The 143,262-nt window shown below is 39.4% G+C and overlaps 8 protein-coding genes, 2 long non-coding RNA genes and 1 other non-coding gene across 21 annotated transcripts; 5 read left to right on the forward strand and 6 right to left on the reverse strand.

The window, feature by feature from the left end:
- Positions 1–41,062: 41,062 nt before the first annotated feature.
- On the forward strand, positions 41,063–41,169 carry LOC112168533. The gene has a single exon (XR_002924294.1). It is a non-coding gene; the product is annotated as a small nucleolar RNA R71 (small nucleolar RNA).
- Positions 41,170–51,195: 10,026 nt separating this feature from the next.
- LOC112166540 (cytochrome P450 71D11) lies at positions 51,196–54,295 on the forward strand. Its single transcript, XM_024303412.2, has 2 exons — positions 51,196–52,170; positions 53,518–54,295. Exons 1-2 carry the CDS (start codon positions 51,262–51,264, stop codon positions 54,145–54,147), a joined length of 1,539 nt encoding a protein of 512 aa, XP_024159180.1. The 5' UTR covers positions 51,196–51,261; the 3' UTR covers positions 54,148–54,295.
- Positions 54,296–57,444: 3,149 nt separating this feature from the next.
- Positions 57,445–60,542, forward strand: LOC112166890. 8 transcript variants are annotated; one of them, XR_005799225.1, is made up of 6 exons: positions 57,455–58,851; positions 58,947–59,274; positions 59,517–59,573; positions 59,714–59,788; positions 59,932–59,980; positions 60,500–60,542. It is a non-coding gene; the product is annotated as an uncharacterized LOC112166890 (long non-coding RNA). The 8 variants fall into 8 exon arrangements; XR_005799227.1 differs by having other exon boundaries at positions 57,457–58,851; positions 58,947–59,240; positions 59,932–60,536; XR_005799224.1 differs by having other exon boundaries at positions 57,458–58,851; positions 59,932–60,536.
- Positions 60,543–65,137: 4,595 nt separating this feature from the next.
- LOC112167441 (MLP-like protein 43) lies at positions 65,138–66,407 on the reverse strand. The gene is made up of 2 exons (XM_024304466.2): positions 66,163–66,407; positions 65,138–65,715 (listed from the first exon to the last, which is right to left on the reverse strand). Exons 1-2 carry the CDS (start codon positions 66,347–66,349, stop codon positions 65,444–65,446), a joined length of 459 nt encoding a protein of 152 aa, XP_024160234.1. The 5' UTR covers positions 66,350–66,407; the 3' UTR covers positions 65,138–65,443.
- An 11,542-nt stretch (positions 66,408–77,949) lies between these two features.
- LOC112165856 (heme-binding protein 2) lies at positions 77,950–79,362 on the reverse strand. Its single transcript, XM_024302555.2, has 2 exons — positions 79,115–79,362; positions 77,950–78,580 (listed from the first exon to the last, which is right to left on the reverse strand). The coding sequence occupies exons 1-2, from the start codon at positions 79,315–79,317 to the stop codon at positions 78,127–78,129; spliced, it is 657 nt and encodes a 218-aa protein (XP_024158323.1). The 5' UTR covers positions 79,318–79,362; the 3' UTR covers positions 77,950–78,126.
- Positions 79,363–79,500: 138 nt separating this feature from the next.
- On the forward strand, positions 79,501–102,314 carry LOC112168225 (DNA polymerase epsilon catalytic subunit A). The gene is made up of 49 exons (XM_024305352.2): positions 79,501–79,804; positions 80,194–80,259; positions 80,350–80,409; positions 80,492–80,587; positions 81,614–81,774; positions 81,969–82,057; positions 82,150–82,367; positions 82,967–83,053; positions 83,177–83,311; positions 83,982–84,104; positions 84,897–84,980; positions 86,147–86,311; positions 86,451–86,627; positions 87,581–87,694; positions 87,957–88,061; positions 88,428–88,546; positions 88,659–88,800; positions 88,875–88,969; positions 89,208–89,313; positions 89,512–89,591; positions 89,687–89,863; positions 90,098–90,185; positions 90,319–90,399; positions 90,478–90,621; positions 90,941–91,036; positions 91,215–91,415; positions 92,534–92,588; positions 92,685–92,824; positions 92,940–93,388; positions 94,079–94,220; positions 94,310–94,519; positions 94,616–94,690; positions 94,998–95,185; positions 96,402–96,582; positions 96,692–96,756; positions 97,270–97,399; positions 97,492–97,593; positions 97,682–97,765; positions 98,378–98,452; positions 98,621–98,683; positions 98,767–99,029; positions 99,184–99,232; positions 99,346–99,506; positions 99,595–99,661; positions 100,065–100,175; positions 100,336–100,506; positions 100,611–100,823; positions 100,921–101,027; positions 101,695–102,314. The coding sequence occupies exons 1-49, from the start codon at positions 79,640–79,642 to the stop codon at positions 102,059–102,061; spliced, it is 6,642 nt and encodes a 2,213-aa protein (XP_024161120.1). The 5' UTR covers positions 79,501–79,639; the 3' UTR covers positions 102,062–102,314.
- Positions 102,315–103,496: 1,182 nt separating this feature from the next.
- LOC112163722 (pentatricopeptide repeat-containing protein At5g66520) lies at positions 103,497–104,709 on the reverse strand. The gene is made up of 4 exons (XM_024299998.1): positions 104,665–104,709; positions 104,248–104,446; positions 103,824–103,928; positions 103,497–103,735 (listed from the first exon to the last, which is right to left on the reverse strand). The coding sequence occupies exons 1-4, from the start codon at positions 104,707–104,709 to the stop codon at positions 103,497–103,499; spliced, it is 588 nt and encodes a 195-aa protein (XP_024155766.1).
- A 442-nt stretch (positions 104,710–105,151) lies between these two features.
- Positions 105,152–109,208, reverse strand: LOC112167109. 2 transcript variants are annotated; one of them, XM_024304074.2, is made up of 7 exons: positions 108,988–109,208; positions 108,448–108,530; positions 107,664–107,813; positions 107,151–107,224; positions 106,920–107,038; positions 105,595–105,678; positions 105,152–105,403 (listed from the first exon to the last, which is right to left on the reverse strand). In XM_024304074.2, exons 2-7 carry the CDS (start codon positions 108,452–108,454, stop codon positions 105,352–105,354), a joined length of 486 nt encoding a protein of 161 aa, XP_024159842.1. In that variant the 5' UTR covers positions 108,455–108,530; positions 108,988–109,208; the 3' UTR covers positions 105,152–105,351. The 2 variants fall into 2 exon arrangements, with proteins under 2 accessions (XP_024159842.1, XP_024159844.1); XM_024304076.2 differs by having other exon boundaries at positions 105,396–105,502; positions 105,555–105,678.
- Positions 109,209–117,617: 8,409 nt separating this feature from the next.
- On the reverse strand, positions 117,618–121,512 carry LOC112201687 (flagellar radial spoke protein 5). The gene is made up of 9 exons (XM_024342599.2): positions 121,142–121,512; positions 120,156–120,240; positions 119,845–119,961; positions 119,117–119,181; positions 118,940–119,028; positions 118,770–118,849; positions 118,424–118,535; positions 118,060–118,179; positions 117,618–117,938 (listed from the first exon to the last, which is right to left on the reverse strand). The coding sequence occupies exons 1-9, from the start codon at positions 121,449–121,451 to the stop codon at positions 117,756–117,758; spliced, it is 1,161 nt and encodes a 386-aa protein (XP_024198367.1). The 5' UTR covers positions 121,452–121,512; the 3' UTR covers positions 117,618–117,755.
- Positions 121,513–125,593: 4,081 nt separating this feature from the next.
- On the forward strand, positions 125,594–128,086 carry LOC112167182. 3 transcript variants are annotated; one of them, XR_005800801.1, is made up of 7 exons: positions 125,594–125,932; positions 126,058–126,139; positions 126,422–126,516; positions 126,629–126,683; positions 127,109–127,176; positions 127,780–127,837; positions 127,966–128,086. It is a non-coding gene; the product is annotated as an uncharacterized LOC112167182 (long non-coding RNA). The 3 variants fall into 3 exon arrangements; XR_002923630.2 differs by lacking the exon at positions 127,966–128,086 and having other exon boundaries at positions 127,780–127,951; XR_005800800.1 differs by lacking the exon at positions 127,966–128,086 and having other exon boundaries at positions 127,112–127,176; positions 127,780–127,951.
- Positions 128,087–140,996: 12,910 nt separating this feature from the next.
- Positions 140,997–143,050, reverse strand: LOC112166005. Its single transcript, XM_024302751.2, has 5 exons — positions 142,871–143,050; positions 142,698–142,778; positions 142,272–142,308; positions 141,771–141,818; positions 140,997–141,662 (listed from the first exon to the last, which is right to left on the reverse strand). Exons 1-5 carry the CDS (start codon positions 142,998–143,000, stop codon positions 141,650–141,652), a joined length of 309 nt encoding a protein of 102 aa, XP_024158519.1. The 5' UTR covers positions 143,001–143,050; the 3' UTR covers positions 140,997–141,649.
- Between the last annotated feature and the right edge of the window lie 212 nt (positions 143,051–143,262).

Below are 143,262 nucleotides of genomic sequence, written 5' to 3' on the forward strand. Positions count from 1 at the left end.
CTCCGCCCATAAACCCTGGCGTTGTCAAGTTTCTTTTTTAGCAACTTCTTAATTTTCTTGTTGGCTGCTTCAACTTGGCCATTCATTCAGGGGTGCGCGATAGATGCAAAACTCATCTTGGTGCCCAGGCTAGCGGTGAAAGATATGAGTTTCTTGTTGTTGAACTGTGTGCCGTTGTCTGTGATGATTGTGTGGGGGACACCGTAAAGGCAGTAGATGTTCTTCCGGAGGAAGTGAGTGACCTTGGAGGTAGTTATCACTGTTAGCGGTTCCATCACAATCCACTTACTGTTGTAGTTGATGGCAACAATGATGTATTTGAACTGGCCCTTGGCGGTTGGGAATTTACCAAGCAAGTCCAGGCCTCATCTGGAGTGGATCCATGGGCCAATGATGATTGACAGGGGTTCCGCCGGGGCATGGGGAAGGTCAGCGTATTGTTGACACTTTTGGCAAGACCTGGAGACTTTCCTGGCATCGTCTCCGAGCGTGGGCCAAAAGTAGCCATGTCACCTTGTGCAATTGGCTAGAGATCTGGCGCCAGAGTGGTTTCCATATTCCCCGGCTTGTATCATTACAAGAACGGCCTTTCCCTCATCTGGGGTCAGACATTGGAGGTTTGGATGGGTGAACCCTTAGAGGTAAAGCTTGCCATTCTGGATGTTACAGCTGGTTGCCCTCCGCTTAAGTTGCCTTGCTTCGATCTTGTCGGTTGGCAGTGTTCCATTGCACTTGTATTCTATGATTTCATCCATCCAGTTGGGATTGACCTCAATGTTGAAGATTTCTGCTAGGGTTTTGGTGATGCTTGGTTTGTCAAGGCACTCCACCCTTGTGTCTGCTGGATTTTGGTTTGGTTGGGCAGTTGCTAATCTTTCCAGTAAGTCAGCCTTGGTGTTCTTTTCCCTGGGGATCTGTGTGATGGTGTGAAATTTGAATTTTTTGAGTAGTGTCTTGGCATACCCCAAGTATGCCGCTAACTGTTGGTACTTGGCTTGGAAGGTGTCGTTAACCTGGTTAACGACTAGCTGGAAGTCGCTGAATATGTTGACACTGTCAACCCCTGAGTATATGGCGAGGAGTAAGCCGGCAATGAGCGCTTCGTACTCCGCCATGTTGTTTGAGGCTTTGAAGTTGCATTTAACGCGTATTCCTCGTTTAGTCCCCCTGGTCCTGTCAAGATGACCCGGCGCCGCTGGCCTTGGCACAAGCGGAGCCGTCCACGTAGAGGTTCCAGTCTGAATGCTGCTGGGGGGCTGATTTTGTAGCGGTTACCATTTCTGTGTTGGCCTCTTCTGCCACTAGGTTGGGTTTATCCTGACGCTCGGTGAGCTCAGCAATGAAATCTGTCACCGCCTGGCCCTTCATGGCGGTCCTTGGCTTGTATTCAATGTGGAACTTGCTAAACTCTATGGCCCACTTGCTGAGGCACCTAGAGTGCTTAGGGTTTTGCATTACCTGCTTCAGCGGTTGGTTTGTTAAGACATGGATTGTGTGGGCTTGGAAGTATTGGCGGAGGCGTCTAGCAAAGATAATGAGTGCGAGAGCGGCCTGCTCCAGGGGGGTATATCTTGTCTCCACCCCGTTCATGCCCCTGCCGGCATAGAATACTAGGAGCTCTTCTTGGCCCTCTCGTCATACAATAGCGCAGCTAACCGCTGATGGTGATACCGCCAGGTAGATGTACAATACCTCCCCTTGTATAGGGATGGAAAGAAGTGGGATTGCTGCTAAGTATTCCCTCAAACTTTGGAATGCCGCCTCACAGTCTGGGGTCCAGTCGATTTCTTTCTTGTGGGTCCTCTTCAGAACTTTGAAAAATGGGAGGCACCTGTCAGTGAATCTGGAGATGAAGCGCGAGAGAGAGGTTAGTTTGCCTTGGAGGCTTTGAACGTGCACCTTCCATTTCGGAGCCTTCATGTTAAGGATGGCTTGCACTTTTTCAGGATTGGCCTCTATGCCCTGTTCACTGACGATGTAGCCCATAAATTTGCTAGCGGTGACTGCCAAAGAAATATTTTTCTGGGTTGAGACGCATACCATAAGCCAATAGAATAGCGAATATGATTTTGAGGTTTGCCACGTGTCCTTTGGCTTTGATGCTTTTGACTAACATGTCGTCCACGTATACCTCTATTATCTTGCCCAGATGCTCAGCGAACATGTCATTCATCAATCGCTGATAAGTTGCACCGGCGTTCTTCAAACAGAAAGGCATGACATTGTAACAGTATAGGCCTTTGTCAGTGGTGAAGGTGGTGCATTCCTGGTCACCGGGGTGCATCTTAATTTGATTATAGATGGAGAAAGCGTCCATCATGTTGAGCAGCTCATGTCCAGCAGTTGAATCGACCAGTTGATCAATGCGGGGTAGCGGGAAGCTATCCTTGGGACATGCCTTATTAAGACCTTTGAAGTCGACACACATCGGCCACTTTCCACTAGGTTTCTTGACCATGACCAGGTTGGAAATCCACTGGGGTTAATTGACCTGGCAGATGAACCCAATGCCCTGCAGCTTGGCGACCTCTCCCCCTATTGCACGATATATCTCTTCATCAAAGGCCCTTCGCCGCTGCTTCACAGGATAGAAGGATGGTTTGATACTCAACTTGTGTGTGATGATATCAGGGGAGATGCTCGGCATATAAGCGTAGGACCATGCAAAGACGGCGGCGTTGTCATGTAGAAACTGTTTGAGTTCAGCAGATACCTCTTGGGCTAGTTGAGTGCCGATGCGGACCGTCCGCTTAGGGTGTTCGTCGGAAATGCTGATAACCCTCAAAGATGTCCCTGGGTTGACAGGCGCTTTTTTACATATTTCTCCTCATCATCCTGAGGGTCCTAAAAAATGTTGGGTGCTGGTGCATGGTTTCCTACTGTTAGGATTTCATGGCGGTGCGTCGACCATGCCATCATCATTGAATAACATTCCCGTGCCAGTTGTTGACTTCCTTTCACACATCTTGTCCCTTTAGGTGTGGGGAACTTTATCAGAAGCATGTATCCGGCTATGATGCATTTGAACTTGTTGAGTGTCGGTCGACCAATGATGGCATTATATGAGCTGAAAAATCGACAACGATGAACTCTATATGTATTTCCTCTATATATGGACTAGCGCCGATAACTAGTCGCATGTAGCTAGAACCGAGTGGCTGTGTGACGTCACCGGAGAAGCTGAGAAATGGTTCATGATCCTGGAGTAATTTTCTATTCTGCTGGAGTTGGTTATAGCAACCATTGAATATGACATTGACAGCGGATCCGCTGTCAACAAGAACTCTTCCCATTGACCATTTATCGAGCATGGTGTCGATCAAGAATGGATAGTCGTGGGGGAGATGAACTGAGCGCTCCTCCTCCTCCGAGAAGGTGATGGGTTCCCAATCAGACTTTGGGAGTTTTGCAAATCTCTCATAGCAGATGTTGCAAACTTCTTTGGGGTTGTTAGCGCGTGCATAGCGCTTTCTTGCCCTATGAGACATGTTGAAGATTGGAGCACCGCCGTCGATGGTGTTGATGCGGCGCATGGGTTTGATGATGGCGACCACAGGTGGCGATTGGCGCACCTTGAATTGTTCCATTTTGCCATCACGATATAAAGTCTCAATAGCCGTTTTGATAGCATTGCAGTTGTTGGTATTGTGACCGCTGTCCTCGTGGTATTTGCACCACTTGCCGGTTTTCCTGGGCTTCCCCACCCTTAGGTATTTTCTTGGGGGTGGTGGCGGAATCTGGTCCTTGCACTGGTCGTATATCTCCTCATACGAGGCCGTACACTGCGTACTACTGGGAGGACTCCGTCTGTTTTTTACGGTTATCCCCAAAGGATGAGCGGTTGCCCTTGTTGTAATGCTGGTCCTTCTGCCGCTTGCTCTGGTAGTTGCCTTGTTGCTACTCTCTCTTCTTATCAATTGGCGGCGTAGCAGAGGTTTTGTTAGCGGTCTCCTGATGGCTCGAGGAGGGCTGAATGGACTTTACTGGTGTTGGCGGTGACGTGGGGTTTCTCCATATATGATGAATTTTGCCTATGCATGGATGACTACCTCACCCATGACGTTGTCATACGCGGTATTTGAATGATTGTATTTGAGGTGATAGAGAAATGGCCCTTTGAGGAGTCCTTGCTTGAAGGCTGCCAATGCCATTGTTTTGTCAAGATCGCGGTACTGAGATGCTGCAGCCTGCCACCTGGTGACAAATGCCTTCAATGTTTCCTCAGCGCCCTGTTTAACGTTGTTCAACTGACTTATAGTGTGGTGTCCGGTGGCTAGCAGGAAGAACCGAGAGAGGAAAGCATTTGATAGTGCATTTGAGTCGATGGATCCAGGTGGGCATTCAAAGAACCAGCTCATTGCCTCACAGTCTAGCGTTTCGCTGAACAAGTGGCAGAGGGTGGCATCATCAAATCCCTTGTTGTTAGTGACTTTTTTGAAAGTGTCCATGTGGACGAATGGGTCAGTCATGCCGCTATAATGTGACATCTTTGGTGTCTTGGCAGATGTTGGTCTGCCGTCCTGCAGGATCCTGGCGGTGAATGGCCCCTGCTTGGACGCAAAGAGCGGATTTGGTGTTGGCGCTGGGGCGCCTACCTCCGTCCGGATTAGCCTTTGTTCTAATTGTTGCATCCTTTCTAGGATTAAGGCGGTTGCGTCGCCAGCGGGGGCAGGCGGATTACCTTCAGTTCTGGCCCTAACTGCAGAGAGATTCGTGTGAGGTTGTGACTCCGTTTCCTGCTCCAACATTAGGTGGGGCAAGGGAGGTGGGCCCATTCCCAATAGTTCTGGTGGGTTCAGCAGTACTTGCATCTGTATGATTAGTATGGGTACCAATCCGCCGGTGTTTGGTCGTCTACGTCTGGTGCTCCTCGATTGCTCGCTCTGCCCTGGGTTAGCATTTGCCTCCAGCGCCTTCTTCAATTAGTCGAATTTTGACATCAGCGTGGCCACTTGCTTTTGGGCCTCGGCCTTCTCTCTGCGCTCTTGTTCGCGCTCCCTGTTTGTCTTATGGAGGTTCGCTAATGCCAGTTCATACATAGCGGCGAGATCTTGGCCTGGTAGGCGACTGCTGCCCGGTCGGGCCTCAGCTACTGTTTGGGTCAATGGGACCTGGGATGAGCCCTAGGGTTCCGAGCTGGGGTTGACCGAAGTGTTGAATAGTGCTCGGTTAACGTTAACCGCTGGATTGGTGGGATAGGGGCTGGCAGATTGATCCGCCTGCTCTTCAACGTTTCCCCCGCTACCATTAGTCATGGTGATTTTTGTGGTGGGATGGCCTTTTGTTCATGGATTCCCACAGACGGTGCCAATGTTAATGTTTAAGATTGAGTGGTGGCCCGAGTCTTTGGTTAATGCTGATCCGATGGGTGGATCGCTACTTATGTTATGATCGTTACTCCCGCTACGTGTCAAGTAAAATACAAAGGGGCGTCAGAGGGAGATCGCGTGGGGCGATCTTCTCTTCTCTGATGCCTAAGTTAGTCAATGTATTTGTGTTGTCAGAATAACAGTAGGTAAGTAATAAATGCATAATTAATGAGGAGAGAGGAGAGAACCTTTTATAGGTGGGGAAGAGGCTGATCTCTTCCATGTTTTCGATGTGGGACTGACATGCTTCAGTTCCCAACTTCTAGAGTTTCTGATGCCATCTTGACGCGACGTGTGGCAGCGCGTCGGCCTTGTTCTGGGGGTGAGCTGGGGCTCGGGCAGTAGCCTGCTTGGCTGTGTTTCCGTAGGTCACTCCGCTAACGGGAGTTGGTACAGCTGGCGGTAGCATGAGTGTGGCTCATTAGAGCTAATTATGCTTAGCAAATGCTCATGTAAGTACATAATGAGTAAATTTGGATTCATAAACACGAACTAACAAAAATTGATTTGAATTCATCTCAAAGATCATATGCAACTAGGAAACCGATCTTTTTTTTTTTTTTTTTTTACATTAGGTCTACACAATTCACTGATGTTGAAGTTGTGTTTAGACATCGAAATAACATATATGCAACATTGGTTTCTCTCAAAATTTCAGTGTCTAAGTATGCTAGTGACATTGGTTCCATTAACGAGACATCGGTTGCTAATTGAAATAGACATCAGTATTTAACTGATGTCTATCAACTGTTATGGACTAGTGCAAAGTAAAAAATAAATAAATAAATAACTGAAGAACCCATCTCGTGTTAGACTTGTAGTCAACTGCACTTATTTGCTACAGCTTTTGCTATGTTAAGTAATCTAGGGTAGTAATTAGTTTGGAGCTGAATAATGCCGCGTTAATTAATGATTATTTACGACGGCCGCATATATCTGTAGCAAGTATATGTCGCAAAATATATAGTAATTAGATGAAGATCATCTGATCTTGATTTGATGTTGATCTAATGTTGATTTGATGTTGATTTGATGATGATTTAACGTTGACTTGATGATGATCTGATGTTGATTTGATGGGGATTAGAGGGGGGGGAAGAAAAAAGAAAAAAAGATGACAAGAAGAAGAGATAAAGTAGATCTAATGTTGATTTGATGGGGATTAGGGGGGAGGGGAGAAAAAAGAAAAAAAAATCACAAGAAGAAGAGATGAAGTATATCTTATGTTAATTTGATGGGGATTGGGGAGGAAGAAAAAAGAAAAAAGGTTGAGAAGAAGAAGATATGAAGTAGACTTGAGCAAAACTACTAGACTGCAAAGAAACCGGCCACGCAGAAGAAGGAGAAGTGTCAAAGAAGAAGACTAGAAAAGAGAGAGAGAGAGAGAGAAGTTAAAGAGGGTTCTGTTTTGTTTTGATCTATCACTTAAGAAGTAATAAATATAAACTTTGTATACAATATACGGAGATCAGCTCGTGCTCTAGTAGTTGGGAGCTGGGCTTTTGTTTTAGCCGTGAGGCATTCGAACCCTGCCTCTTACCTAATTTTATATATTATTCAGTATGTATATGTGTATATGATCGGTACTATATACCAATAGTTTGCAGTACCTCATACCGTAGCCAAGCCGAAGATTTCAACTGGCACGGCTTAGCCGAGTCGATTGTCAGCAAGTCAAGATTTCTGCCCAACCCAGTTTGGGCTTATTCGAAAATCAGCTGTTTCGGCCCAAAATGCCAGCCCTAGTGTTGTAGGGGATGAATGTTCATCCTCATTGCTCAACAAGGTCTTCACCCTAGCTAGGTTTGAAAATCGATAGATGAAGTAATACTTTTAGTTGCCTAGTATGACAATGTACTTTAAATATTTTTCTGACTCATAAAGATTAATTGTGTTGTGGGGAGGGGGTTGGAAATAATAAATATAGATTAACCAATTACATATTCTCAGGTCAACATTATTGAATTTGTAAAATATTTTGGACAAGAGAGAATATTTTGGAAACGAGGGGGCTGACATATAATATTTTGGGAAAGAGAGATTAATTGGGGGAGGGGGATATTTAATATTTATGTGATTAACAAAGATAGATTAACCAATTACATATACTCAAGTCAACATTATTGAATTTGCAAAATATTTTGGAAGGGGGGGGGGGGGGGGGGGGGGGGCAGACATTTAATATTTTGGACAAGAGAGATTAATTGTGTTGGGGGGGAGTTGGGGAGGGGGCTCTGAAGTCAACATTACTAAATTTTTAAAATAATTTGGAAGGGGGGGCAGACATTTAATATTTATGTGATTAACAAAGATAGATTAACCAATTACATATTTTCAAGTCAACATTATTGAATTTGTAAAACATTTTGGAGGGAGGCCAACATTTAATATTTTGGACAAGAGAGATTAATTGTTGAAGGGGGGAGCTCTCAACTCAGCATTATTGAATTTTAAAATATTTTAGAGGGGGGCCGACATGTAATATTCTTTGGAAAAGAGAGATTAATTGGGGGAGGGGGGAACGCCAACATTTAATATTTTGGGAATTATATATATATAAACCAACAAGTTGCATCTATTAAGCTTTTTTTTTTTAATAAAGTGTTAGTGCAACTGTCCTTAAGCCTTGATTAATGAAACTACTTAATACAAGGGGGAGGAGCGTCAACATTTAATATTTTGGGAATTATAATATATATATATATATATATATATATATAAACCAACAAATTGCATCTATTAATAATTTTTTTTTTTTGAAAAAAAAGGGTTGGTGCGGCTGCCCTTACCCTTCAGTAATGAAACTGCCGAGTACAGGGGGGGGCATTGAGCCTAAACTTCTTATTACAATAAACATTGAGAAAACGTCCTGAAATAATATCAGGAGCATCTACAAAATTCATGTGTTCTAACAGGCACCAATTAGCAAAGAGTGCTCTAATGGCTACTCCATTTGCTTTGACATAGCGATGACATAACTAAAAGAAAACTCTATTACGAAGAAACATCATTACCAATAGCACAGCTTTACCATTATGTTGCCGCATAGAAAAAATCCCGCAAACTTCCTTTTCATCCTGCCACTAGGAGGTAGCTTCCAGCTTCCATCTAATAACGACACGCAGCCTCACTAGGCCAGACAAGGTACATTGAGTGCGTAGACAGGGCGAAATCCCATTTAGTCCTACTAAACAGAGGTAGGGATTTATTAACGGCACATAGCCATTAATTACCAACTAGTAAAAGAAAAATAAATGCAGAAAATAAAATATAACCAAGCTAGGCCCAATGACCAAGCCCAGACCCAGAGTCCAGTCAAAGCAGCAAAGTAGGAATTACAGCCCACCAACCCGGCCCATGAGGACCTCACCACTAACCCCAACCTCCTTCCTCCCCCATGCCATCTCCAACTTAGATTTTGAGTGCAGCTTAAGGCCAGAAACAAAGAACTCATTGCTGGTCCCCAAAACCACGCCAAAATAGTATGGGTTCATTCCATTGATCGAAACCAATGCCCCATGGCCACAAAGATTCGACCCCAAATTGAACCCCCACCGATAAGCCGCCATCCCTCCACCACGTTCCATTTCGATCCAAGACTGATCCTGCCCTGACCCTGCTCTGACCCCGACAGCAATCCAACTAAACCAAAATCCAGTCGCCCCGATCCAATCCCACCACCAAGTTCTCTTGCCACTGCACCCTTCCCCACCATCCTTGCTAGGAACCCTGAGCTTAAAATCTCATCATAGACCCAACAAGACACGCTGATTAACGGCATACTTTGATTGCCCGTCCGACGACCATGTCTGAGGACATGCCGTTGGACGAAATGGGTGCCCAAAGAAGAAGGGGCGACTGGATTTTGGACAAGAGAGATTAATTGTGTTGGGGGGAGTTGGGGAGGGGGCTCTGAAGTCAACATTACTAAATTTTTAAAATAATTTGGAAGGGGGGGCCGACATTTAATATTTATGTGATTAACAAAGATAGATTAACCAATTACATATTTTCAAGTCAACATTATTGAATTTGTAAAACATTTTGGAGGGAGGCCAACATTTAATATTTTGGACAAGAGAGATTAATTGTTGAAGGGGGGAGCTCTCAACTCAGCATTATTGAATTTTAAAATATTTTAGAGGGGGGCCGACATGTAATATTCTTTGGAAAAGAGAGATTAATTGGGGGAGGGGGGAACGCCAACATTTAATATTTTGGGAATTATATATATATAAACCAACAAGTTGCATCTATTAAGCTTTTTTTTTTTAATAAAGTGTTAGTGCAACTGTCCTTAAGCCTTGATTAATGAAACTACTTAATACAAGGGGGAGGAGCGTCAACATTTAATATTTTGGGAATTATAATATATATATATATATATATATATATATATATATATAAACCAACAAATTGCATCTATTAATAATTTTTTTTTTTGAAAAAAAAGGGTTGGTGCGGCTGTCCTTACCCTTCAGTAATGAAACTGCCGAGTACAGGGGGGGGCATTGAGCCTAAACTTCTTATTACAATAAACATTGAGAAAACGTCCTGAAATAATATCAGGAGCATCTACAAAATTCATGTGTTCTAACAGGCACCAATTAGCAAAGAGTGCTCTAATGGCTACTCCATTTGCTTTGACATAGCGATGACATAACTAAAAGAAAACTCTATTACGAAGAAACATCATTACCAATAGCACAGCTTTACCATTATGTTGCCGCATAGAAAAAAATCCCGCAAACTTCCTTTTCATCCTGCCACTAGGAGGTAGCTTCCAGCTTCCATCTAATAACGACACGCAGCCTCACTAGGCCAGACAAGGTACATTGAGTGCGTAGACAGGGCGAAATCCCATTTAGTCCTACTAAACAGAGGTAGGGATTTATTAACGGCACATAGCCATTAATTACCAACTAGTAAAAGAAAAATAAATGCAGAAAATAAAATATAACCAAGCTAGGCCCAATGACCAAGCCCAGACCCAGAGTCCAGTCAAAGCAGCAAAGTAGGAATTACAGCCCACCAACCCGGCCCATGAGGACCTCACCACTAACCCCAACCTCCTTCCTCCCCCATGCCATCTCCAACTTAGATTTTGAGTGCAGCTTAAGGCCAGAAACAAAGAACTCATTGCTGGTCCCCAAAACCACGCCAAAATAGTATGGGTTCATTCCATTGATCGAAACCAATGCCCCATGGCCACAAAGATTCGACCCCAAATTGAACCCCCACCGATAAGCCGCCATCCCTCCACCACGTTCCATTTCGATCCAAGACTGATCCTGCCCTGACCCTGCTCTGACCCCGACAGCAATCCAACTAAACCAAAATCCAGTCGCCCCGATCCAATCCCACCACCAAGTTCTCTTGCCACTGCACCCTTCCCCACCATCCTTGCTAGGAACCCTGAGCTTAAAATCTCATCATAGACCCAACAAGACACGCTGATTAACGGCATACTTTGATTGCCCGTCCGACGACCATGTCTGAGGACATGCCGTTGGACGAAATGGGTGCCCAAAGAAGAAGGCTCAGGCGCGTGAGCAGCATGTTCTTTTTTCTTAGAGAGAAAATAAGGATTTAGTAGTTTAACTATAGTTAAAAAATTTCTTTTTAATATGTGTGGATCACTAATCATAGATATAGTATTTTATGGGTATGGCTAGTTTTTTTTTGGGCTAAATACAAATTACTACCTTGTAGTTTGGGTCTAAAATCAATTCAGTCCCTAAGCTTCTAATTTCATCAAAAACACCCTTGAACTTTCAATTTTGATATAATAGGTCCAATTTGTTAGTTTTTCGACAATTGAGTTATTTAACTTGTTAACGTGGCTCATATATGGCCTATGTTTTATGATGTGGTGTTGAGGTTGCCTGCATAGTCAATTTAGGACTGAGTCCTACTATTAAAAATAAATAGTTTTTTCAACAAATAATTCAACTATAACTTGAATCCATAATAAAATATTGACGAATTGGACCTATTAGATCAAAATTGAAGGTGCAAGGGTGTTTTTGATGAAATTAGAAGTCCAGGGACTGAATTGATTTTGGACCTAAACCACAGGGTATTAACCAGTATTTAGCCCTTTTTTTTTTTTCCCAATGAGATGGGTACGACTAGTGTTAGTGTTGGTGATCTAGAGATAGCCTGATCCCGATAATGATGGTCCTAACTCGGACCACTACAGAACGAGTTGTAGCGCTAGCGTCACCTGTTAAGTAAAATACAAAGGATGTTTGAGGGGAGACCGCGGTTGGCGGTCTTCTCTACTCTGATGCCTAAGTCAGTCAATGTATTTATGTTGACAGAGTAACGTTAGGTAAGTAATGAATGCGTAATCAATGAGCAGAGAGGAATGGACCTTTTATAAGTGAGGGAGAAACTAATCTTTCCCTTGCTTTCGATGTGGGATTGATGTACCTGAGCTCACAGCTTCTGATACTTCAGTGAGGTGATCTTGGCGCGGCGCGTGGTGCCGCATTAGCGGTGGTCTTGGTCTAATCCGGAGTTCAGGCACTAGCCCGTTTGGCGGCGTTTCCATAGGTAAGACCCTTGACGATGTTGGTGCCACTGGCGGCAGTATGAGCATAGCTCATTATAGCTAATTATGCTTGTGCAAATGCTTATGTAAGTAAAGCTAGTTATTGTTGTTCTATCAAATTATTTATTCAACCTGCTTATAAAATTTTCAATTACAATTTATTTAAATTATTTATTTATACTTTTCAAATTTTCTTGCAACTTATGGAAAAAAAAAACACCAAAAAAATCCAAAATTTCATGTTCGATAAACATATCTCAATAAGTACAAGTTATATGTGTACATACCAGCACATACTTGACTATCACAAAGTTTTGTACTATCACATACCTTGTAGGGCCACCCAAGTGTCATATCATGGGTCGAGTTCGACACCCACCACGATGGTGCTCACAATGAGCAGCACCTTAGTTGATAAATATCTCACACCTGCCCGGTAGAACTCACCAAAGTACACACCAGAACCTGCTATTACTACAAATGGGTGAACTGCATCCCACATCGAACAAATGGAAAACACCTTTCACATGCCCAGGTATATAAGCCAAGCTCAACCACCTTCATAAGGGTAATAACTTCTTCTCCTTTACTGTTACTTTGTGAAATTACATACATAGCCTTACATCAGCATCGGAAAGGCATAAACTATCCGGTACAGTTGATACCTCTGACGTTGTGTATTTCCTTTAACAGGGTCCCGAAGTTATCTTGGTACCCACTAGTGGGTATAGCATTCTGCCTGACCAACTCGGAGAAGTCACTAGAAACATTGGTACCATCTGTGGGAATTAGAAGAATAGCACTACGGCTCCATACCATGGCTGACCAAGAGGAGGCAGCAAATGCAGGCAAGACCGTTGCTAGGGAGCTCGTTTTCAGTCCCGTGCCTCCTCTTATGATACATCGAACAATGGAATTGAAACTCACAGACTGGGAGCCCTGGACTCGGTGGCAAGCAACAATTCTTCACCGGTGCGGGATCCTTGGGCACTGGTTTCAAAAATGGAAGCCATGCATGCAGAGATTGCAGCCTTCCGGGAACAAAGTCAGATCGACTGGGAACAGCAAAGGATTGATCGGGAGACTAACCTCATCTCACAAAAAAGGTTGCAAGAATTAAATGATGAGAACACGGCTCTCGCCTGAGCTCTAGACAAGCGACACCAGCAAAATGAGGCCCTTACTTAGGCCCTCACCAAGGCCTCGCAACTGATATTACCGGAGATGACCGCAGTACCAATGGCTACGATCATAGGTCCTCACAAAGTCAGATCAACCGCAGCACTAGAGTAAATACTACTGTCCAGCGGATGATACACATGCCAATCCAGCTGCACCCGGAGAGTCTAAGAGACCTACCACCCCCGCCCATACCCAGATTGGAGCAGGCGGAACCCCACCGGTGACCAACCCTAACATGGAGCTCCTCATGCAAATGAGCCATTCCCTGGTGACCCAACAAGCAAAGGTGGAGGCAAGCGAGAACTCAGAATCATGGCGCCCTCTAACCACCTTCGAGGATCGACCGGGACCATTAACACCAGTGGTTAGAAACACGGTTCCCGCAAATGCTATGAAGCCGCTGAAAATTGTCTATACCGGGGAGGGAGACCCGTACCAACATGTGCAAACTTTTCGCTCACAAACGAGCGCTAAGGGATATTCAAATGAGGTCTGTTGTAACATGTTCCAAGAAACACTCTCTGAGGAAGCTTTGAGTTGGTTCTACGAGTTGCCAACCGGCTTTGTAGGATCTTTCAAGGAGTTGGCAGATAGATTCGTGGCTCATTTCATTTTGCATAATCAACACGCCCACAGGATTACTCAAGGTACAACAAGGGGAGAATGAAACATTGAATTTCTTTGTCAAAAAATGGCAGGCAGCCATAGCCAAATGTCGAGAACTAAACAAAGAGTTGGCCGAAATGGCTTTCAGACGAGGTTGCAGACCTGGGGACTTCCTCTACAAGATTAATCACCCCCCCCCCCCCCCCCCCGGCGAACTATGATGAGCTAATGGCCACCACGATTAGACATGCACAGACAGAGTTCAAAACATACGGGGATAGTGTGAAACAAGAAAGGAAGAAAACCACACCCGCTTCCGTCCCGGTGGCAAGAGAGGAACCCAAGAAAAGAGAATGGAGCCAGGACAGTCGCAGATTACCATATCAGGCAAAAAGCGAAGCAAGGAGTCCTCATCAAGGGCCAACGAGTACTCGAACAGATCTTATCATCAGGAAGAAAGGTTGCAACAAGTATCCCAAAAAAACTACACCCTTACCCAGATATGAAATTTTCACTGTTCTGAATGCCTCGTACGAGACAATCTGGAACGAGAACAAAATACCCGGCCCACTAGCCCGGAAATTCCCATAGAGTAAACTTACCCAACAGGATACCGGAAGATAATGTACTTATCTTGAGGATGCTGGACACAATACCAACCTCTGCATTGCTCTAAAAAACACCATCGAGTCTCTAATCTAGAATGGCAAGCTTCAACAGTACTTGCCCGCCAAGGAGGTAGGAGCTATCGATGTATACGGACGGATCCTCACAATCCAGAGTGGGGGACTGAAGGATTTTAAACCCCACATAAAGAAACGAAGCACATGATCCGAGCACGCCGAGGTTTTTAATTTTCACAAACCCGGGAAAAAGGGCAATGTATCCTGGTGGAAGTCAATCACTTTCCTAGGAGAGGAGGAAGGGAACCTCAAGATGTCTCACGACAACCCTTTTCTCATCACACTACAAATGGATCATTACATTACTTCTAGGGTACTAGTAGGTACTGGTGTACTACAAGAAACAAGGTCATTTACGAAGTGCAAAACATGCCATAAATGACTTTTTACAGCGTGTAAAAACAGGCCCTTAAAGACCGCGTCGTAAATGGTACTTTTAATTTACGACGTGCAGAAATTGAATTTATGACGTACATTGCACGCTGTAAATGATAAATTTACATCCCACAGTGCATGCCGTAAATGTCATTTTGATTTCAAAAATAAAAAATAAAAATAAAAAATATCAATTAATTTCTGACCAGGAAAGGAACAAAGAAATAAACACTTTATTGAATGTTAATAATCCACTTCAATTACAAAATCATTTGAAGTGTAAGAAGATATATATATATATATATATATATATATATATATAATAACAATACCTATTGATCCTAAATTTACAGACAACTGCATTCCAGCTTGAACCTATTCACTAATACAAACATATGTACTCAATCTATTACCAGAATTGATGGAGCCAAACCTATTGCTGTCAACATTGGTGCCACTCTTCTCAATGGGGCTTCAAGTTGCATAACAACCTTTGAACCTCCTGCAAACACTTATCACTGCATATTGACCAAATCAACAATAAAAGGAATGATTCAGCAATGTTCTTTTAGTCAAAAAATTTAGCAACCTTTGAACAAGTCAACTAAGAAAGAGGAAAAAGCCATGACAAACACAATTTAAAACCATGACAAGCACATGTAGCAAATTAAACTTTAATCTGCATGTGTACTATAAAAAGCTTTAACTCATCTAAGGTTACTGCTCAAAGCTAATCTAAGGTTTCCTGTAGTGTTCCTTATGACATCTCTTCCTAGCTATCTTGATTATTTTCCTCTTTAAGCTGGTGAAGATAAGAGCCATCACAATATATATTATTATAGTATAATATATAACCATGAATCCATGATGAGTAAGACTAAATATAGTTGATAAAGTTCAAAGATTTGGTACACATATTGGTCCTGCAACTAATGTTAACATAAAAATCTACCCATAATGCAGAGATAAAGATACTCAGAGTTTCATGTTATATAAGAAACATAGAGGATTTCACATTTGTAGATGGTTGCGATAGTAGGATCTACCAAACAGTCGAATATTTCAATAAAATAACAAAATAAAACCAAGAACCTCATCTCATTACCCTTTGCTAAGACCCAAGTACATTACCATAGTAGAGACTAAGATACAGTACTTAGATTGTAGTAGTATAAAGTAATCAAACACTATCTAGTATAAATCAATCAATAACTATGCTACCAGAAATCATAAATGGTCCACTAGAATTCTCAACTCCAACTAAATATAAATGAAACAATATATTAATTGTCAAAACTGTGGAAGAATATTGCTCTATGATCTCTCTAAATGATCCTCTTCATGATCACCTGGCATCAGCCAGATTAGAAGTAATAAGATCCTCTTTTCTGCATGGAATATAAGATCACCTGAACAAAATTCACCAAATTCAAGTAGGCAATTAAAATTCAAACTTGAAATTGCAATTCAGTAAATTTAAAAGAAAAGAATCAAATCAAACTGGTATACAAATCCAAATTAATCAAATAACATATACATAAGGATTAAATTGAATGAATGATGGCATCAATTTTTTTTTTTTAAAAATCAAAACGAAAAAGTCAAATTGAAAACCCTCGATTAGTGACCGAACTGAGCTGCAAGGAGCGAAGGCAAGGCAGAGGCGAAGGCGAGGCAAAAGCGAAGGCGAGGCAGAAGCGAAGGCGAATGCTAATTTGACAATCGAGAGGTCGAAGAGCTGAGAGGGTATGATCTCGTAGACAGAGAGTAACTTGATTTTGGCGGAGGCAGAAAGCTAACTGGTTTGAGACTTTGGCCGACCAAGCAATTGCCGGATGGCGACCGCCTTAGAGGTGCTTTTACCAAATGCACGTTGGCCTGATCGTGTATCTCTGACGGCCACAATAAACTATAATCCCCAAACAGAAACACATTCAATTTTGAACCAAAACACTAGAAATTACCAAGGACGTGGAGAATCTCGACAGTGGTTCCTCTGTCGCCTGAAACGGGAAGCACGTGGGTGACGCGAGTGGTGAAGTTCTTGAGCTCCTCAACGACGCCATTGAAGGCAGTCCTGCCGAAGAAGAAGGAAGGCTGGACGGCAGGGATAGAATTGCAAATAGAGGAGAAGGAGCAGCAGCAATGTTTAAGGTTTTTAGAGCTGATGGGATTTAGAGAGAGAGAGAGGAGAGTGAGTAAGCAGAATTTGACCGGCCTTCTATCTCCTTCTTTTTCATTCGAGAGGGAAGTTTAATATTTGGCCAAAAATTTTGGCACTTTTAGCAGAATCACGGCATACAAGGAGAGCACGCCTTTAATTGAAAACAATAATCCAAGTTTAATGGCGTGCATACGGCGCAAGTCGTAAAAAATATAATTGAAAAGTATCATTCACAGCTTACTTTTATTATTTGTCGTAAATAATGCTAATTCACTGCGCACATTAAATGCACGCCATAAATCTTGCGTCGTGAATGATCACTTTTCTTGTAGTGGTGCATCTGTAAGCGTACTATTTCACGACGCATATAAGGTGTTGAATTGGGGACGAGCAAAGTTATCGCAGGATAACGAACCTCTAATCAGTTTCTCCAGGGATATAGTTTAGCCACTAGGATCTGACTACCTGTCAATCACAGTGGGGGAAATCCAAACTCGTCAACTATCAAAACTGAATTCATCGTGGTCAATTTCATTTCATCATACAACGCAATCCTAGGGCGCCCAGCACTATGGCGCCTCAAGACTTTTGTAGCCGGGCACATGCTTATGATGAAGGTTCCAACCTTGGTGGGAGTAGCAATGATCAGGGGAGATTAGGTCATAGCCAGACATTGCTACACATTAACTATTTCTCGGGGCAAAGGGAAAACAGAGATGCTATCGGTAACTGTGGAGCCCTCGCCTTCCAACAAATAAGAAGACCCCAGGGATGACATCGATTCTGATGAAGAGCACCCCAGTGCCGTCGAAGATATAGAGGAAGTCATTCTGTCAGATGAGCACCCGGACAGAAAAGTTCGAATTAGTACCAAGTTGACTCCAACTGTTCAGGATAGTCTAATCTAATTCCTGCAAGCCAACTCGTTTGTCTTCTCCTAGTCATATGAGGATATTCCCGGTATCCCTACGGATGTGGCCATGCACAACCTCAGCATCATCCCTTTCTCGGACTCGGTAAGACAAAAGCGCAGAGCTTTCAACTAGGACAAGTACAAGGCCATACAGGCAGAAGTGAAAAAGCTGAAGGCCATCAAATTCATCAGGGAAGTGACTTACCTGCGCTAGCTGGCCAACATAGTCATGGTATCCAAGAAAACAAATGGAGCTTGGTGTATGTGTGTCGACTACACGAACCTTAATCGGGCTTTCCCTAAAGATAGTTTCCCTCCCAAGAATCGACCAGCTCATAGACTCCACAGCCGGGTACCAGCTACTCATCTTCATAGATGTCTTCAGCAAGTACAACCAAATAAGGATGAACCCCTCAGACGAAGAACATACTGCTTTCACCACTGATAAGGGACTTTACTGCTATCAGGTCATGTCTTTTGGTTTGAAGAATGTTGGAGCCACTTATCAAAGACTAGTCAATTCCATGTTTGTCGATGTTATCGGTACCATCATAGAGGTATACGTGGATGACAAGTTAGTCAAGAGTCTCACAACTGACGACCATGTCATGAACCTAGATATCGTATTTACCATTATCCTAAAAAAGTTATGCGCCTGAACCCGTAGACGTGTATCTTTGAAGTCGAGGTAGGGAAGTTCTTTGGCTACATCATCAGCAACAGAGGCATTAAGGCAAACCCGAAGAAGGTATAGGCAATCCTGGACATGACATCACCCATCCTTTGCAACGAGGTCCAGTCCCTTACCTATAGGATGGCTACCCTTTCACGATTTGTATCAAGACTTACAGACAAATGTGCACCTTTCTTCAAGTTGTTGAAGGCGCAGCACATTGAATACATCAATTGGACCGCTGAGCATGAAACAGCATTTCTAGGTATAAAGGCTTATTTGGTAGCTGTACCGCTGCTATCAAAACCTATTCCTGGCGAAATGTTGTACATATACTTAACCGCATCTGCAACAGCAGTCAGCTCAGTACTCATTAAACGAGACCCTGACTGCGAGTACCCGGTGTACAACGTAGGCAAAGGTTACATCAATGCAGAATCGTGATACCGGGACATTGAGAAAATCTCTTCGGCCCTCCTAGTTTCAGGCAAGAAACTTCGACACTACCTTCAAGCATACTTAATCACTATCTTCACCAATCACCCATTGAGACAGGTACTTCACAAGCCAGAAATGTCAGGAAGGCTTGTTAAATGGCTCATTGAGTTGGGAGAGTTCGATATTCACTACAGACCCCGGATAGCCATGAAGGGCTAGGCAACAGCAGATTTCATCTCAGAGCTTATTCCTCAGCAAGGCATACCTTCCCAAAACACAGAGCCACCAGCCCTAAGCGTACAACCAATTAGCACTTGCCAACTTTTTGTAGACGGAGCATCCAACAAAAAGATCAGTAGGGTAGGCATTCTCCTTGTCAATCCTGATGACCAAATTTATGAGTATGCCCTCAAATTAGCATTCAAGGCATCTAACAACGCCGTTGAGTACGAGGCCCTCATCGCAGGGCTACAGGTGGCTCGAGAAATAGGTGTCCTACACCTTCACATCTTCAACGACTGTTAGCTGGTCGTAAACCAAGTCAAAGGGGACTTTGAGGCCAAGAAACCCCAAATGTCATCTTACCAGGCTCTCGCCAAGGCATTAGTGCAACAGTTCACCACTTTTACAATTACTCAGATACTGAGGGTAAAGAACAACAAGGCTGATACCTTAGCCAAGCTCACAGCAGCCCTGCCAAGTAGTGCCTATGGTGCCACGAAGGTGAAAATTAACATTGGACAAGCCAATCACCTCGAAAGTGGTATGCGAGATATTTGCCATCGACACCACACCTTTATGGATGGACACAATATTGAAGTACATGGTCGATGGCCTTACCCCGGAGGACAAGGTCGAGGCTACGAGGTTACAACTCAGATCAGCCCGGTACACGATAATGAATGGCAAGTTATACAAGAGGGGTCATAGCTTCCCCAATTTGAAGTGTGTCACGGAGGACGAGGGTCATAAAATTCTCAAGGTCCATGGAGGTGCCTGCGGTAACCACGCCGGGGCACGATCCTTGACACACTAGGCTCTCCGTGCTGGGTATTTCTAGCCAACAATGTCAGCACTGGCTGAAACAGTCTCTAGTTCCTGCCATAAGTGCTAGATGTACGCCAATATCCCCAGGGCACCGCCGATTTCCCTTTCCATTCTACTTGCACCATGGCCCTTTTTCCAGTAGGGACCGGACCTCATCAGTAAACTCTCTATGGCAATGAAACAATTCAAATATGCCATCGTAGCAATTGACTACTAAACTAAATGGGTGGAGGCGGAACCCCTGGTAGCCATCACGACTGAAAAGGTAAAAAAAATTTGTGGAGGAATATCTATTGTCAATCTGGGGTCTCAGACACAATCGTCATGGATAATGGGGCACAAAGATCTTGTATGCCTCACCGGCACACCGACAAACAAATGGCCAGGTCGAGGGTGTCAACAAAATAATCAAGAAGATTCTAAAAAAGAAACTGAAAGACGCCAAGGGGCTTTGGGCCTCCAAGCTCCCTGAGACATTGTGGGATATCAGGATTACAGCAACAGAGGCCACCGGTGAGACACCCTTCTTCATGGCTTTCGGCACGGAGGCTGTGATGTGCTCATATTATCCTATATTTCTATGCCTCTTAATCTTGATATTTTTGTTTAGTTCTCTTTATTTATGATTCATTTACATGTTTTAGTGTTTTTGTAGGTTTGTTTCATAGAAAAAAGAAAAGAAGCTAGAATGAGCTAAGTACGATTGAAAGGCAATTGCAATACCACATTCCAGAATCTATCTGTACAGAACACCCAACTTCGCCGAATTACTGGGAAATGCTCGGATCGAATCAGACAATGAGCCTTATATTCATGGAAAGCTACGGATGTCTACTTTCTGTATCATTTTACGGATCTCGATTTTGATACTTTTGGAGAAAGTTATGATTATTTTAGTGAAGATAGGTCAGACAGGAAACCTGCTCAGAAATTTACAAACATTCGTGGAGAACTCAAGTTCGTGGCACAAGATCGTCAATCCTAATGTTTCAAGAAGTTAATTCAGATGAAGATTCAATGAGGAACTTTTCCTACTTCTACAAGAGATATTTCAAGGTTTTCCCATTCCAAATGAAGAAAGTAATCTAAACCCTAGTTTTACAAGGAAACATGAAGCCAAAGATGAGCAGAAATCTTCCCTATATAAGGGAGCACGAATTTTATATGAGAGGAGAGTCTCGGGAGCACAATGTAGATGCCTAAGGAGCAAAGACTACTCATCCATCTTCCCCATCTTTTCCCTTCCATTCTTTTTATGTTCTTTCTATGTTTAATTTAGTTATATTTTGCTAAAGGACTAAATATTTGTTACTCCTCAAACTTTTCCCTGAAAAACAGTTTAGTTCCCCACCTTTTAAATTAAACTAGATAGTCCTTATTCTTTGCAAATCTCACACAATAGGTCTAAAATGACATTTATACCCCCCACTTCCTTTTTCTATATTATTTTTCTCTCTCTATTTTTTTTACTCTCTCTCTCTCTCTCTCCCTCTCCAACCTCGGCATCGGACCCCACTCCACCCAAAACGACGCCTTCCTCACCGCAAGCCCCCACCCAATTAAGTCGCCGGGCTCATATTCTGATCTGTCCAGGGCTCCGATTGAAGTCAATTAGGTTGATTGAGGTCCAAGGCTCCGAGAGCAGCGAGTATGGGATCGAAGCTAGGAATGGAGCTCGGTAGAGGTACGCTTGTTGGAAATGGGATCGGAGCTGGGTGGAGATGGTGGAATTGGTCTCTGAGGTTTGGATGAGTTGGGCAGAGTGGTGTGACGAGGCTGTGCTGCGTGCACGCGTGCCTGGTGTGCGCGGGGTTGCTATGCTTGCCTGGTTGCTATGTTGGGCTAGCATGGCTGCCGCGCTCCTACGCTGGGCAAACGACGTCGTTCAAGACGCCGGTGTGGAGATACTCAACCAGACGGCCGAAGTGGGCGGCGGAGATGTTGAGGTTGAGGGAGAGATCTCCTCTGGTCCAACGGCGCCAGGAAATTGGTCTTGGCCTTGTTGTCGCGGAGAGACCTAGCAGCGTCAACGTAGACGAGAGTTGCCTCCTCTTGAGAGAGAGAGAGAGAGAGAGAGAGAGAGAGAGAGAGAGTTAAGCAGAAAACGTAAAATAAAATAAAAAAGAGAGAAAAATAAAAATATATAGGATTAAATACTTGTTACTCCTCATACTTTTGCATGAAAAACAGTTTAGTCCAAAATTTTAAAATTAAACAGTTTAGTCCCTATTATTTCTAATTCTCACACAAAAGGTCCTAAAATGACTATTATACCCCTCACTTTTTTTTTCTTTCTCTCTCTCTCTCTCTCTCTCTCTCTCTCTCTCTCTCCATATATATATATATATATATATATATCTGTGTGTGTGTGTGTCTATATATATATATATATAGAGAGAGAGAGAGAGAGAGAGAGAGAGGCAGAAAAAATAAAAAATAAAAAGAGAGAAAAATAAAAAAAAATAAAAAGTGAGGGGTATAATAGTCATTTTAGGACCTGTTGTGTGAGAATTAGAAAGAAGAAGGACTAAACTATTTAATTTTAAAATTTTGGACTAAACTGTTTTTCATGCAAAAGTATGAGGAGTAACGAGTATTTAGTCCAAAAATTTATATAAAAAAAGGAAGTGACCCATTTTGGACCTGTTGTGTGAGATTTGCAAAGAATAAGGAGTATCCAATTTAATTTAAATGTCAAGGGACTAAACTATTTTTCAGGGAAAAGTTTGAGGAGTAACAAGTATTTAGTCCTTTGCTAAACCTTTTTCTAGAGTTAGAAGGATGCCCTATCATGATTGTTTATGTACTTTGATGTTTTATTGATGAATTTATAGTTTCTTTATGATGAATCTTTAGTCACTATTTGAATTGATGCTTTATGTTTAAGTTCTTTGATTCATCACCTTAGGGCTTTGCATCTAGTAATTAGAAGATAAATTTGATGCGTACCTGCAATATAATTCAAATTAGCTTCTTGTGATTAAAAGTTGTGAATTACATTATTGTCGTACCTGAAGTAATGGTTTGCATAATTCTCTTGTTTTCTAGAACATAATGAGTCCTATGTGTTAAATTTATGCCGTATCGGGATAAACTGCATGTTAGGATATACGACCTCTGCCGTACCTGGAGAGAATCATGTACTTAAGGGAAACTATGGTCTAAGTGCTGTACCTGGACTTAGATACGGGAATTGTCATCAAAAGAAACAAAAGAATATGTTAATTGCATCGAAACATAAATAGGATTGTTAGTGGTTCATTCTGAAACCCTAGGTTCTATCATCTTTGCTTTTTAACTTATAAACTTTGCTTGTTTCTTTCGTTAATTTTCACATTATTTGTTTATTCAAAAATCTAAAAGCAATATCTTCTTTCTCTTCTTCATTGTGTTTTTGTGTTCATAGTTTGGATTAATTAGGTTAGAATTTAAATTGATTATCAATCCTCAGTTGGAACGATCTCGCACTTGCACACCATACTAACGACCATTCGTGCGCTTGCGAGTTTTAATTAAAATTTCACAATAGGCTGCCCTCCCCATTGAGACAAAGATACCTAGTGGATGGGTAGAGTACTTCGATGCAGTCACCAATGCTGAGGGCCTCTAATTGGATGCGAACTTGCTGGAAGTGCGCCACAATGTAGAGCACATGTGCAACCTAGCAAACAAGCGAAGAATAGCCAGCTACTACGATGCTAATGTTCAGTCCCGTATGCTATAGCTGGGGGACTGGATCATAAAACAGGTGTACCTGGAGCCACAAGGACTGGACCCTTCGTAGGAACGCCCCTATGAGATCATTGAGGAAGTTGGTCTAGCCACTTTCTACATCCGGGACATGGATGGGATAAGGTCCCGCCACCCATAGAACACTCAGCGCCTAAGGTACTATTACAAATAGCTCCCGGAGCATCTTACCTTAGCTTTTTGATCATCCAGCTATGGCAAGCTACCCATCGGGTACTTATTTTGTATGAGCCACCATGTGGTACTTAAATGGAAAAAGGAATTATTCAAACCATTGCTTACATTTAACTTAACCACTGGGCATCCCAGATACTATTGGCTACAATGCTAACTACTTTATTCCAGTAATAAGTACTCAAACATAAAAGATGCAACAAGGCACAAATGGAAGCAATTTCAATCCCTTTCTACATTTCCACTTAAGTAACAAAAAATATGGAAACCATCACCAAAAGCCCGGACTCCCAAGCAAAGGAAACAATAGAAAAGGAAACCCCAATACCGGCTCAAAGCCAATTGTTCAAAATATGGGCAAATATTACAATATATATATATATACACACACACACACTACTACTACTACTAAGCCTCGGTGTGACTCCCGGATGCACCACCCTTGGCGACACCCATCTCAGCTTCCTGCTACCTTTTCTTCTTCTCTATAAGTCCCTGCTTGAAGTTCTCTTCATCGATGTACCCCACAGCTTGCCACTCCCAATACTTATCGATCATCGCCTTGTCCTCAGCAGTGATAAGCATATCGATAAACTCTTGGGAGCTTTTGTACTCCGTAACTGCCTCTTGGCGCACCTCGGGAATACAATTCTCCAAGTTCTCCACCTTAGTTCTCGAGGAGTTGGCTTTCTCCTCAGCATCCTGCAAAGGCTAAGCTCTTTCTTTAGCTCGCCCACCATGCCTTCTAGCTTCGGGATCCTCTTCTTAGCCTCTTCAAGCTCACTTATCTATGAGGTCAAGGAGGCTACCTATTTGTTTAGGGAGTCCTGCTCCTTCTCAAACGTACCCTTCTCCTCATGCAAGTACTTCACTTGCCCAGACAGGCTGCTCACCTCCTCCTTCAGCTTCGTGTCCTCCTCACTCGCGTCGATCGCGTAGACATTAAACAAGGCCTAAAACACAAGTCATAAGTATAAGAACAAAATATATGAAGTAAAATACAAAGGGGTACAGAGGCTTCTTACCCGCATCATGGACTCCAGCGCGAGTTGACGATTCTCTTAAGGTGTATTATCCTTGGCCCGTACCTGGCCAAGTTGATATCTTTTAGATTCGCCAGCATGGACCTCATAAACTTCTCATCCGTGACCCTGTACTCAGACATCAGCTGTTTGGTAGACTTTTTGGGGACGAAAGGAACCGCAGGAGATAGCATGGCGAGAGACTGGGAAGTCTCTGGGGCCACCTTGTGACTTACCCGAGGCTTCTTTCCTCCGGCACCTATCACATCCCTACCAGTGTAAGTCACCTCTTCTTTGTCACTGCTCCGGTGACGATGTCGGTAATGTCTTTTCCTCTTCTCCTCAGAAAGCAGAACATCGTCATTCCTCATAGACCTGCTCGAGCGGGAAGCCTGCCAACTCGTTGCCTAGGCCTTATCTTTCTCCAGGTCCACCATGGTAACCACTGCACCGACTAGGGCATCTTCCTTCTTGACAATCGGAGCATTTGAGTCCGGGTCCCTATACCTATTGTCTAGTATCTCCAGTAGTATCTCTTCAATTGATCGCCTGGTCTTCTTGGTGACCAGGTTAACATCACTATGAAGGGAATCCTCTCCTTGGTTGATCAGCATATCCATCAGCTTGGTGTCGTCCATCCTATCAATGGGTTTTCCCTTGCGAGCTTTTCTCTTTGGTACTTTAACTGCAAGGAAATCAATGTCAAAAAAACCCATAAAAGTAGGGGGGAAAATTGCATCTATGTGCCCATCTCACCGGGTACTCTTCCTATCCCCAATCTATCGAGTGTTGAGTACTGGATGAACCTACAGGAACTCCTATCCTTGGGAGCGCTCCACGTAGCATACACTCTAGCTATCCGCTTCCTCTCCACTTCGGATAACGTGTAAGATTGATCCCCGATAGCTTGGCATGTTCCTGTTAGGTACCGCTTCTTTTTCTTTATCTGCCACCGGCCCCGAGCAAGAAATAAATTGTTCCTCCACTTCTTACTTTGGGAAGTGGGCAAATCAGTGACCAAGGGCTCGTAGTCCGAGGTAGTAAAACTAACAATACCATGGCTTAAAGCCTTATGCGAGTACACCACTCGGTACATGGCTCTAAACGCGTTGATCAATGGCCACCCCATGTCGCACAGTTCCCACATGGCAATCATGGTTAGGATTTGATGCCACATGTTTGGCGTCAACTGCCTCGGCGCCAAGTTTAACATTCGTAACAGGTACTGCAAGCACCATGGCAAAGATAATGAAAGCAATTGGTCATGGAGCGCCACCCACCCAAGGGGTGGGTTCAATGCCAGCTCACTGCGACCTAGCAGCCTTAACTCCAACCCGTTGGGTAATCCCCACCTAAGGCTCATAAAAGTGATCTCCTTCATTGTCATACTCCTCACGGGTTCATCGAAAATGGTCCCATCCATAAGCATGTACAGCGATTTTAGTATCGCCTACGGTATAGCTACAGTCACCTTCTGCCCACCCCCACCCCCAGACCCTGAACTCTCTCCACTCTCCGAACCACCGGTGCTCTCAATACTCATCGACATCACCCCAGCAGAAGACGTGGTATCTTCAGCCTTAGAACTATCCCGAGCACCGGTCCGCTCCAGATACCAGTCTATCTCTACCTCCACCTGCTTCGCAAAGATTTGGTAAGAAGATCCTGCATCCCCAGCCACGACGTTTGTTCCTGATTCCATCCTAGCCTACGAATACACTATCCTGTTGAACTTCACACCAGTATCTGGAATCAGAAACACAGGGCACAGGAATCAGCCTAGTATTTAGATCTAGGGCTTTATTAAAGTTCGGATCACTCCCCAATTCAACTTTAAAACCAGAAAATCCAGAAATCAAGCAAAACCCATGTCGCTATCTATAGATTGCTATCCAAAAAACATACTACATCTTATTCGAACTTGTTTACCAAACTAAATTACCATTGCAAACGCAAAAAAACAACAAAGCAAAACCAATGTCTAAACCCAGAAACATAGAGCATATGTCAGAACTCAACAAAGAAGAGAGGCGAAAAAACACATATATACCTAACAAACGTGCTTCGACGACTGCGCCTCTTATCGAGCACCAACTCCCACAACTCAGTCGACTCCTCTACAACACACTCGACATAGAGAAACCACGGTTTGCACAAGGATGGGGAATAGCGACAGAAACAAAAGCAAGAGCAAAACACGAAGCACACGGTTCTCTTTCCCTCTTAAATTCAAGAATAGGCAAATCTTAACTGTCCTAAACGCCCCCAACCTTCAGATAGGGGCATGTGTCCTACGCACCCTTTCCACTTCCATTGCATGCAACCATCAGAACTAAAGGGACGTGCATTTATTACCATCTCGGAAACCCACGAGACACGTGGCTTACATGTACACCACAAACACAAGTGTTTACCCATCAGGTACAAGTTGCTCAAGCCCTCATTCTACCCTATCGGATACAAGAAGCTCAAGCCCTCATCCTACCCCATCAGGTACAAGAGGCTCAAGCCCTCATCCTACCACATTGGCTACAAGAGGCTCAAGCCCTCGTCCTACCCCATCGGCTACAAGAGGCTCAAGCCCTCGTCCTACCCCATTGGCTACAAGAGGCCTAAGCCCTCGTCCTACCACATCGAGTACTAGAGGCTCAAGCCCTCATTCTACCCTATCAGGTACAAGAGGCCGAAACCCTGGTCCTACCCCATCGGGTACAAGAGGCCCAAGCCCTCGTTCAACCCATCGAGTATAAGAGACTCACGTCCTCGTTCTACCCCATCGGGTACATAACACAGTAGCCTAGCTACCTACAATGACTAAAAAAAAACCCCCCATCAAGACATTCATCATCTTTTCTTTTCTTTTTTTTATGATGAAATGGGTACGGCTAGCTATTGTTGTTCTATCAAAATATTTATTCAACCTACACATAAAATTTTCAATTACAATTTATTTAAATTACCTATTTATATTTTTCAAATTTTCTTGCAACATCCCAAAAAAAATTCAAAATTCATGTTCGATAAACATATTTCAATAAGTACAAGTTATATGGGCCAATAATATCAATCCATTCCACCACGTGTATCATAGTCCAGGCAGAGGCAGACTTAGGATTTTAATTTGGGGAAATGATCATTTACCCAATTTTAGCTTAAAAATTGCCCACTTACCCAAACACTCTAAGAGATTGCCCATTTACCCAAACAATCTAAGAGACTATTTCCCTAATACCCAATTAAGTATTTTTTTATTCTTTTTTATTTATTTTTGGGACAATTTTGCCCTCTCCTTCTTTGTCACTTAATGAGAGAAATCATCGGAGACCTTGCCGGACTCCGGTGACCAGTGGCCAGCTGGGGACTCCGGTGATGGACTCCGGTGATCTGATTCAGGCATCTGAATTTATTGCTCCCAAATAATACCCAGTAACCATATTATTGCCCCCCAATAATCATATTATTGCCTCCTAATAAAGATATTATTGCCCCCAATAATCATATTATTACCCTCCAATAATCATATTATTGCCTTCAAGTGAATTGCATAAACTCCCAAAACCAAAATGAATACACTACAGACACAGTTGATCAATTTACATGTTCAATTGTACACGTTCACTTTTTTTCCCTCCCCATTCTCGGAGCTTACAGTATACCAAAAAAAAGAAAGAAAAAAAAAAGTGCTCTAGGCACCCAGAAATTGCTCTGGGCACCAGATCGGATCGATCGGAGCCGCTTCACCAATACTCTTCCAGAGCCGAGAATTTTCCAGCACGGCGTTCATTCCTTTGGCTCCGAAGGTGCACGATCCATATGAGAGTTTTCTTCAAACCTTGCAATTCTTTGTGGACGCCAGCATGCCTGCGTCAGTCAACTCGCGGCACGAGCAGTGCTTCAGGTGGGTGAGGTTCAGGCACCACAGCGGGATGAGAGCTTCATATCGGTGATTTGTGATTAACTGTGGTTGGCACCAGATCGGTGATCGGCACCAAATCAGTGATCGGCACTAGATCGATGATTGACGATGGGCTCGAGGTCGACGAAGATGGCGCGTGGGACGTGCTTGTCAGCCCCGGTCTCAGAGAAGAAGGTGTTGAAGGCATCGTCGCCACTGCCGACTGTCTTGTCGATCGGATCTAGTCGTCCGGTTGGGGAGAGAGAGAGAGAGAGAGAGTATGAGGACAATACTGTCAAACACTGTTGGATTGGGTAAATGGGGTTAAAAAACTCTTAGTGGAGTAAGTGGGCAATTTTTAGGCTAAAATTGGGTAGTGGTCACGGCCCCTTTTAATTTTGTGGGGAGCGAAATTTTGGGTTAATATGTGTTGCATTCGACAAGTACAATGAAATCCAAAAAGAATATATATATATATATATATAAAGTGGCGGAGCTAGAATTTCTTATTAAGTGGGGCACAAAATTAGAATTTAAATATATACTAAAATTTTAATAAAAATAATAAAGTAAAATAAAATTAAGGTAATATTAATATTTTTCTCTAAATTACATATTTTATTAATAAACTTTATAGCTTTAGATATTAGATAATTTTTCATTAAGGAGACATAATTTATTTTTAACTTTTAAAACTATAAGGAAAAATTGTATTATTGTTCTCAAAAGGAAAAAAAAAATTGAAAAAAGTAACATTTCCAGCATCCATGACTCGAACCTGGGACCAATTACAAAACCAAGGCACACCTTACCATTACACCGAGTTGGCTAGTGCTAATATTAACATACTCTAGATTATTTAAGCAAGTTTTCATGTACAGAAATTGAAAAAAAAATATATAAAAGTCAGTGGGGCACGGGACCCACTGGGTCCCCATGTGGCTCCGCCCCTATGTATGTGTGTGTGTGTGTATGTATGCAGATCCTATCCAGAGTGAGGTTAGGGTTTAGGGTTACTTTTCGGTCGCATTTCCACATCTCGACTGTTCAGTTTTTAGCTACTAATGTATAGATCGTCTCTGCAAAATTTCAACCAAATTGATGGTCGTTAAGGTATTGATATACAGTCCGGCTCGTTTTCCCTCACTTTCCGATCACATTTTCACATTTTAACAGTTCAGTTTTTAGATCCTAATGTATAGATCACCTTTACAAAATTTCAGCCAATTTGGTGATCGTTAAAACATCCAAAACTGCAAATTACAACAATATACACGAACAGTTTTGGTTCGACATATTCGGTTCGTTCTTGTAAATTATAGTTTTGGATGACTTAACGATCACCAAATTAGCTGAAATTTTGTAGAGATGATTTATACATTAGGACCTAAAAACTAAACGGTTAAGATTAAAATATATGATCGGAAAGTGGGTGAAAACCGGAAATCCGTACCGAAATTTAGGTACGGACATCCGCACCTAAGAAAAATCCAATATATATATATATATATATATATAATTAATTTATAAAAGCTATAACTATGTGTTTCTGGTGGCTTTCTCCGGGTACATCACACAGAATGTTGTACCAGCTGGGGTACCGATCCAACTCCTAAATCCTGTACCAGGAACACAATGTTAGAGGGATAAACCGTACTGGACGGTTTATGCCTCTCCGATGCCTGAGTAAGATACTAATATATAAACAAATCAAGTAATGGTAAATGAAGGAGTTATTACCCCAGAAAGGGTGGTTGGGCTGATTCCTTATATGAGAGCATGGGAAAGGAGTATCCATTCTCCTCGATGTGGGACGTAGGTTCTCTTTGTAGTTCTACCTTCTGATGTCTTCTTGGATGGAATGTGTTGGCCGGGTCCGAGGCCCTGGGTGTCCTTGGTGTCGTCCCCGATGAGTACCATCATGGTGGGTTGTGAACCTGGCTCATGGCATGGTACCTGGGTATCCCTACGAGCCTCAATTGATAGTGCCAAACCTAGTGAAGTGTTCCCTGGTGTGTACAAGTCCCCCAAGTTCCCGTTCAAAATATTTCTTGGGTGGGGACTTGATAGATTTTGGAACAAGGTTTGGTACTAGTGTGCCTGTGAGGAGTCCCCCAAGTTCGCATGTAAGAGATGTCTTGAGCGGGTTGTTCTGCAGGTGGGGAAGAGAGCTTGAGTGTCGTACCCGATAGAGTTTATGTGGTCTTAGGCCTCTGGTACCCAGTAGGGTTTGTAAGGGTTGCGCCTCTGGTACCCCATGGGGTGGGGCTGAATCTCGTATACCTACTGGGGTAGATAGGCCCGGGGCCTCTTGTACCTGATGAGGTGAGTGAGCCTTTGATCCTAGTGGGATTGAGCGCTTGAGCCTCGTACCCTATAGGGTTTTGTGGCTTTGGGCCTCTGCTACACGGTAGGGTTTGTGAGGGCTGCGCCTCTGGTACCCTGTGGGGTGGGGATGAATTTCATATACCTAGTGGGGTAGATAGGCCCGGGGCCTCTTGTACCCGATGAGGTGAGTGAGCCATTGATCCCGGTGGGATTGAGAGCTTGAGTCTCATACCCGATAGGGTTTTTGTGGCCTTGGGCCTCTGGCACCCGGCAGGGTTGTTTGTGCATGTCAGCCACGTGGGGCATAAAGAGTGGTTTGTGCAATAAATTCTAGTCCCATCGACTAATGGTTTTGAGGCGTGGAGAGATGGCGTGGGACACGTGTAGTGATCCTACGGCTGAAGGCTTTTCACCTTCAACAGATGTGATTGCTCGCAGGTTGAATTTAAGAGGGAAATCGACTGTCTCTCTTCACTTTTTGGCGAAAACCCAAACTCTCTGAAAACTCCCCAACGGTTTGCAATGAGAGGGAAATAAAATGATCAGGGGGAGAGGTTGTGTTGGTACTTCTGGAGGGAGCGAACGATCGACTGCTGAAGATAAGGTCAGAACCTATCTGTAGGAAACGTAGTCTAGTTTTTGTTTGCTTGTGTGATTTTGTTGTCTGTTTTGTTTTTGTTCTTTTTTTCTTTTTTTGTGCCATGGATGTGTTCTGATTTTTGTTATCCCCCCCCTGGGTTTTTTGTGTGTAATGAAAAAGGAATAAGAATAGCGCAGGTGTGAGTTGTCTGTAGGTAGTGCGTTGGGAAAGACTTGGGAAAGAAAGGAAAAAAAATTAGGTTTCTCTGGGTTTTTCTTTTTTTTAGCTTTCTGGGTTTTTTTGGTTTTCTGGGTTTGAAGTGGGGAACGATCCGTGCTTCAACAAGGTCGTAGATCTAAATTCCTAGGTTGACCCTTGTGTTTCTGATTCCAGATAGCGAATTTGAGGCTTGGAATTAGAAACCAAGGTTGGGGACGCGGGATCGTCCTATCAATCTTCAGCGAGACAAGCGGAAGCAGATATTGACCGGTACCTAGCTGACAGTAGTGCTCGTATGGGGTTGGCAGAGAACACTAGATCTTTGACTGGGGTGTTCTCAGAGAGTAGTAAGAATACCGATGTAGATGACAGCAAGGATGATTCTGGGGAGGAGGTGCAAGGAGTCACGGTAGCCATTCCCGAGGGCATACCTAAACCGAGGTACACCCTAGTGGACGAGACTGTGTACAGCAAGCCCGGGAGAAGTATGACAATGAAGGAGATCAATACGATGAAGATGAAATGGGGAATATCTGACGTGGTAGAACTCAGGCCTCTAAAGGCTGGAGAGATGGCAGCGAACCCGCCTCCGGGATGGGTGGCACTGCACGAGAACCAATTCCACCAAGGGTTATCGTTACTACTGCCCCGGTGCCTACAGTATCTGTTAAGGATGCTGAACCTATCACCGGGGCAGTTGACTCCGAATGCCTGGCGGCAAATTTTGAGTATGATGGCCATGTGGGACTTGTGCCAGCAAGGGTGGCCCACCATCAACGAATTCCGAGCCGCGTACAAGGTTTTATTCTCGAGGAAACAATCATGTCAAGGTACCGTGACGTTCGCCGCTCGGGACTATGAGCCTCTAGTTATCGACATGCCAACCTCTCAAAGCAAGAAGTGGAGGAACAAAGTATTTCTTGCTGGAGGGCAATGGCAGATTAGAAATAAGAAATGGCACTTAACGGGTATGTTTCAGGCCTTCGGGGATCAGTCGTACTCATTGTCGGAGGTATAGAGAAAACGGATAGCCCGGGTATACGCTATATGGAGTGAAGAAGAAAGAAGCTCCTATAGGTTCATTCGGTACTCCATACTAGATAGGCTAGGCATAGGAAGACTACCCGGTGAGGCTGGTTTTTTTCTGTTAAAAAAAAAAAAAAAAAACTCACTTGTGTTTGAGGATTGACCTTTCAAATTGTTTGCAGTGAAAGTGCCGAAGAGGAAACCCCGTAAAGGTAAGGAGGACGACAAGATCAATGACAACAAGTTGATGGACATGCTCATAAGCCAAGGAGAGGATTTCCTTCACATCGACGTTGACCTGGCGTCGAAGGCTACGGGTCACTCAATTGAAGAATATCTTCTCGAGATTCCTGATTTGAGTGCTTAAATGCAACTTACGCGCAATAAGGGCACGGTCATCAAAGAAGTGGGAAATATTTAGACCCGAAATTATCGTACCACGGGGATTGAAAAGCTAACTTCAATCCTTGGTTATGCCGATTACTAAGTCACTAATAATTAACAAAGAACCTAGAAAAATAGCACCAAACTATTTACATGCCCGGCTCGGAACAACCAAGCCTAAAATTGGTCAAGAGAACCACAAATAAATGCGGAAACTCACAACCAAATGGTATGGACAATGAAAGTGGTTTGTGAAATTTGATTTTTGATTTTGAAAAATAAATTGACAATTGAAAATTAAAGTAGCTAATAAAAATTGAGATAATAGAAACTAATCAAGAAATGGAAATTAGGTCACTAGGGTATCCTCCTAGCCAAATTTAATGCACAAATATATTCCGACAATGGTCACTCAATTCATAGTGGCATCAAGAACCGTACCCAAGGCTTTTCAAGGCTCATGGGTCATTGGATTCCTTAAAGGGTATTCCTACTCCGGATTAAGGGTCATAGAAACTCAATTGGGACAATCTAGAGCCTTGTTAGGGCCTCTAGTTGCACCAAAAGGCGAAGAGTCCTAGAATCAAGGTTCCCAAGCTAGCCAATACGGCAATCGAAATTGGTATTGTAGCTAACCATGTTCTAAACAAGTATCCTAGCCATAAATTAGAGAAGTGATTAGGTCCCCTAATTTGTTCTAGACATGCTCATCTACACATTCAAGAGTTAATCAAGCTCCTAAGCATGCATCTAAGGCAAATATTATAGAATAGAATATATGCCAAACACGAAATTAAAAACCATTAAATCAAAACATATTTATTACATTAAATCCATGCTAGGGCTCAAACCCCAGCTTCCTAAATAGACTACTCACAACCCATCCACAAATCAACAGCAATATTCATCAATTAATTAAAGTGGTAAAGGTGAAGAAGAGTGAAAAGTAACAAGAACAAGTCACAAATTGCTATGGAGCAATTATGACAAGCCTTGATTTATGGCTTCCCAGTATACCCAATCTCAAGTCTTGATGTAGATGAGATCCCTTGAAGCTCCTTGAAATCTCTTTGAGAAATTGATGAGGATTTGATGGAATTTTGGTGAGGTGAATCTTGGTGAGGAGGAATCTAGGTGAGGAGAAGAAAATGGTGTGGAAAGGTGGTGTGTTGGAGAAGAAGAGAGAGAGCGAGAGAGGGTAATGGGGTATGGGTTCTGCTGTGCGGCTACTCTCTCGGGTGAAAAGGGAGAGAATCATGATTTAAATGGGTGGCTGCTGTTTTCGTGAGTAAGAGGAAAGGATGGAATAGGTCTGCCACGTGCTAGTATGGGAGTGGCCAATGAGAAAGGAAAGCATGGTATGGCACATGCTGGCCTTTAATTGCCTCATGCTAATTAAGCAATTATGGTTTAATTGCTACACGTGAACTGAGTTTGATTAATCAATCCCTTGATTAATTGATACAAGGATTAATTAATCAAATGATTAATTAATACAACCTTTTCTTTGCTTCAATTTTCTTCTGTTTTTTTTCTTTTGCTTTCCCCCATTTCAAGCCAATGATTTTCACATATTTGCTAGTATTGACATGTTGACCATTGTTGATTTTTCGTCTTTTTGTCAATAACTCCAATTAGCGCCAATTTTACATCATTTCTTCACATTTCCGCAACTCCGCTTATTTCCTACACAATAAATAAAAATGAGTTAATTACATAATAATTGACTCGAGGATTAACTTAATTCTAGTATTTTAGATATAATTACACGTATAAAAATACGTGTAATCACACCCCCACACTTGAACTTTGCTTGTTCTCAAGCAAGCTAAATGAAATCTAATCCGAGAATCTACTAACTCACAAACATAAAAGAAGTGTAGTATTAGCCTTTCCAACCATAACCCTCAGAGAACTAATTATGTATATGACCATGAAGTTGACAAAGCACAACATAGGATTTTTTAATTTGTACGGCAATTGAGATGCACATGTGAGAAATGCTCAAGTATATGCATGTGTTGACCATGTGTCAAATCAATCCACTACAATCAAATAGGCACATAGAAGATCCGATATAACCCGCTAAACTCACATAGGTTCACTAAATATTACTGCTCAAGTGTTTAGGGGCATGTGTTTCACTCAAAAGCAATTTCACAACACGCGCCACCATATGCTTGCTCTTCGATCTCATCTCCGCTAGGTAACCCACAACATTCAAGATCAAGAGGTCTTTTATTTGGTTGTAATGGGGCTAAGGGCAAGTGGCTAATAGAAATGAAGGATAAGGAAACACAAATTCCATAGAAATCGGTGAAGCAACTCTCTCTTGTAGAGATTTAAGACTTTTGCTTTCGAATGCTAAGTCACTCACTCTAAAATCCAATGTACAACCCACTAACTAAACTACGTAATACTTTTTTTTTTCACACAACCTTTTTTTTTTTTTTCTACTTTTCTTTTCCTTGAACTTTCTTTCTATTTTCACTTTTTTTTTTTTTTTAGAACTTTCTTTTCTATACAAATCACTCACCCCCACACTTATTCTTTTGTAACCTCACACTTTTGACTTTTTCTTTTCTTTGGAAGCACTCAAACATAAAGTCATTCTCTCGAATCGCTTCACCAACTACCATAGAAGGGTAGGATAAAAGTGTTTAGGCTAGGTAGGAATTTGTGGTGGTGAAAAACAAAAAGGCTAAATATATATATACATAGGCTCAAAGTGGCAATCTAGTGGTAAATATCTTTGGACACATGCTTCTTTGGCCATGGTGGTATATAGTCCTAATGCCTCCATCCTTTCTATCATGTCACAAGCTAAAAGTAGCCTCAAGAGGTCTCAAGCAAGTTCTAGATACGCAATGTCATGAAATTGTACACACATGAAGAAAAAGTGAATGAACAATACATACACTATAGATATTAGGCTCAAAAGCTCACAAATAAGGCATGCAAGTCAATCAAATCATCTATATGCTTCTCTAATTATGATGAACCAACCTAACCATAGGCTATGTGCACACATATAGTCAAGCATAGATCACATATGCACTCAATTACAAAACAAATTCATAGTCCTAGATCATGATTAATCTATCCACAATCATAACAAGTTAAGTCCATGGCTCGTCATTGGGGTTGGAAAAGGCATTAACCACTAAAATATAATTACATAAAGCTAATCTAATTTTTTTTTTTTTAGTCGCCCGAGCCCTCACCCCCACACTTAAAACCAACATTGTCCTCAATGTTGTAAAGTGAGCTCGAAAGCTAAAATCCGTGTCGGATTTAGGCATGAGAGTGAAGTCCGGGCGAAGGCACAAAAATTAACTACGAAAATAAAAATCTAAATACGGAGTAAAGTTACGGAAACCCCCTTTGTCGACACCTCCATTGCTCACGACCTTCGGAGAAGCCCAATATGAGACACCAACCTCAAGGCACAAAGCCTTGACTTCCTTAACGTATGCTCCAAGCTAGCTCTAGGTGCTCATGAAAGATCAACTCCTTTGAGAAATATAGTGTCCAAAGAGCAATGCGTCACAAATAGGCCACCAAAGAATAAGGACAAGGTCCTTCATTAAGCACATGGCCTTGATCACCTCCAACACACCTCACAACAGCCCTACAATGGCCTCCATTGAAGAGTTGAAGTGCAAGAAGTCCAACCACCCCAAGTGAACACAAACTAGTGAGTGCAGAAAGCTTCCAGCAATGACCTTTACATCTTCAAATACCCATATCTCAAACTCAGAAAGAGATAAATAAGTGAGACCACTTGGAATGGAAAGTAGACTCAGATAGCTTTCTATCCATTAACTTAAGCCATCTATCTCCAACTGAGATGAAAACGAAAGCTGGTCAAAATTGCCAATCTGTCATGAAGACTTCTTCTGACCCTCAGTCACCAAAACTGTAATATCTGAAGCTATAGAGGTGCAAAGAGGGTGAGACCAACTGGATGCGAAAGTAGACTCATGAATATATCTGAAGGTAAAATTTCACTGAAGTATCATAGCTGAGTCAAACATCGTTGGCCTCCAAACTCACTGATCTGTTCTGCAGTTTCTGCTGTGCCCTGTTTCTGACCTCTGTTACTTGGAACAATATATATGAAGCTAAGAAGGTTCAAATCAAAAACTGTTTCTTTTGCATATAGAGGACATGAGAAAATACATCTCTGAAAATTTTTAGCTCCAAATTGCTTAGGATGTAGAAGGTGTAGCTTCCCAAAGTCACTCTACAGTAGCTGCCTCTGTTCTGAACTTCATGCATTGACCATTAAATAAATAGAGCTCCAGTGACTGAAAGTGGTTCAAATTTTGGCATATGACAGTAGACATATAGAATAATAGATCCAAAAAATTTAAGCTCAAAATAGCATGTAGAATGGAATCTATAGTCACCCAAATTCAACTGAATTTCAGGACAGAAACTGCTCACTACCAAATTAATTCTCCTTCACATTTCCAACTCCGGACACCTCCCATCCTCCAAAAAAAAAATGGCGAAAAAGCCTTATTGATGCAAAATGAACAAGTAAATTTCAAAACCACCTACGGTTGCCTCCCTAGAAGTGCTTGTTTTTAAAGACCCTAAGCCTGTCTTCTTCACTTTTCTTCCTCAAGGTGGCTCAAAGGATGTCTTCTTACCACCCACAACAATTGTGCTAGCCTCACCATCATTTCCAAAACATCTAGCAATTGAAGAAGCGAGCTTGTAGCTTGGAGGTGGAGGCCAATCATACCTCTTTGGAATTTCCTTCTTCTTCACAACTCCGCAAGTCTCCCTTAATTTCTTGATGGACTCCTCTTGTGCTTCACTCAATGGTGAACTTTTCTTCTTGTGTTGCTCATAAGTCTCAAGAGTAGGGGTTGTTTGCTTTTCAAGCTCAGAAGTAGGCTCCAAGGTAAAAGTAGGAACTACATCCTCATGCTTCAATGGTGGCTCATGGTCATAGCCCTAAATAGGTGAGAAATGATCTTGTGCACGGATTATAGGCTTGGAAGGATTCAAGGGTCCAAAGATCCGCTCACTCTTGGCTTCATTACCCTTCACCAAATCAATAGAGAATACCTCCTTCATAATGTCCGGCGGATAAAATGGATTGCATACTTTGATCTTCACTTTGTCACCCAACACCTTGAGTCTAATGGTACCCTTCAACACATTGATCTTCACACCCGCCGTTGCCATAAATGGTCGGCCTAGAATGATAGGTAACTCATTGTCAAGGTAGGGATCTTCACCCATATCCAACACTACAAAGTCAGCTGGTAGAATAGATTTATTTACTCTCACTAGCACATCCTCTACAACTCCCACCGGACGCCTTGTGCTACGATCCGCTAATTGCAATCTAATTGATGTGGGCTTCAACTCCCCAATTTGTAGCTTCCGATATATAGCCAAGGGCATCAAATTGACACTCGCCCCTAAGTCCATGAGTGCTCCTTCAAACACTTTCTCTCCTATGGTACACCCTATGGTAAAGCTCCCCGGATCTTGCATCTTTGGTGGTAGTCTTCGTTGGATAATTGCACTTACTTCCTCCTTCAACTCAAATGTCTCATCGGCTTTAAATTTCTTTTTATTCATGCACAAGCTCTTGAGAAATTGAGCATACACCGGCACTTGATGAATGAGGTCCATCAATGGGATATTGACATCCACTTTCTTAAATATTTCTTGTATCTCCCTCATCAAGCCACTCTTCTTCTTACCCCTCTTTGAGTTATCTCTTCTTGCGGCATTAGGATAAGGAAGTGGTGGCTCCGGTGCATTCAAATCAAGAGATGGATCAAATGTGAGACTTCCGGTAGTACCCCTAAGGGTAGTCACGGTCCCACTAGGGTTCTTAGCCCTCAAGGCCTCGCCTAGTGATGAGTAGACCGGACAACTCCTATCCCTAGAACTACCATGCATATGTAAATCTTCCTCCTTATTCCTCCCCTCATTTTCTCTAGAAGTAGATGGCTCAAACTCATGACTGGTGGGTCTAATGTCATCAAGAACCTTCCTAGAGGTGTTATCGGCCGTAGATGGGTCCCTAGCCTTCATGGTCTCACCATCTAATTCAGGGTCCGAGACATCCTCATCCCTAGAAGTTTTCTTTCTCAACAAAGCTCTTTCCTTGCCACTATCAATCAACCCATATTTGCTTGCATTGTTCTCAAAGGACAAGAAACCATAACCTTACCAAGAATAGATTCTCCGGAGGGTACATTTTCTTCCCCTCCGGCTACCTTATCCACCCCCTTATTTCTTCCTTTGGCATTCAAAGTCACATCACCCACTCCATATTTACCGGAAGGTACATTTTCTTCCCTTCCGGTCCCATCCTCCTTGAGATAAATAGAATCATGATGTATATGAAATTGGTCATCAACAACATGACCAAGAGGTACATTTTCTTCCCTCTTGGTCCCATATGAATGCAAACCGACATCATCATCAAATAAAGAATTTGTATGGAGACTAGAAGATGTAGGCATGTAAACATGATTATCATATACCTTTCCTGAACGTAGGGTGGTGATGACATTGCATTCATGGAGTTTTCCTCTTGGGTTTGGCTCCGGTTGTGAAGGCAAGGCTCCTTTTGGTCTCTCACTCATGTTGGTGGCCATTTGGCCCACTTGTACCTCTAGTCTAGCCATGCCTTGTTGTAGAGTTTGATACCCTTGAACTAGTGAAGAGATGCTTTGCTTGGTATCCGCATTAGTAGAAGTTTGAACCTTGAGAAACTCTCCCATCAAATCTTCAAAATTAGGCTTCTTTGGTTCACTTGGAGCTTGAATATGAATGCCTTGAAGAATAGGAGGAGAATTGTAGTTCTCGCCTTGGTGGGAGCCTTGAAATGAGTTAGGATTTCCTTGAAACTTGCTACCACTATAGCCAACACCTTGTGTAAACCCGGGAGGGGCATTGTGACCATGAAATCCTTGACTTGAGATAGATTGGCCTTTGAGAATTAGACCCATATGCTTGCTGTCCATGTTGACCATATTGTGAAAATTGGGTATTTCCTTGGTGTGCATTTCCATAATTAGCAACATTTGATGAGTCTTGACCTTGGCCACCTCTAAAGCTTTGCTTTCCACTTTGAAACGCACTAGATGAACCTCCTTAGTCTCTCCAAGAAAAATTGGGATGATTCCTCCAACCGGGGTTATAAGTATTAGAGTAAGGATCATTTCTTTGGTTCCTTGGCACAAAATTACCCACTTGATTCACTTGTTCTTCAATAAAGTCCGGAAACTTGGATGATAAGTGACACTCTTGAGTGGAATGTGCTAAACTCTCACAAAGAAAACATGATGTAGAAGTCGCCATCTTGACTTGGGCTTGAGGAGGATTCCGGTTCACCTGGTTTAGAAATTGGTCAATCTTGCTTTCTAGCCTCTTGAACTCATGCATAGAAGGCCCGGATGATGTTCCTTGAACCTCATAGATTCCACCACGGCTCAATGTGTTCTCCTTGCTAGGTGCTTGTTGTCTCCTTGCATCATGATTATCCCAATGAAGGGAATTAAGTGAAAGCTCTTCATATGTGTCCCAAGCGGCATCGGGAAGCTTGCTTGCAATAGTTCCACCACTAAAAGTGTCAACTCTTTGTCTTTGGTCCGCCATCAATCCTCTATAGAACTTGTCCACAAGAAACCACTTCTCTAACCCATGGTGAGGACATGACATCTCAAGATCCTTAAAGCGCTCCCAACACTCATGGAAACTTTCTTGTGGGAGTTGTCAGAATGCAATTAGCTCATCTCTAACATTGGAAGTTCTTGAAGGAGGATAGTACTTTCCTAAGAAAGTTTCTTGCATCTCAACCCATGTACGTATTGATCTAGGAGGCAACTTGCTCAACCACTTTCTTGCATGGTTCTTGAGTGTGAAAGGGAATAATCTAAGCTTCAAACCATTAGAAGTGAGACCATTAGGTTGAATGGTAGTACACACTTGCTCAAACTCCGCAATGTGGTCATAAGGATTTTCCAAAGCCATGCCATTAAATGTGGGTAGAATGCTCAACGTAGTTGGCTTGATCTCAAAGTGATGGTCACATGGAGGGAGTACAATGCAAGAAGGGTGATCAACAATAGTGGGGCTAGTATACTCCCTCATAGTCTTGCCTTGGGGAGGATTTTGTGCGTCTCCCATGTTGACTTCTCCTTGTGAATGTCTTAGAGGTACTCTCTCTTGATCAAGAACTCGAGGTGGAGCACTCTCGGTCACTAATGGCCTTCAAATCCTCCTTCTTGGTCTCCCTCTAGTGTCCTCACTCAATACCCTTCCGCTTCTAAGAGTGATCGGTTGGTATGAAGAAGATGCTTCGTTCATACACCTTGAAACAAAAATGAGACCACGTAATGAGTACTCAAGAATTCACAAAAATAGGCAATGAGACTCCAATTTCATTTTTTACAATGAATGAGAGGGGTTAAGAAGAGAAAGTAAGACAACAATTAAACAACAAAATAAAATAACAAAAGCAAAGAAATGATGAAAACCAACAACTCAAGAAATTAACGACTAAGTAGGAAACCTAATAAAAAGCTAGCAAACAAGTCAAGGCAAGTGACGATCGCTATCGATGCTCATGTCTTACATGTACTACAAAGTAATACAAGGCCCGTCACTTCGATAGAAATAATCACAACGTCTCAACAAACAAACACACAAGTATGAAATACTCAAAATAAGGAAAGTAAAATAAAGAAACACACCTTTTTTTTTTTAATCTAAACAAACTAAGAAAAATTAACTAAAACTAAGAAAATAATGCAAGTGACCTAACAACCAAAAACCAAGGGATTAAAGCTATTACACTTTAATCCCCGGCAACGGCGCCATTTGATTTGAGTGCTTAAATGCAACTTACACGCAATAAGGGCACGGTCATCAAAGAAGTGGGAAATATTTAGACCCGAAATTATCGTACCACGGGGATTGAAAAGCTAACTTCAATCCTTGGTTATGCCGATTACTAAGTCACTAATAATTAACAAAGAACCTAGAAAAATAGCACCAAACTATTTACATGCCCGGCTCGGAACAACCAAGCCTAAAATTGGTCAAGAGAACCACAAATAAATGCGGAAACTCACAACCAAATGGTATGGACAATGAAAGTGGTTTGTGAAATTTGATTTTTGATTTTGAAAAATAAATTGACAATTGAAAATTAAAGTAGCTAATAAAAATTGAGATAATAGAAACTAATCAAGAAATGGAAATTAGGTCACTAGGGTATCCTCCTAGCCAAATTTAATGCACAAATATATTCCGACAATGGTCACTCAATTCATAGTGGCATCAAGAACCGTACCCAAGGCTTTTCAAGGCTCATGGGTCATTGGATTCCTTAAAGGGTATTCCTACTCCGGATCAAGGGTCGTAGAAACTCAATTGGGACAATCTAGAGCCTTGTTAGGGCCTCTAGTTGCACCTAAAGGCGAAGAGTCCTATAATCAAGGTTCTCAAGCTAGCCAATATGGCAATGTCCTTAACTCCAAAGGTAACAGAGCTGGAGGAGGCGAAGAAAAGGATCTCGGAGCTTGAAAGCGAACTTGCTGGGGCAAAGACTGAGATAGGAAGTGTCCGGGACTCCGTGAAAGAGGTTGAAGAATCTGCCAAGTCATGGAAGGCAAAAACAGAGCATCTGGAGGAGTGCCTTCCCATTAAAAGGCAGGAGGCCATTGCCAGGTACAAGGGCTCCCAAGAGCTTGTCGATATGCTACTCGCTGCTCAGGACAAAGCTATGATCATGAAGTACAAAGAGTGGGTGGCAGCCGGGTACCTGGATGAAGCCAAATTTAGTCAGGGACTGCTTGAGAAAAAGAAGAAGGAACAGGAGGCCAAGGAAGGAGAACAGGGAAGCCAGAGTGCCAGACCCGAGGGGCAGAGGGAGGGGCAACTGGTGGTCATCCTGATGTTCATCATTAGGAAGTTTGCCTTCCGGGCCTTTATTTTGTTACACCCATTTTTTGAACAATGGCTTCGAGCCAGTATTTGGAGTGGCCCCTTATTAAATTCCTTTGCCTCGAAGTGCAAGGTTGCCTTTTTTTTTTTTTTTTGAATAGAAAATGTTTAAAGGGATTAAAAGTGCTTGTATTTTATGCCTTGCTGAAGCGTGTATGTTTAAATTACTCATTACCGAAATCAAGTAACTAACAATATAGCTTGGTTGTCCGGTATGTTCGGTAACTAAGGCGAAAATGCAAGTAATGGTCTGAATAATCCATTTTTCCATTCAAAGCAGCACTAGTGGCTTACACAAAAAGAGTACCCGATGGGTAGCTTGCCATAGCTAGATGATCAAAAGGTAGGGTAAGATGCTCCGGGAGCTATTTGTAATAGTACCGGACGCACTGCGTATTCCATGGATGTCGGGAAATGACTCTGTCCATGTCTCGGATGTAAAAGGTCGCAGGGCCTACCTCCTCGACGATCTTGTAAGGGCCTGTCCACGAGGGATCTAGTCCCCGGGGTTCTGGGTAAACCTGTTTCATGACCCAGTCCCCCAACTTCAGTGTCTGGGACTGTACCTTGGCATCATAATAGCCAGCTATTCTCCTCTTGTTTGCGAGATTATGCATGAGTACGACGTCCCTGCGCTCTTCGAGCAAATCAGTATCTAGCCATAGGCCCTCTGCGTTGGTACCCGCGTCGAAGTATTCGATCCTGGCACTTGGGATTTGTGTTTCAATGGGAAGAACCGCCTCAAACCCAAAAGCCATGTAGAAAGGGGTTTCTCCAGTAGCTTCTGTCGTAGTGGTCCTGATAGCCCACAATACTTCCGGGAGTTTAGAAGTCCAAAGACCCTTGGCCTCGTCGAGCTTCTTTTTTAGTATCTTTTTTATTATCTTGTTGACAGCTTCAACTTGACCATTGGTCTGGGGGTGAGCTGGGGATGCGTAGAGGATTCTGGTGCTTATCTTCTTGGTGTAAGCCATAAGTTCATCGTTGTCAAACTGGGCGCCGTTGTCCGGGACTCCGAATCTGCAGTAAATGTTTTTCCATAGGAAGTTCTTCACTTTCTCTGTGGTGATAGCAACGAGGGGTTCTGCTTCTACCCACTTTGTTTGGTAGTCAACATCTACAATGGCATACTTGAATTGTCCCACTACTGTAGGAAGCTTACCGATCAGGTCCAGGCCCCATTGGCAGAAAGGCCAGGGTGCGAGGAGTATGGAGAGACCGATAGGCGTGCCCTTGGAATGTTCACATACATTTGGCACTTGTGGCAAGAGCTTGATATTGTTTGAGCTATGGCCGACATGGTTGGCCAGAAGTATCTAGCCCTCAGGGTCTTGTGTGCAAGAGACCGGGCCCCTGCATGGTTACTGCATACACCAGCGTGTATGTCTTTCATTATCTTGTGGCCATCCTCTGGTGTCACACACTTGAGGTTAGGGAAGCAGTATAATTTTCCATCCATGATTGTGTTGCAAGTTGACCTCAATTGGAGTCTCTTGGCCTCAACCTTATCATTCAGGGCCAAACCGTCAACCATGTACTTCAAGATTGGATCCATCCAGGAGGCAATATGGTCCACCGTAATTATTTCTGACACCGTTTTAGAAATGCTCAGCTTTTCCAGTATTTCGACCTTGGTAGCCCCGTATATATGCAGGACTTGGAGAAGTTGCCACAAGCTTAGCAAGGGCGTCTGCTTTGTCATTCTTTGCTCTGGGTATTTGAGTGATGATGTAGGAGGTAAATCTCTAAACTAATGCCCAGGCTAGGGCCTGGTAAGAGGACATGTGGGGCTCTTTTGCCTCGAAGTTACCGCTGACCTAATTCACAACCAACTGGGAATCGCTGAAGATATGAAGGTGTTGGACGCCTAGTTCTCGGGCGATCTGTAGACTTGTTATGAGTGTCTCGTACTCTGCGGCATTGTTGGATGCCTTGAAGGCAAACTTGAGGGCGTACTCGTAGACTTGATCCTCCAGGCTGATTAGCAAAATACCGGCGCCACTTGTCTTCCTATTAGATGCGCCGTCAACGTACAATCGCCAAGTACTTGGTGGTTGTGGGTTTGGGGCTGGTGGTTCAGGTGTTCCCGTAGGTGGATCATGAGGGGGAATAAGTTCAGAAATGAAATCTGCCGCTGCCTGGCCCTTAATAACTGTCCGGGGCTTGTACTTGATGTCGAACTCTCCCAATTCGATGGCCCATTTAATTAATCTTCCCGATGTCTCTGGTTTCTGCAAAACCTATCTCAATGGGTGATTAGTGAAAACGGTGATCGAGTGTGCCTGGAAGTAGTGTCTGAGCTTCCAGGCCGACACCAGGAGGGCCAATGCTACCTTCTCAATGTCCGGGTACCTTGATTTTGCGCTAGTATAACCTTTTCAAGTGTAGTACACTGGGTACTCGCAATCGAAATCCTGGCTGATCAGAGCGGAGTTTACGGCGGTCGACGATGCTGCGAGATATATGTAAAGCATTTCTCTGGGAACAGGTTTGGACAGCAGAGGTACCGCTGCCAAGTATGCCTTTAAGCCAAGAAAAGCAGCTTCGTGCTCAGCAGTCCAGGCTATTACCTTGACATGCTGGTTTTTTAGTAACTTGAAGAAAGGAATACATTTGTCTGTGAGTCTTGAAATGAATCTTGACAGAGTGGCCACCTTACCCGTAAGGGATTGGACCTCTTTCCGGTAGGTGGGGGACATCATGTCTAATATAGCCTGCACCTTCTCTGGGTTCGCCTTTATTCCCCTGTGGCTAATGATGTACCCGAGGAACTTCCCTACTTCAACCTTGAAAATGCACTTCTATGGGTTAAGCCGCATACCGTTGTGTAATATGATGGCAAAGACAATTGATAAGTTAGTTACGTAGTCCTCTGCAATTAGGCTTCTGACCAGGATCTCGTCCACATATACCTCCATGATAGTACCGATGACATCTACAAACATGGAGTTGACAAGTCGCTGATAAGTGGCACCTACATTTTTTAGTCCGAAACGCATGACGTGCTAACAATAGAGACCTTTGTCTGTGGTGAAAGTGGTGTGCTCCTTGTCTACGGGGTTCATCCGAATTTGTTTGTACCCGCTGAATGCATCTATAAAACTGAGTAACCGTTACCCAGCGGTGGAGTCAATTAATTAGTCAACTCATGGGAGCGGGAAGCTGTCCTTAGGGCATGCCTGATTGAGGTTTGTATAGTCTACACACATACGCCATGATCCCGGCGCTTTCTTTGGTACCATGACCACGTTGGCTAACCACTGGGGATACGTCACTTCCCTAACAAAATTGATGGCCATTAATTTCTTCACTTCAACCTGGATAGCCCGGTACTTATCATCTGTGAAGGCTCGGCGCTTCTGTCTTACTGGTGCAGAAAAAGGAACAATGCTGAGGTTGTGCATGGCTATGTCAGTTGGTATATCGGTCATGTGCTCATATGACCAAGCGAAAGCGGATGCATTGGAGCGGAGGAACAAGATTAGGTTTTCCTTGATAGCACCTATCTTGACAATTCTGTACGGGAATTCTTCGGATAACATGACCTCCTCGATGTCTAGCTTCCACGGCACCGGGTCGTTCTTCGTCAGAGTCCGTATCATCTCTAGGGTCCTCATACCTGTCCATGAGAAGGTCGGTGGCTACAGGCAATAATTCTGACTTTCCTTTACCCCGAGATACCTTTAAAGAATAGACTGCCTTGCCGCAGCCTGATCACCCCGTATGGTCGCTATTCCTACTAGGGTTGGCACTTTCATCATGAGTATGTGGCCTGCGATGAATGTCTTTAAACACCAGAGTACCGGCCGGCCCAAGATAGCATTATAAGACGAAGCACAGTTGACCACAATGAACTCTATTTTGATGGTTGAACAGTTTGGACTTTCTCCCACCGTGATCGATAAGTAATCTGATCCGAGTTGCTGGACGATATCTCCTGAAAAGCTAATACGGGGCTCATTATCCTGTGATAGCTTGGCCCATCCCCTATTCAAGGATTTGTATGCATCATGAAATAATACTCTAACAGAGGCCCTAGTATCCACAAGCACCAGAGAAGTTATGTAGTGGTCTATTTGGAGCGTGATAAGGAAGGGGTCATCATGAGGCATCTTGAGGTCAGCTTCTTCCGCTTCTAAAAAGGTGACAGACTTCTACCTAGCATCGCTTCCCTACTGTGGGGTCTTGTGGAAACTGAAAACCTCTGGGTGTCCCAAACTGGAGCGTCGCTTCTTGCTCCGGGGAGGTAAGTCCTTCAGGCCGCCACCATGGATAGTGAGAATCTGGCCGTATACGTCAATGGCTCCTATCTCTTTAGCGGTAGATACTGCTGAAGTTTTCCCTTCTGGACGAGGGACTCAATTGTGCTCTTCAGGGTCATACAAAGATTGGTATTATGTCTGGCGTCCTCATGATAAGTGCAGAACCTGCAGGTATCCTGCTGTGTGAGTTTACTTTTTGGGAACTTACGGGGCGGTGGCCCTGGTATTTCGTCTATGTTTTCGTTCCAGATGGTCTCGTACATGGCGGTGAGGAGAGTGAATACCTCGTACCGGGGTGGAGGTGGTGTCTTGGGGTATTGTGTTCGGTCATCCCGGTGGGAATGTGTTCCCTTATAATCTGTGGACTTGTACGACTTCTTGCTTCTCTTGCCTGCAGAGTACGGTGACTGGGGTGCGTCCTATGTCCATTCTCGCTTTCTTGTTTCGTCTTTCTGCACCAGGGCCGGGGCCTGGTTAGCAGTTCTTTTCTTCTCTGGTTTGACGTTATCCCCCTATGTTTCGAACTTAGCCTGGGCGTGCCTGATGGCCGTGGCCATCAACTCATCTTAGCTAGCCGGGAGATGATGATTGATTCCATAGAGGAAATCACCGAGCCTTAAGCCCCTCCTGAAAGCTTGCTCCACCAACTCCTTGTTGAGATCCTGGCACTTGGCAGTAGCTGCCTGCCACCTGTTGACAAAAGATTTCAACGTCTCGTTCTCCCCCTGTTGCACTTTTAGCAATCCAGTTGGGGTGTTTATTCCATCAGTACGTAGAATGAACTGAGCCATAAATTTGTCTGCGAGCTCCTTGAAGTTTCCTACGGAACCAGCCGATAGTTCGTAGAACTAACTCAAAGCCTCCCCAGACAACATTTCCTGGAACATGTTGCAGCAAACTTCATCCGTGTACCCCTTGGCGCTCGTTTGCGAACAGAAGGCTTGTAAATGTTGATATGAGTCCCCGATTCCCGTATAATCAATTTTAAGCAGCTTCGTTGTATTCGATCGTACCGCACCTCGAACTTTCTGGGTGAAAGGGCCCGGACGATCCTCGAAAGTCGTCAACAGCCGCCAGGCTTCCCGGTGCTCCACTGCCTCTACCCTCGCTTGGAAGGCACTCAAGGTCCTACTCATTTGTAAAAGAGGTGCCGTATTCGGGTCAGTTATTGGTGGTTCAATCTGAGGCGGCCTGGGTAAAGGTGGTGGTGGCATGTGCCTTAGGCTTTCCAGGTACAAATCTATGGGTATGTGGATGATTCCTTGCCCTGTACCGGAGGATGTGGTTGGCCTGGCACCGGTCGCATCGGTAACCGGGGCAGCATTTAATTCTGTCGTCGTTACTTGGGAAGCTGGGGCAAGGGCCTGAGTGAGTGCTTCGTTATGTTGGTGTTGTCAGTCCAGCGCCCGGGCGAGTGCAGTATTCTCATCCTCCAACTCTTGTAACCTCTGTTGTGAGAGAAGGTTGGTATCTCTATCGAGCCTCTGTTGTTCCCGATCGATCCGAGCTTGCTCTTGGAAAGCTGCAATCTCTGCCCGCATGGCTTCCAGCTCCGAGACCGGGGCTGCTGGATCGGGTATTTATGGGTTGCTGGAGTTTTGGGGGTCCAAGAATTCCAGACCATGTGTCTCTCTTTCGACACTTGGAGTCCCTGTTGATGAAGTGCCCAGAGTGAATGTTAATGCTCGGGCAACATTTTTGTCCTCACCTGCCGTTTCTTCTGGCTCAGTCATGATTTTGTACCCCTACCTAGCGCGCCAATGTTTCTGGTGGCTTTCTCCGGGTAGCTCATACAGAATGTTGTACCAGCTGGGGTACCGATCCAACTCCTAAATCATGTACCAGGAACACAGCGTTAGAGGGATAAACCGTATCGGACGGTTTATGCCTCTCCGATGCCTGAGTAAGATACTAATATATAAACAAATCGAGTAATAGTAAATGAAGGAGTTATTACCCCAGAAAGGGTGGTTGGGCTGATTCCTTATATGAGAGCATGGGAAAGGAGTATCCATTCTCCATGATGTGGGACGTAGGTTCTCTTTGTAGTTCTGCCTTCTGATGTCTTCTTGGATGGAATGTGCTGGCCGGGTCTGAGGCCCTGGGTGTCCGTGGTGTCGTCCTCGATAAGCACCATCATGGTGGATTGTGAACCCGACCCATGGCATGGTACCTGGGTATCCCTACAGGCCTCAGTTGATAGTGCCAAACCTAGTGAAGTGTTCCCTGGTGTGTACACTATGTGTTGAATTTCATTTTAAATGGGAGCTACCCTTGATTTTTATTAAAATTTTTCATAGCATATAGGCTAAATATCAAAATGGTCACTGAACTATGACATATTCGACACTTTGGTCACTTAACTTCTAAATATATCACTTTAATCACTCAACTTATATACCGTTTATCACTTTAGTCATCACCATTAAATCTAGATGTTAAATTGAGAGTACTTTCGTCTAATTACTATTTTTTATTTAATAAAATAAAACACAATAAAATTTTGCACAAATCCTTACCATCCTCTTAATTTCCAGCTTTTTCGGAATATTTTTCTTTGGCTTTTACCTCATTACCATTCTTCTTTTCTCCACTTAAACAGAATCTTGATTTGCTTCTCAATGAATTAAGAGGGGTAGTTCATTTCTTGTTCATTGCCTTAATCTGGGCATGAATTTTGATCAACTTCCATCATCTTCGTCTATATTTCTTAATTTCTTCTTCTTTTCATTTTTTCCCCTTCTTTCTGCACTCACCATCTCTCTCATCTCATAGCTATCATAGGTGATATGATTGATTTTCACCCCCTCTCTCCACAAGCCCATATCTCTCCAGACCTCTTCTTATCTGTCCCAACAAAAAGATAAAATAGATGAGTAATTATAACTAACCACAATTCAAACATAACCCAAATCACCATCTCGGCCATAGTTACTGAGACCAAGACCTCTTCACCTGGCCTTCCATACTCTTTCTGAATTTTCGGCGCAGATAGCGAAGCCACCAAATCAGCAACTTGATTTTGGTTGAGTTTTTGGATTATTTGGATCTGGAATTTGATTCATTGATCATTGCATGGGTTTATGAAAATTGGATCCACGTTTCCATGGCAGATCAAAGAGACGGGGAGAGAGAAACAATTAAAGAAAAGAAGAAGGGCAAAAGAAAAGGCAGAAGTTTAACTTTTTACTAATTTGATCGAAATATCCTTGACAGAATATCTTATTTACAAGATTTTAACAGATAAAATAAATAGAAATAAATTAAGTGACTAAAGTGATAGAATTAGTACTATCCGGGGGCTCTTGTTCCTATTGAATGTGACCATAGTATAAATTTCTCTCTCCACAGTTTTCTGTCCCCGATTGGCACAGATAAATTAATAATTAGTACTGTCCGGTGGGTCTTGATCCTATTGAATATGACCGGTATCAACTTTTATATCCTATTTATTACTAGAAATAAATTTGTACCACCTTCGATAATCTCCACACACTTGGACAAACTGACAAACGAAGCATCACCGCTTTATATATAAATATTGTAAAAAGCATGCATGCAATTTCACAATTGAAGCTAATTGATCCAGACTAAACTACCAGCTGCTTCATTATTTCGTTCTTTCATGGAGCTGCTTCAATCTCCTTCCTTACAAGCTCTGCTTATATTTTCTCTCTTTCTCATTGGAATACTGAAAATAGCCAAGCGAGGCAAAACCAAAAACTCCACTTCAAACTTACCCCCCGGACCATGGAAGCTACCCATCATAGGAAACTTGCACCAGTTCGTTGGCTCTCTACCCCATCGCGGCCTCAGAGACTTGGCTGAGATATATGGACCTCTTATGTATTTGATGCTTGGAGAAGTTCCAACCCTAGTTGTTTCGTCAGCAGAGTGCGCCAAGGAGGTGATGAAAACTCACGACGCCATCTTTGCGTTGAGACCCCAGACTGTTGCTACCAGGATCTTGAGTTACCGTGGTAAAACAATTTGTTTTTCACCAGATGGTGAATACTGGAGACAACTACGAAACATTTGCACACTAGAGCTTTTAAGCACAAAGCGTGTCCGATCTTTTCAACGAATTAGGGAAGAAGAGGTCATGAAACTCATTAAAAGGATTGCATCAAGGCCAGGATCACCCATCAATCTCACTGAGGAAATCTACTTATGCACATACCGCATAACTTCGAGAGCAGCCTTTGGTAGAAAAAGTATAGACCATGAAAAAGTCATGCGTATTGGGAAGGAAGCTCTAAAAGTGGCAGGAGGCTTTACACTTGCAGATGTTTTCCCTTCTATCAAGTTGCTGCATGTGATTAGTGGAATGAGAGCTAAACTCGAGAAGCTGCAGAAGGAAGCTGACATGATATTGGAAAATATCATCAGAGAACATAAAGAAGACAAGACAACAACAAAATCTCAGGGTGAGGGTGAAGTAGAGGAAGACTTGGTAGATGTACTCTTAAAGTATCACGATCATAGTTGCCTGAAGTTTTCCCTTACTGTTGAAAACATCAAAGCTGTAATCCAGGTAATTCAATACGTATACATATACGTACATGTCTATATTGGTTAATAAAATACATATACATATACGTACATGTCTATATTGGTAAATTCCCGTAGTTTGCTACATATTTCTTTTATAATTAGGTTGACGAGCGATCAACTTGTAAGTACGACTAGTATAGCAAGTCCGGCCTAAGAGACTTGATCCTGGCTTCGATCTTAATTAGTTAATTATATCTATGACTCTAGCCATTGACAATGGATTCACAATGCAACCAATTTCTAATAAGTAAAAATATACAATAGAAAACACAAGGAAAGCGTGAATACAAAATTTTATGAGAGAAACAAAGTTCCCAGCCGATAGTCTTTCCAAGCTTGAGTATTCTTTTACTTCTCAATAAGCTTGGATTTGAAATCTCCCTAGTTTCTGAAAGACCTAAATACACTTTTTCCAAATTTAGAAATTGGCTTTTTTTTTTTTTTTTTTTTTAATGAGGAAGCAAGAATCACTTGACAAGTGCTTCTATACCTCAACCGAGACACATTCTATTTTTCCTTATAATTATTTTGTTTCATAACTAATTTTCTTTATTAGTTCAAAATTGTTTCTGGCTCAAACTCTCGAAAGCACTCCCAAACTATGCCTTTCAATTTGACTCCTTAAACTCTGCAGTAGTTTGTAGTAATCTTTCATCACCAAAAAAAAAAGCAATTTAAGAAAAGAAAAAACAAACATTATGTGATTGAAAGAGGAGGAGAGAGCAAGGATATGTTCACCGTAATAAAGATGCAAAACTATCAAAAGTGTAATAGTTTTAGAATAATAAAGTACGAGTCTAAGAGCATCTTTAGCAGACTCTCTATTTCGGCTCCTTAGCTATTTTAGAGAGTATGTTTAGCTTTTTATCTATTTTAGCAGCTGCACCAGACTCCTAAGTGACTCTCTATTATAACTTTTAGCTATCTCGCTCCTAAATATAGAGAGCGAGATGAGGCTCTCTATAATTTAAAACATTCATTTTGAGTTACTTTATATAATTTATAAATATATTTAAATTATTTAATAGTTCTTTAAAAAATAATATAAATTCAAAATTAGCTAAAATAGATAGCACTGATATAGACGTATTTCTAAAGTGACTAGCAAAAATAATTTTTTAGCTATTTTAGCTAAAATTTGACTAAAAAATGGCTACCATTGCTAAAGAAGCTCTAAGATATTTGGATATATCATTAGGTTGAGTTTTTTTAAAGTGATACCTAGAAGCATTTTACTTGTTTGATTGGACGAAACAAAATATATTAAAGAGATTGTTGTAGTTGGTATCATATAATTAGTTAAACTTATGTAGTTTAACTATTTCAGGACATCTTTGGTGCTGGAAGTGAGACATCATCCACAACTGTGGATTGGTTAATGGCAGAGATGATAAAGAATCCAAGAATAATGAAAATTGCACAAGATGAGGTGAGAGAAGTTTTTAACAGAAAAGGGCATGTTGATGAAACTAGCATCAAGGATATGAAATATTTGAACTTAGTTATCAAAGAGACAATGAGATTACACCCTGCTGCTCCCTTCCTACTTCCAAGAGAATGCAAAGAGACTTGTGAGATAGCTGGATATAAAATACCCGTCAAAACAAGGGTAGTTATTAATGCATGGGCAATTAGTAGAGATGCAAAGTACTGGACGGAGCCTGAAATCTTTTATCCTGAGCGGTTCCTTGATAGCTCTGTTGACTACAAAGGAAACCATTTTGAATATATCCCTTTTGGTGCTGGAAGGAGAATGTGTCCTGGCATAGCCTATGGTCTGGCAAATATGGAGCTCCAAGTTGCTTTGTTGTTGTATAATTTTGATTGGAAACTCCCCTATGAAATGAAGAATGAAGACCTGGACATGACTGAGGATTTCGGTATTACCGTTCGCAGAAAAGAAGATTTACACTTGGTTCCCACTCCCTATTATCCTGCACCAATTACAAGACCCTAATTAAGAGTGTTAACTGCTTCATGTTCTTGTGAAACAGTCGTTTGTTATATTTATAATTTGTCCCTTATCATAAGAATTACAACATATATCGTAATGAATAAATAAGATTGAAAGAAAAGAACAAATTTAAAGATAAAAAATTCTTAAATCTATATCTGAGCTCATGGATATAGTTGTTCATTTAGAATATATATTTCATCAACATTCAATTTTTCTTTACAAAACTGGGTCACTGCCCAAAATATATGGTATTCAACACAAAATTGCATATTAAGAGAAACATATGAACAATCCTCACCTCCATGAAAAAAAAAAAAAAAAAAAACAAACACTCAACACCTTGCTAGGGGCCGAGATATTTTTGGTGTCATACCTGTTGGGTTTCCAACCCATGAGTCTTTCCTAAGATAATTGTCTTAGAGTATGAGAATTGTTTACCCAGTAGGTTTTGGATTCCTACTGATGAATGGAGTTCCAATGAGGAATGAAAATCCTTATTGATGTAGGATTACCTGTAATCCTTGTTGATTACAGAGAAGGAGAAGGCATAATTGCCTACCACCAATAGGAATAGGTTTCGTAATTGGTGAAGAAAGTTGATATCCTCATGGCTATATAAGGAGGGGTTCTGCTCTAGGTTTTTTCATCACAAAGACAGAGAGTAAAGTGTATTCCATTCTCGGAATTAGAGAGTGAGAGAGGGCAAAGAAGGGAGAGATAGGAAGAGAAGAGAGAGTCCTTGTTTTCTTATTCTTTCTAGTTGTACCCATTATAAATATAGTGGAAGATTGTTTTTCTGCCCAGTGGACGTAGGCAAAAGTTTTGCTGAACCACCTTAAATCTATGTTCTTGTGCTCGTATCTTTGTGGTTGTTTCTCTTGGTGTGCTGTGTTTATTTGTGTTTTCGACTTCACATATTGACCGATTCTCAACAAGTGGTATCAGAGCTCAGGCTCGTCTGGGAAATTCAAGGTTTGAATCGGTAGGTTCGGTGTTGTCAGAATGGAAGGAACAAATAGCACAATGATCAAACTCACCCACTCAAATTGGGTGACATGGAAGCCAAGAATAGAGGATATCCTTTATTGTAAGGATTTGCATGAACCTATTGAAGGTGTGGCTGCCAAGCCAAGCAATATGAATGATATCAATTGGCAAAAGTTGAACCAGAAAGCCATTGGCACGATAAGACAATGGGTGGATGATACCGTCTTTCACCATGTGTCGAAAGAAACTGATGCGGAAGAACTCTGGAAAAAATTGGAATCCCCTTTGAAAAGAAGACCGCTGCGAAGAAAGCATTCATTATCAAAGAGATGGTCAACATGAAATTCAATGAAGATGTTAGTGTTGCTGTGCACTTAAATAATTTCCAGAATGTGACTAATCAGTTGGCGACAATGGGTATGAAGATTGACGATGAGTTGCTAGCACTGCTATTGTTAGGAACTCTGCCAGAAGGTTGGGAAACTTTCGTGGTGACCGTAAGTAATTCTGCGTCTGATGGTGTACTGTCTATGGATACCATTAAGGATAACATGCTTAACAAAGAAACAAGAAGGAAAGTTGTGGGCATAGACAATGGACAAGGAAAGCTCCTTGTCACAATGGGTAAAGACAAGAATTCAGATCGAGGGTTTAGTGGCAAGTGTCACTATTGTGGCGATACGGGCCACATGAAGCGGATGTGTCGAAAGTGGAAACAGGACAAAAAGAAAGGCAACTACCAAAATAATGGAGATGCTGACATTATCTCAAGAGAGGTTCTTACAGTTCAAGAATGTCTATATGTTGGTGACAAGGGTCACGATTGGTTCGTGGATACCGGTGCAAGTTGTCATGTTACTTCCAACTTGGAGCTTTTTTCTACATATGAAGCACGCGACTTTGGGATGTTACAGATGGGCAATACAAGCTACTCCAAGATTTTAGGAATGGGAGATATCTGCATCAAGACTAATCTTGGTTACCAAATGACATTGAAGGATGTGAGGCACATTTCTGATTTGCGTGTCAACATATTGTCTTCAAGTGCTCTTGATAGACAAGGTTTCTACCAATATATTGGTGATGGAAAGTGGACGCTTACAAATGGGACGTTGGATGTTGCTAAAGGTGAGCTTTGTCATTCCCTGTACAAGACACATAGCTTGGTATGCAGAGATGACTTGAGTGCAATGGGTGATACTTCTTCACACATATGGCATCACAGCGAAGGCCATATAAGGAAGAAAGGTGATCTGGAAAAGAAGTCCCTAATTTCCTTTTCCAATGATGAGTTTTCTGACCAGGGAGAAGATGGTCAAGAGTTGTTCCACCAGGAGGGACATGGTGATGGGTTATTCGATCAAGGGGAGCTACATGCTCCAAACATGAAGTTCTGCATCAAGTCAGCTCGGGCGGACTCCCAGTAATGGAGTCACTCCGGTATTCCTCCCTCATGGTCTGGAGGGGGAGATTGTTGGGTTTCCAGCCCATGAGTCTTTCCTAAGACAATTGTCTTAGAGTATGAGAGTTGTTTACCCAGTAGGTTTTGGATTCCTACTGAAGAATGGAGTTCCAATGAGGAATGAAAATCCTTATTGATGTAGGATTACCTATAATCCTTGTTGATTACAGAGAAGGAGAAGGCATAATTGCCTACCACCAATAGGAATAGGTTTCGTAATTGGTGAAGAAAGTTGATATCCTTATGGCTATATAAGGAGGGGTTCTGCTCTAGGTTTTTTCATCACAAAGACAGAGAGCAAAGTGTATTCCATTCTCGGAGTTAGAGAGTGAGAGAGGGCAAAGAAGGGAGAGATAGGAAGAGAAGAGAGAGTCCTTGTTTTCTTATTCTTTCTGGTTGTACCCATTATAAATATAGTGGAAGATTTTTTTTCAGCCCGGTGGACGTAGGCAAAAGTTTTTCTGTGTTCTTGTGCTCGTATCTTTGTGGTTGTTTCTCTTGGTGTGCTGTGTTTATTTGTGTTTTCAACTTCACATATTGACCGATTCTCAACAATACCCGAGGACACAGTGGTATACTTTTTGTTCACTACGTACGTAGCTAATGAAATTCACTTCCATCAAGCGCCCCCGATATAGGGGAGAGCATCCTCTGGAAGAGGCTAACTTTATTAAGACAAGCAGGTAGGGGGAGGCAAAGCCCTGCCTCCACTCTCGTTTGTGAATTGTGATCAGCGATGAGTGGGAGTTTGGAGATAGCTTTAGGCAATTTCAACTAAATAAACCCCAAAATTGCAGAGCTGTATAGAGGAATTGGCAAGCACCTGGATACAACAAGATTCAAATGGTGTGACAACTTTCTTTCACGTACTCTGCATAAAGGAAACTTCAAGTTGTAACAGGAAAAGTCCCCTGGTACAATCTTTTGCCAGGACATTATAGGGAGAACAGACGTCGAGATTTTCAGTGGGGCTGGAGTTAAGGAATCTCAAGACTTCAAGAGAGGGGTTTTGGAAAAAGGGATACTGGCGAAAAGGGAGATCGATTACATTCAAGACTAAATTATTTGGGACAAAGACGTTTTTATATATATATGAAAGCTGTTTTCAGCAAGGCAGGGGAGACAATTGGTATAAACTATATGACGATGGACGTGTCTGATCAGGTAATGGAGATTTTATCTTAGTATTCAATTGATTCAGATACTTCTCTGCATGATCGCTATATCAACCAAATTCAATAGATTCTTAGAAAATTAACACCAATCAATGTAATCAACAATCACAAAGTAAATTCTTGAACTAATCCATCCAAAATCACAAAGCAAATCCATCGAATCAAATGAACCACCTTCTAACCAAAACTTCAAAATTAGTGAAGATCAAAACCATACCTTGCAACCTTTCTGATCAATAACTGGAATTCCAAAGCCAAAGATAAACCAAACCCCTAGAACCCATATCAATTACACACCAAAGGACACAAAAACTAACAAAAACAATACCAGAAGAAAACTTCCAGACCTACAATCCTCACTCTCGCCACAAATTCAGTGTTGTGGAAACCAAATCCCCTTGTTTCTTTCTATTCGAGTACCAGAGTCTCCAAACCAAACCCAGTCCCTTCTAGAGCGTCAAAATACAAACAGGAAAACGACGACCGACCACTCTCGAGTCTTAACGCAGATTCATAGTGGCAACCCGTAATTTCTTGAAAATAAAGGGCAAAAAGGTCATTACGCACGCTAATGAACAGTAGTTGTGAATGAACAGTGGATTGACGTTTAGTATATTTATTTTAAATGTCTGTGTTCAAGGTGTGCGAAGCAGCGGAGAATATAGAATTTTTCAGTCTAAATCTTCTCCAACACAGCACAAAGGATAGTTTCTGAGAAAGATTGAAAATGGTCGATAAAGCCAACAGAGCTGTAAGCCCCTTTTAATCTTTTCTCGCCAAAAGGTAATCCCTATCTTAAAGTTTTGATCTTTTTAAGTTTTTGGCTTCTGGGTTTTGTGGGGTTTTGAGGTACGTTTTGTCGTTTTGAAGTGAAATGGCGGGTAGGAAAGTTTGGAACTTTGTGGTATTAATTACCTTTTGCTTTATGGGTTTTTTAGGTTTTGAATGCAAACGTATGGGTGGTCTAGGCTCTGTATACAGTCTCAGCGCTGCCTAACCTTCTGCATAACCATCTGCTGTATTGCTTTTGACCTTGGCGATAGAAGAGAAAGCACTTGGTTTTTGAACGTGGCTTCTCAGGTATAGATATAGTTGAGAACTCCATGAAATTTGCGCATCGGAAAATAGGAGATAGTTATATATGCTGACTGATGTATTGTAATGTCAATTTACAGGTGGCAAAATGGTTTTTATTCGGGGCACCAATAATTCAATCGCTCAGATCAGATGTGTTCTTCTTAAAGAAGATATTGAAGTTAAGCAGCGAGGACATCATTGGCTCTGGAGGGTAGGGACAGTTTATATACTTACATAGTAGATGACACCATCCCCTTTGCTGTGAAAAGACTGAACAGAGGAAGTGCAGATAGAGATCGAGGATTTGAGAGAGAACTTGAAGCAATGGGGGATACAAAGCACTGGAACATCATGACTCTTCATGGATATTACACCTTCTTGTATACGAACTGGTAGCTAATAGAAGCTTGGATTGAGTGCTTCAGGGTGTGCATATATATTAATTCAATTTCTACGTTGCTAAGATTTATACATTTGAGTTTCAGTATTAATTTAGTTTGCCATACTTGAAAAGTGCAAATGAAATACTGCTTTGAAAGTAAATAGCATTTGAAACATTAGAATTCCTAAGGAACACGAATAAAAGTTGAATACTTGAAAGTTTTCAGTTCCATGGTCATTAATCAATATGTTCATTAATTTGTATGTTTACTGTACATGCAATGCAGGAAGATCACTGTCGAACAAGTGTTTGGATTGGCTGTCCAGATACAAAATAACGCTAGGTGCTGCAAGAGGAATATCATAATTTCATCTTTGAGAAATTACTGAAAGGCTTGATTGGATTTGAAATTTTCAGTTTCAAATGAAGCTTCTATATGCATGTTATCTTCTTAGTGTGCGTATATTTATATTTGTGTTACAGTTAAAGCATCACAGAAAACTATATGAAGCTTATGTCGCGATGAAAGTACAAAATCTACCTGAGGAAGATGAAAAGGTAAGATATCTAATTTCATGCCTATTGAGTTTTATTGCACAATATGAGACAATGTTGCATTTGTCTCTAATTGCTAATTAAAGCTTAACCTAATATAATTTTTTTTATTTTATTTTATTTTATAAAATATGTAATGGCACTAGAAAAGGCGAGTGGGGAGTTCATCTTACCTCACAGGCAACTGCAGACAGAGTAAGTTCCAGCTCTACGCCTTTCAATTTTTTATTTACTGCTACACATGTTTGCCTCCTCATTATGATAAATAGAAGCACCAACCTTATTATCAAGGCTAATAGGTTTCAGAATGCATACCACATCAACAAGAGAGCTAATAGAACTGCCAAGAAACCAGCACCGAGACTAGCTAGGAGATGAGTGAAAATATTGTCAGCGAAACCTGGAAATTTCAAAACTGTTTGCATAATTAGTATGAAGAATCAGGACTGATTGGGATTATCATATTCTAACAACTTTATTAAGCAGGTCCAGTTCATTATGAACCAGTTTGGAGTTTGGCTGCTGGGGAAGATCAAATTTTTAAATTCTAAGAATTTGAATTTCTGCTATTAGTTTATTTTTGGGATTTGGGGATATCAACATGCAACCAAAGATAAATTGATGAGTTATTGTTGTGTTATGTTTTAGTTAGATAATATATAGAATGATGAGTGTACTGAATTTGTAAAAATTTGTGCTTTGGAATTTGTGGAGGTAAAAGGTTTGGTGTTGCAGAAATGGCTACTAGAGCTGTATCTGTTACATCTCAAACCTAAATTTACTGATTTACTAATCATTAGGACGGTAAACGGCATTTACTTTCACTTTTACTGTCGTTTCAGTACTATTAGGGGGCCCTAAAATATGACTTTTTGTTCGGGTCAAAATTTGACAAAATGTTCTTCATGAAAGTTGTAGTGGACGTTAAACTGAGCGCGTGCATATGTGGTACGTAAAAATCGGAGTTCATATGAGAAAGTTATGGCCAAAATACTAAAGTTACTGTTGATGATAATTTTCTATAAATAGCCGAGTTATTGTGGTAAGTTTCCATTTTCGGAAACTTACCGAGCCCTCCCGATTCTCTCTCCCCGATTCTCTCTTCCTCTCCGACCTCTTCACCTTCTTCCGGCCATAACTCCTCCATCCGGAGACGGATTTTGACGTATAAGATGTCGTTGGAAAGCTCTCTTCCTTCTCTTCATTTCTGGGTTCGTTTCGTAGCTTAATATGAACTGTGGAAGATGCAGCAACGAGAAGAAGAGGACGGTCACTGTAGCAGTTTTGAGTCAACGCCGATATTTTCCGATTCCGGCAATCTCCGGCCACCAAATTGGCTTCGAAGGTTCAGTTTTCGACATAGATCATTTCCCCTAAGGTCTTTCATTTCAATTTGCAGTGTAGAGGTCGAATTAACAATTTCAATTTCTAGGGTTCTTGGAATTTCTGGAAATTTTTCACCGGCCAAATTGGAGCTCTTCCAGGTAAAATTGGAACTTGTTGTAGTTGAGAAAGAGGTTGGATTTGTTGAGTAGATGGTGCAGCCAAATTTTGGTGGCCATCGGAGGTGGTTGCCGGTGGCGCATTGGGCCCACGCGCTGCCACTGTTGGTGGCGCGTGGAGGCGTGTAGGGCAGTGTTTTAATTTTGGTTTTTATCCCATTAAATTTTATATATGTTGTAGAGCTTGTATGTGAAGTTTGGTGAATTATGGAGGAGTTTGGAATTATTTGTGAATTTCCGAAGTTTGAAGTTTTGTGATTGAATTGTTGGAAATTCGGCCGTCGGATTTCCCTCGTTTTCGTTGTGGAATATGTTAATTGAGGAATCGGTGTTGTGGGAGAGATTTGTGTTGAATTTGAGAAGTAATGGAGATAGGGATTTTCAGGTTTCGTTTAGGTTCGTAATTATTTTATCGGATTGCCGTTTACAGAAATATAATTGTGTACAGGGCAATGCCGCGAGCTACGGTTAAATGAAGGAACTCATTTGCGTGGTCGCCCAATAGTACTGTGAGTGGACTCTTGTTTTAAATAATGATGCATGCGTTTATTTTCTTGAATTAATGCTTTATTTAATTAACATATTATTTTCCGAGCATATGAATTGATTTCGGAATTTGATTTCGATTTATCTCGTGGATTTGCTTTCAATAATGATTTTCATGAAGTAATTATGATTTATACCGGTTGTGAATTTCAGATATTAATTTGTTATGCTCGGATTCGAGTTTATAATTTATGTTGAATTTCGACGAATTATTTTTCCGACGTGATTTCCGGAATTATACTACTTATATTATATTGCTATTCGTCGATTTGAGATTTTATAAGAGATTTTTGAAATGAGATTTCGATGGAGTTAGTTTTCATATTTATTTATCGACCTTCGGTTTTGGCATTGGGAATGCCTTGATGATGATGTAATTATTCTTTTAGCGTGTGGGACACGCTGTCGATTTTTGTGGCTTTCTACGAGAATTTCCGGGTATGGTTGGGAATCATACCCGTGTTTTCTTTATTCGCGGGACTTATGGGGAAGCCTTACTGTTTTTCGATTTTCGTATGATTTTAACCCACCATACCTGGGTCGTCATATTTATTGCTAGCTAGCCTATTAGTACTCCTCCCTGCTTACTATGTGTTCGTGGGTGAGTAAGAGCAGAGCATGGGATGCTCCAGAGTGTGGGACACTCCGACCCGAGCCTGGGAGGCTCCCTTCTTTCGTATGGTGAAACTTTTTCCCCATATTTTTTCGTTGCTTGACTAGCGGGGCTAGTCCGATTTTCACTGTAGCCAGCGGGGCTGATCTTTTCTTCTTGAGAAACAAGATTTAGGTTTTACGATGTATTTTTCAAATGTGGTGACTAGCGAGGCTAGTCGATTTATCGTTTTGGAATTCTTGGATTTAAAGCTAAATGTGTTTTTCTAATTGTTGCATGCATCGGTTTTTAATGAAATAAATGTGGGAAAGTATGAAATCCTTTTTCTTTTAAATTGTTTATTTTTGTCCACTCACGCTAACGTTTTTCGTCTACTTTCCCCTGGGCCTTTCGGTTTTTAATGCCCAGTTTGCAGGCGAATTAGTGGAGGTCGGGCGTACATGACATTTGAGGCATAGTTGTCACTACTTCCGCAGCGTAGGATCGCTTGATCGTTTACTCTTCTTTTTATATCCTTGTGTATAGTAGTATTGCTCTGATAACCTTTGGGATTAGTATTTTTGAGTTTTGTGAAAGTGGAGTTGTTGGTAATTGGGAGCAGGGTGGCTCCAGGAGTATAAGGTTGGTTTGCTTAAAGTGTTTTTGTGTGTTTTACAGGTTTTTGGGTAGTCCATTTTAGAGGTGACTCTGCCGAATTTTTGGTAGAGTTATCCCTAAAGTGGGCCCCACAGGGCCACCTCGGATTTCAGGGTGAAATTCGGGGCGGGTCCTGTCAGTATCAACTTCCTTCACGGGGCTAAACAGCAGGGAGACGATGTTGGGTTCACCAAAAGCATGGATTTTGTGAGGTTTCTGATTTGAAGCAGTTCAAGTCTGGCAGAAAAAGAATGTTGAATGCCCATTTTGTCATTGAGCCAGTTCTGATCTCACCTTCCCCTACAACTTCAAAGCTCTTGAGGATTTGAGGGAACATCTGAAAAAAGAGCTTATTTTGTTCTTAAAGAAGCCATAGAACTTGTCCGCTGCCAATTTTATCTCTGCTTGATCCTCAACCTTTGCAATTTGAGCCATTTGATAAATGCAATATTGTACAACTATTTTAGTGCCTGATGAATTTCAACTATGAGGCTCATGCAGGACTGTTCAAATAATAGAAGAGCTTCTATCAGAGCTTCCGGAATATTGTCAATTAAGTGGGAGCTGTGTGACCACTCAATAATGGAGCTAAGTTTGTGTTTTCCTGAAGTTATTGATTCTTATAATTTGTTTTACTTATATTATGTCTCTATGTTTTAGCCTTTTAGGATGCTAATGCTGCCTGTCATTGTTAAAGTTTGGCTGAGTTCATATCTAAGATTCTGAAAATGAGTGGACTCTTTACTTCTGTTCAATATCCTAAAAAATGAGTGTTCAATATCCTGAAAAATGAGTGGAACAAATGAAAGCCATAGACAAAAACCTTGAAGATTGATTGTTTCCTGCAGCCAAAGATTATCAACAGCAATAATAATTTCTTTAGTTGTGAAGTGGGTTTGGTGATGCAGCAAAGAGTATGTATCTCTCCTAGGCAAGGATTAAAATATCAGAAATTTGAGAAAAGGATATACCGATAGGAATATTACATATATCGTTTATCCAAGAAATATTAGAGATCACTCGCGTCTGATTTAGTATATCTGAGATCATGTGTGATTGATTTAATAAGGTTTTTCACCTTAAATATGTATTTCCTCCATTTATTTGTCGGCATCCATGTTAAATTGAATCATATTAAAATTGAGGTAATTATCCCAAAATATGGTATTATGGTATTAAGATCTACTAAATTTTTTAACTAGGGCAAGCGGTTCAGTTGATGCACTGGATCCTCTCATGGGAATGTTCTAGATGTGGAACCCCACATCCTGCGTTTGAACGCTGGATTCATTTTGTAGTTTTGAGACGTGCTCGAAATTTGTTCCACTGTTCTAGCCAAAGAGTTCTAGAGATATTGTAGATTCTTGAGACAATCAATGTTATCTTTCACAATTACCTATAAGGTGATGAATCTCTTTGTTGTGCATTCATGCATATTTAAATGAATTCATCATGCTTGAGCAACAACCTTCAAGAATCTAGGAGGTAGCTAGTCTGGATTCATAGAGTCAGACACTCTTCTAACTCAAGAAAAGGGACTAGTGTGTTAGAAAACCTGATGAACAAGACATTACATAGAAATTTTGTATGTACTGCATATATACTAAAGTAAATGTATTTGTTAGAGTTTGTATTTAAAATAAGTTTAAACACTTATCCTAATCTGTTTGGATTGATTTGAAATCAAATTAAGACAGTTGCAAGAAGTTATATATTTGAAATGGCAGTTAAATGGTGGTGGCAGCTTCTTGATGGAAGAAATTGTTATTACATTGCTATATATATATAACATTTTGGTCCTTTCTGATACATGATCTGTTCTCATAAATTAGTCTCATCATACCAAGGGAATACTGGAGGTGGAATCAAGAGAAGACTAAGATGAATGATTCAAGTGCATCATGTAATATTCTTTCACATATTGTACAGTTTATATACATTGCAAATATTAGGATAACTATGATGTTTTAGTCCTATATTAGGATGCGACTACTACGGCATTCCTAAAATAGTTCACCCAAATATTAGGATAGATATGTTTCTGCAATCCTAATATACTCTGCAATCACTACTACAATCCTAAAAATAGTTCTCACATATAATATTGTTTCCATGTGCTTTTTCTGAGATAGATTTACAACATTAAATTAGTGTAGTTCTAACATAGTGATCTTCAAGTCAGAGAACGTACGTATTACATCCATAACTTAGGAAAGAGCATAATTGCGACAAGTGGTCATGTCATTATTGAGAATAAGGTGGAATACAGTGAGAAGAAAGAAATATAGAACCAGATGCATACTTGTTTGATTTACAAATCCAGATATCCTCGTCATTGCATGAGCTTGTGTATTAGTCTGATCAAGCCCTTCCAAGGTAAGCATCAATGCCCTTGGACACTTTAATTGCTTGTTCTGCATAGATTTTTGGATCAGGTGAATTTGCATTTGCCTTCTCAAATTCAAGGGTCCATTTCACTATGCTCCCACCATTACCAGCTTTGGTAAGTTGCAGCTTTGCCTTGAAACTGTTATAGACCTTCAAAAGATCTCCTTCAAAGACAAGAAACGTAATTGACGTATTTCCATCATCTAAGGCTTGGATTTTGATTTTTGCTGCCATTACACCCTCTCCTGTACCAACTCAAACAGTAAGAATTGTGAAGTTTTTGATCGAGGAACAGTTACGAGATTTCAGACCTACTATATATAAATAAATGCCTTGATATTTGACATCCAAGGTTTGAACAAGTGCATTAATATATATACAGTACGTGTTGTATACGTTACAGACGTTTTTGTGTTGCCATAATAAAAATATGGGTTATCCCTTTCAAACAAAATAAAAATATATATGGGTTATCGAGCAATTGTAAAAACACTACAAGTTATCTGGATTAAGAATACAAATGTCTTCTATGCGAGCTAACTTTGGTTATTCAATATGGCTGAGGTACCAAAATGCCAAACAGGAATGTGAGATTTAAGTTGAAGTACCAAAAAGTGTATTTTGTGATAGTTTATTTAGAGATTTATGAAATAAATAAATAAACACGCACGCTCATCAAGCACATCTCTTACCAATGTCGTATGTCCATTTAGTCACGGAGCCTGCTCTGATCTCACCTCCCCCCACAACTTCGAAGTTCTTAAAGATTTGAGGGAACATCTGAACAAAAGAGCTCATGTTGTTCTTGAAAAAGCCATAGAACTTCTCTGCAGATGATTTCAGCTCTGCGTGCGACTCAATCTTTGCAATTTGAGCCATTTTAGTCTGCAATATTTTGGAATGTGCAACTGGTTGGTGCTTGAGTTGAAACTGAGGTTCATGTATGGCTCTTTAAATAATGGAAGGGTTCCTTTCTAGAGCTTTCGGAATATTGTCTAGTGGGAGCTGTGTGACCCCTCAATAATGGAGCTATGTTTGTGATTTTCCTCAAGTTATTGCTTTTTAGTTTTAGATTCCTAATTTTATGGATGTCTTTATGTCATTGTTAACGTTTGTCGTCTGAGTTTATAGCAAGATTCTGAATTATTCCCTAGGGAAATCTTTGGGGCTAATTTGGGCCTGTCATTTCTCATCATATAAATGAGTGGCACAACACATGCGTACTCGGTTTATAGTGATTTCTTAGTTAATACCACTGTTCTGAAACAGAACTTTGAAGATTGCTTGATTAATTTCGTCCAACATAAATATTGTGCATGCAAAATCTGACTTGAAAGTTTAGAATGTGTTGAATGGATGTTGTAGTCTTCAAAGATGAGGTACCTTCTTCACTCTTGCCTCATCTTCAATTTGATAGATGAGGTACCTTCGTATGGAGCGATAAACACACACACACACACATGTATATGTACTTGACTGCTAAAGGGGTGGAGCATTGTAACAGAAAAGGTCCAGAATAGTAATTTTCATTCCAATTTTCACAATTAAGCAGATTAGTACTTCAGATTGAGAAGTACATAGTTGAGTAAAAAGAGATTGAAAGAAGGACGAAAAAAGATACCTAGTTACTTGATTACACGCAGCTATATACTTACACGCTTACTACTCGTGACCTAGCACATTCTCATCCATTGTTCATCTATAACCTTTCTTGTCGATCTGATTAAAACTTGAGATATGTATTCTGAAATGAAGTTCTCAAATTAGATCCTCTTTATTTATGGCATGGTTCTGGTGATACAGGTTAAAAGTAGAATTTGTATATTCTAGTGTGAATGATCAAGTCCTCCCCGCATAAGCATCAATGGCCTCGGACACTTTAATTGCTTATTCCGCATAGAGCTCAGGATCAGGTGCATTTGCATTCGCTTTAAATTAAATATCCATTTCACTATGCATGCTTTCCTCAGTACCTGCTTTGATAGCTTGGACTTCTGCCTTGTAACTCTTATACACCTTCAGAGCATCTTTTTCAAGGACAACAAACATGATTGACTCTCCACCATCTTATGCTTGGATTTGAAATTTTGCTGTCACTTCACCACCTCCTATATCAGTTTATTCATAAGTCATAAAAAAAAGGGAGAATACAAAGTCAGGGAGACACAAAACTGAACCCCTAAGAAAATAAGACGAAACTACTAACAGCATAGAAGCGAAATGAAGACAGAAGCTATTGAAATCATATGAACATGGCCTAGTCAGGTTCTTACAGATTTGTTTTATTTTTTAAAAATTTTTTTTTTTTTTAGGGCAATGACATTCTTACAGAAATTAAATACAATCGAATTTAATTCAGTCCCAGCAAGGTAAGCATCAAGGCCTCTGGACACTTTTTCGCCAATTAAGTTCCGCGTAGGCTTTTGGATCTGGTGCATTTTCAGTTGCCTTCTCAAAATTCAACGTCCATTTGACTGTGCAGCCACCATTACCTGCTTTGATCGCTTGAATTTTTGCCTTGAAACTCTTAATTATACACCTTCAAAATATCTCCTTCCAGGAAAACAAAGGTGATTGACCTGTTTTCATCATCTATTGCTTGGACTTCAAGCTTTGCTATCACTAGGTTACTCCCTGTACCAAGTTTTATATACATGCATAGACAGTAACTAAATAAGATACGTACAAAATATTGATCTTCAAAGCTAATAGAAGAGTTTCTCAAGTAGGCCAGGTTACCGGTACAAGTGGCATGCGAGGCCACTTATTGAGGATCTGATTTTGAAAATACTAGATGGAACCAATATTAGAGAAAACTTTACGTATCAAAGTTTATCCAAAGAAAATATGATTCATAACACTGAGATTTGCTAACGCAGTGTAAACCTCTCCACTGAGGAAACTTCACTGCGCGTGGCTTTTAACGTAGCCAACACGAAAATGCAATCCAATATGAATCAATAGAGTTTACAGAATAAAAGTAGTGTTGTTCATAACAAACACTTTCACTTAGCAACAGATGCTAACTTGTTTTACAACTGTTCTAACTTCTAATTTTTCAACATCAAATACTATTAACGAATCTGTATTCAATCGTCCTCGTACTCAATCTTCTCACTGATCTTGAGAATGAATTATGCAAGTGATTGATAAAGTAATGAAACACATGAAACAACCACTGAGAGTTTTCAAAGACCGATATAAACAACCAAACTAGAAGTTCAAGCAAAAACCAATTTTATGCAGAAAACCAAAAACTCTCACCGATGAATTTGTTTGAAAACCCTTTTATGGGAGCAGGACTCCCCCTCAATCAAATCGTATCTTAATCACAGAATAAGATAAACATGGAAGGGTTTTAAAACTCTTTTTAGCATGTAATCGGTTATCCATATAAAAAGAGATTTTGAGATCAATTAAAATCAATGCATATCAATTTAGAATCATGCAAATATGATATGCATTAAATAGACCTTTATCTCAAGATCAGTGAGATAGCTTCCTTGAAATTCTCTTCATGCAATCCTCCTTTATTTCCTTTGTTTCTGCGAGCAATTAGGAGAGTATCTCTCCTAGTTCTTTGCATGTCTGTTGTCCTTGAGATCTTGGGAAAGTCATGTGTTGAAGGGAGTAGTCCAAGTACTTACAATCTCCCCCTTTGGGCAATCCCATTCAACACATGACAATTTTTCAACTTGGTATTCCTGCATGTTAGATTTCAACAGACATATACATATTGTGACAAATAGCTACTAGGATAAAGGAATCAGTTTCCATCCTTTTCCCATCCAAGTCGCCAAAATAAAGTTACTTAATAATAATAGAAAGCATCCCAAAAGTATCTGTGCTTATGCACTTACACTGTAAAAAAAATGTTGTCCATCAAAAATTAAAAACATGCAGAAACAGAAATAACAAGGAAAATCTTTTACTTCTCCCCCTTTGAATGGGAATGCCCTTCGACTTCCTCCATAAGCTTGACGACATGATCCTTAAACTCCTCGCTGTCCATTGAAGTGGAGCTTTCCTCAGGGGCGACGGCGACTGGAACAGCAGTGGAGGAACCGGGAGCGTCAAACCCGGGAGGGTGACGCTGCATGTTCCGGATCTCCTCTGTGAGAGTGGTCAGAGCATGACGAGTACGAACTAGGAGGGAATGCATGTCGTCCATGTCCGTAGTGAGGCAGGCAATCCTCCAGTCAGCCACCATGATATGGTCACGAAGACTATCCAGAGAGACAGGAGGAGGAGCAGCAGAGGTAGCAGAAGAAGAGGAGCGAAGAGGAGGGCTCCGACTGTGCTGATGCTGCATGCCGGGATGGAGAATCCCGGCTCTTGCAGCGGCCTGACGGCCTTCCTCTGGAGGAGGCAGGCGGCGATGTCCATCAAGTCGAGTTGTTTGCTGCGTGCGAACCATGGTGAGAGAGACCAGTTAATGAACAAACCTGCACACAGAGACAACCAAGAGTAAAATCCGAGGGAAACAAGAGAGGATATATATGGAACAGTTAGGTTTAGGGAAAACCAAAGAACACACCAATTGGGATAGCGTCTCAATTGAGGAGAGAAGTTATGACAATTTATTTTTCCTAGAAGTACGCATGCAGAGAACGTCTCCCCCTCAACTTAGGCATAATCATTATGGGAATTAAGTATAGTCAGATGGCCATCAAGGAAGGAAACGAATAGACACAAAACAATTGTAGAATCGGCAATTATAGCAGATGATCGTTTCCTTTGCTAAGAATCAAGACAATGAATGCATAGGTCATATCGATGAGAGAAAAATAGCATAGTTTGATCACAAAGAGCACAAACCATGTAGTGAAGTGAACATAGTTTAACGTATGGAGCATGATGTATTCTATCAACAAAGGAAATTGGTACTCATATTTAGACCTTAGAGAGTAAACCTGTGATAAAAGTGAGTATAACCAGTATGTGGGGCTTAGAAACACGTTTAGTGACAGAGAGAAAGAGTGAAATAGGAGATCAAAATAAGTGAACTACGCCGATGATATCTCCTGAGAAGGGGTAGGAAACATTGTTCCTAGGCACGTATTTTATTTAAGTCATAGACCTCTTTTATTTTGTGACAATTAGTACTCATGTAACAAGACTCTTCTTAGCAACTCCTAGAACAGATATTCTTAGGGTACTAAACATAACAAGGATGCTCCATGGAGAGAGTCTCGAGTAGTTGTCTGCATTAGTTTATTTTACGTGCAAATATCACTCACCGACTCGTTTCTTGCAAACCTTAGAAAGTTCACCACAACTGAGGCCTGATTACTCAGAGAGATGGGATATAGTTATCCATTCTCGTTTCTTACAAATCCTAGAAAGTTCACCACAACTAGGACCTGATTACTTTGAGAAGAGGGAAGGGATCATTTGAGCAATTCAAGTATTTCACTTATTTCACCGAATCTCTCTGGATAGTAAACAATGAGCAAGCCACCACATATGCTATAAGTGAAAGTGCATATGAGAATTTTCTGAATAAGATACTACACATGAGTACACAATTTTTGTCCAGAATAAGGCATGTCAACAAGGAATACATAGCGGAAAGTATGTACAATTCACTAGAGACTGTGGTCAAAGGATACTAAGATCACAAATTTCTCAAACAATAGTGGACAGTCATTCTTGTGCCTTAGTGCTTAGAACATATCCCAAGTGCATTTCTCAACATCTCAAACCTAGCAGTGTCAAGGGGCTTAGTGAACAAATCAGCAAGTTAATTTTCAGTGGGCACAAAGCTTAATTCAAGTATGTTTTGTTCAACTAAATCCCTAATAAAATGATATCGAAGATCAATGTGCTTTGTTCGAGAATGTTGAACAGGATTCTTAGTGATGTTGATGGCACTAGTGTTGTCACAAAAGATAGATAACTTACCTTGAGGGATGCCATAGTCATAAAGCATTTGCTTCATCCAAAGCATTTGCGTGCAACAACTCCCAGCTGCAACATACTCAGCTTCTGCAGTAGAAAGAGAAATGCAATTTTGTTTCTTGCTATGCCAGGCAACCAGATTGTTGCCTATGAAGAAACATCCCCCTGAAGTACTTTTTCTATCCTTCAAGTTTCCTCCCCAGTCAGCGTCAGAATATCCTGCAATTTCTACGTTAGTGTCAAAGGTATAGAAAATGCCACATCCAATTGTACCTGAGATGTATCTGATGATTCTTTTGATAGCTTCCATGTGTGATTCTTTAGGGTTAGCTTGAAAGCGAGCGCACACTCCCACACTATAAGATATATCAGGTTTGCTGGCGGTGAGATAGAGCAAGCTGCCTATCATACTGCGATACAATGTGTGATCAACTGATTTCCCATCCTGGTCTTCGCTCAGCTTAGTGGTGGTACTCATGGGATTGCTCACTGTCTTCTTAGATTCAAGACCAAATTTCTTGATCAAATTTTCAGCGTATTTTGTTTGAGAGAGAAACAAACCTGTGTCCATCTGCTTTACTTGCAGTCCAAGAAAAAAGGTTAGTTCACCACACATGCTCATTTCAAATGCACTTTCCATGACAGATTGGAATTCTTTGACAAGGTATCTAGAAGTGGAGCCAAACACAATGTCATCAACATATACTTGGGCAATGATAATGTCATTTTTGGTTCGTTTTACAAACAATGTTTTATCAATAGATCCTCTAGTATACCCTTTTCCCACAAGATGAGTGGAGAGCCTCTCATACCAGGCTCGGGGAGCCTGCTTTAGTCCATACAAAGCTTTCTTAAGCCGGTAGACATGATCCAAGTTATGTGGATCTTAGAAACCTGGTGGTTGTTCCACATAAACTTCTTCCTGAAGATTCCCATTTAGAAAAGCAGTTTTGACATCCATTTCAACCAATTTGAACCTGAGATGACATGAAACAGACAGAAGTAATCTAACTGATTCTAATCTAGCTACAGGGGCAAATGTCTCGTCAAAGTCAAGACCTTCGACCTGAGAGTATCCCTGAGCAACTAGTCTAGCTTTGTTCCTAATCACATTCCCTTTTTCATCACTTTTGTTTCTGAAAATCCACTTGGTTCCTATAACATTGCATTTACTAGGTCGAGGTACCAGGTACCACACATCATTCCTAGTGAACTGATTCAGCTCATCCTACATGCCACTAAACCAGTTATCATCCAATAAAGCTGCCTTAATATTTTTTGGTTCAACTATGGACACAAAACCAAAATGAGATATAATGTTCATGCTTAGCAGATTTTCAGTAATAAAACATAGCAACACATTCCCTTCACTTACCTCAGAAGTGCTTACCTGAGCAGTGGCTCTTCTTCTAGTTGTCGGTCCATCTGTCAGATTTCTGATGATATCTTGAGAGGAGTGGTCCTTTTGAACTTGCTTGAACCCTTTCCTTTGGATGGGAGCTGGTTCAAAAATGTTGTCATGGTTTTCCTCTTCCTCTTCATCAGTTGAAGCTTCTGCATCTATTGGTGGTGTGATAGAGGAAGGTGATGGATCTGCAAATGATTCTTCCTGTTTTACACATTGATCATCAATAGAGACATTAATGGATTCCATAACAACTCTGGTTCATTTATTGTAAACCCTATAAGCTCTACTGTTTAGAGAGTATCCCAGAAACACACCATCATCACTTCTAGCATCAAATTTACCAAGGTGCTCTCTATCTCGTAAGATGTAGCAAGGACTGCCAAAGATATGAAAGTGTCCAACATTTGGCTTTTTACCTTTCCACAACTCATAAGCTGTTTGATCAGTACCTGGTCTGAAAAATTCTCTGTTTATTGTATAACAAGCAGTACTTATAGCCTCAGCCCAAAAGTTTGTGCTCAAACCTTCAGCATGTAACATTACTCGTGCCATGTCCAGCAATACCCTATTTTTCCTTTCCACAATGCCATTTTGCTGTGGAGTGATTGGAGCTGAGAACTCATGTGACACACCAAGCTCATGAAAATAGTTAGAGAAAGAGGCATTTTTGAATTCAGTACCATTATCTGATCTTACTCTCACTATGCTGGTATTTGATGACTGCTTTTCAATGATCAATTTTTGACTTAAATTTTTAAAAGACTCAAACGTTTCAGTCTTGTCTTTTAAGAAATTTACCCAGGTGTATCTTGAGAAATCATCTACAACTACTAGCATGTAGCTCTTACCTCCAATGCTTTCAGATTGAGCTGGTCCCATGAGATCCATGTGTAACAGTTCCAATACGTTTGAGGTTGTTGCAGAATTCACCACTCTATGAGGAGCCTTGGTTTGCTTTCCAATTTTGCAGTCTCCACATATCTTATCAGTTTTGCCCTTTAAATTTGGTAAGCCTCGGACACATTGCCTGGAAGATAATTTCAGCAAGTCCTGATAGTTTACATGTCCCATCTTTTTGTGCCAAAGCTCAAAGGTTTCCTCTGTGGTTTTTACAGACAAACAAGGCTGCAAGCTGGAAGATTCATTAGCTTGAATATGATAACAATTATCAAAAGATCTCTTACCTCCCATAATGCCTTCTCCTTTCTGATTTAAGACCAAACATCTCTGTTTGTTAAACCACACATCTTCATAGTCATCAGCCAATTGGCTTACGCTAATCAGATTTGCAGTTAAGCCTTCAACAAATAATACATTCTTGAGATTAGGTATACCTGGAGCCAGAATATTTGCTTTCCTACCATCTCCGAACGTGACTGATCCAGAATATTTGCTTTCCTACCATCTCCGAACGTGACTGATCTAGTTGTGTTTTCATCTTCAAATGAAGTAAACCAGGTTTTGTCTCCGGTCATGTGTCTAGAGCAGCCACTATCGACATACCAGAAATCTCGTCTCTTGTTAGCTAATGCAGTCAAGGCTACCAAACAAGTAGCCTCAATGTGAGGGTTTTGTTGAGTTTCGCTTGCACAAGCGAACAGACATGTATTATCAATGTAAGACTGAAGGCTTTTGCTTTCATTTTTCTTGGTCCAAACGACTTTTCTTTTTTCAGTTTGAAAGTTTTTCTTCGAAACAATTTCAGTTAATCTGTTAATGAGTTCTTTTTGTTCTTTAAGTTCAAAACTTAGAGATTCAACAGTGCATTTTTCTTGAGAAAGCTGTGAGTTTGAAAATCTTTCATGACACCTAGGTCTGATATGGCCTATCTTACCACAGTGATGACAAGTAGGAATAAAAGTTCTTGAGTTTGTGTACCTGTTCTGATCAGTGGGAGACTCTTGATTACGTTTTACCTGAGAGTTTTGATTCGGTTGACCTTCCTTCACATTTTTGACAGAATCATTAGTGAAGACTTCTTTCTTTTCTACAGAAGGTTTTGATGCTCTTACGAACTTGGTACATTTGGAATTTTCTCCAGTGTATCCTAACCCACAAGTGTCATGAGGAGCTTTTCCTGATCCGAGCAATTTAGAAATGGCAATAGAACTTACATCGAACTTGGTGAACCTTTCTTGAGTCGATTTTAACTCCTCTTGCAATGCCTCATTTTTAGCCAACAGTTCCAAGTTCAATGCTTGTTGTCCTTTAACTTCCAGTTCCAGCAATTTGATCTTGTTGAGGTACTCATCCCTTTCAGTCTTCCATGTCACTAACCCTTGGTTACTTTGTAGATCTGCTGATTCACTTACATGTTTGCCTTTCTCCAGTAACCATGTAGATTGTGAAGACTTCAATAATTGCTCCATTTTTTCTTTTTTGGTTTTAAGAAAATCTACTTCCTTTTCCAGACTCAAGTTTCTTTGTAGGGTTGCCTTTGAAGCTTTGTAGAGTTGTCTGCAGCGGACATTTGTTTCATCATCAGAGAAAAACTCGTCACTATCAGAATCAGGTAGAAGTGATGATACAAGAGCCACGTTGTCAATTTCTTGAGACTCATCATCACTCCAAGTTGAAAGAAGAGACTTGTTGTTGCTATTTTCATGCTTCCTATTTCCACAATCAGTAGAGATGTGACCGTAGCCACCACATTCATAGCATTTAGGTTTTCCTGAGTGATTTGCTTTGAAGTTTCCTTTTCCACTCTTGTTGGTGTAGTCATTATTGCTACCACTGCCGGTATAGGTATTTTTTCTCGGAGCATTTGAATTTCTAGAAGAGTTCTTGTTTTTGAGAAATCTTTTGAATTCCTTTGTCAGTAGGGCAAGATCTGGTGTTTCCTCTTCCTCCTCTGTTCCTTTCACAGCCTTGAAGGCTACACCCTTGTTTTTCTTCTCAGGTTTTAGCCTCATCTCATAGGTTTTAAGATTTCCAATGAGCTCATCGAGTGGATACTCATCAATGTCAAAAGAGTCCTCTATGCTGGTGACTTTTGAATGAAACTTTTCTGGCAGGGCCCTGAGTATCTTTTTAACTATCTTATCTTCATCAAAAGGTGCTCCCAGACTACGACATTGACGGGAAATTTTAAGAATTCTACCATGAAAATCATCCACGGTTTCATCATCTCCCATAGTCATGGTTTCGAATTCAAATATGAGTGCTTGCAGTTTCTGTGCACGTACCTTTTTGTTTCCTTCATACGTAGTCTGTAGAAGATCCCATGCTTGCTTGGCAGTGTCACAGTGACTGATTCTCAATTTTTCTCGTTCAGATAGGGCTGTGAAAATGCTATTCTTAGCCTTGAAATCTACTTGCAAATCACGAACTTCTTCCTCAGTCCAATCCTTCCTTGGTTTGGGAGTGGCAGTAGAAGAGCTTTCTCCTTTTGCTTTTGCCATAGGTATAGTCCAACCATTTTCTACAATATTCCACACATGTTCATCTTGAGCATAGAGATATGATTTCATGTATATTTTCCATTGAGTGTATTTTTCACATCCACCCTCGAACCATGGAGGACTATTTATAGATCCGCCAGCAGCTCTATCACGTGAATGTTCCATCTTTCCCGGGATCACTAGAAGATTCTAGAACCCGCTCTGATGCCAATTGAAAATACTAGATGGAACCAATATTAGAGAAAACTTTACGTATCAAAGTTTATCCAAAGAAAATATGATTCATAACACTGAGATTTGCTAACGCAGTGTAAACCTCTCCACTGAGGAAACTTCACTGCGTGGCTTTTAACGTAGCCAACACGAAAAGGCAATCCAATATGAATCAATAGAGTTTACAGAATACAAGTAGTGTTGTTCATAACAAACACTTTCACTTAGCAACAGATGCTAACTTGTTTTACAACTGTTCTAACTTCTAATTTTTCAACATCAAATACTATTAACGAATCTGTATTCAATTGTCCTCGTACTCAATCTTCTCACTGATCTTGAGAATGAATTATGCAAGTGATTGATAAAGTAATGAAACACATGAAACAACCACTGAGAGTTTTCAAAGACCGATATAAACAACCAAACTAGAAGTTCAAGCAAAAACCAATTTTATGCAGAAAACCAAAAACTCTCACCGATGAATTTGTTTGAAAACCCTTTTATAGGAGCAGGACTCCCCCTCAATCAAATCGTATCTTAATCACAGAATAAGATAAACATGGAAGGGTTTTAAAACTCTTTTTAGCATGTAATCGGTTATCCATATAAAAAGAGATTTTGGGATCAATTAAAATCAATGCATATCAATTTAGAATCATGTAAATATGATATGCATTAAATAGACCTTTATCTCAAGATCAGTGAGATAGCTTCCTTGAAATTCTCTTCATGCAATCCTCCTTTATTTCCTTTGTTTCTGCGAGCAATTAGGAGAGTATCTCTCCTAGTTCTTTGCATGTCTGTTGTCCTTGAGATCTTGGGAAAGTCATGTGTTGAAGGGAGTAGTCCAAGTACTTACAGATTTTTTCCTCAACTGGCTTCTTATTACTTTCCGTTTTTGTCTATGCCTCTTAAAAATAGGGTGCCAGTTTGTGTTTTTCCGGAAGTGGTTTCTTGTACTTCCCCTTTTCTCTTTGCCCACTTAATAATATGGCTCATTTTAAGTCCTTTTCTGAAGTGTCTGCTTGCACTTTCCCTACTGTCTCTTCTGTTCCTGAATGTATGGGCAACATTAAAAAGCTAATGGCCCTTTATATAAATCCTTTCAAATTTGATTTCCTAAAGATTGAGAGGTGCATTCTTTAGAATGCATAGAAAAATTTTAATTATAAGTTTGTAGAATCCGAGCAAGTTTACCTGGCTTATAAAAGTAATGGTTAAGATTAATGTGCGGTTTATGATTGATTTTGGTGGACGTAGCACAGTACTGTACTTCCTAAAAGATTTATCAACTCCAACCTGACATAATGTAAAATGCCCTAAAACTCAACTTAGTTCCCCAACTATCTTATCTACAAATAATATCCATAATATTGTGAGATACACTCAGCCACTCTATGGACAACTGCAAAAGAAATTGAGTTCCACATCTTGTTCGGCTTCTTCTTCTCTTTTGTAGTCTGTCTTTGTCAGTTGCTTTTTCAGACACCAGACACTTGAAAAAATATGGAGAAAGTAGGCAAAGAAGAGAAAGAAATTGTATGGACAAACACTTGAAGAACAGCTTGTAAAGGACTACATACACTGCACAGATATATTAGTAAAATGTCTACGTTTGGATAATGATACAGATACAGATATTGAAATTGAGATGCAGTAATTTTTGGATAGTTCATCACTTGTGGATGATTGCTGGTATTTACATGGTGACACCCACTATTTGTACAATCTCAGTAGGTAGCTATTTCACTGCCATTATCTCCCTCCAATCCAGTGGCATTGACATCGACCCAAATTTCATTGACACGCCCAACCCACTGGAATGGGGAGTTATACTGTGCAATCGAGTAAGCATAGCTACTTTCTTCTGATGTAGAGTTTGCCCATGAAGACTTGCTAAGGCTGGTGGCAAGTTTCTGTGCTTCTTGCACAATGTTACTATCTCTTGCAAATCCCGAGAATTTCCTGACTGCAATGTAATGACTGTCCCATGTATATGGTTTCAAGTTGAGTTCCGGGAGTGGTGTGGGTGGGGAAGCTTGAAACTTCACTGGCAAATAGAAACTCACAAAGTATGCGGATGAGTGCAGCGGGCCGGCTCCAGGGACTATGCTCGTCAGCACAGGAGCTGTCATTGCAATTCGAGAGTAATTCAAATTGGCACCTTGGATGTACTGGAACAGCCTGCAAGTTAACCATAAGCAAACTGAAATCGGTATTTTCAACTAAATTGAAACAGGCCAAGTACAGCTAGTTGCTATAGATTGGAGAAAAAGAAAAATAACTAAAATTTTTAACAGTATATGGAAAGGTGCATCAATGAAAGCCACTGAAGCAGGTACAAAACCCAAGGGTCACATAACATGTGCCCCCTGTAATACTATATGAATTCTTTCCACTCTATTAGCATCTCTCTGATTTTTTTTTTCCCCTTGTCCATAAGCATATTATTGTTCCCCAATCTGTCATGGATGACCATTGATCCAATCTATGCTATGATTTCCTCTCACTAGTTTCAAGAAGTGACTTTTTTTTTCGGTTACATTCAAGAAATAATTTTTACACCATACAAATAACTCCTTTTCCCAAATTTTTGGTCCTGATTAGATAACAATTAGAAAGATCAGATGCCCAGAATTCCATGGCCGGCAATTTTGATTGTTCCACAAAAATGAAAACCCAGAAAGTAAAACCAAAAGCTAAGGTGGGGGGCAGTACCTGTGGAAGCCATTTCTGGTGGCCTTTTCAAAGGAGATGTCTTTAACAGGAGCAGACATCCACGCGCCGGCTCTGTATTCTCTTATCTCAAACTCCGATTCCCAGTGCACCACCGTGTACTGCGGCGATTCAATCGCCTCCAGACTCGGCACCATCGCTACCAAAACTAGCACCACCGCCATCGCACTCTTGACCATCTCCATAGCTCACAAAACCTTCCACTCTTGCTTCTTGTTTTCAACGATCACAGTCACAGCCTCCCAATTTATTCGGGAATTTACCCTATCCCGCTGTAAAAAGTTAAAATCGACTTTGTGGTGAATAGTGAAAAGTAAAAGAAATAAAAAGGAGTGGCACGATTTGTAGTTTTGGTAAACTACGTGGGTCATTTCTGATACAGGAGCGCGGGAAAATGGGTTTTATCCCTCGCTTATTATTAGGTCCAGACCTGAGCACAGTGCCGCTTTCAGATCGCGAACCCAAATTCGCAGAGATAGAGATAATTTGTAGTGAAAACCCTAAGCCATGAGCGGCTACGAGAGCCGGAAACGGGACCGGAGAGACGCGTGGAGCTCCAAGAAGCAGCAGAAGCTCACGCGCACCGCCGACGAAGACCTCGAGTCAAAGCTCGGATTCGATCTATTCTCCGAAGGTGAAACTAGGCTCGGCTGGTTACTCACTTTCGCAACGGTAACTCGATTGCCCCAATTGCTCTTCCATTTCTGCTGTTTCTATAGCTTCTGGTACTTTTGGTTACTCGGAAGAAATTGATAATTTGGGATTCGAATTTGTAATTCGCGTTTCGAAGAGGTTTTTGTAGGAATTTCCCTTTTTTTTTTAGTTAGAACAGTTTTTCGTGTTGATATCGAATAGAGTGGGATTTGATACTTGGTTTGATTTGGTGTGTGCTACATGCTGAACTGGTGTACTATTCACCTGCAGTGAAGCAAAGACAATGTGCTGTGAAAAAATTGGAATTTGTTTCTGTTACTCAGTTTTAGTATTAATGTTACACATGGCGGTTTATTTGATTACAAGTAAGTGTTGGCATTTGTTGATTATGACTGTTTACGTTGCAGTCATCCTGTGAAGATCAAGACACCCATAAAGTTTATAGCTGCGTCGATCTGTATTTCGTTACACAGGTTAAATACTCTGAAACATGTTTAACACAATTAGCTTTGTTTTATGGTCAATAATTGTTTCGGCAGTTGTTATAATTAGTTTACTTGCAGGATGGCTCTGCTTTCAAGTCAAAATATAAGTTTCGCCCTTATTTCTATGCAGCCACAAAGGTGCCTATCAAATCTTTTTGTATGCTACTTCTGCAAAATTTTCTGTCTGCAGCATTGGTTTTACAAAATTAATTTATTATAGGAAAAAATGGAAATGGATGTTGAAGCATATTTGAGACGGCGCTATGAAAGTCGTATTGCTGATATCGAAATAGTGGCGAAAGAAGATCTTGATCTTGTAAGCGACTTCCTATATCACCAGCTTAATAGGGTTATACCTTATTTCATTTGAAAATGTTGACAGTACTGAGTTATGTACTTATATTTAATCAATGCCTTCTTGAGCCTCAAGACATGCTTTCTTCAGATTTGACAACTGCGAATCACTTTCTTAGTTACTTAGTCAAACATGTCTAGTATAGCAATATTCTGTCCATGAGAAGTTTCTCTATTTTCTTTTCAATTTTTTATTTTTTTATTTCTTATGATGGGTTTATTAGCTTGATATAGATTGTTGGCCCATTTTTCTCAATTAAATTTTTTTTATATCTTATGATGCATGCTCTTGGCTAATTATTCATTACTACACATCTTTCTTATTACTATTTAAGGTCCAATTTTTGGTTTTGATCTCAAGTTGAGGATGACGGGAGTGTGCCTCTACTTGATATGCACAGGTGGCCCATTTTCTAGGAACTTCACTTGAGGATGAAGTTGCCATGTCCTAGATATTGTTAGATTTGCCTCAAGCATTGGGCATGACTGGACTTTAATTTTTTTTTTTTCATTAAAGAAAATGCAAGGGGACAACAGAGCAGTAGGTGGCCCTCTAGCATTAGTGTACTATTGGGCCTTCATGGTCCTCAAGCATTAGTGTACTTATGATAACTAACCTGCAGAACTGAAATGCCTACTATATGGGAAAACGGTACTGCAACAAAGGATTTCATCACCATCACATATGTTCTCTGCTGCTTTATTTTAATTCATACACCTGTTAGAGATTAAGATATATTGTGAGAGTACAGTGAAAAGGGAATAGGACTTATAATTCTTATTTCCAATAACCATGTTGTTTAAGATCATTAATAAATGCAGTAGGTTTACATAGATTGGTTATTCATTTCTCCTATATTTGCTGATATTATAATCATTATGATTCTTCAGTTAATTATTCATTTGATTACATATTTCTCCCAATGTATGCATTTCTATTTACTGATATTATAAAGATTCTGATGCATAGTTATTTACTTGTGGACAGAAAAACCATTTGTCTGGCCTACACAAGTCCTATTTGAAGTTATCATTTGATACTGTTCAACAATTAATGAATGTCAAGAGTGACCTATTGCAAGTCGTCGAAAGAAACCACACAAAATTTGATGCTGCTGAAGCTTATGAGTCAATACTGCTAGGGAAACGGTAAGCTTTCTTTGTCTTGATTCTTGTTTCTCTTGGATGTTGAGCTCCATTGTTTGGCCTCAAAAGTGGAGTAGAAAGTTCATTTTGTTAAAAAGTTCTTTGTGTTTTCTGTTTGTATCTCTTGGCTTTGTGTTGCATTGAACTTGTAACTCGTAGTTGTTTTTCCTGATTCTCTTTTGGTGATTGATTTGTAGGGAACAAAGGCCTCAAGATTTCCTAGATTGTATTGTTGATCTTCGTGAATACGATGTTCCCTACCATGTTCGCTTCGCTATTGACAATGGTAATTTATCATTACATCCCGGTACTCCCTAGAGGCTTTTTGTATTCCCAGCAGTTGAAGTTCATCCCCTTACACAATTTCTTGTTACTCAGATGTGCGATGTGGCCAGTGGTACAATGTTAGTGTATCCAGTGCGGGTGTTATGCTTGAGAGGAGGACAGATCTTCTGCAGCATGCTGAAGTTCATGTTTGTGCATTTGATATTGAGACAACTAAGCTGCCCTTAAAATTTCCAGATGCTGAATATGATTTAATAATGATGATTTCATACATGGTTGACGGACAAGGGTACCTGATTATTAATAGAGAGGTCAGATTCGCCCCTTGTTTTTCTTGAATATATCTGTCTTGTTTTTATTAGGCATTTGATTTTTGTTCCTGTGGCCAAATAAGAGAGCGTTTGTTAGTAAAACTTGCAGCTGATCCATTTAGTTATTTTAAATGCTCCAGTTTTTTGTTATTGTTTTTTCTGTCTTTTGGGCATTTTTTGGGTCATTAACTTGATCTTTATTGCATATACGGTTTATGTTCTCATTTAGGAAGGACGTGAAAGAACATGATAAGGTTTCCGTTAAGTAAGATGCCAAGAAGGTCTTATCTTTCAGATCTTCTACTTTATTGTCATGTTTTTATAGCTCCTCTTTTCTTTTTTTTCTTTTCTCTTTTTGGTGTTCATGGTTTTCTTTTGTTGTTGTTTTGTTTTTATTTTTAATTTTTTTTTTTTGGGTGAGCATCTAGTTAAGGTAGGCATCATTAATTACTGCTAGTTTAATTATCTTATTAAGTTAGAAATTAGAATGGTTTTACAGTTCCTGTCAGTAAGGAAAATTTGAATGGTTTTACATCTCCTATCAGTAAGGAAAATTTAATATTATGCATTGACAGGCTTAATGTTTTTGTTATCTTCAGTGTGTTGGAGCTGATATAGAGTATTTGGAGTACACTCCAAAAGAAGAATTTGTAGGGCATTTCAAGGTGACAAATGTGGAAAATGAGGTAACAATACCATAGACCTCCCTGCCCAACCCCAGAAACAGATACTTTAATTAGTTTAGTTATGGAGGTCTATTAGAATGGTAAAACTTGTCAACTTTGCAAGTGATATTGTCATTATTGCAGAGAGAGCTTCTAAGACAGTGGTTTGCCCATATGCGGGAGGTGAAGCCTGGAATCTATGTCACATACAATGGTGATTTTTTCGATTGGCCTTTCCTGGAAACGAGAGCTGCACATCATGGGTTCAAAATGAATGATGTATGAGCAACATGAGCCTAGACTTTAGCTTGTAATTTTTTCATAACTACCAGCAAGACTAGAACTTAAATGCTATAATCTTGAGGGCTTCCCGAAGCTGCTTATAATCTAATTCCATGTATCATATGATGTCATGTGTTCATGAATGTTCATTAACACAATAGGATCTGAATATTATAGTAAATTACACTCTAGCCATTGATCTAGGGTTGGCTATGTTAAATTGTTAACCAATCAGAAAACTTATGAACCAGGCTGTGAGACTGATTAAGTATTTTTATCAATGTATGTGTCTAAACTGTATATGAAGCTTTCTGCTCATTGCTTTTAACCATGATCATGTGCATTGTATTAAAACCTCTGTGTAATAATGTTATTTATCTTTCTGCATCCACAATTTCACATCACATAATAAATTACAATATAAATAATGGAGTCATCACTCAATTTACATTAGCTTAGGTTTTGTTTATACAGAATATCTAAGAAACTTGGTTCTTACCCATTAAATTTTCTGTGCAACACAATGGGCTTGTGGGACATTGCTGTTATCTTTCTAAACTGCCGCACATAATCTTATGTTGCGTCTGCATGTTCTCAGAGATATTCTTCTATCAGTTTTCCATTAAGTACTGCTCTTCTCTTACCTTCCCCTTCTCTCTCGCTGTAGGAGGTTGGATTTTTATGTGACAAGAATCAGGGGGAATGTAGAGCTAAATTTGCTTGTCATCTTGATTGCTTTGCTTGGGTCAAACGTGATAGTTATCTGCCCCAAGGGAGCCAGGGCCTTAAGGTAAGATTTTCCAATTCGAGTTTATTTTTCCCTCCAGCTAGTTTAAGTGGTGTTTTCTGTTGCTCTTTTATAAATTCATTTTCTTGCCTACAGTTTCTCATGGTCAACATGTTCATTTTTTTTTTTTAATTGCTGCTTCACAATAGCTGGAGCAGTTGATTCATGATTGTGTAGTAATTTTTCAAGTTCTTTGGTGACTGCTTTTGCTGAAGTCCCTTAAAAGCTCTCCTGTAATGGGGTTTGCTAACAAGTTTATCTTTTGCCATTACGGCCTACTCAAATCTTTTATCTACTAGTATAATGACAGATATATGAGGAAAGACAGTGAACTTCAGGGATAAATTTTTTTTGTTTTAACAAGGTAATATGTACAAGGGTGGATAAGGAATCCACACCCTGAAAACAAGAACCAGAAAACATTTATTTGAATGCTTCAAATACCGAAATACAAAAATCACGGTGTACAGGGTGTGTGGGTTCACAATTTCACATTTAGTTATGCTTGTAGTTGAATCAATCTCTCTAACAACATGCTAGATTGAAGAGAGAAATATGTGAGGGGTGTTAGAAACTTATCGGTTTAGGGTTTTATAATCTGTCTTCATTCACCTAAGCAACATATTTATACGATATCTACATAAGCAGGATATTATAGGATTGCGAAGTCTGGAATGATCTAGCACATTAATATAATAACTATGCTAATACATGTTTTTATCAGATGAAAAGTAATTGTGTTCACTTTGTTTCCATGTAAAATTGAATCATCAATATTTTATAATCTTATTTCAGGCTGTTACAAAGGCAAAGTTGGGTTATGATCCAATAGAGGTGAATCCTGAGGATATGGTTCGCTTTGCGAAAGAAGAACCTCAGGTGTGAATGATGAAAATAATAATTCTGTTGTATGCAAGATTCTCTTCTGCATGGTGTATTTGAGATTGAAAATGTTGATAATCGGTAATGATAATTTGATATATGCACTGAAGACCACATGAACTACTATAGAATTTGTTGACTAGAACTTGCATGCATGTGTTCTCTATGAGGGTGAAAGAGGATTTCTGTGATTAAGAATTTATGAGGTGACAAGTCCATTGATTTCCTTTCAACATTCTTCTCCATTGTCTCTTTGTAGATTTTGTCCCTTCAGTTGACATACAAGAGAGACAAAGGCCCCGTTTGGGATTGCTTTGCTTTTAAAAAAATCAGCTTTTGTTCAAAATTTTAGATTTTATTGTGTTTGGTAAATAAATAAAAAGCAGCTTTAATTGAAAATTATAGGTCACTCGCAGCAGATTTTAGAAGCAACCCAAAGGTTACTTTTAGAAGCTGCTGTGGATCAAAACATATTATGAAGTTGTTTTATGTACTGACAGCACTTTTAAAAGTATTGTTTACCAAGCACGAAACTGTTTTAATTCACAGCTGATTATTCTCACAACATAGCAGCAACAGATTTTTTATAAAAGTCACAGCAATCCCAAACTAGCCCTAACTTGATTGAGATTAACATGTGAACCATGCTTAATCTATTCTATGCAGAATTGAGTAGAAGATGTATAAACCAGCTGTGGCCACTTACATTAATAGATTGAATTGCAAATATCTGAGTGCGGGTTGTATAAATTCAATACTAACCGGTAAATTGAACGCTGAACTGTTTAACGTCAATACTAAACCTTAGGACTACCTATGTAACTTGATTATCTATGACCATCAACACCATCACCTTCTTGTTGAATCAAATTTACATTGTCTTTATCTGTATGGAATTCATCTTAGGTTCTGGGTGTTATATTATGAAATTCCATGAAGCTTGACAACAGATATGTACCATGGCGGCATACATAGAACCAGCTAGAGTTATTCCTTTTTAATTTAACACATTTTACTTTTTGATTCCTATGCATCTTTCCCATCCAGTGCATGTTGGTGGGCATCTGCATATATTCTCAACTGAGGATCTGTTTGCTTTTGTACTGTTATTTTGCACGAACATTCTGATAATTTTTTCTATTTGGTTGAATATGTGATTACAGAGGATGGCATCCTATTCTGTTTCTGATGCTGTTGCAACCTATTACTTGTACATGACCTATGTTCATCCATTTATCTTCTCTCTTGCAACTATTATTCCAATGTCTCCGGATGAGGTTTTGCGTAAGGGTAGTGGAACCCTTTGTGAAATGCTTTTAATGGTCCAGGTAGGTTGTTTTGCACTTATCTGCTGATGTTTCTTTGCACCTTTTCAAGCAAACACTTCCATGACTCTACCCAAAAATGAGTTTCATTTTGAGATAATGATTCTCTCTAATTCCACAATTAATTATTCATTTTATACAGGCATACAAGGCAAATGTCATCTGTCCTAACAAGCACCAATCTGACCCGGAAAAGTTCTATAAAAACCACCTTTTGGAAAGTGAGACTTACATAGGTGGCCATGTGGAATGCCTTGAAAGTGGTGTTTTCAGATCTGATCTTCCAACTAATTTTAGGCTTGATCCAGCTGCTTATGAGGTATGTCTAAAAACCATTCTTCGTATTAATGCTTCTTTATACCATGTACATTTTTTCATTATTGGTTTACCATCTCTCTGAATCTTTCAGTGATACTGGACTCTGGTTTGTCTGCCATCACTTCTTTACAAAGAGTAACCACACACACACACACACACACACACACACACACACACACACATATATATATATATATATATATATATATATATCTATATGGTCCATGAATTCCACGAGCAGAAGTTAATAATTTTAATGTTTGTACTCTATATGACATCCATAGCCATATTGACATGTAGAGACTTTGTACTCAATTTGTCTGAAAGATAATACACCATCAGGAAAAACCCCAATACCCATTACAGAAAAGCTGGTCAGAAATGATGTCGTACTGGATATTCTACACATGACAGAGATCAAATACATTTCTTTTCTAGAACCGGTTTTTTTTTTTTTTTTTTTTTTCGCTCCAGGAAACAGGTTGTTCATATCTACAAATATAGTTATTACATGTAAATTTAATCCATTTCCCCCCTCAGTAGTGTAAGTTAGTAGTTGGATCCATAAGATTCAATTTTTACTGTGAAAATTTAGTAAGTTGTATATGAATTTTTTATTTGATCAAAAGCATCATTTACTACACAAGATAATTTGTCAACGGAGGCATGGTGCAATCTAGTTAAGCAATAAAGCATTTGTTTCTTCTCATAAAAGCCTTAATTTGGGAATTATTCGGTGTATAATGGATTGAATCTTAACTATTGCTCAAAATATATCAGGTTTTGAGACTATTTTGCTTCTGTATGTATCTGTAGGATAAGTTTCTTGAATTTGATTAATTGCTGTTTGTTATATCTCTGATAGTCATATTATTTTGTCCCCTCCGGACCTAATTAATGTACTCAACTGGAGTTGCCAAATATAATTTGAGATTCTGGAATTTGGATTTCCAGCAATTGATCAACAACCTTGATCGAGATCTTCAATATGCTATCAGAGTAGAGGGAAAGATGGACTTGGATTCTGTGTCCAATTATGATGAAGTGAAGGGTTCTATTCTGGAAAAGGTGCTGATCATTTTTTTCATTCACGCCTATGTTGTATTTATTTTATAAGCTGGTAGTCCCATACATGTCCAAGTATATTTCCTTTTTACTTTCATTTATTTGATTTATCTAGTCCCAAAAGTTGTCTGTTTGAAGTTGAAACCCCTCCTATTGTGTTGGCTTAAAAGCTTTCTATTTTATTGTTATGAGTAGTAAAGTTATCTCATTTCTTCTTCACAGTATGTACTTTTTCTCTTTAATGACTCCCTTTCTTCAATTGCAGCTTGTGAGGTTGCGAGATGAACCAATACGAGAAGAATGCCCACTTATTTATCACCTGGATGTAGCTGCAATGTATCCCAACATTATTTTAACAAACAGGCTTCAGGTGTGCTGGTTAATAAGTACTCTCATTTGTGCAGATGACAGCTGCATATGATTCATGTATTTCAATTTTCTCTGAGCTTAAATTGAAATTTGCCTTGTATGTTGTAACAAAGTTTCATTTAAAAAGAGTTGTTCTAGTTAGTTAATATTTCTTCTAGTGATCTTGTTTCTTTTAGTATCATGTCGAACAATTAAACTTCATAGAAAATTCCATAGTTTTGCTACAGTCCAGCTGTGATGAACTGATGATCATTCTGATACGGTCGGCATGAATATACTCATTTGCATTCTCAGATTTTTGCTTTCTCTATTCTGGTTGTTTGAAGATTCCATAATATATATTGTAATAACTGCTGTTTATTTCCAGCCCACATCAATTGTTACAGATGAGGTCTGCACTGCTTGTGATTTCAACCGTCCAGGGAAGACATGTCTACGAAAGCTGGAATGGGTTTGGCGTGGAGAAATATTCATGGCAAAAAGAAGGTACCAGTTAATTTTGCTTTTCTTCTTTCCCAATCTTTGTATACTTTCTCCAGGTTTAATGTCAGCGGTCTAATCATTGTCCATGTATGAATATCTCGTTCAACAACTTCAGCGACTATTATCATTTGAAGAAGCAAATTGAGTCTGAGTCTGTTGACGGTGCCACTTCCAAGCAGTCAAGGTCTTTTCTTGACTTGCCTAAAATGGAACAACAAACAAGGCTCAAAGAACGTCTAAAGAAATACTGTCAGAAGGTATATTTTTTAAAGACGTTGTTTAAAGTGTTTTCTTAAGTAATACCTAAACTAATTCTCAGTCTCTTTGATAGGCATATAAACGTGTAGTAGACAAGCCAGTCACTGAACTTCGGGAAGCAGAGATTTGCATGAGGGAAAATTCATTCTATATTGACACAGTTCGCAGGTGAGCTGTTTAGATTTTTGTTATTGGAATTTTTCTCATCTGCATATTAAAAAGGAATCCGTTGTTTTTTTTAAGAAGGCTAGCTTATATGCAAACTAAGAACCAAGAAGGAAAAGGCTCACAGACATGTAAAATCAACTAATATAAATTTTGTATCATAAATGTCTTCTGTCGAGTACCAGCTTATGCCTTTTATTCTCTTTTTTCTGATCCATATGTTTTCTTCATCTACTTCAAGCTTTCGAGATAGAAGGTACGAGTATAAAGGGCTTAATAAGGTTTGGAAGGGCAAGTTGTCTGAAGCAAAGGCTAGTAAAAATTCTATAAAAATCCAGGAAGCACAAGTATGTAGTCCCTCTCTCTCTCTCCCCTCTCCCTTGCGCCCCCCCCCCCCCCCCCCCCTCCCCCAAAAAAAAAGAGTTTTTTGTTTTATTGTGTTAATCTTTTCATTTAGTGAAGTGTTGAACATTTTGAAATTTACTTGTCTTACTGTTCTCACGTTAGTCTACTAGTGGTGATGAGTATGCTTATTGGTTTTTCAGAATATGGTGGTGCTTTATGATTCCCTACAACTTGCACATAAGTGTATACTTAACTCCTTTTATGGATACGTCATGCGCAAGTGAGTTCAATTGAAATCGCACAGTTATTGATTTTGTTGTTAATATGGCTTTGATGCTCTGTTACATTTTAGTCTGCTTTTGCATGTTAATCTAGGGGTGCAAGATGGTATTCAATGGAAATGGCTGGAGTAGTTACATATACTGGAGCTAAAATTATTCAGAATGCTCGGCTGCTAGTTGAAAAAATTGGAAAGCCTCTTGAGTTAGATACAGATGGTATCTGGTGTGTGCTTCCTGGATCTTTTCCAGAGAACTTTACTTTCAAAACAAAGTAAGATTTTTCTTTTAATATTTTACATTGTTTATGGTATAGATACAGTATACAACAGTGACAGCTACCTTGGCGTTATTGTTTTCTTTTGTTTGAACATTTGATGTTTACGTAGACAACAATTGTCTGTGCAATATGATTCGTTCTGTAGGGGATGCTAGTTTCCATTCTAGTTTGTAAAATATCTGGATTGATTATCTCACTATCTCATATCCATCTGTTATGCTTAAACAGAGACTTGAGGAAGAAGCTAACTATCTCATATCCATGCGTCATGCTTAATGTTGATGTGGCGAGAAACAATACAAACGATCAATACCAGGTCAGTTCGAAATATTTTTCTAATATTTTTATTTCCTATGCCTTGTGAACTGCAATGACAGAGTTCTTTGTATATTACAATTTGATTTAGTTGTACAATGATCAGTTCAAGTTCTTACCACCATATTTATCAGACTCTTACAGATCCGATCGAGAAAACTTATGCAACTCATAGTGAATGTTCAATTGAATTTGAAGTGGATGGACCATACAAGGTAAGGAAGACTAGTATCTTTTTATTTAATTTCAACTCTTTTTAATGTAATTTCATACTAACCTAGTGTTTCATGCAGGCAATGATTATTCCTGCTTCTAAGGAAGAAGGAATTCTAATTAAGAAGCGCTATGCTGTCTTTAATGATGATGGGACCCTTGCTGAACTTAAAGGTTTTGAGATCAAACGTAGAGGTGAGCTGAAGCTCATCAAAGTTTTCCAGGTATCTTTTTTTACTTGTGATAGTAGACAATCAACAGTGAAAAATAAAAAAAAGAACAAAGAAAATGACTCTGTTATACAGAGATTAGAGAAGTCTTGAACTGAGCCATACAGTAGAACCTCAATTTCTTAGTTATTTCAGACTGACTCCTTAGTGGTTGTTGCATTTGTGGAGTGGAAAATTAAATAACAACACAGGAAGTTGATGCCTCATGTGCTTACGCTTATCAGTATTATTTACGTTTTTTTTTTTTTTTTTTTTTTTTTGTAAAATCAAGAAAATATTTGTCTTATAATGTGTTGGGGACCCTTTTCTGCAGGCTGAACTTTTTGATAAGTTCCTTCACGGTTCTACATTAGAGGAATGCTATTCAGCAGTTGCTTCTGTTGCCAACCGCTGGCTTGATCTTCTTGATGTATGTGACAGGTTCCTGGCTTTAAGTATCAAAATTGCTTTCTCTAAAACAATGCCCACTATGTTCCTTGAGGGACTCTTATGTTTCATCGTGTACTATTATTTGTTGAGCAGTCAAATCAAGATTGAAACGGAGGTTCTTCTAAAGTTTCTTTGTTTTCACTTCCCCCTTCTTTCAGAATCAAGGAAAGGATATAGCAGACAGTGAGTTGCTTGATTATATATCAGAATCAAGCACCATGAGCAAGTCTTTGGCGGAATATGGAAGCCAAAAGTCATGTGCAGTAACCACTGCAAGGCGTCTTGCTGATTTTCTTGGTGATACAATGGTCAAAGATAAAGGACTACGTTGCCAGTATATAGTTGCATGTGAACCAAAGGTACATATGTTCTGGATTATCATTGTCATGAAATTTAGAGTAACTAGTAATGCATTGGGGTACTGTTTTGGTTAAAGTAGTGATTAAAGCCAAAATCAACTGGAAAGAGAAGAATAAAGAAAAAGAGAGAACAGTTGAATCACAACATCGTCATTTCGTCCCTAACTTCCTTACAGTTTCTTCGGTTATTTCTGAGATGTTAATGTTTAGAAGGAATATAAGTGGTAAGGATATTGTATAGTTTTCATGTTTATCATCTTGAGTTAACATCTCATCCTTCCAACAGAACTCTGGACTATGTAGCGGTCTATGGCCTTTTCGTTTAAATCCTTTTTCCACTATGTCTAGATGGTTGAAGTTTCCCTGTTTTCTAAAACCATAGAAAAAGATGATTTGGAAGACTGATGAACCTACTAAAGCTGAAACTTTGTCTGGTTGGCGGAATGGTGGTTCGATGAGAAATTAGTGATTGCATTTTGCTTCATTATCTCCTATTGGTGCATTTCGTTCTAACATGTGGGCAAGAACGTTGATCTCAATATTTTTGCGTTACTCCTACTTACAAAATTTGGAGCATGTCAAGCATTTCTTATTTACTGTATGGGTTTGGCCAGTACACTATCTTTTTACTTGGCTGGGGATTTTTGGGCGTTGGGGCTAGAAGAAAGCTATTACCTTTTAGCCACATGCAGTTTTGACTTTGGCTCTTTAATTGTGGAAACAAATAAAAGAAAATATGAGTCACAAGTTGGACGATCCAGGAGGTAAACATAACTGGGTCAAAATTAGATATTCAATTCCCTATGAGTGAGTGTTTTGAATGGATTGTAATAGAATCTTGATTCGGTTGGTAGTTGGTTCTGCTCAGACGAAGTGCTTGTCCATTTATTTTTGTAATGAATCTGACCTTAAGTTTTTGTTACTCTATCCATCATTACAAGCTGCGACTCTTCTTTGCAATTTGGTTTTCTGTGCTGTAATGGTCTTGCTGTGTTGTCTTAGACAGGATCACTCTAGTAACTTAAAAAGGAAACTAGTATAACCAGTCTAGTGGTTTTTGAATTTCCTCTCAACTCAGGATCATGCAAATCTGATCCTTTTTTTTGGATAATGAATAGGGAACACCTGTCAGTGAGCGTGCTGTTCCAGTTGCAATATTCGAAACAGATGCTGGTAAACTTCTGCTGTTATTTCTTTCTTTTATTGCTTTTTCTTATATATATATATATATTTTTAAGCTGAAAAACAATTGCATTTCAACTTTATCAGAAATTATGAAGTTTTATGTACGGAAGTGGTGCAAGGTCTCTGATGTTGACATCAGATCCATTATAGATTGGTCCTATTACAAACAACGTCTAGGTTCAGCAATTCAGAAAATCGTCACAATTCCCGCTGCAATGCAAAAGGTTCTATTGCTTGTTATTCTTCCTCTGTCGTCTCTCTCTCTCTCTCTCTCTATTCTATACACAACATTTTCAAATTCTCTTTAGCTGTACTTGAAATCAGTTGAATTTTCTTCAGGTTGCAAATCCTGTCCCTAGGGTAGTCCATCCTGATTGGCTACATAAGAAGGTTCGTGAGAAGGAAGATAAATTTCGACAACGCAAATTGGTTGATATGTTCAGGTCGAATGGGGATCATCTGGTGCAAAACGATGATGCTATTGGCTCTAATCATGTGGTAGATGAAGATATTGTTGAAGATTTGGAAGACTTCAAATGCAAAAGCAGTTCCATAAGTAGACCGAGACCAATTGTTCACTGTTATGAAGTTAATAACCAGAAAAATTCAGTCAAGGCAAACGGTAAAGGAGGTCCAGAGCAACAACAAACTAATCATATAGAAAATGCTCATCAAGAGCAAACTGCTGTCACTCAGGAAGAAATTGACAAAAATGTAGATTATCAAGGATGGCTTGCAATAAAGAAAAGAAAGTGGAAAGATACTCTTGACAAGAGGAAGAAACAACGGTACTTTCTTCTCTTCATCATAACTAAAGAACTCTCAAGTGCAGATTGACACTGAACAATGGCATCTATTCCAGTGGGCAGCCATCAAAAGCATATGTAGTTTTCAGGGCTGTCCACCAAATACTGCTTTACTTAAATTCATAATTGGGTGGAGTGGTGATGCAGTGGAGCTGCCAAGCTCAGGGCAAGTTGCCAGTGCTGGTGTGAGGCTGAGAGACTGCTTCGGGGAGGGGCAGAACTCTGTCATATGGGGGTTGTGTCATGGAGTTTTGTTTTCCTTTTTTTTTTTTTTTTTTTGGGGGGGGGGGGGGGGGGGGGGGGGGTAGGGTAATATTGGTTTTCTTGAAATGGAGGTCACTTAGAGAATTTGGAGTCCCTATAATCTTTTCTCGATGTGGGGATGCTTGGACAGTTTTTGGTTTCTCAATCAAGAGGACGCATTTGCAACTCGGGCTATAGCCACTCAAAATCCATGGACAGACAGAAACTATGAATTCAATCTTGATTTCCTTTTAAAAGTAACTTCAAACATCTTCCCAACTGCATGCAGATCTCCCAATTGAAAACACCCCCGCTAGCTTATGTTTATTTTATTTTATTTTTTTGTGTGTAGATTGCTCTCACGTAACCTTGGATCAGTTATATGGAGTTGATTAACTAATTCTTTGGCATTGCCATCCCATTGTACAGATTGAATAATGCAAGGTCTGCTCATAATGCTAATGACAAGATGCTTGGTGGTGGGAGAAATCTCAAAGGGGCTCAGGGGAAAATAGGTGTGAATTCATATTTTAGGAGTCATGAAGATGCCCTAACTCGCTGTCATTGGCAGGTAAGGTCTTGCTCCTTCAGATTATGCATTTTTCTGGAAAGTCTAGAGTAATTACTCAATGATTTCTTGACTTTGACTTTATGATTCAGATATTACAACTAGTTCCGAGTTCTGAGAGTGGCCAAATTTTGGCGTGGCTTGTTGTTGAAGGAATGATGCTTAAGATTCCTCTAAATGTTCCAAGAATTTTTTACATCAATTCTACATCACCTATAAAAGAAGAATTGAAAGAAGAATTACCAGGGAAGTATGTCAACAAGACTCTTCCTCATGGAAGACATAGTTATTACCTATTTGAGGTACTACTGGTGTTAATTTCCTTAAGCAATAATGTGATTCATAACCATTTTTTGTGTCTGAGAGGCTTAAGGTTCAACATGTACGGTTGACAATAGGTTTCAGTTGATGAGAAGAGGTTTAGGACACTGAGAAAAAAGCTTGCGGCTCTTATCGCTGATCCAGATATTGAGGTCAGTAGTCAGTACATGCTCTTCACACTAATAACCCCTCCGCGCTTCTTTTCACACATTCAAATGATTCTTGATAGTGATCACTATTTACTTTGTCCATGACTTAACCTTTCTAATTTTCTCTTTGGTACAATCAAGGTATAATATTGTTATGCCATTTAACCATCTGTTAAGATTTCTCTTCTACAGTTCTCAGTCTATTCTTGTTGGCAATCAAAGGAAACACATGGTTATGTATCATAGCAAGGTTTTATAGTGATATCACTTGATACATTTCAGCTTGATTCAAATTCAATTCTTTGTTCAGGGAATATATGAAACAAAGGTGCCTTCGGAGTTTAATGTAATCACTCAGATTGGTTGTGTCTGTAAATTGGACAAAAAAGCTCAGGGAGATGCCAAAAGTGGCTGGAGTGTTAGTGCACTGGACATGAAGAATACGACAGAGTGCTCTTATCTGGCCCAATCCATTGCTTTCTTTTATTTGTATCACAGGTAATTTATTGTATTTTTTTCCTAGCTTCATTAAATGAACCACTGTTTGCCTCTTCAACTTTGGCCAAGGAAGAAGTTTTAAGCATCCCTTTTCTTTGTTTATCTTTCGGTTTCCACTTTTCTTGTGTGCGTATTGGGGCAGGGACGGGTGTTGGTTCTGGTATTGGCATTATAGCCATCATTCACATCTCTTTCTCTGTTTATTTTTTTGTTTTGTGTTTTTTTCTCATGTAAAAGATTTGGATTGACCTTGCTTGATTCCTTTTCTTTTTGTGACATACTTTTTTTTTTTTAGAATATGGGGGCCCGAATCAACCATATAGATGAAGTTGTTTCTCTCTTTACACAATTCTCTAATTACTCCTCTTAACTCTACATTTGATATCATCCATATGGTTGATGCGAGTTATTACCCATTTACAATACACATATACCTAGAAGCACAGTTAGGGTTGTATTTCTTTTTAGGTTTATATTCTTATTGCAAGTTTGAATTCCTTCTGAACGTTATATATTTTCAAAAAATGAAGCCATTGCTTTGTGTGTGTGGCTTTATCCACTTGAAGGCATATGGCTGATATAGTTGTACATATATACCTGACGGAACTGGTACTAGCAAAAATTTATTCCATATGTAATCAGGGGTATATTAACATCCGAAATCTGTTTTTTCACATTTAGAGGCAGAAGTTGTCAAGATTTTGGAAACTTTCAGTGAACATGTCGTATGAAATTTTCGACTTTTAGGTCAATAATTGCCAATTATTCTAAAGGATTAGAATATTTGATTACTTAGACTACGATGGAGTTTCTGGAAAATTAAAGTTTTTCATGTGTATTTAGTAATTACATTAAGTAGTTTTTGCCCATTTACTATTAAAGCTGTCACACATATCATCAACAGATGATGTCTCATGTGACATCAGGGTTATGGACTTATGCTGTAGTAATAGAAGTCGATGTCATTTATAATTGCAACACGATACAGCATCTTTTTTTTTTTTTTTTTAATTCCACTTCTGGTTTCCTTCTCTCTCTCTCTCTCTCTCTCTCTCTCTCTCTCTCTCTCTCTTCCTTCCTATCATGGCAAATATGATTTATTACCTTTTGTTTCAAATCATAATTCTTTTTCTTTTTCAAGACTCATTTATGATTTGTACTTCATCTATTCACACGAAAGCATATAGCACTTATAATGTTATGGTATTAATGTCAGCATCTCTGAAGGGCGCGCAATATTTGTTGCTTATTTTCCTGCATCAAGAACAATAATTGTTGTGGTGGTGAATCCTTATCAAAATAAAGATTTGTCACCATCTTTTCTTGAAAAACAATTCCGCGACGCTTGCCAGGCATTATCACTTCAGCTGCCTCCTAGGAATGGAATCATTATCAAGGTAAATTAGTGTCTGTTTCTTTGGGTGAAGGATTTCCTGACAGTTTCTTCTACATTTTGTGGATCTTATCTTTGTTCTAATTTATTTTATGTGATTGTACTAATCTTAGGTAGACTACGTTGGATATGTAAAGGATGCTGAAAAGATTTTGCACCAAGCAATTAATGAGCACAGGTTTGACTACACATTGGTTCTTCCTTAAAATGGCAAAGTCATATTTGAGCTTCAAGTTAAGAACCACATGTCTAAGTTTCTATCAGATTCATAAGCACAGCTTCCACAGAAATATATCTATCTTGATTAATGTTCGGATTTGGCCCAAAGTAACTGCTTGTTGCCCAGTAATATTCCTGAAATGGCTTTGTGTTGCTAATGGAGTATTGTCTGTAGCCTTTGGGGCGTGCTCACTTCTTCAACAAATCACTTGTTAACTTTATTTCAAACTTCATTACTTAGATCTAAGAGATGATTCTATTCTCCAGAGAATGTCTATTTTAAGTTTATCACCTTTTGGGAGCGTTTATTAATCTTTCACCAACTATTTCAAAAGTTAATTTTCAAAATTTTCACTTCGAGCCTTATCAGTGTGCTGTTCGACTAGGTAGGTTATAAATGTTGTTACACTGTAATGCTCATCTATGTGTTTGGACATTGGTTAATCACTTATATGACTTTTATGTCTGACAGACATGATCATGGACCTACAGTTGCTGTTATTGAATGCCCAAATGTTCAGTTAATGAAGTCAGGTATACGAGCTCTTGATGATTTTCCATGTGTGAGCATTCCATGTAATGCTCGAGACAGTCAATATCAGGTAGTTTTTTTAAGACCTCATAGATGTTCACTCTTCACGTGATTGTATCTTTGCTTTGCATCTAATTGAATGTATTTTTCTGCTTCATACAGGTCCTTGGGTGGCAACAAGTGGCCGCAAAAATTGGCATGCAACGATGTGCTGCATCATCTCAGTGGTTGATTGATAGAATTTCTCTCTCAAGATATGCACATGTAATAATTGTTTCTTTTGATACCAGCAATGTTTTCCTGATACTTTTAGCTGTTAATGATAATACAATTTGTCAAATTTATGGGGCAGGTACCATTGGGCAATTTTGAAGTTGACTCCCTTATGCATACAGCTGATATCTTCTTTTCAAGAGCATTACGTGATAGCCAGCAGGTTTTTCTATGACCCAATATCTTGCACATTATTTTTTATGTTTTCAGAAATAAATGGTTTTGTCGGACTGAAGCTTTTTAAGGTATTTGAAGCTTAATCAATTTTTATGTGCTGTAGTGTAGTGTGGTCATGACCAATATAAGACAAATGGTTGAAATCCTTGTTGTTAGTTAGCTTGATAGATATTAAACTTGCATTCCCAAACAGCTTAAGATGTTAGGATCCAGTATGTAAGGGGTTCGTTGCTGTAGTGTAATGTAGTCATGACCAATATACACAAATGGTTGAAATCCACATTGTTAGTTAGTGTGATATATTGTTGATCCATTCCCAAACAGTAATCTTTTGGGGTCCGGTATGTAATGGGTTTTCTGGATTTGATGTCTTCTATCCACATTGCCCACTTCTGTTAGGTGGGGTGGTGGGGACTGGATGTGAGGAAGCCTGTTAGCTTGATATAGATTGTTCCCCGGTAGCATATGTTTGTTTTGTCTGCAATCGTTGCCCAACACTTGTTAGTGAAAGGTTTGAGATATAAAATGCAATGTCTTTGAACTGTTCAGTTGGTTTGTAACTCATCACCCTTCTCTTATTGAATGTTGATTCTTACAGGTGCTTTGGATATCTGATGATGGTATTCCAGATCTAGGAGGCATTAACGAAGAAGGTGGATTTTTTGCAGATGAGGTTAGTCTCAAACTGACATATGGATGTCAGGATGTGCCAACATTTAGGTGGTAAAAGGAAATTGGGATTTTTCTCTACTGATCAACTAAGATTTAGATTTTAAATGTTACTCATGATGCAAATACGTTATACTATGCTTTTCAGTAATTACTGGCCTACATGAAACAGGTCCATCAACCATTTGTAATTACTAAACCTGGAGCATATAGAAAGGTCACTGTGGAGCTAAAGGTTCTGAAACATTTTCAACCATGTCTTTCCCAGTTTTTGTTTTTATTTCAGACGTACTAAAAATGTGTCATGATTTTATGTAGATACATCATCTGGCTGTAGATGCTCTTCTGAAAAGCAACCAAGTGAATGAAATGGAAGGAGGTGCTTTGCTAGGATTTGAATCAGACATGAACTCCGGATCACATACCTCTAATATGCAGGCTGCCTTTGATGAAGCTACATCATCTGCACCTGCATTCCGTGTTTTGAAACAGTTGATCCACCGGTGTCTTGCAGATGCACATACATCTGGAAATGTGTATGCTGATGCACTACTGCAACATCTGTATCGATGGCTTTGCAGGTTGCGAGCCCTTGTTTCATATTTATCCTGTTTTATCTCATGATTATTGCTTCAGATTTACCTTCTTGTTTGGACCTGTATGATTTCCAGTTCCCTGTTAGTTACACGGACCATTGGTTTGACTCATATACTTACCAGTTCCTTTATGATGCAGCCCCCAGTCTAAACTTCATGATCCAGCACTTCAACGCCTACTTCACAAGGTAAATTCTGTGTTTCATAACATCGCTTTCTGCATGACAGACAGATATGGTTAAGCAGTACAATAATTAAATTCCACTAGCCTTATGGTTTCTTTTGTTCCTAATTTCACTAGGTCATGAAAAAGGTGCTTTTGATTTTATTGGATGAGTTCCGCAAATTGGGTGCAACTATCATATTTGCAAATTTCTATAAGGTTATTATAGACACAGGAAAATTTGATATATCCGCAGCCAAAGCTTATTGTGATAGTGTGCTTAAAACTCTCCAGAAAAGGTTAGTAGTATTTGATAGCTCTTCAGAAATTCCTGCAAATGAGATTTTGATAGTTTTGTTGTTGTAATTCCATGTCTTTCATCTGTAGAGAACTATTTGAGTGGATTGAGCTTGAACCATTGCACTACTGGCATTCTTTGCTTTTCATGGATCAGGTTGATTAACTCTCTCTCTCTCTCTCTCTCTCTCTGTGAAGTTATATACCAATGATAATTAGAACAGGCATATTTGAATTATAGGCTTATGCATATTATTGCTTTTTGGTCATTAATAATAGGTATTAGGGAATTTGTATTCATCTAAGAATATCAATCATTTGAGGGTTGCTGATTCTCTATCGCCACCCGATTTTTAACCCCTCGCGTTTTGTGGCATGCTACCAGAGAGCTTTATCTGGCAGCTTTCACCATAGCTAGCTTTATTCATAGTTCCCTGGATAGCTTTATTAAATACATTTAATGATTCAAGTAATAACTGATAAAGTTCCAACCATTTTGTGGTTCTCATACCTTTCTTCATCATTATTTTTATCTGAGTCACTATATTTTTCCATGGTAGTATAATTATGGTGGAATTCCGGTTAGAGCTGATGAAAGCATGCATGGTGAATCTCAAGTGGATATCGTATCGAGCTGGAACATTGCTGAATACTTACCCAAGAAAATTCAGGTTAGTTACTGAGCATAAAAGCTTCGCCATCTGTGTGGTAAAGGAACGTATTACTACAGTCCTGCTATAGGTGTTGTTTTAAGCAGTAAATCATGAGATTGTAGAATGAAGATACTCTTGAGGGTTCTAGACTTCTAATGTTTCAATTATCTTATTGCAGGACCATTTTATTTTTATTGTTTCTCAGTTTTTGTATATTCCCTGGAATTATGCACAGAAGCAGTCGGCCATTAGAGCGACTTTACAGGATGGCAGCAGTTGCACACAATCAATTACGGTTGCAGCTGCTGAGACTTTGGAATCTCACATGACCGATTTTCTTAAAGGACAGGTATAAATGTTGATAATATTTGCAAAATATGGTACAGCTTTCTGGCTTCTTGTTTGATGTTAGTTCTGGATCTTATTTAAATAGTTCCGGTTTATGCTCTACAGATCAGCTCGTACTTTACTGAAAAGCTTCTGGGAATTGTTCGTGATACAATACTTCATATGAAGGAACTGAACAAGTCCGAGAATGACTATCGGACATCTCCTGGGCTGCCACAACTTGCTGGTAATATCCACAAAGGAGATGCGGCACTTGAGTTCATTAAGAATGTCTGCGGTGTTTTGCTCATTGACCAAAGTGTTGAGCACGATGTTATGGTATTTACTTGTTTTAAGTGAAGATTACCAAAACAGTAGTTCTATATTTGTTCATGTCAGTTAATTAACGTTTTATCCCTGTGCCCTGATTCTACAGGTAATGAGAAGTAATCTATTAAAATATATGCATGTGAGGGAGTCTGCTCCTGAAGCTCAGTTTTGTGATCCCTGCCCATCCTTGTTCTTACGAAATGTCATTTGCAGGTACAACAGTTAATTTCCCGTTACATTAGAAACATTTCACTTGTATTGTTTTCTGATAGGACTCGTACATTTCAAAGACATGAAGAAATTGCAAGAATGTGATGTCCTATGTAAAACACTAAAATGTTATTGCTTGGCATTATCTGAGGAAAGCATCTGATTATATGGAGGTTCATTAATTTATCCTCGGAAGGGCTCTTTCCCAATAAGTTTTGTTTCGGAACTATAAAAACTATTCATCATTGTGTGGATTTCCACTTCCTTTATTCCATTGCACGCACGCATGCACACACTGTTTAGGACAGTGAAACATTAGTAGTGAAGAGTGTAAAATATTTGGTCAAAGGAAGAACTTTTTTGGGGTGACAGAGAATTATTCTTCTCATTTCATTTTATCCTTCAAATCAGAAATCCAAGAGTTTAACTGATGATCTTCTCAAGGTTCACTAATTGGGGGTTGGTTCTTTTTTAACACTTCAAAGTGGTGCATCTTTATGTTTGCAATCTGGTGAAAATTAGGGATCTAGGTTTGTGGATGATCTAAGTTTGTTTCTCCACTAATTCAATGTCTTTAAACGTGGTGTTCTGGCAAGCCATCATCTGTTTCCATTATCTGAATTTTCAACTTGCCTGCTCATTACTCTCTCTTTTTTTTCTTGATTGACAGCTACTGCAATGACTGTAGAGACCTAGACATCTGCCGTGATTCAGCTCTACTAGCTGGGGAGTGGCGCTGTGCTGTGCCCCAATGCGGGCAGCCTTATGACAGAGAGCTTATGGAGAATACCCTTCTTCAGATTGTACAGCAGAGAGAGCGTCTCTACCAGCTACAGGATCTGGTGTGTCTCAGGTGTAACCAAGTGAAAGCTGCACATTTAGCAGAACAATGTGGATGTGCCGGCTCTTTTAGCTGTAAGGAAGACGCAGCTGAATTTTGTGAAAAGATGCAGCTAATCTTGAAAATTGCAATTCATCAGAAATTTCAATTTCTACAAGAGTGCACTGAGTGGATTTTGGAAGTTGAGAAACATTAATCTGCTCTCCAATTCATTTAGATGGGCAGCCAAAGTTCTTATGACCACATTCAGTGAGGTTTTAAAGCTGTCAAATCTAGAAAGCAATTATTCCGAGGAGGTCAAATTCCAAAAAATTTGTCCTCGTTGATTCCTTTACTTGTACATGACCAGCCCCAAGGCTCCGCCGTGTAAGCTTTGTAAATAGTGTAAAACTGTAAATAATGAAACACAAAAGGTTTCCATTACAATCTTCACTCGTTAAATCTCTCAACCACGTTAGTTTATGGGCTTGTTTGTGATTGCCTATAAAATGTCTAAAATTGCTTTTTAAATTAGGTATTTTTTCATGAAGAAGCATTTGTCAAGTGCTTTTCAAAACCATTGTCAATGCTATTAGAAATCAACGGAGACTTTTTTTTCATGACAACTTTTTTTTTTTTTCCCTCAATTAAAGACTAGAACAAGAACTAAAAACAGCAGCCTATAAGGGCGTCTCCAAACCTATAACCCAAATCTCAATTCCATTTCAAATTTTGACACCCAAGTTTCAGTACTATTCATTGAGACCATCTCCAACCCATTAGTCCTATATCTAGAACTTATATTTATTTTAATTATTTTAGACAATCTTTTAACTACAGTAACATTTTATATAATTTCAAAAAAAAAAAACATTTTATATATCATAAATAATTATCTATATAATATATCGTCATTAATTGAAATTAAAAAAATTAATTTCTAATTTTCCTTTTATTATTTTGGGAAATCATATATATTTATGCCACGTGTCAATACTTTCTAGTTGGAAACTTGGAATCTTGAACATGATAAAAATGTATACAATCTTTGATTTGTTATAAAATGAGATAATTTGCTTGCTAGAAAGTAAAATATGAAGAAAGAAGAATAAATGGGGGAAAGATGTGTGTCTTCTTATTCTCATTAGTTCCCTTTAAATAGGGTAGAGTTACTGGATGATCACACTAACTTGGTGATCACTCATATGGTAACCTAGTGATCACTCATAAGATGACTTGGTTATCACTCCCAAGGTTACTTGGTGACCACTCTTATGGTTTCTTGGTCATCAATCTCAAGTTTTCTCAATTTACATAATGGACTCTTACTAATGAGTATTATATGCTGACCCAAAATAATTACGTGGACAGCTACATAATTGTAGTATTTACAACATGATTGTTTCAAAACTTTGCCAGGGCAAATTTTCAACTCCTTCTGTCTCATCAAGTTTCTCAACCTAGCTTCATCTTCCCACCCACCAGCTTCCGCATATATAATTTACATAAAGAACATGGGGGTTGTAGTTCGAGGATCTAACTGGGACAAACGGGCTGCCACAAGTTCAGCTAGCTCAACATTGCCATATATCCTGCAAGGCTGCAAGCACTAAGTAAAGCTCCCCAAACACCAACGTCCGGCTCAACCGACATCAACCAGCTTGACCAAGAAGATCAACCATACAAGCATAGTGCTCTACACCAGGGACAAGGGAGTAGTCTTTAATCATGCTCTCAAAATGCTTTCGCCCTTCATGTACTAGACCTGATTGCCTACAAGCAGTCAAAACAGCTGTAAAAGTGAAACTATTTATTGGTTTAATACCCTTTTCTTTCATCATTGAGAAAAGCATAAAGGCATCATTCCCATGACCATGAGATGCACGAGCCCCTATTATAGATGTTCAGGACACAACACTTTTATAGGCTATTTCAGAAAAACTTGCTTGGCCAGATCAATATTCCCACACTTTGCATACATGTCAATGAGTGCCTTTGTGATTGAAACATTGGTTCCAAAGCCTTTCCTTTTGACAACTCATGCAACCATTTCCCAGTGTTCAATGCACCGAAGCTAGCACGGGCTGAAATAAGACCGATTATTGTGATATAGTCATACTCCACAGTTTCATTTTGCATCCTACAAAAGTGCTATATTGCTTCCGTTCCTGCATTATTCTGTTCATAAGCAGCAATCATTGCATTCCACGAGACCTGGTTTCTTACTACCATTCCATCAAATAAAGATCTTGCTGTCTCAAGATTCCGACACTCACCATAAAATGCAATCAAAGCATTCATGAGTGACATACTTGAGTCAACTCCAACTTTAACTCCATGACAATGAATCAGTTTTCCTAAATCCAAAAATTCTAGACTAGCATAAGCAGGGAGGATGCTGACCAGTGTAACCAACATTTGGTTGGGAACCTGAAGCAACCATGTCTTGCAAAAGACTCAACCCTTCTTTATAGAACCCATTTTTCACATAGGCTGCTGTCATTGCAGTCCAGGAAACTATGTTCTTCACAACCATTTCATTAAAAACCAGCTCTGAGTTCAAAGTTTCACCATTCTTTGCATACATACTCACCAAGGAGCTCTGAACAAATACATCAGAACTAAACCCTTAAATTATGTTACAATGCACTTCTTTCCCTTCTCTCAAAGCCAACTGCACCGCACAAGATCGAACTACAAAGGGAAAAGTATAGTTATCGGTGAAAAACCACTACGATACATTTTTCTGTACAAAACTATGGCTTCATGACAAGCTCCCCGATCAGCATTACCCCTGATCAAGGTGTTCCAAAGAAATACCTCTCTTTCAGGCATGGCATCGAACATATTCCTTGCATAATCCATGGTAGGGACCATAGAAGAAGCCAAAGTTACAAGCTCTGTTATAAGGGGAAGGTTTTGATAGTACCCAATTTCAATGATTTTAGCATGGATGCATTTAAGGTCTGAAAGAGGAGCAAAACTGTAAAATATGGTTCAAGGGGAGGGAATGGTAGTTATTAGGACGGAAGTGAAATGCGACGGAGGTGATGTGTTTGAGTTTTCTTTGGAGTGTCAGGACAGACCACATGAAGTTTTGGGATTCAGTTTTATACTTCGCAGTAGGAATGATCGGTTCAAAAGTTTTAAGTCATTCTATGTAATTTACAAATATAATTAAACTATTTTTTCTTCATTCAATAAATAATATAAATTCGAAGTTAGCTAAAATAGAGAGAACTGATGCAGACATATTCTCAAATGGCTAGCTAAAATAACATTTTAGCTACTTTGATTAAAATTTAACTAAAAAATGGCTAGCATTACTAAAGATGCTCTTACCAACAGCATCATCCAAAACAAATGAAATCTCCAATTAGTACGAAACTACACTAATAATATTCATTAAATACATTTGATTATTTGGGGTATATTATACCAAAATTACATGTGCATTCTTCAAAAGTTCCTTCAAGGGAAGTGGATTCATACATACACACACTCTCCTTACTCCCTTTTCCTGTTCTCCATTCCCTGCTTCAAGGACTCCAACCTTTTCCTGCAAAAAACAGATGCAAGTCAGATAATCTGTGCCCAGGGAGGATACAGACCTATGCTTCAAGTGGAAGGTAAAGACAAATGGATGATGAATCTATGCCTTGCTACATCAGAAATGCAATTATATGAACAAATGGATGATGAATCTATGCCTTGCTACATCAGAAATGCAATTATATGAACAAAACCTACTTGGTGTCTGTTAGGCGACCATGCAAACTCCATCTCTGGCGAAATCCTTCTATGCCTTCAAGTCCACTAGCAAGAATCAAGCGTCTACAGAAGCAGAATAAAAGATATTTAAATGATATCAACCATCATATACATGTTGGTGAGAAATCAGGGTGCAAAGCAAGGATGGTTCTAGGGAAGCCTGAAACAGAACAATCCACCCAAACACTTCCTTGGGCTATATAAATGAGATACTCAAGATTTTATTTAAGACAATGGAAAGGTAATTCAGTGACCTAATGCTCCGGTCATTACCTCTCCACAAAACTTGGATGAGGTATAGCTTGGGCAGACAACCGGCAAAAACTTTGCTTTCAAAATCATTTTTATTCTCTCTTATATACGAAGAAGAAATTGCAGAGGAGACGATAAGAAATCCACTAAATTTAGAGAGCTATTAACAACAAAGACAACAGCCACAAAGAGAGCTAGAAGAACCATAATTTTAAGCAAAACAACAGCTGCAGTGCAATTTCCACAACAGAGATAAAACAGGTGCAACAAAAAGCTAACAGATAAGAATCAGAACTCTTGAGAAAACCAAAAAGGAACTGCCCCTAAACTAAGAAGAAATTAAAGCCCATGAAGTGTACGGAACTACTCCTAAAATCAGGGGATACCATTTTTAGTTGCAGCAATTTTGTGATGGGTAATGGCTTTGGGTAGAGTGCTGGTACGTCGAAGAACTTTTTGCCATTCCTTTCCTAGGCTATATGGATGGGAAGAGAGGTGGATAGGTCCACATTGAAGCTTTCCATTCTTTTCCTAGGCTATATATATTATATCAAATTTGAATATTATATATATACATATCACTCAGTTTCTTTCATTCCACTAAATTGTAAACAGCTTAGTGCAGAAAATGCTGGAAACACTAGCATTGAAACTTGTAGAGAACTCAAAATTGAATGTGCCAGCTCCTAAAACATGATAACACCAATGACCAAGTTCTGTAACAAAACAACATAAATAATAAACTATAAACTCATCTGCTGATCAGTGAAATATAACTACGTTAAATCAGGCCTATAACCTGGTGTTAAGGCCTGTGAACTTAAAGATGCCTTCATGCATGCAGTGTAAGCTTGGCATACAAAGTTAGGACGCATTTAATTTATCCTATTTCAAGAAAACCTCACATAGGGAAACTAACAATAAAATACCATGAGAAAGGTTGACTGGTTGTGCTTGCCAATCATTGCTTGAATTAACATATGATAAGATGGTACAACAATCAAGCAAAGTGCTTCAGGTACTCCATTACTTGTAACCCTTTCAGAACATACCTATCTAATGATGTGACCTCTGTTTCAAGCTGAGAAGCTCTTTCCTTTGCATCATTTAAAGGAATCGACATCCCCAGTTTCTGCTCACTGTCCTGAAGTCGTTTCCTCAGTTCCCGATCCTGCAGATGCAAAACAAAAGCAAAGCATCAGACTCAAATACTCTGCCAACCTCCATACATGACATAAACATTGAAGAGAGGCAGAAGACAAAATTCATAATAAACATCTCACTCTTTTTTCAGCACACTGTTTATACATAGCAAGCTCATCTTGACAGAATGGCTCAATATCATTGATTTGCAGACCTGCAATACAACGACTTCAGTATGAAACAATTCCTAACAGCAAAAGTTCTGGTCCAATCCATCAAGAAACCAACTATAACTATGCCAGACGTTGTTTAAACTGAAACTACTACATGTTATTATTATTATTATTATTATTATATGGTTTTTGTTCTTTAGGGGAAACAACAAAAGAAGTATCCAAATAAACTTTTAGCATTTCGATGTGAAGGTGTACTTTCAGAACAGCAACTATTGATTTAAAACTTTAGGTTTATTTACGACTATTATGGATTTCCCCATCTCCAGTTATTTCAGAAACTTAACAAAGAGAGGCCTAAACAGTCTGTGCTATGCATTTGAAATAGTTTCTCCTGCTCTAAAACAAACAAACAAATAAAATATATAGAATGCATGGAACGAGTCGAATTCATTATAACAATAAAAGTACAGAACTTACATAGAAATAGGTTCTTTAATATCCCATCACACAAATCAACACCTTCAAGCACATGAGAAGCAATTTCCGGTGGAATTATTGGTGATGGCGGGCCCATCATTAGATCATCTCCCACCAAAATGGTTTCCTCCATAGTTGGTTGTGAATCAACTGCAGCCCAGAAAAGGTAGTATCAAAATCTTGATTATAACTCATTACAAATTCAATAAATATATCCTTTGGGCTAAATAATTTCTGACATTCTCATCAACAGTGGGAAAAAAAAAAAAACAGAGAGAAGAGTTGGGATTGGATGTCAACAGGTGACAGGTTGAGGCATAAACATCAAAGGAGGAGCTTGTTACATATTATGGAGGCAACAATTGAAATTGGATAGTGGAAACAACGACAACTCTTCGTAATTCAGAAATTTAATACTCTGGAACGAGCCCTAAAAATCATGACTGCCTAACTATCTATCAATAGATTAATTTACCGGAGAAAGCAATTTAGTTGAACTCATATTCGTTGTTTTAAAATTCTTTTTCCAAGCCACCAGAACAAAATCGTTTAGCATCATATAACCCATTGAAACCAAAGTAACATAGTGCTACAGTACAAGGTAATGCAATTGAAATCATGATGATTGTAAAGATAGTGAGACAATTTGGAGGACACAAGACCATTACAGCAGTAGACTCGATTCCAGTTTTCATCAACACACATAAAAAAAAGAAAAGTAAATGTCAAAACGATCAACACGACCAGTACTAATAAACAACAAAGCATATAACTTTGCACATACCATCCATGGTTGCTTTCTTGTTAACCTTCCAAGACCCAAAAGCAGTGGTACGGTACCCAATGCAGACTTCACGACAGTAGAACCTGGGGATTTTATCAAATATATTGAAACAACGGATAAAGTCTTACTGTCAAATGCGGCATTTTATCAAATATATTGTCCGAACCCAGTAAAGGTATCAACATTTCACTTTTTAACAACATGGAGAAAGATCAAGTCTGAAGCAAAATTAGTTTCAAAGATTCATGTAGAATGTTAACAATGAGCGTTCTATGAAACCATAAATAAACTATACTGGGACCCTTGCCCATTGAAAAACAGAGCAGTTTTCAGCTTGGAGGTTGCCTTTGGGGCATTTTATCAAACACCTGGTATGCAGCATTAGCAACACCAGCTATTTCATTCTCAGCTGTCCTAATGGACTAAGAACTAATCAAAAGCGTATTCCATGATCAACCTTAGACAGAATTCAACGAAATAGAAAAGATTTCTCACCCAAGTGACAGCTTTTGAATTAAAGATGAAATTTTTGGCTCTTACCTTGTGATATGAAGAGGAAAACCAAACGGAAGCAGAGTGCTTGGCTTCAGTTCAGTTCAATTCAATTCATATGAAGAGGCTAAATTAGTGAGGACTGATGATTTTATTGTAAGACGGAAACAGGGAGAGCTCAAGTGAAATGAGACACTTCCCTACGCAAATAAAAACGTGGTGCTTTTTGTGAAGGACCCTTCGATAAATATTTATCAAATGGTGATTTTTTTTTTTTGGGTATAAGTCTCTGTTTTGCATGAGCCTATATATAAGCAAGTCTTGTGGCTCTGATACCAATTGTTAATTCTACATGATGCAACAACCAACACATCAAAACAAGATCATATCATACAACACATATATGCAATATCAATTAAACCAGCTACACAACATCCACACAGAAACTGCATAATAGCTTTCCTAGTAGAACTAGGACTCCACCTGCATCATTGACGTTCTGGATCCCTGCAGAAACAACTTGACCAAGGTTAGACATCTTGAACAACTGGAAACAATAATGAATAGCAGCAGCAGAACTCGAGAAGAAAGTCTTCTGTATGTCAACACCAAAAGCTTCAGAATGGGGCTGAACAATATGCAATACTCGGTGATGAATACAGGGACTTTGCTCCCTATTTATATTGGCCAATAAACCCGAGCTGGACTCATCCCATAAGGAGTCCAATACTTGCTTCATGTTTATCTTGATAGGAGACTCAGAATTTATCACAAACTCTTGATGTAATACAGGTTGATTACTAATGAGTTTCCTACTTCCATTGAAAGATATACACCTCAATAGATAACCAGAAATAGAGTTATATTCATGTACTTCTTGTTATCTACATAGGATTAAATCAACTGGTCTAATCTTAATGTGATTCAGATAATGTTAAGTCCACATATTCTAACATTCTCCCACTTGGACTAACATTGTCTGCGCACAACACAACTGAACCAATAACCCCATATAGACAACAAACTGAAGTGTGCACTGAAGTACACAAAAACTCATAGCTCATTCAGCTTGGTCAATTTACAGAAAATAATGCAGAACCTCAAACCAATTTTGATTAAATAACCAGATTGATTAAAGATCACCAACATCAAATACTGCAATCACATAAGCTCAAAGTGATAATAAGAGCAAAATTTGGATAAGTATATCTACCTGCAAAAATCCAATGCTCATAGTCCAACAGAATGATTTTGACAACTCAAAATCTTAACAGCAAAACTGAAAACACTAGTGAACTGATATTTGCTTAACTGAAAACTGAAACTGAAGCTGCAAAATTCCTCAATGCAGAAAAGTCCACTTGACAACACACCATATTTTAAAGTTCAAGAACTGTAATTTTCAAGACTGTAGAAATTAGAATAATGCCAAACCGAAAAAGAACACATATATGAAATACCTTATTTTATTCAGAAACTGCTGTATCAAAATTACAAGCAAAAACAAAAACGACAATAACTGGAGCAAGAAACCTGTTACACAAAATAAAATTCTAAAAATTAAAATTGGCTCCCACTGAACTCAAGCCTCCAATTCAGATAGAATTCCCATGTTCTTGGTATGCTTCTGAAAACTTGTAACTGATAATGCTTTAGTGAAGGGATCTGCTAGCTGTGACTCTGTATTTATGTTCAAAACATTTATCTCACCATGCTTCACTCTTTCTCTAACACTATAGTATTTTAAATCTATGTGTTTAGAGTTGTTGGACCTCTTACTGTTTTTACCAAAAAATACTGCAGCCTCATTATCACAAAATATCTTCAATGCATCTGAAACAATTGAACTTAATACTTTAGTATGCAATAGAAAATTTTTGATCCACAAGCCTTCACAGACTCCTTCATAAATGGCTATGAACTCAGCCTGCATAGTGGAGGTTGAAACCAATGATTGTTTCATGGTTTTCCATGCAACAGCCCCTCCTGCAAGTATGAAGACATAACCAGATGTGGACTTTTTAGAATCCGGATAATGGCCTGCAAAGTCTGAATCAGTATAGCCAACTAGTTCAAGCTTCTTTACTTGTCTGTAAACTAACATGTGAGATTTGGTTTTCTGCAGATACCTAAGCACTTTCTTTCCTGCAACCCAGTGTTCATGGGTAGGATTAGACTGAAACCTAGATAAAATTCCAACCGCAAATGACAAATCAGGTCTGGTACAGACCTGTGCATACATTAGGCTACCAATTAACCTAGCATAAGGCTTGCTTTCCATATCAGACATCTTCCCCCCATTTTTAGAATCCTTGGTTTTGGACAGTTTATCACCCTTTGTCATAGGTGCATCACCTGAAGCACAAGATTCCATACCAAATCTTTTCAACACTTTTGTGATGTAATTGTGTTGAGATAAGCCTAATAAGCCTTGTGACCTGTCTCTCTTAATCTCAATTCCTAAAACATAGGTTGCCTCACCCAAATCTTTCATGTCAAAATTTTTAGACAGAAAAGCTTTGGTATCCTTAAGCAATTTTATGTCAGTGCTAGCTAAAAGAATATCATCTACATACAGTATAAGAAAAATAAAATTTTTCCCAGCTGTCTTAATGTACACACATTCATCTACAATATTTTCTGAAAAACCAAAAGATGAAATCACTGAATCAAACTTCTTATACCATTGTCTAGAAGCCTGCTTAAGTCCATAAATTGATCTTTTCAGTTTGCATACATGATCTTCTTTTCCTATTTTCACAAAACCTTCAGGTTGTTTCATATATATGACCTCATCTAACTCTCCATTCAAAAAGGCTGTTTTCACATCCATTTGATGCAGCTCCATATTATAATGAGCTACTAGAGCCATTATAATCCTAAATGAGTCTTTAGTTGAAACTGGAGAGAATGTTTCTGTATAGTCTATGCCTTCTTTTTGTGTAAAACCCTTAGCTACTAGCCTGGCTTTATGCCTTTCTATATTACCATTTGCATCTCTCTTTGTCTTAAACACCCACTTGCAGCCTATTGGTTTTTGGTTTAGGCTTGGTCTGACTAGTTCCCATACTGAATTTTGCTTCATTGACTCGATCTCAGCCTTCATGGCCTTCTGCCATTCTTCAACTTCATGACTCTCAATAGCTTGCTTGAAGCTTGAAGGATCATTATCTTCACCTAGGATATCAGTTTCTTGCAGGTACACTATAAAATCACTATCTTCCCCATATACTGGTCTTCTCTCTCTCTGGGATCTCCTAGGCTGAGGTGGAATTTGTTCTTCTGCAGGGTTATTTTCTAAATGGATATTATTCATAGGTTCATCTGCATGAGGTTCTAATGCTACTGGTTCTTCTAAAACTTGATTTTGGCTTTGAGTTTCTGTATCTGCATTATCTGCATTATTTGACTGAATTAAGGGCAAGATGTTCTGTAAATTTTCGTTTTCAGTAATTTCTTCTAACTCTAAAGATAAGTCTTCAAAATTAGTATTACTGTAACCTTCATCCAAAAATTTTGCTTGATGAGTTTCAAAAGTTCTGGTAAAATTTTGAGCTGCATAGAACCTATAGCCTTTAGATTTCTCACAGTAGCCAATAAAATGGCAACTGACTGTTTTGGATTCAAGCTTCTGTGTTTGTGCATTTGGCAACTTTGCCTCAGCCTTGCATCCCCATACATGGCAGTGATGCAAGCTAGGTTGCCTTCCACACCACAACTCAAATGGTGTCTTGTCTACTGATTTACTAGGTGATCTATTGCAAATATAATTTGCAGTCTTAAGAGCTTCACCCCATAAAAATATAGGTAGACCTGTAGTGCACATCATACTTCTCACCATGTTTAATAATGTCCTATTTTTCCTCTCTGCTACTCCATTTTGTGTAGGATTATAGGGAGTTGTGTACTGAGCCTTAATGCCATTTTCCTGTAAATATAATGCAAAAGGACCCTTTTGCTGGCCTGCTTCAGTGTGTTTTCCATAGAACTCCCCTCCCCTATCAGATCTCACTAACTTAATTTTCTTCTCTAGCTGCAATTCAACTTCAGTTTTATAAATTTTGAATGCATCTAGAGCTTGTGATTTTTCTGATAGTAAATAGATATAGCAGTACCTGGAAAAATCGTCTATGAATGTGATGAAGTAAAAATTTCCACAGATAGTTTTGTGTTTAAATGGACCACATATGTCTGTATGTATTAGTTCTAATAGGTTTTGACTTCTTAAGGCCTTTTTCTTTCTGAAGTTTGTCAATTTCCCTTTAAAACACTCAATGCAGTCATTCAAATCTGTATAATCCAATGCAGGTAAGATTTTATTTTTCTCGAGTGTTTTTAGTCTTTCTTTGGATATATGGCCTAATCTTCTATGCCATATATTTGCAGACTTATTATTGAACAATGTTCTTTTTGTACCTGTGACAGTGTTATTCTCAATAGTGTTTTGATTATTTTCAATTAACATAATCTCCTGTTGAGCAACAGAACAATTTAATTTCAAATAATCATGCATAAACACACCACAGCCAAGATAATTTGAACCCTGAAACAGCTTTATTCCACTGAAATCAATAATGAGTTTGCAACCAATTTTAACTAGAAGACCTACTGAAATCAAATTCCTTTTCAAAGAAGGAATATAATAAACACTATCTAGAAAAAGAAAATTTCCTAAGCCTAAATCAATCTTCAGGGTCCCAATGGCCTTAACTGCTACTCTCGAACCATTCCCCACACAGACCTGGACCTCACTATTCTTTGGTGTCCTCCTGTTTGTTAAACCCTGCAAGGAATTTGTAATGTGTATAGGTGAGCCTGAGTCTAACCAGTAAGAGTGAGATGCTATATTAACAAAATTAACTTCTAGAGAAAAGACAGATTTTGGAAAAGACTCACCCTTCTTAATCATCCAAGCCTTGAAACCACTGCAATCTCTCTTCATGTGCCCTACTTTCTTGCAAAAATAGCACTTAAACTTAAAAGGTTTCTCAGCTTTATGTTCTGCAGGTTTGCCAGGGACTTTAGTGATGGTAGTCTTCTTGAGTTTAAGTTGGTTCCTTTTCTTCCATTTTGGCTTCTCAACTAGGTTTACTGCAGTAGTTGGTTTGCCTTCTTTTCTGATTCTCTCTTCCTCCACAACACATATAGAAATTAATTTGTTCAGGTCCCAGTTAGACTCTTGGGCATGGTAGGAGGTTCTCAGGTTACTGTAGGTGCTAGGCAGTGACTGAAGTGCCACATGCACAACCTGAGAGTCTTTAACTCCCATGTCTAAATCCCTCAGCCTCGAGTTGAGGTCAATAAGCTCCATAATGTGCTCCCTTACACTTCCTTTTCCTGAAAACTCCAGCTCATTAAATCTTTTGGATAGCCTAGCAGCCTCAGCTTTGTCACTCTCCTGATATTTGTCTCCTATGGCTTCTAGGAAATCCATGGCAAGCTCTGGCTCAATGATCGAGCCCCTAACTGTGTCAGACATAGAGGTTCTTATCACATTTTTGGCTTTCCTATTGGCGCTATACCACTCCTTATAGTATTTTCTATCTTCTTCTGTGCTCTCAGTGTCCAGTTCTAATGGCTGTTCCTCAATCAAGCAAAGATCCATGTTTTGATGCATAGACAGATAAAATTCAACTTGGTTTCTCCACTTCTTATAATTCCATCCATTAAGCAACTGAATTTGGCCTATAGTGACCACATTCAGACCTAAAAAACACAGAAAAATAAAGAAAATAAGATTTCTGCAGTAAAACTCTTATCTGTGTGTTAATCTTTAAAACAAAATCATGTATTTGAATGACACACCCAAAATAAAGCAAAAGACATAAAATTCAAGAGCAGTCATGAGCTTTAAAATTAGGCAGATACATGATTAGTTTTCCATAAAACCCCATAACTGAATTAATATCAAGTAACACCTTTGTGGCATAAAACTCAACATTCTAAAGTTCTAAATCACCATACTGCATTTTACAAAAATCAGTCATTCCTTGAATCAGTCAAGATCTTTGGACAAGAAAAGCTTCAAGGTATCTAAATAGATAGTTGTGATTACATATGATGCTGTTCTGCATTCAAAATTACACAGTGAACAACTTCTTAGGAAGACAAAATATAAGTGCAATTTTAAATGCAGTAACACAAGTTTCAGTTTTGTTAATACTCAAATTTTGTAAAACGACAGTGAAGATTTGCTTTGTGCAAAATAATCAATATAATTTTCCAAGAATCACAAAACTAGAATTAATAACCATATGCTCAGTTTCTGTATGAACTTATTAATTTATGCTATGATAATAACAATACTGCAGATTTTAATGTTGGGAGATATATCTCTAGTTGTTAACTAAAAACCATAGCATACTTAAAACTAACAATACTCAATCAAAATCATCAAATCATACCATCACAGTAACCATACAATTTCCAAAAACAAAACTTCATATCACACGATTACAGTAAGGCATTCAACCATATATGCAGAAATCCTTCAATATGCATGATCAAGCTTTCCAAATATGATTATGACAACCCTTTCCATATGCTAAACAGTAATCCATATGACAACCCTTTCCATATGCAGAAATTGAAATACAAGTTCTGGGATTCCCAATGAACATACCTTGGCCTCTGCTACAGCGCTGCAACAATTATTTTATAGCGGAAGCAAAAGAAAATAAGCAGCAATTTCAACCCTTTCACATGATCCAATCAATTCTAAAAGGGGGTCTTGAATCCCATAACTGAGAATTCATCTCAGTGAGCCCTAACTCAATCCGATTCCTAAAGCAAAAGTGACCGTTATGTTCTAACGGTAACATTCTTTAAATAATATGTAAATTCTGGACTCGGGTTTGGGCCTGTTTAATGAGTTGGATTAGTACTAAAAACGGGGTTAAAACCACTTAAGGCCTGCTTTAGTCTAAATAGAAAATATATTTTATTTTCCAGAAAATAATTTTCATAGTATGGTTTTTCTGAATAAAAACAAAAACGCATGATATGTGTTTTATGAAATTCCTAAGCTCTGATACCAATTGTTAATTCTACATGATGCAACAACCAACACATCAAAACAAGATCATATCATACAACACATATATGCAATATCAATTAAACCAGCTACACAACATCCACACAGAAACTGCATAATAGCTTTCCTAGTAGAACTAGGACTCCACCTGCATCATTGACGTTCTGGATCCCTGCAGAAACAACTTGACCAAGGTTAGACATCTTGAACAACTGGAAACAATAATGAATAGCAGCAGCAGAACTCGAGAAGAAAGTCTTCTGTATGTCAACACCAAAAGCTTCAGAATGGGGCTGAACAATATGCAATACTCGGTGATGAATACAGGGACTTTGCTCCCTATTTATATTGGCCAATAAACCCGAGCTGGACTCATCCCATAAGGAGTCCAATACTTGCTTCATGTTTATCTTGATAGGAGACTCAGAATTTATCACAAACTCTTGATGTAATACAGGTTGATTACTAATGAGTTTCCTACTTCCATTGAAAGATATACACCTCAATAGATAACCAGAAATAGAGTTATATTCATGTACTTCTTGTTATCTACATAGGATTAAATCAACTGGTCTAATCTTAATGTGATTCAGATAATGTTAAGTCCACATATTCTAACAAACTTTACTACTCCTTGAAGGAAAAGAGAAAAAAAAAATTGGTATTGATGATTGATAATAATTATAAAATTTTTAACCACATATCAAAGTCGAAGCAATTCAAGAATAAGCCTTATAATCATTGGCAATAGTAATCATTTGCTTCATCCAGTAATAATGAGTAACTGCGTTTTGAAGGATGTTTGTTTGAGAAAATGTGTGATCTGTAAGTGCTCACGGAAAGCATTTCAAGATTGGTGCGCTGCAGGGAACTAGCATGAAATATCTCACACAAATTTCAATCGCGGTATGTAAAAATACAATATTATGACTATGACTAACTACATAACTTCATTGAAAATTTTCAAGTTCCGAACGGCAAAATTACTTATAAAACCTATATGAGTTTGAAGTTTTTCATTACAAACGTTCAAGATAGGAATCCCAACTGAAAGAGACTGGAAACTAATTTTTGGCTTAGCAGTTACAGGAGTACTGGAAACATCCGACATATCTTCTTTGGATGCCCGCTCCCAATGTTGATAGGATGATAAAACAAATCGTGAGAATTTGGATTCTTCTTCAACTTAGAAGTTGATCTTATACAATGAACACCTTGCGGACCAACTTGATTTAGGATCATCCTTCTTGAACAAAGTCAAACACCTAAGCCTTATAATCATCGGCAATAGTAATCGTTTGCTTCATACAGTAATAATGAGTAACTCTGCGTTTTGAAGGATGTTTGTTTGAGAAAATGTGTGATCAGTAAATGCTCATGCAAACATTTCAAGGTTGATGCGCTGTAGGGAACTAGCATGAAATATCTCACACAAATTTCAAATGACGTATGTAAAAAATACAATATTATGACTATGACTAACTACATAATTGAAAATTTTCGAGTACGGAACTGCAAAATTACACACGAGTTTTTTTTTATTTACTTTTATTTTTATTTTTATTATTTTTTAATTTAAGACCTATATGAAGTTTTTGAACTTCCATTACAGATGTTCAAGACAGCATTCCCAACTTAAAGAGACTGGAAACTAATTTTTGGCTTAGCCAAGATAGACAGTGACTTGCACTATGCGCTCCCATGGGAATGGTATATCAATGCACAGATACACAAACAACAAAGTTCTTTTACTTCCGATTTTCAACTGTAAGAGAATTTTATATCAACGCCTATATTCATCTCCGCAGTCACCAATAACTTGAAGGAGATTCTTCCCTTTCTTTGTGACTTCTTCTATGCTGCTTATATCATCCTCATCAAGAGCAAGTGAAAACACAGCATTAGAGTCTTGGATATGTTCTGACAACCCGAGTCTAACACCTATCATCGATCCTGCCACACCTCGCTGCAATATTTACAACCCAAATAGAGCAAATTATACATCTTATGACATTTGATGTAAAAATAACCTTTGATGAACAAATATGATCCTATAAGTTCTTATGTAGCAGTTGAACTGACTGTACCTGATCTAGTATGTATTTCACAGCAACATTGGGGATTGTGACACCATGTTTAGAAGCAATTCTTTTGAGTGTCTGAAGAAGAGTTTGAAAAAGACTCCATCCTCCCCAGGCATCAACCATCTGCCACACATAAGATCTTAAACAGATAAAGATCACATGGACAATATAGAAATTCTGAGAATTACAATTTTATAGAAGGTGCCACCTATTAATTCCACCAGCAATTTTGCTTAGCATTGTAAAAACTTTCAATTAATGACTCTTGGAAATGACACTTCTTTATGACATGCATTTCTTCTCCCACATCCTAATACAATTACTAAATGACTAATTTATCAGCACCAAATTTTTCAAAACTCCATACCCGTTTGTACTTTTGGAGGGAGGGAGTGTTTAACGGAGGCCCAGCAAACGGAATGGACAAGTTGGTGTCAAGGAACTTTTCAGATAATAAACCACCCATTACTGTCCCATACCTGCAAATGAAACTATTACTTTCATAAGGAGTTCTGGAAATGCTTGAAAGCCTATTGGCAGCTATAAAATGTATCATCAACAAGAACAAATTGGACATGTATCAGAGGATAGCTTTTCGGGACACGTAGATTCTTTCCAAGGATGCAAATGAGCTAATAACTTTAGAAACTGTTTGGGAGTGTGTGTGTGTGTGTGTGAGAGAGAGAGAGAGAGAGAGAGAGAGAGAGAGAGACGTTATAAGTTTGACTCCGGTAAGCTGACAAAGCTCTGCCATTTGCTGTTGAGGACGCATGTCAACAATCGAATGTTGGACCTGATTGCATTGCAATATGAATTGGTAGCAATAAGGAGATGCAAAACATATTTTCTTGAGAATTAGAATGCACTTAGGGCAAGAATATACCTGATTGCTTACAACAGGAATCTCATTTTCTAGGATTATCTGTAATCTCTCGGTATCAAAATTTGTCAAAGCTACGGTCTTTATTTTACCTGTGAACCAGTAGCTGAAGTAATGAAATCAAACCTTGCAATGCGGGCTTAACATCTTAACTGTAAGTTACAACGATTCGATACTAACCTTCGTCTTTCAAATCTGTAAGGTGTTTAAGTGCATCAAGGTAACCCGAATTTGCGTAATCCCACCTATCTCAAGCAGAAAGAGAAATTTACTCCCAGAAGTCGTTCATTCCATAATAGTTTTATGTAAATACAGAAGAATAACTTTACTCTGTACTTCAAGAGCTAAACAGTTTACACAATAGCAAGCAAGAATAAAGCTAATGACTGAGTTTATTTGAAGCCTCTAGTGTGCATGATTTGGTGCTTAGTTATTATGGAGCTACCTTGTTACTCAAATTACATATTTTTTAAAAGTTAATGAACCTTTCATGAACGCTTGGCCTCATGTCCTATTGAAACAACTCCAGAATACGGTTCCATTGACATACTAAAACCTTGTTAATGCACAACTAACAAATTGATGTTAAAACAATGTTCCGGGTTCACCTCACATCAAGTGTAAAGTAGTGATGACTCAAAAAGTCACTACTATGGGACATGCCTAAACAAATTGGAAGACTGCAACTTTTCTTTTCCTTAAAAAAAAAAAAAAAAAAAACCAAGTTCAGTATACTGACATGGTTCAATCCAAAACTTGCTCAAATTTCAAACTTTGATTCCAATAGGAGGATAAATCCTTTACAGATGCAAATTCGAGGAACAAAAATCTTGATGCTTTTGCAAAACATGGAAAATCCACATAAGAATGGTTGCCACTAAATCTTGCAGTAATTAAATAATTCATACCAATGAAACTGAAGCATGTCCAAGGAAGCCACATCCATTCTCTTTCTTGAAACATTTATACTGTCCCTCACAAAACTGCTTGTCATCTTAACTGGTGGCGGCACCCATTTTGTGAGACTGCATGACAATACAGTGTTGGAACAAAACTGTGAAACTGTCTATTCCACTGTCACCCAAGTATAATATAGCGAGTTCATAAGTCTATAATCTAAGCAGAAAAAGTCAAAACAGGAAAGCTATATGCAATCATTGAGGACTCCAAAATTAAGCCAGCCAGTAATCTTACACGCAATTAAATGGAGGAAACTTACCCTCTAACCTTCTCCAAGAATTCTGGTGGTCGCTCCTTACGAACACGATTGATAAAGATACCATATAGATCTTCAGCCGGTCCATCTTCAAAATCAGAGACCCAATCAATATCAAGTACCATCCAACTCCAGGATGTAAATTCATTTAAAAGAAAATGATTAACAGCAGGAATACATGCACAAAGCAACACCAGTGCGAGACAGATTAACTACTACAACGAGTGACGAACATATGCAATCAATTAGTATTAAGATATAACTATCCAGTTAAGGTCGACACTCATAAACAAAACTTCTAGTAACTTGTGTTGCACCGGGAACTGTTAACCTTATTACTACTAGTGTTACGGTATATAATTTCTCAACACAAATATAACAGAAAAAATGACAATGAAATCCATGCATCTACACAGACACCATCAGTTACTGAAAATCGAGTGCTATACATATATCTGCCATATCAAATGTAGTGAGTCCAGCATCAGCATATTTAAGCATAGCATCAACAGCATTGTCTCTATATCAATTCGACCCCATCCCCCGCTGGTCTGCCACATCCCATTCACAACTCTACATATGTCTAATGCATCCTTCCCATTCTTAACCACAACTCGTCTGTTATCTTCACTTAACACACACCCAATTGGCCTCCAACTGTGTTTCTGACTCCTCTTAGTTCTTGCCTTTGTGATCGAACCAAACGTGAATTTGCTTAGAGAATGATGACCCAACAACCCTGCCATTCCAAATAATGCAAACAAACACAACGCCCTCTTCCTCCTCTTCTTCTCCTATATCAATTTGACATGCTACAAATTTTATCTTATCTAGCTCAAGTTCTCAACCATTGACTTTGTACTATTGGTTTTGCAGGGCAAGATTGTAAAACAAAAAAATGTAGAAACCACGTGGATGTTTATCTAACCCAAGTGCCACGTGGCACAGTAAGACCTAGAAATCAGAAATTGAGAGACTTACAGTCTTACAGTGGTCGGCCATGTCGAAGGTGGAGAGGCCGGCGTCGGCGTAGCGGAGCATGGCCTCAACGGCGTCGTCTCGGTCGATTCGGCCCCAGGCGCCGCTGGTCTGCCACATTCCGTTCAGGACTCGGCATATGTCCAACGAATCGTTGCCGTTACTCACTGTGACTCGGTTGGTCTCGCTGCTGCTGCTCACCTGAGTTGCCTCGCCGCCACCGCACCTGACCGAGTTGGACCGCGGTCTGGGCCGAGTTGAAAATGTTGATTTGAACGACGTCGGATTGGGTAGGAGGTTGTTTAAATGGAGAGTTGCCATATTCGCAGGGAGTGTGGAAGCAATTGGCGGTAATTGGTGAAGGCTCGGAAATGAAATGATAAGGCGATGTTTAGTTTTCAGAATATGTAAAAAGGGCAACTCCAACTATAGTGATGTCTTATTATTAGTTTTTTTTGACAAATTTTTCTTTTTTTTTTGGTTACAAAGGGGTGCAAGGCCCATAAAACAGAACAAAACTAAAGATTAGCTAAGCATGACCACTAGAAGGTCCGACACCAGATCTTCTAACTCTAGTAGCTCTATCAAAATCTTCAAGAAAAACATTAGCAGCATGAACAGGAGGAGCATCAAATTCGATGACTCTATAAGCATGATCAATGCTATTCTATGCAAGGCAATCTGCCACCATATTGCATTCACGATAGATGTGCTTTAGGGAGAAAGATTGAAACTTCTTGATCAAAGCATTGCAGCAATCAATCAGAGAGCCAAGAGGATGGATGGAAACATCACTATCAAGAATAAGTTTCACCAAAATTGCAGAATCCGACTCAACCTCGATCTTAATAATATGACAAGCAAGAGCTTGCCTAAGGCCATAATACAAACTCCATGTTTCTGCATCCAAAACCTCACCAATGCCCAGGTTTACTTGAAACCCTTTGATCCAATCTCCAGAGGGAGATCTGATAACACCACCAGCACCAATTTTGCCAGACAATCTATTTCTAGTACCATCAACATTCAATTTACAAAAACCAATGGGAGGCTTTAACCAATTGAGTAAGTTGAGATTATAGGCCTTATCTAAATCCACCTTAGTCTGAGCATTAATCCATTCAGTAGCAGCAGAAGAGATTAACATACCAGGGTTTGTAGGAATGTGAAATTGAGCATCGAAAACAAATTTATTTCTCCACTTCCAGTTATACCAACAAATAAAGACAAAGATTGAGCACCACTGAATTCCAGCGCTTGTTTTGGTCGTGCAGTCGAGATGAGCAATTAAATTAACTCTCCCAATCCATGTTAAAGGTATTCCCAACAGATTCAGGCAAAGAGAACGAGTTCCATATACGATAAACAGCAGGACAATCTTTAAAGGGATGAGATAATGACTCATTGGCTGTGTGACAAATAGGACAAGATTCATCATGAGTAAGATGTGTTCTAGCTCTCTGCACATTAGTCAGGAGCTTCCCATGACAGAGCACCCATAAAAAAGTCTTTAGCTTCGGGGGAATCTGCAGTCTCCATATGAATTTCCAAGAAGAGTTATTCTCAGTATAATCATTAAAAAAGATACCATAGGCAAACTTTACAAAGAAAGAACCATTCAAAGTGCAACTCCAAATTTGAATGTCATCTCCACAACCATCAAACCCAAGAGGAATGTGAACAATTTGATTAACAATACCAGAAGGAAGAAGCGAGAATAGCAGGTCAATGTTCCAACCATTAGCATCCCAAAAAGAGCAAAGAGTAGTATTGCTATCAATAAAGGCACCAGGAAGAGCATAGTGTATAAGTGGTAGAGCAGGCAGCCAAATATCAGTCCAGAATTGAATTTTCTTGCCATCTCCAACTCTCCAAATAAGTCCTCGTTTCAATAAATCGGCTCCATGGGAGACACTTTTCCATGTACTGGAACAATCCTTTGGATAGTGGTAATCCTTGTCAAAGAGATTATCATTTTTCAAGTACTTTTCTCTATAAATTGAGGCCCACAAACCAGGGTCATTTTGTAAGATCCTCCATCCAGCCTTAGCTAGCATTGCCTGATTCAGATCAGTAGCTTTTTTGACTCCAAGACCTCCAGGAGATTTAGGCAAGCAAACAATATCCCAGTTCACAAGGTGCACCTTTTTCTTGCTCTCTAAATCATTCCAAAGGAAGTTTCTATTTATTTTATCCAAATCATCACAGATTGACATAGGTAATCTAGCAGTTTACATGGCATAATTAGGAATAGCAGCAGTCACAGACTGAATTACAGTTAAATGACCAGCTAAGCTTAAATTTTTGCATTTCCAAGCCGAAAGTCTACTTTGAACCTTATCAAGAATACTGGCATATGTAAATTTATTGACTCTTGAGTGAATGAGGGCATACCAAGGTATTTTCCCCAATCAGAAGTGAGAGGAGATCCAGAAATGGAACTGATATCAGTAGCAATGTCCTTATTAGTGTTAGGAGAACAGAAAATAAGAGATTTTTCATAACTCACTGCTTAACCAGATAACGAGCAGAAAATATCAAGGCATTTCTTGAGTATGCAGGCCCGTTCAATAGTAGCTTCAGAGAAAAGCATGAGATCATCCGCAAAGAATAAATGGGAAATTTGAGGTCTAGATTGGGAAGCTCTCACAACTTTCCAAGCCCCAACATTAACAGTCGACTGAATTAAGTGGGATAGCTTTTCCTTACACAAAACAAAAATGTATGGTGATAGAGGATCACCTTGTCTGATACCTCTCTGAGCATGAAAAGAGTCAGTGAGATCACCATTGAAGCATATCTGAAAACTAGTGGATGAAATGCAGCTCATAATCAACTTGCTTAAAGGCTCAGGAAGAAGAGTTTCATATAAGACAGATTCAATAAATTTCCAACCAAGTCTATCATAGGCTTTAGAAAGATCAACCTTCCAAGCAAAGAAACCCTTTTGGCCAGTAGATTTTCTGAATTTGTAAAGGATTTCTTGAGCAATCATGATATTATCTGATATATGTCTTCCTGAAACATAGCTGACTTCATTGGGACTGGTAAGCTTCTGCATCAAAGGTCTTATTCTTGTAACAATGATCTTGGAAATAACCTTGTAAATTGTTGTGCATAGACTGATAGGCCTGAACTGAACCATATTTTGAGGACCAGTAACTTTAGGAATTAAGGAAATAATAGTATGATTCAAGCCAGCAGGGATAATGCCAGAATTGAAGGCATTTTGCATAGTAGAAAAGACATCAGCTAAATAAACACTCCAAAATTTTTGAAAAAATAATGTAGGAAATCCATCATAGCCCTGAGCTTTCAGGCCACCAATAGAGAACATGGCTTTCTTAACTTCATTCATGTCAACAGGAAGGCACAAATTACTCATATCAACATCATCAATGTGAGGGAAAAGCCATGGAATTAGGTATCTTGTATAAGAGAAAGTAGACTCAGAAAAAATATTTTGAAAAAAATCGACAGCAATATTCTTCATAACATTAATTTCAGTCTGCCAATGACCATCATTATCATAGAGCCCCTCAATTTTATTTTTCCTTCTTCTCACAAGTGTAGTTAAATGAAAAAACTTGGTATTTCTATCCCCTCCTTGCAACCACTTATCTCTAGACTTTTGTTTCCAAAACAAGTTTTCTTGATCCCTTAACGTTTCATACTCTCTAATGAGTTCACTCTCAAGATTGATGAGAAAAGGATTACTATACCTGTCAGTAGCTTTCTGAATGCCACCAATGCGGGCAAGAAGATGCATTTTCCTTTTAAAAATGTTGCCGAATATATTGATGTTCCACCGCTGCAAATCATGGGAGAGGTCAGTGGTTTTTTTAACAAAGTCTCCACTGTAGGAGTTCCAAGAGTCGACAACAAAGGTAGAAAAGTCACAGTGAGTTAACCACATCGCTTGAAATCTGAAAGGAGTGACTCTTCTATTAACATAATTATTAGAATGTAATTGTAACAGAATGGGACAGTGATCTGATTTCATTTTAGGAAGATGTCTGATGAAAGCCTCAGGAAAATGTGTTCTCCAATCGCAATTACAAAAAGCTCTATCCAATCTCTCTTTAATTCTATTATTAGACCAAGTGTAGCAAGAGCCGAGAAACCCCATATCAATAAGAAAGTTGCTATCAACCCAATGCTTCAGACCTCCAATTCTACCAGATATAGTACCTAAGTTCTTGTCAACACAAGAATAGAGCTCATTAAAGTCTCCCATGAAAATCCAAGGAAGATGATGAGTTAAGGCTAAACGTTCCAAATACTGCCACAGATTACTTCTTACTGAATTGGTAGGGATAGCATAAAGAGCAGTAAGCATCCAAGCAATACCATTTGGTTGAGAGATTTTAGCTGTGATTGACTGACAATTCATCTCTACTACTATAAAGCCAGGCGTGGTTTTGGTGTCAAAGGCTTCACCAATTTTTTAAAGTCCCCAAATTGTCCACCACAAATACAAAGTGCACTCAAATAAAAGATATCGAACAGGGTTATTACTGTAAAATACCAACAAAAATGAAAGAAAATACAAATACGGAAGCATTGTGCGGGAGAGAGAAGAAAAGGAAAACTGCCGGTCGCACACGATCTGCAGACGACGAGAGAAACTGCCAGGCGCACGATCTCAACACAAACAGAGACTCGGGTCACTCGGGGTACATATGGTTCCATCAGTACTCACCCCTCTCCCAGTTTACAGTTCATACAAGTCGAACATAAACACAGAAAAAGGAGCAGAGTGAAATCAAACGCAAAAGGAGGAGAATATTATTATCATTGAGGTAAGACTTGATAATTGTCATTGGATAAATTTCAGATTTCGATTTTCATATTCACTTTTCGGGTACTGGTGGGTTTGTGTATAATTTTGCGGTTTTGGTTTTCGTGGGCATACCATACCATGCAGTTCGTAGAAAAAGCAAATTGGTTTTCGTTGATTAAAGCATAAACAGAAGTCCGAGAATTGGTGAAAAAAAACACAGAGATAGGTATGGTTATGCAAGTTGAACCAGATTTAGAGGGTTCGGGTATTACAATTTAGTTTCTTGGATTGTTTTCTCATAACTGATATGGTTTTGATGTGAAAGATGGATGCTTTTTGTTTTTGTTTTCTGTTGTTGCTATAATATACGCATATACAGTTTGTTACTTAATACGTTTCATCGTCAGATTTTTGTTTGTTTAGAAGTTTCAAGTTTCGGAGTTGTAATTTTTGGGTTGGAATATATTTGCAGACATTCCTTGAGTTGTTTCTTTTTTTTTCCTTTTAGCCTACTTGCAGTCAGACCATATTGCTAGATTGGCTCCTCTACTCATTGGTACCGATAGAACAAACACAGCGATAACTAAAACTCTGCTCAATCAGGTAAACTAATCTCCTCATACCACTTATCGTAATGTTTACTCTTTCTTATGGGAGATCCATTATCATTCTCTAATGAATACATATACTGGCATTTTGTATGGTTTCTTGGCAGGTACAATCTCTAATGTTCCTCAGGTAATTTGTAACATCATATATCATTTGTGAAGGTAAATCTCTAATAGTTATCGTTTGTTGTTATTCCGGTGTTTTTCATAATCTCTAGATTTTCAGAAATTGTAAGTTGATACCTTGATGAGCAATATTATTCCTTTTCTTTGGGTGATTCAGGAAGTACCATTCTTTATAGGAACCAAACTAACTTCATGCAGAAATTGTACCAACTACAAAAACAAGTACAGGGTGTTACAAGTACTGATATTGAAGTGATTTTGGTTAATTCAAATTTTTGCTCTATTCAGAATTGAAATAATTAGTTTTAATACTGAAGGCCATTTCTACATTCACTAACTCCTCTTTTCCTTTTTCTGAGTGAAGTTGCTTCAAGAAATTCATACTAGAGTTTGCAATTTGGGTGGGAAGCAACTGCTTCAGCAATCTCATAGTTTTTCCTTTTGTTTTCCGTCACTTTCAGCAGAGTAGGTACTATTTAAGATTGAGATTGAGACAGACTGCATCCAGGAAGCAAAGGCTCAAGCAATGGTAAATCCTTGATTTTTTTTTTTTTGATCATCTGTTCTATAAATCGCTCTTTTAGGAATTACCTTTTCAACAGAAACAACTGCAATATTATACTTTTCTATAATGTTGTATTATTATTTTTTAATTTGTGCTCAAGTTTGGCAGTAGACGTGTAAATAGGAAGCATTTTGGAATTTGTCATCAATTTTAGTTTTGGATTTTGAATTTGTTTCCTATTGTTTCATTCCACAATTATAGACGTACAATATGATTATCAGCACTTTGGAATATCAATTCTTTGGTTTTGAATTTTAGATCAAATGTGTTTCAAGATAGCATGATTTGTTTGGTCAGCCACAATGCCTGAATTTTCATTATTTTTAGCTGTACTGGTGGATTGCAAGAAGTGAATTTTGAACTTTAATTTCCAAAGTCCACCCTTTTTGTTGAGGTAAAGAGACGTACTAGGATTAAGTGATTCCATGGGTATGTAGTTAGTTTAGGTTCTTGCCATAACAGAGCTTGGAATTAAGTTTAGGTTTCTTTTAACTGAATTTACTCATCTAAATTTTGTTGTATGAGTAATTTACTCTTTTTTCTTTTCTTACTTTTTCTTTGGTGCAGACGATCATAAGCTTGAGTGAAGATGTAAGGAAAAGTTGAGAAGCTTCACGTTACTTTGGTGATTGCAACTTTGAAAATTTCAATACGTTCAATTTGTTTTGTCGTTTGTTATTGTTTATTTATTGATGCCCTATACTGTTTTCCTGTTTCATTTTGAAATCTTGATATGATACTTTTACTATCCAGTGAAACTATTTAGCCATGGCTCCAAAATGATAGAAGAAATGAAGGAAGAAAAAGCAAGAAGAGTGTGAAAGTGAGTGAGGAGGACATTTGGTCGAAGAAGCATGCAAAATTAGAAGGTGGGGAGAAAAAATAATCAAAGCCTCCTTTGCTGTTTCCCTACATGATAGCTTAAATCAACTCAAGATAGCCTAATTTATTGAAAAAGAAAATCAATATTATTACAACAACACACTCAAATGAATTAATTTCTCGCACCTACGAGCGCAACCCTTTCACATGCCGCACATGTAGCAACAGAAGGAGGACAATATGCATATGTGAAATGTATTTCCCAAAACAAAATCCGCACGTGCAAGCACGACCTTTTTGTATGTGTTTTGATACACACATAGTAAGAGAGGAAGGACAATGTGCATATGCGAAATGTTGAGTCCAATAACAATTCACACGCGCTTTGATACACACATAGTAAGAGAGGAAGGACAATGTGCATATGCGAAATGTTGAGTCCAATAACACAATTCGCACGCGCGAGCGCGGCCCTTCCGCACGCGCTATGCGCGTGCAGGAAGGCTAGTATCAATAATGTCAAGTTTCACCTAATTAGAACTCCAAAATAACCAAATGCCACCAGAAAAACCATTAGCTTCAACAATTTTATAATCAGTAAAGCCAAGAGATAACAAAGTATCCTTAGCTTTAGAAAACTGAACACGAGGCTCACAAAGAGCTAAAATGTCAATAGAATGTAGTTTAACAAGATCAATAATATCATACCTAAACTTCTCACTTCCAGCACCTCTAGAATTCCAAAAAAGAATTTTATGCATTGATCAAAGTTGGGAGAGTGAGGGTGGAAACCCAAATCATTGATCAGCCATATCCTCCACAATGGAGGGTATGATAGTGTTTTCAACAAGAGTCTCTGAAATATCAGTTTGAGCATGCTCATTAGCAAGGGCAGAACAAACCTGACCATTGCTAGAAGTACCTTCTCCAGATGAGTCCATAGAAATACAAGAAGCATTGATAAAATTATTCTCAGGAGGACAATGCCCAAAAGATGCAGCAATATTAACCTGAGGATGAGTATCTTGTACTGACGAACTAGAAGCATTGGGATTAGATTTACCTGTATTACTGTGGTGATTTGAAATTTTGGTCTTTCTAACATGATATGTGATGGTCCCTTTGCTCGAAGCATGACTAGAGCCAATCCTTATATTGAACCTTGGCAGAATTTGTTTAACAGGTGCCTTACCATTAGTAATGTCTTTCAAAGGTTTTTTCTGGTCAGTAGTGTTCTTGTTTTGGGGGATGGTCTTGGGAGGAGTCACATGATTTTAATCTTTTGGTGGACTTGTTTCCATTTGCTAACGACAGCAGGCTCAGGAGTTTTATCATCTGCTACTAAGGTTTCAACTGCAGTAGGCTATTCTTCTCTCAAAGCACCATTATCCCCTTCAGTATAAGTCTCAAGAAGAGCATATCTAGACCCAGATTGAGTAGGCATTCGATTAGTAGGAACTTTATTGGAATTGACCTTTTTGTTCTTGTAAGACATCAACATCCATGGGTCATGACCTCCAACTTTAGCTTTCACTTGAGATTCAACCCCTATATCCACATCAGAAACTAGGCTAGAAACAGTAGTTCTAGTAATAGTATTATGACTCTTATCCGGTTCAGAAGTAGTAGCAGCAGGAATACTATTTGCTGTATCAGAGTTTACAGTTCCAACATTCCCCTCATGATTGGTAGTATCAACAGTTGGGTTAGGAACAAAATGAGGGCAGCTAGCCTTGGCATGCCCATAGCAGCCACAATTAAAGCAGATAAGGGATATACCTTCATAGACAACACCATATGCAATTCCTTCAACTTCAACAAATGGAAGTAAGGGCTTCTCTAAATTAATTTCAATGCAAAACCTCACAAATTTACCTCTGGATTGTGATAAAGTCATTTTATCAATCTTCACCATATCACCAAGAATTTTACTAATACCAGAAAGTGTAAATTGCTTGAAGTGTCTAACAGGAACTCCCAAAACTCTAACGCACACAACCGTTTTATTAATTTTCTCAGTATTAGGATTGAAGTTAGGTCTCCATATATTGTTGCATTACCAAAGTCTGCCCAGCAAGAATCCAAGGACCACCAAACAAAGCCATATTCATATCCTCTTGCAAATTGAATTTCACAATATAAAAATCATTAGGAAGATCAATTAAATGCCAGGGACCTTGGGGATTCCATTTTCTCTTCAGAGCATTATACATGTAGCTATAGGCATTAGTAGCATTGGGTTTCCCCATAAGTTTGATTATAATAGCACACCTCCATTCTAAATTCAGCTTATCATTCACATGCTATGAAAAACTAATGTTTGGAGCAATGGTACCTGGAGTGATATGGTAGTCATCCTCAGTCCTCTCAAAGTCTTCATATGCAGCACTGCCATATTGGCTAAGAGGGTTCATCAATCGTGAAACATAGCTATCAGAATTTACAGGGAGTGAAGAAGCCACCTCAGATTCAGTAACCTTCACCGCCTGCAACTTGTCGCAAATTATATCATCAGATCGGAATCGCTTAATTATTTAGGCTTGGAGAAACAAAATCTTCTCCGCCACTCCTCGGTGGGAGGGCGGAGAAGGTGAAGACTGCTGGTGACACTGTCACTGTTGTAAAGTGAGCTTGAAAGCTAAAATCCGTGTCGGATTTATGCATGAGAGTGAAGTCCGGGCGAAGGCACAAAAATTAAGTATGAAAATGAAAATCTAAATGCGGAGAAAAGATACGGAAAACCCCCTTTGTAGACCTCCATTGCTCACGACCTTTGGAGAAGAAAATATGAGACACCAACCTCAAGGCACAAGGCCTTGACTTCCTTAACGTATGCTCCAAGCTAGCTCTAGGTGCTCAAGAAAGGATCGACTCCATTTAGAACATAAATGTCCTTGAGCAATGCGTCACAAGTAGCCCACTTCAAAGAATAAGGACAAAGGTCCTCCATTAAGCTCATGGTCTTGGCCACCTCCAATACACCCAAAACTACCCATAGATTATCCTCCAAAGATGAAATGAAGTGCGAAGAAGTCCAACCAACCCGAGTGAACAAAACTAGTGAGTGCAGAAAACTACCTGCAATGACCTTTCTGTCTTTTAATGCCCATATCTTAAAATCAGAAAGTGATACGTAAGTGAGACCCCTTGAATTGGAAAGTAGACTCAGAGAGTTTTCTATCCATTGAAAGTGATCCACCTATCTCCAATTGAGATGAAAACTATAGCTGGTCAAAACTGCCAGCTTGTAATGAAGTCTGCTGCTGACCCTCAGTCACCAATACTGTAATATCTAAAGCTCCAGAGGTGCAAAGAGGGTGAGACAAATGGGATATGAAACTAGACTCACGATGCTACCTAATGGTAAAATTTCACTGAAATATAAATTTTGAGTCAAAAATCGTTGGCCTCCAAACTCACTAATCTGTTCTGCAGTTTCTGCTGTGCCCTGTTTCTAGCCCCTGTTGCTTGGAACACCAAATCTGAAGCTAGAGAGGCTCAAATCAAAAACTGTTGTACTAGCATATAGAGAACATGTGAAGATACATCTCTGGAAAATTTTGTTCTGCAGTTTCTGCTGTGCCCTGTTTCTGGCCCCTGTTGCTTGGAACACCAAATCTGAAGCTAGAGAGGCTCAAATTGAAAACTGTTGTACCAGCATATAGAGAACATGTGAAGATACATCTTTGAAAAATTTGAGCTCCAAATAACTTAATATGTAGAGGGTGTAGCTTCCCAAAGTCACTCTATAGTAGCTGTCTCTGTTCTGACCTCCTTTCATTGACCACTAAGTAACTTGAGTTCCAGAGACTCAAAGGGACTGAAATTTGGGTAACCATGAGTAGACATATAGGAGAATAGCTCCAGAAAAATTCAGCTCAAATTACCATCTAGATTGGAAGCTATAACTTCCCAAAGTCAACCAAATATTCTGGATAGAAACTGCTCACTGCCAAATTCATTCTTTCTCCACATTTCAAACTCCGGACACCTCCCATCCTCCCAAAAATAACTCAAAAGCTTTATTCAAAACAAAAATAAACTACAAAATAAATAAATACTACCGATGATGTGCTAGGGTTGCCTCCCTAGCGAGCGCTTTGTTTAAGGACTTCATTGCCGGTCCATAGATTGTACTTTTTGTCAAGGTGGATACTTCTCAAGTACAACCACCCTATTGTTTGGGGCTAAGGGACTCCTTGATGTATCATAGAGACAAGACCAAGAACTAACTATGAATATTCCAATTGGCGAGCAAAAGTGTAGCTTCTTAATCTTCCCCTTCTTCTTAATTTTTCTTCTTGGAGCTATCTTTGCCGTCTCCTTCTCAAGTGGCGTAGAAATGATGCTCATAGGAACAATAGGTGGTAGAAACTCTTGAGAGTGATGGGAAAGGGTGAGTGCAAGTGCTCCATTTTCTTTCCAATCCATCACCTCATTGTAGAAACATTGACCACTTAATGGTGGGTTGGGAGGTAAAAGTACCTTATCCCAATCCTCTCATTAAGAATGTAAGTGCTCAATGTCCTACTCTCCACCTTGGGAAGCTCATGATGGATCACTTTAGATGTGGGAGGAGAGAAAGTCCTCGGCTCTTCAACTTCTTCATCGTTACAAAGTATTGAAGGACTATCATCCTCCATGAGAATATCGGCCTCAATGAATAAGGGATTATGATGTATGATTTCAAACTCCGCATCCTCCTCAATGAACAAGGGATTATGGTGTATGACTTCAAACTCCGCATTCTCCTCACTAGACAAGACATCCTCCTCTTCGGAATCATCTTCAAATATCTCCCCTCCATTAGGAAGCTTAGATTTCCAATATTGCACCAATTCCTCCGAAGTGTAGTCTCTCACCCCACTTGCATTGAAACTTTCATAACCAAGCTCACTTTCTTGTTCATGAACATCACCATCTCAATCTTGAATAGGCAACTCTTGCTCATGATGCTCATAATATACTTCTTCTCCTGAATTAGGCTCCATGTGGTCAAAGAAATATTCATGCTCATAAATAGTGAAGGGTGGCTCTTGTGCAAGACTAGCCTTAAGTTGCTCATTGGAATGTATAAGCATCTCTTGAGAAGCTTGTAATCGAGCTTGAGAGGCTTGCAATAGAGATTGAGAGGATTGCAATTGAGCTAGTAGTCCTTCAACGAATTCCTTCCTAGGCTCATAAGCTTGATAACCTCCACCATATAAACTTTCTTGCTCATATCCCCACGGGTCTTCCCATCCATAGTTCCACCGATCCATACCTCAATGTGAGAAAAATTTATGCCTTATGAGTTTCCAAAGGTAAGATTAGTAACCAAAAAAAAAAAATTAGAAAATATAAAACTAGAGAGTAAGCAAATAAAATAAACAACTAATTTTTTTTTTTAAATAAAGAAACTAAAATATGCTAAAGTGACCTAGAACCGATTTACCAAGGGATTAAGGCTATTAAACCCTAATCCCCGGCAATGGCGCCATTGACTTGATACATAAACTCTCGCAAGCATACGAATCGGTGTCAAGTAAGGGAAGTATTAAAACCTTGATTATCGTACCTCGGGGATTAGGTGTTAGACCTAACTGAGGTAATTGGCGCTAGAGTGACTCAAAAGCATACAATGGAAAATAAAAATAAAATAAAGTAAAATAATATTCACAAGGCACCAAGCCTCGGCAATGCTCGGCTTAGCTCACACTAAGCCTAACAAAGCCACTAACTTGTACCCCAAATGAGTTATGCACAATGGAAGGTAGAATTTTGTTTGGGAGTTTTGAATTGGGAATTAACTAAATTAAATGCAAACTAAAATAAAAGCAAACAACTAATTATCAAGCAAGAAATTAAAATTCGGATTTCAAATTAATGGGAACATGGGAGTGTCAGGTGATTCACACTAACTATCTTGTAAATATCGATGCCAATTTCACAAATGCATGCATTTCCTATATGTGTCAAGTCCCGTATCTAGTACCGGTTAAGGCTACTAAACCAATTATCCTTTCGGTGTATTGACTATGCCGGTTAAGGCCACAATCAACTCTCTAATTTGGGCATTACGCCGGTTAAGGCCGCAATATCTAAAATTAGAGGCCTAGAGAGCAAGATAATAGAGACCCAAGCAAGCTTAGCTACAATTAAGCTAGCTAATGGTCACCACACTTAAATCCTAGATGCAACAAGATTAATAAGTTGTCAATTTATCAATCTACTCATCACAATTGCCCACAACATAATTTCAAAGGGTGACAAAGCCTAGAAACATGCTTCTAAGGACCAATAAATTCGGATTTAAAGCATACACAATGGAAATTGCATTTATTAAAATTAAAGCATCAATATTTATACAAGATGAGTTAGGGCTTCACAACCCTAACTCCCAAAATTGAACTACTCACAACCCATTATCAAATACATCATCAAATACATAAGAAATTAAGAGTAATGATAGAGGAGAGAGGGAACACAAGCTAGGCTCACAATTTTGCTCCATTTGCTTTCGATTTCCACAACTCTGTTTATTTCCTACAAGTAAATAAAAATAGATTAATTACATAATAATTAACTTGAGGATTAACTAATTTATCGTGTTTTAGATATAATTACATGCATAGAAATGCGTGTAATCAGTCACCAAGGCAGAGTAAATCGAAGGAGAACCGGCGATTAGAGATCGGAGAAGAGTTAACGGTCAGTAGCAAAGCCAATCGGTTAAGGAAGAAAGGTAGGCGCGTGGAGCGCGTTCACATAGTTCACAACGACTATTTTTTATTTTTTTTTAAATTTTTTTTGTTTGACAAATTTAACTATAATATTAATTGATATTTTAAATAAATTTCTGATTTTTTTTAAAAAAAAATTTTCCGACCATTTGTTTAGTTAAACGATTGTACACTTCCATATCAAGTGTTGAATATAATTTTACGAATTTCTTGGACCGTTAGATTCAAGATAATCTGTTTAGTTTCTTAATTTCTTAACCTGAAACTCATGTGTGACCCAAGTTTCAATTTGAGACATTTTAGAGGACTAGTCATTGGTTTGAGACCTCTTCTAGCACTAGTCTTATTATGAGACCCTCATTTGTTGTGGTTGGAGTGGTGGTTTAGACCATAGCAATCTCATTTCGACACTTGAAACCATGGTTGAAACTGACCTAATGTGTAAGTCATTTTGAATCTTGTGAGGGGCTCTTTTGAATGGAGTTGTACGGCAGTGGGAATTCATGGGTAAGGACCCAAGATTTTACCCCTTCGTCTGAGTAAGCAGCAATTAGGCTCAGCAGACCGCCAGACCTTGAAGGACAATGAGTCCTAAGAAGAATGCTGCTGTTTTTTTTCTTCCCGACAGCTCCTTGTATATTCACTAGCAGTGAATTGAACATTCTGAAAGAGGCTTAGCAAGATGCATGCGGCGTGGGAGCTAAAAAAGCATGATTTATATTGAAGATGAGAGATTTATAGCAGCTGGGAAAGCTTGGTTTCAAATTGTGGTTAATGGATTTTTGAATAGGAAGTGGGTTTTTGGGATACATGTTGGGGGAATTGCTTGGTTTTGTTTCTGGGTTTGCACATATGTTTCTAGGTTGGATCTGAATGGGTTTCTGGGTGAGTATGGGGAATAGCTTAAGTTTACTTTGTGTATGGATTTCTTTGGGGTTGTTTCTGAATGCCTTTCACAATAGTAAGAACTCTCATATTATAGGAAAGTTGATGTGTAATGTAGCATTAAGCTTGCTGCCATGCCTTTGCCATGTAGCTGTGATTGTAATCCCAAAAATCCTTCTGCTGGGATTACCATTCCAGGATTCCCGCTGCTGGGATTGCAATCCCAGGATTTTCTGCTTGTGTTGCTGGCATTATGTTTCTACTGTTGGGATCAGGATTATATGTGGCATTTAGTGTTTTGATTGGTTCCAAAGGATTTCAACTTGGGCTTTTGGGGTTCTTTGCTTGTTGGGTTTGGCTTTATCCCTCCTATCAAAGGGATTTTGGGCTTGAATTGTTCTATCTCTCATCTTTACTTTGCCCATGTTGAGAATTTGGCTGCTGGCTTGAACTTTGGTTCCAAGTCCAAAATTATCAACATGCCTAAAACTCGCAATGGACATCATACTTTTCCGTAACCTTCCACACCACACCCATTCTTGTAAGCTCCAAGTGCTTGAATGAGGCTTAGGTCCATGTGCGTGGCGTGATGGTTGCAGGTGTAATTCGCCTTGAAATATGAATTGGGCTCGTTAGCTGGATTTTTGGGTGTCAAAATTAGCCCCCTTGATTATGTAGGTCGTGGAAGCATGTTACAGGCTACATAATCAAATTCAAAGACTCATTGCACGGTATATTGACTTGAAGGATATGTTGGCTTGCAAATCCTCTTGATACAAGCTACGACTTATTAAGCTTGAAAAACAAATGCTAGTCATCATTGGACTCCTAGAAGGAAATAGTCCAGCCTCCAATCACCTTTCTTTTAGGAAAGTGGTCTTGGTCTGTGAAATCCATTATGCTTTTCTCATTTTTTGGTTTCACAAGACGTCTTTCTCTCAAGAGTTAGTTTTGAGGCAAAGGAGATCGTCTTCCTTCAAAGTTTTTTGGTCTGAGAAACCATGTTCATGACCTCCTTATTCCCTTGCAGAACAAATTGATTGCATCAAGCCTGTGGTAGGCTTCCTGATTAGATTATGCACCCAAGAGAAAGGAATGGAATGAAGATTGCCCTATAGGCTTGCTGGGTTGAACTCTTTATTGCTCGGTATAAGCATCTCCTTCCTCCACTATCTTTGTCTTTCTCCCTTCTTCTATTTTGACGATGACAATAGCTGCAGTTATCTTTGCTGTGTTGTAGCATATTTTGGTTCTCAGCATTGTCAGTTTGCTGCTGTGATTGCTTGTTGCTTCAGCGACATTGAGTTGCTGCTGTGATTGATTTGCTGTGTTTCTCGTATTTTGGTTTTCGCATTATCAATTTGTTGCTGTGATTGCTTGTTGCTAGATATTGATTTGCTGCTGTGATTGCCTATTGAAGATGCACAATCTGTAAGCATGTCTTCCCTTCCCTAGCCTTCTTATTATATCATAACACATCGTGATTTTAAAGCACAACATCAGCATTTTGCATGGCATGATTTTTGAATCCTGTTAACATCCCCAATTGACTTCATGCTGGTTGTTTCTGAAGTCTAATGCCGCTATAAGCTTATTTTGTTTGTTGCTGGGATTCCAATATGCTTAACAATTTTGGCAACTGACTGAATGTGAATAACTCTTGATACTGCATCCAAATTGCTTGTCATCAAGCCCCACTACTTTTAAACTTATGTGCTCTTATATGTTTGCATAGTTTGAAAAAGTTGCAGTCTTGACCTCAGCATGGTAGTAGTTTTTTTTTTTTTTTTGGAGAAGTGCATGGTAGTAGTTAGAGTAGAACAAAACTTGTGATATTTAACCATTCTAGTGATCTCTTCTTGTCTGGTACCAACAATTAAACTTGATTGTATATTATTAAATTATAGGCCGAATTTGTGGTGACCCGAGAGAGGGGTCCCACAGCGCCGCGACTCCGAGCCAATGAGAAACCGACATGTCACGAATGACATCCCGATAACTCATCAACCCGAAATTGCAAGGCCTTTTGGGTTCAAACTGTTGGTTTACAAAACACTTTCTTGGACAAGTCGTTCTAGCAAACAAACAACACATTTTCAAAAGCGGAATTTGAAATGGGCTAAGAGTTTTGGGCTTGCAATTGGAGCCCAATTTGGAAAATAAAACAAATCACTAAGTAATTACAAGCATGGGAGACGCGTCCCAAGGTTACGGGTCTCCCGGAATTTTTGGTAAACGAGTAGGAAATAAATAAAAAGTAAATAAACAAGCTACTTCTCAATCCGACAAAGGACCAAAACCTTCTTTTGATAAAATTAAAGAAGAATGCGCCAAGCCGGGCCATGTGCCTCCTCTGTACACTCCTCGACCACATGCTCTAAACCTGCACACTGTTGTAAGGGTAAGCTTTCATCCTCGCATGCCCAGTAGGGGCCGACCCAACCATGGTAGGTTTGAAAAATAATATACTTGAAAATATTTACTACATAATATTGTGCATGTTTATCGAAAATACTTTAATAAGAGGCAACCACAAACATTTATTTCTTTTCATAAAGCATATGCAGTATGCTTCACACAACTTGGAGCTCCAAGATACTTACCTGCCGGCTAAAATAAAAAAATCGGTGACCGACCTGGTTCGTCATCCTTCGAGAACCGGTAAACTACTCTGTAGTACTTCCGACTACAAGTAGCGAAAGTGTCCATTTCCTAGCCCTGAGTCTCCTATGACTGGTTCACTGTCTGTACTCACTCTTCCTCGACAAACATAAGAGCACGGCCCCCTATGGAGGTTCACGGTTATCGACACCGTGGGATTCTTAGGAATCTACGCGTCTAGGTCTCATTCACTTTCAGGTCATAAGTACAAACATACAAGGGATACAGTATCTCAACATGCAAGTCTAGCCTCAATTTTCGCGATCAACAAGTATCAGTGATGAAAACACAGGTATCACGAGGCATCGACTAATGAACAACCAAAAACGTACTTGCAGGCAACATATTATTATACTAGAGCATTCCACATATAGAAAAGCCTCTAACAAGGAAGGGACAACTCACCCTACCTGGATATGGAGTGCTCGTCCACATTCGGGTTCGTTCCCGACTTTCGATCATTTGTCCAAACCCATGTGTACACGCTCGAGTCCTTTATAATAAAATTAAACCAATAAGTAACTTGACTTCATTATAACTCAACTAACCGAGCAACCAAAGCATTTACTTAATTTCCTTTTAGTCCATCGGATTATCCTTTAACAAATAGAACCTATTATCCATCCTCAAATAATTCAAATGATATGGCATTTGAACCCTTTAAGATATGGCCATTATACTTAATACTTTGACCTTCATTTCTGTAACTTTTTTACTTTAAGAAAACAAATGACAATTTCCATTCCCGAACATTCCACTACACATAATAAGCACATTCGGGATATGGTGATCGTTCTTCTTTCCTTAATGTAATTCGGGTCAACCAAGTTGACATTTTTACTTTCGTCTTTAAACCTTAAGCAAATAAATAGCAACCACCATTCCCGAATAATTTCATTTTACGGTAATTCCGGGATATGATAGGTTTGGAATATTTCTATTCACGGACCTTAAATTGAACATTCCACATATTAATTCACTTATCAAAACCGGTCCAATCTTATTTACCAATTTTCTCATGCATTTGACCAAACCTCCAATTCCATTCTTATTTTACATTTTGACGTCGATAACAAATTCATCCTTTTAATTCTCAAGACAATTCTCCTCTATTTAATAAGTCGATTCATACTTATTCATGCCAAGTTTCCAACATAACTGTTAATACACAAGCAGCATGACCATATGTCATTTTGTTTACTCAATAATGCCATAACTTCCATCAATACAAACAGCACACAACCATATCGATTCCAGAATGCACAGTCCCCTTACCATTCTTCTTTTCCCCAAATTAGAAGTTGAATCGTCGAAGCTACACTCTACCACCATTAATCCTTCAGATTCCCTAGTACGCAAAAATAGGATCAATAATCCATTCCTTAGTTCCTTACCTTATTCGATTTCAATCGAAACCATCCCAATGGCTCCTCTTTTCTCCAAAGCTTGATATCACAGATTCACAATCCTCAAATACTCCAAATTCAACGACACATTAATTAGGAATTCCATTCTGCTCAAACCAAAAGCTTTAACCATAGAGGGGAACACGAAAATTACCAAACTGTCGGCCTAGAAACTCGGCGGCGGCGGCGCTAGGGTGTCTCAAGCCCGCTTGACGTGGTTCTGAGCCGGGCTGGACTTCGGAGCCTTGCAGGTGGGTAGATTAGGTCGTGCTGGTCCTAGTGTTGGTGGCGGTGGCGTTTTGATGAGGCCGGTAAAGATGAATAGATCTCAACAGAAGCCGAGATTCCGGCGATGCTCGTACGGCGTTGTCCGGCCTTGGTGGGTGCCAAGACTTTTGGATTTTGCTCCTTGTTGCTTGCTGAGTGGAGCTTTGGTGACGGTGTGGTAAGGAAATGATCGGAGAAGGCCGTCTCCGATGAGAGACGACACGGCTGTTCTATGGGTGTAGAAGCGGCGGCTTGGTTTGATGCATGGTTATGATTTCGACTGGGTTTGGGTTGGTTTTGAGAGCTGGTTCGAACTAGGGAGGTAGTGAGGCGAGGTGGTAGCCGGAAATCAAAGAAAGGTAGCGACAGTGGTGCTGCAGTTCAGATGGTCGCGTGTGGAGGCCGCCGGTGATGCATGTCGACGGTAAGGCTAGGGCTCGGGTCGGATTTAGGTGCTACATCGAATGATGGAGGCGGTGTGGTGAGATGGTGGCCGGAGTTGGAGTCTCCAGTGGTGGCAGAGGGAAGACGAGAAAGAGAAAGGTCGGGAAGAGAGAGAGCAACGCGGTTGGGAGAGGAGAGAGGTCTCTAGGGTTTTCTAACCCTTTTATTCTTAGTTCGTGTGAAAAGTCCATCCTACCCTTGCGTCCAATTACGAATTTATTCTAGCTGTTTGCTTTAAGGTTTTTGGGCTCGTAACTTCTATTTTATTCGTTTTCGTCGGAAACTTCCTATTAAGATATATATATATATAAAAAAAAAGCAGTTGCGATCAACTGTTGAACTAAAAAAAAAAAGAGGTTGGTTGCTACATATACATGGTTGTCGTAGAAAAAGAAAAAAAAAAAAAGCCATGAATTACATTCAAAATCCCATATGGATAAGTTTATACATGTTGTTTATAGCCTTGACCATTTCTAACGGCAAATAGGCCATTCAAAATGAAGCAAAAGAGATATTCTGACAGTCAAAGTTTACTAGCTTTGAAAAAGACTTCAAACGTGAAGCAAACTCGGGATTGTTGCTGGTCAAAATACAAGATAAGCTTGTTATCCAAAATTCAAAGTTTGTCATTCAAATTTCAAAGTTACAAGTCCTGCGGAAGGCAAAGTTATCAGAGGAGCAGCTATACTATTATAAAAGGACAATAACATGAAGAGAAATACACAGGGAGACACGGAGGGAGAGAGGAGAAAAATATTCAGAAAACAAGAGGCCAAGACTCTGCCAAAACAGAGAGCGAAATCAAAGCAGCTTGCTGCTCTTGCTTGCTTCGGCAGGGAATTAACAGGTTTTCTTCAAGGCAAATGGGGGCTGTTCATGAACAACCAACACCCTTTTGAGACAACCATGGTCAATCTTCTCTTGAATTAAGACTAACATGGTCGTTCATGAACGGCCGACGTCTTAATGCAACACGGCTGCTGGGGTTTTAAATATTGGAACATAGGGTCGTTCATGAACGGCCGAGTTCCGATATCACAATCTATGCAGTACATGCTCTTCCTCCAAACGCAGCAAAACCCATCACATAAAATGCCTCCCTTGCTGCCTTTCTTTTATCCTTCCACCGTATCAAAACTTTTCCACCACCACTTCCAAAGAGAAATATAAATCCTAAACTACCAGTTCACAATGCCAAGCAAAGAAATACAAAGCCTCACCCTTGGTGTTTCACCTCTGTAACCTGCATACAAAAATAAATAAAAGAAGAAAGTTAGAAGGCAGAGCCGCAAACAAAGGAAGAGAAATAAAAGAAGAGAGTTAGCGAGACTGTTGGTTTTGCAGTATTTACCACTCTGAAATTGATCTCTGGAGCTTGGCGGTGGAGACACAACGACGCCTGCATACAGAGAATGAAATCTTTGAAGCGGAAAGGCTAGATTGATGTTCAAATAAAAAACAGTTAATGAACGCTTTGTGAAGCGGTGGCAGAAGTGGCAGTGTGTCCAGTGAATTGAGCAGCTATTTTGATGCCATGTTGTTATCAAGTCAAGATTGTAGTTTTTGCTATGCATGGTCAGATTGTCAGAAGCAAAGCTAGTGGTACAAAATTAATTATATGACTTCTTTGAGATCGTGAAGCAAATACAGGGACGAAACTTGATTGTTTCTAGAATTATGATTAACAAGAAGATAAGAAATATGGCTTGGTTGTTCAATCTGGAACTTGCAAAAAGAAATCAAATGGTGACAGGCATCATTCAATTAATCAATTAATTAATTCAATTTTGCAAGCTAGAAGACAAAGGGTGGTGTGATTAATTGCAGCAAGTCAAAGTGCAAATAGCTTCACCTTTCAAGAATTTTAATCAAGGAGGAACGTCCAAAACCTGCAGACAATGACAAAAAAGGCTTTAAATATAGGCTTTTCAAAATATACTCCAAAGCTGAGCCTTCAAATTACAAAATTAATAATTAATATATGTGCTGCAAGATGAGCTTCTAAGCATATATAATTAATTATTGAGTCATGTGTGCTGTAGGTTTCTTTCATATGCAAAAGACAAAGACCAGAATATTTGGCATATATGAAAAGAATGAAAGACATGGCAGGAGTTTTCAAATATATATATTGCATGATGATCAATTACAAACGGTGGTCAAATTGGTCTAATAAACAAGAAGACCAAGCTTATTGAATGTGTGAGGCAGTGGTACATGGTCAACAAGGAAGTAAAACAAAAAGCGATCGATTGTGTGGGCGCAGAAGTGGGCTTACCTGCAGATTGAAGAGTCACCCCAACTTTTGCTCTCGCATGCGAATTAAATTCGATCAACCGCCGGCTATTTGCTTTTGAACCTACAGCAGCCAAAAACGTTGGGAATTTTGTAATTTTGTCAGTATTCTATCAAAGACTAGTGAGGAGAGATGGGGAAGGATGGAACTCTTACCCAGTTCGAGTCTCTGTATAATCAAGATGATCAGTTCCCTATTTGTATGAAGCCGGACATTAAGACTCCTTCTCCTGGTCGGATTAAAGTAGCTGATACCCATCTCCAATTCAATTTCTAGCCCAAGCATATGATCACGCCTGGTTTCTCTCAATTTTATCAAAGCGATTTGGTCGAGGACGAGGAGTTAACTATTGTGTGGTTGGAAGCCATTCTCTTAGATATAAGGATCTAAGGATTGGGCTCCTTTTACTGGGCTGGAGTTTCAGACTTGTGGGAGACCCACTTTGAGTTTAAAATTAGGTGTGGATATAAATTAGTGGGTGTCCAATCCGTGGGCTTACTGAATCACCTGTCCACAAATCTGGAAACCCATTTCCAAATAATTTGTC

This window comes from Rosa chinensis, chromosome 5 (assembly GCF_002994745.2).
Source record: "Rosa chinensis cultivar Old Blush chromosome 5, RchiOBHm-V2, whole genome shotgun sequence".
Taxonomy (NCBI): domain Eukaryota; kingdom Viridiplantae; phylum Streptophyta; class Magnoliopsida; order Rosales; family Rosaceae; genus Rosa; species Rosa chinensis.

Excerpts from the sequence above, each read along its gene's own strand:
- LOC112167109 (XM_024304074.2), bottom strand. Across the intron at positions 107,039-107,150 it reads AACAGTGTGCTGAAAAAAGA|GATCGGGAACTGAGGAAACG; the intron begins GTGAGATGTTTA and ends TTGCATCTGCAG. Across the intron at positions 105,404-105,594 it reads GGTCGCCTAACAGACACCAA|GAAAAGGTTGGAGTCCTTGA; the intron begins GTAGGTTTTGTT and ends TGTTTTTTGCAG.
- LOC112166540 (XM_024303412.2), top strand. The coding sequence starts at position 51,262 with ATGGAGCTGCTTCAATCTCCTTCCTTACAAGCTCTGCTTATATTTTCT. Across the intron at positions 52,171-53,517 it reads ACATCAAAGCTGTAATCCAG|GACATCTTTGGTGCTGGAAG; the intron begins GTAATTCAATAC and ends TAACTATTTCAG.
- LOC112167441 (XM_024304466.2), bottom strand. The coding sequence starts at position 66,349 with ATGGCTCAAATTGCAAAGATTGAGTCGCACGCAGAGCTGAAATCATCT. Across the intron at positions 65,716-66,162 it reads TAAATGGACATACGACATTG|GAGAGGGTGTAATGGCAGCA; the intron begins GTAAGAGATGTG and ends GAGTTGGTACAG.
- LOC112201687 (XM_024342599.2), bottom strand. The coding sequence starts at position 121,451 with ATGGCAACTCTCCATTTAAACAACCTCCTACCCAATCCGACGTCGTTC. Across the intron at positions 119,962-120,155 it reads TTCTTGGAGAAGGTTAGAGG|TCTCACAAAATGGGTGCCGC; the intron begins GTAAGTTTCCTC and ends ATTGTCATGCAG. Across the intron at positions 119,182-119,844 it reads GACATGCTTCAGTTTCATTG|GTGGGATTACGCAAATTCGG; the intron begins GTATGAATTATT and ends TGCTTGAGATAG.
- LOC112163722 (XM_024299998.1), bottom strand. The coding sequence starts at position 104,709 with ATGGATTATGCAAGGAATATGTTCGATGCCATGCCTGAAAGAGAG. Across the intron at positions 104,447-104,664 it reads ATGCCATGCCTGAAAGAGAG|AGCTCCTTGGTGAGTATGTA; the intron begins GTATTTCTTTGG and ends GTATTTGTTCAG. Across the intron at positions 103,929-104,247 it reads ACCAAATGTTGGTTACACTG|CCCGTGCTAGCTTCGGTGCA; the intron begins GTCAGCATCCTC and ends GTCTTATTTCAG.
- LOC112166005 (XM_024302751.2), bottom strand. The coding sequence starts at position 143,000 with ATGCTTGGGCTAGAAATTGAATTGGAGATGGGTATCAGCTACTTTAAT. Across the intron at positions 142,779-142,870 it reads TATACAGAGACTCGAACTGG|GTTCAAAAGCAAATAGCCGG; the intron begins GTAAGAGTTCCA and ends TGGCTGCTGTAG. Across the intron at positions 141,819-142,271 it reads TTGATTAAAATTCTTGAAAG|GCGTCGTTGTGTCTCCACCG; the intron begins GTGAAGCTATTT and ends CTCTGTATGCAG.
- LOC112165856 (XM_024302555.2), bottom strand. The coding sequence starts at position 79,317 with ATGGAGATGGTCAAGAGTGCGATGGCGGTGGTGCTAGTTTTGGTAGCG. Across the intron at positions 78,581-79,114 it reads ACCAGAAATGGCTTCCACAG|GCTGTTCCAGTACATCCAAG; the intron begins GTACTGCCCCCC and ends GTTAACTTGCAG.
- LOC112168225 (XM_024305352.2), top strand. The coding sequence starts at position 79,640 with ATGAGCGGCTACGAGAGCCGGAAACGGGACCGGAGAGACGCGTGGAGC. Across the intron at positions 83,054-83,176 it reads TGACAAATGTGGAAAATGAG|AGAGAGCTTCTAAGACAGTG; the intron begins GTAACAATACCA and ends TCATTATTGCAG. Across the intron at positions 94,691-94,997 it reads TCGCTGATCCAGATATTGAG|GGAATATATGAAACAAAGGT; the intron begins GTCAGTAGTCAG and ends TTCTTTGTTCAG.